Source organism: Globicephala melas, chromosome 18, assembly GCF_963455315.2.
Source record: "Globicephala melas chromosome 18, mGloMel1.2, whole genome shotgun sequence".
Lineage (NCBI taxonomy): Eukaryota > Metazoa > Chordata > Mammalia > Artiodactyla > Delphinidae > Globicephala > Globicephala melas.
Genome location: NC_083331.1, coordinates 60391824 through 60536002, shown reverse-complemented (window position 1 = coordinate 60536002; position 144179 = coordinate 60391824). Strand labels below are relative to the sequence as shown.

Below are 144179 nucleotides of genomic sequence, written 5' to 3'. Positions count from 1 at the left end.
CCTTATAATTTTTATATTAGAAGAGTAAACGCACCAAACATTTTCTTCATCCTATAAAGTTTTATTCCTTTGTTGTTGCATTTGTATGGATATCTGCAGGGTGTTTTTAATCAAAGCATTTCATTTGGTGGCTATATGGATGCCAATGCTTTGACACTATTAACATACCTTAACAATCAACTGTGATGACTATCCAGTCAGTGAAGGGCTATGCAAGGAAAAGTCTGTGCATGTGATTAAAATGTGTGCTTGTGGCATGCTTTATGTAACATATAATGATAACTTATCAAACTTCTAGGAAACTAGAGTATCAAAAATTGTGGAATAACATCCAGTACTTGAGGATGGACAACCAAAAGAGGAATCACAAGGCAGGGCAGGCAGAGAAACATATAAAAGTCTGCAGTAGAAAGGGTGGAAACCTGAAGTTTTGTCACAGTCAAGTATGCAATGATCGAGATAAAATGCAGCTCACCAGTAACTGCCACCAGAGCCTCATTATTTCCTTTTTTTTTTTTTTTTTTTTTTTGTGGAAAAGGACTGACAAGACCAACATTTCTAAGTGTCTGTCTCCTGAATGCTCTACCAGGGCTAAAAAGATGAACTAGGCATTGTCTAGGAGTTCACAGAGTTTAAGCGCGACAGTTAAATTAATGGGTAAGACTACCCTAGCACAGAGTTTTAGAAAAAAAGCAAAAGCTGAACTGAGTATTAACAGTTCCAGTTTAAATTATGTGGGGAGCAGTCATAACATCATAGTTTGTTGGAACCTTAGCATTCACCTAGTTCAATCTTTTAACCAATCAAGAATCTTTGTGCAAGATCAAACAGTCTTCACTTGAATATTTCTAAATGCTGACTTGAGACTAAATCATATCCCAGCTTTGTGGTATGCTCACCAGGCAATTTATTAACCTTAATAAATTTTCCTTTTCCATTTAGCAGTCTTCTTTCTGATACAAAGAAGGTTCTAGATACATTAATTACATTATTTGAAGTCATACTAAAAAGAAATGTTTCTTAATGTTTAATAAGCTGAATTCAATCAATGTTTACACTCCAAAAATACAAATAAGAGCTAAAGTCAAAATTGGATTAGATGTTTTTTCCCCCTGGTAATTAATTTGACAAAAGTCCAGGATTAAGAAGACCAATGTACTGGTCTAAAGGTTTTTCATAATAGTAATAGATTTGTATATACTCTATGCTAAGAGTATAAAGTTAGAGCATTAGTATTGTAAGCCTGTTTTAAACTTGTACTTGGAAGTCTAGGTATCTTAGATATCAACTATGAAACTCTTTAACATGATACACTGGAAAATAAAGTCTTGGTTGTCTGATTCATTTATTTGCAGATTTGGGGACTTTCAGTCAAATGCTGCTTCTAACATACATGAGCTGATCAAAGACAAAAACCATAACTCACTCTATATTACTCTTATCATTGAGCACAATTTGTTGATATCTTGGTATATAACATGTAATCTCTGGACCTTAGTGTTTCTGAAATAAGTAAATATCTCTTAGATTGACCACTGATTGTATTGGAAATGCATTTAAGTTATAGCCATGGAGACAATTTAAGGAAGAAATAAGATAGATTGCCAGGAGCTGTTAACTACTGGGGCATATCTGCTCATCAATATCTTGATAAGACAGACAACTCACACAAATTCAGATTAGCCAGTAGTACACGAGCAAGAAAGTACAGTCCTCCCTCAGCAACCACAGGGGATTGGTTCCAGGACCCCCGCGGATACCAAAAGCTGTGTATGCTCGAGTTCCTTATATAAAATGATGTAGTATTTGCATATAACTTATGCACATCTCTCACATACTTTAAATCATCTCTAGATTACTAATAATACCTAATACAATGTAAATGCTGTGTAAATCGTTTTAAATACAATGTAAATGACATGTAAAAATTTGCTGGAGCATAGCAAATTCAATTTCCGCTTGTTGGAATTTGGAATTATTTTTTCAAATATCTTTAATTTGCAGTTGGTTGAATCTGAGGATGCAGAACCCAAAGGTGAGGAGGGCCGACTGTTACGTCTAAAAATGTAAGGGCGTCTAAGAATTTTAATGAAACTTGAAAATGGGTTCAACATTTACAGTGAATCACTAATCTCAGTAAGACAGTTGATAGGTTTGTATAAAAGTCAGAAGCCACATTAATTTGTGTAGATTCAGTAATATTATTTAAAGATCAGGTTATTTAACATAGTAATATATAAGGTTTGATTGTATTTCTATAAATAATATAATAAACTTACCCAGTAAAATATCTTCCAAAAAGTTACTTTGGGAGAATATATAATTTTTTGAAGATGATTAAAATGTAGTTTTTTACTTTTAATTTTAAACTTCTCACATTGAAATTGCCTTCACAGTCAATTTATAATGCATTTGAGGGAAAATAAGTATCATTACTGGATAGTTACACTTGTTGATGTCTGAGCTCTTTCTAAAGAAACACATTTATTGTCAAAGGATAAAGCTTTGCTACCGTTGATGATATTAAAAAGAAAATGCTGTTAGTTCAGAGGGAAGATGAAAGAGAACCTAATAAAATGCTTTGAGCAATGACAGCATCACTGAAATAAATGGACATCTTTCCAAGGAAATTCTGTGTAGCTGACAATGTTCATTTGTTCAGGGAAGCAGGGTCTGGTGGGTACAAAAAAAAAGAGCTTCCGTACATTTCATTCTCTTTCACAGCAGCTTCTTTCCGCGCCAGGTTCTTAAATATGGGTGTCATCTGAGGTTTTGCCATTTGCTCTCTTTTTTCTCATATGATGTCCCTTGTATCATTTAAGCTCTGTCACTGGCTACAATTATCACTGTTATAACTACCTAATGTATGCCGCCACACCACATTTTTCTTCTCGATTTTACAATAAATACATCCAGCCTCTTGTTGGACTTCTCCAACAAATAACTCAAGTTCAACATGACTGAAATGAAACTCATCATTTATTTTCCTACAAGACCCTCAATCTGTTTTTGTCCCAGTTCAGAGAAGAGAACCACCAGCTGGCCATTCATCCAAGCTAAATGCATATGCTTACCCTAGATTCTTCTTTCTATCTTATTCCCTGCATCAGTGGGCCATCAAATTCTTTTCTAGAATATCTCCTCATTATTCCCTCCTCTCCATTCCCACTATCATTCTTTTTTCAGGTCCTTTTTTTTTCTGCTTAGAATATAACAGGCTTTGAACAGGTTTCACTGGCTCCTGCTTCTTTCTTACAACACATTTTCAAGTGTTGCCAAAGTAACTTTCCTAACATGAAAATAATATGTCACTTGCCCCACTACTCCAGAACAAAATGCCAATGCATTTCTTTGGACTTTTGCAGAAAACTTAGGTTTCATTTCCTCTGTCTGAAATGCCCTTCCTCCATGGCCACTGTCTGCTGGTATATACAGCAGCAGTGAAGAGCCATGCATGCTGGGCCAGCTTTTCTCTGATTTTTGGTTCCAAATTTCATGAGACTCAAGTTAGTGCCACCTCATACAAGGTGCTTGTTACTTGTGTAGAGTAACAAGGATGAGCTAGAGTTAGGTGACCTTCTGTGACTGGGACTTGCTTCTTTTCTTAAGACAAAGTTGTTGTCGTTGTTGCTGTTTTTCCTTTTCAAAATGTCTCTCTCCAGGACCTAGCAGAGAGCCTTCAGGTGTTCACTGACTGAATGAAAAAGGCTCTCCCATATTCTAGGGACTATAAAGCCGAAAAGATGAAAGACACGCCCTTTAAGAAAAGGTTATATACAGCCTTCTGTGAGTGGTCTAATTACACACTTATTTCAATGGAAGAAGATAGAGTAGAAATTAAAATTATGTTATGGTGGAATAGTCTTATTATTTTAAACACAGAGGGGATTAAACAGCTTAATTCATTTAAATAATCTACTAGCTAGAATAACGGTGGGAGCATTCAAAAATTATGGATGGATTTAGGGAGCCTATTAACATATAAAATACAGTGACAAAAACATGGAGAAAATCTACATTTTATTGTTTTTAAAGTGTAAAAGGGATAAACAAGGCTTATATGTGAGCAGTAGCATAGCTCAGTATTATCATCTGCCGCTGACTAGTACCTATAATAAAACATATTTTTAAAAGAATATTTTATCAGCACAGATCATGAAGACCTGCAAAAGTGAAAATATAGTGGAAACTGATAAATGTTAAAAGAGGAAAATTCCAGATTCACAGTCTGCTGTTTCTCCTCAAGTGTTTTCATAATAGCATCGAGATTAACTCAAATCTAAAAACATAAAGAAAAAGAATTAATTTGACTTTAAGTTATGTGGATTTCAGACATGCCTGTAGGTTACATTTGTAAATTATTTACATAGGTATTTAATAATTTTTCTCCTAAGTTTAGAGAATTTAAAAAATGATTTCAATCAAGTAATTCAGCATAAAACCCACACAAGCCAAAAACATCTTATTCAACAAAGTAGTCATAAAATTTTACCAAAAGAAAAAAAGAATCTTTGGGAGTATTCTGTATTTTGCAAATATCCATGTTTACACTGTAACTTTTATATTTTTACATTAAATTATGAAAACCATAGTGAATTATTAAACATTGGAAATCTTGAAACAAAGCTTCAGGATATCTGAAAGTAAATATTAAGATAATATCTCTCACATATAGATTTTCATAAGTGTGTCTTTATGAAGTATCGATGGTGAAACTGGGGAAGATTAAGCCTTTAATGGAAATTTTAAAATCGTTTTTATATTAAATAGTTTCTATTTACCTAAATACAGAATGGTATGAAATTTTAGATAAATGTTAAGGCTTCACAGAAATACTATGTTTCCTGGGTCTCTTGGGGCTCCATTTACCAAGTCCTAGAGATAAGTGCCCACTCTCCTCTGCCGATACAGGTACTTATACGTAGTAAGCAGCTTAAGCTGAATTGCACATTACAAATACATCCAAGGCTATTTCTCTATTATTCATGGGAATAAAGAGGCAGGTGTACAACTCCTCTATTCTATTCCTTGCCAACGTGATTTCAGCTGGAAGAAACTGATGGAAACTCTGCTTCCATTTTGACACAGAGATTCTTACTATGTTTATACAGCCTCAAGTACCTTGCCCAAGAGTAGGAACATAATAGCTTTCATAACAGCATTTATTCCCTGAGTGACAATCACCTGCTTAGAGATTAGTACTATATTATTATCATCATAGTAATGTGTAACTAATGTACTTTATAACTTCTTCTTCCTGATATTTCAAAATCTAAACTTTTATGTTTATTAAGTTTCTATTTTTCCTTATGGCATGCCATAATTACCTCTGCTGATGATATCAATTCTAGATCTGATTTTATAACATGACAATATCTTCAACTAAATCAGTATCATACGTTGTTCATTGTATATCCAAAAACAATTAATAAATTCAACCATTTAAAAGATATATATGCAATTTATGCACGTATTAGGAAGGATGAGTTGAACTGTAGAACTAAACACTCAAAAGGTTTCTATAATTCCTAAAATTTGCATTAATTATATATCTGCATATATGTGTATACACACACATATGTAATGTTATATATGTTGTATTTTATGTGTTTTTAAGAGATTCAAATTATATTTTAGTATATATTTTTTCATAGCTAAGAAAATAATATTAGCAATTCACTGTTCCATAGAAAATCTTAGGACCAGGTGAGTTGTTTGGTAATGTAAATATTCTCCTAAAAATACATATTAAGCATTAAATAATATATTTTAATCAATTTTACTTATTATATATTATTATATATTTCCAGTATATTAAAAAGTGATGACATTAGAAATAATATATTTCTCTCAGAGTTGGTTTCTATATAAAGGTAGAAGTTACTTTTATAAAACACATAGCAAATTCCTTGTGATGTGGGTCTTCTGGTCAGCTGTAGACCTATATGAACTACTATATCTACACTATGTATCTGAGTATATACTCTCACGTCTATTTGTAGAAGGAACCTAAAACCACACCTGTAATTTTAGAGATAAGACAAATGAAGATAACCAATAAAAAGATGTATGATGAAAGAAGCTGGGTTTGAATACAGACAATTTCGCATTCTAATTTCGCCCTGTGCCACCTATCCAGTAAGGTGTTCTGAGGGCGACCACATAAGCCCCCGAGCCTCATTCTGCTCATTTATAAAATAGGGCAATAAAAACCTTCCTTACAAGCTATTTTCTGGACTCAATGAGATCAATGGAATTAAAGCTTGAAATAGTCCTGAGATCACAGTTGCAGAAACTCAGCAAATTATTACAATTGTTAAGATAATCATGAAGTGCTTAACATTTTTAAATAACTTCTATTCATGATTTTTTTTTTTCACCAGTGGAAGATGCAACAATTTTTTCGGTCTAAGTGACTCAATTGTAGAAAATTTTAGAACCTGACATTTTAATCTTTTTATGATGATTCTAAAACTACTTCAACTTGAAACAAAGACACCAACAAAAATCAATAGACGAAATATATATGAAAATGGCTTCCAGGGGCTTCCCTGGTGGCGCAGTGGTTGACACTCTGCCTGCCAGTGCAGGGGACACGGGTTCGAGCCCTGGTCTGGGAAGATCCCACATGCCGCGGAGCAACTAGGCCCGTGAGCCACAACTACTGAGCCTGCGCGTCTGGAGCCTGTGCTCCGCAACAAGAGAGGCCGCGACAGTGAGAGGCCCGCGCACCGCGATGAAGAATGGCCCCCGCTCGTCGCAACTAGAGAAAGCCCACGCACAAAAACGAAGACCCAACACAGCCATAAATAAATAAATAAAATTTAAAAAAAAAAAAAAGAAAAGAAAATGGCTTCCATATTGTGCCTTAAATGATCTCAATGTTTCCTGAAAATTATGCCTTGTATAAAATATTCTGACCTTAAAGTGGAAGGTCAAAATTTAGTAATCTGTAAGAGAAGTTTCATTTTAAAGACTTCAAAGTGCCACTTAATAAGTATAACTGTAATCAAAAAAATTTTTTAACATCTTCATTGGAGTATAACTGCTTTACAATGTTGTGTTAGTTTCTGCTGTATAACAAAGTGAATCAGCTACACGTATACATATATCCCCATATCCCCTCCCTGTGCATCTCCCTCCCACCCTCCCTGTAATCAAATTTTGTGAGATAGCTTTTATATTCCCTTTGGTCTTGTTTTAAATTTGTTTTTGTGTTTTGATCTACAAATATTTACTATATTCACTGGGACACTCTCACAAGGACACAAGAACGTTTAGTTCAGGTTCACTTTGGGTGTGGGCAATGTTTGAAAATACTCTCGATCCGAACAACAACAACAATAAATTACTGAGACTTTGTTTTACCAAGGCTAAAGGAATTAATCATTGAGAAGCAGGCTCTAATGACTTTACAAGTGTATGGGGCGGGGCAGGAGACAAATCCAAGAACAAAAAGCAAAGGCACTGTGAAATCCTGTTCAGAGAAAAGCAGTAGAAAATGTGTTTTACATCACTGATGGTACACATATTTCTTTTTACATGCTTGTAGTTTAAATTGTCCTTGTGAAAATTGATGCTGCTGCTTTCAGATATAAAAGCTGGTAGAAAAGAGTGCACTTTAAATTTTACTCACTGATGTTACAAGTTACTGGATGCTATTAGGAGCTCTTTTAGAAAGATTTATGATAATAAGTATTCATCACAATGCACATCATTCTGGAGAACAAAAAGTGACGCTGCATCCATTTTGTATGATTAATGATTCACACATAATGAGGAAAAAACGCTCAGGACTAATCTAAGATTGTAAATGAAAATGAACTTTATACAGAGATTTTTCTTGTTAATGTCAACAAAAGAAAGAAATCCTGCAGATGCACGATATTTGCAAGTGTTTACATCAGCTAACAACAAATATTATATCAAGTAATAAGACAATCTGTTAATTTGTATCAAAAGTAAAAATTCACATTCTGTAATATCTCACGACTCTAGGCATGTTTAATAAAACTTAGGTGGTGTATTTATTTTGCTACCTCAGATATGATATTAATGAACTGGTGGATTCAAGCCTAATTTGCATAGTAAGTGAATATAATTAAAATCCATCTTTCATGAAAAGCTCACGAGAACTATTTATTCTGTAGCGTATTTGCAGGAAGGCAAGTAGCAGAGATTATTTTCAATTCCAGAACATTCCACAAGATCAGCTGTACAAGGAAACAAATTAGGCATATTGTTTGGTTATTTCCTTGCCACTGTGCTTTGGCATCATAATCATGTATTTGGGGAGAGGGTGATTTAAACTTCAATATGGTTTAAAAACCCTGTAGGGCTTCCCTGGTGGTGCAGTGGTTGAGATTCTTTTTATTCTTTTTCCCCCTTTTCCTACCTTTTGTGGCTCTATTCTCCAAGGTTTTGCTTCCTTTCCCTTGAAACCCCTTTTTTTTCTTGTTTCATATTGACTTCCAGTAGACTTGCAACTCTGTATACATTAAATACCTTAAAGTACTCAATAAAGTTTCATTGATTGTCTGACTCCAAACTCTTCTCCTGTTACATTCTGATCCTTGATCTCTCTTGATCCACCCTCTGAAACATGTCTTCAATTTCTATTTCTCTGCAACCTGAAGATTCAAGTTCAGGAGCACAGATATTTCCCCTGGTGTGGTAAGAAGTACCGTAGCGTTGTTATATCCAAATTAGAACAAAAGCAAAAAATAAATGCAGCTGATTACATCCCAGTTATCTCTTACACTCTTTTTTTTTTTTTTTTTTGCGGCACGCGGGCCTCTCACTGTTGTGGCCTCTCCCACTGCGGAGCACAGGCTCCGGACGCGCAGGCTCAGCGGCCATGGCTCACGGGCCCAGCCGCTCTGCGGCATGTGGGAGCTTCCCGGACCGGGACATGAACCCGTGTTCCCTGCATCGGCAGGCGGACTCTCAACCACTGCGCCACCAGGGAAGCCCTCTCTTACACTCTTTACATTATCAAGCAAGGGGGTAAGGTTTCTTCCCTGTTTACTTTATCACGTGGGTATTCATTCCAATTTCCCGACACAAACTCACAGATGCTGTGTAGTCTAATGCTTAGGATGGTAAGCTATAAAGCCACACTCCGAGTTCAAATTCCAGTTCTTCCATCTATGATATATATGTGTGTCGTCTTGAAATACTTCAGGCATCTTGCTCTGCAGGGACCTACCCTATAAAGATTATGGCATAGAGAAAGAATGCTTGCTGCCTGGGATAGGCAGGATCCCCTGTAGAAGGAAGTGGAGGGAAGTGGACCCGCAAGTTTAGTTTTCCAAATTCAACAGTCAGATAAATCACACCTACCCCAGGAAGGTGCAAGTGTGGGGATGGGGCAATGCCTCCAGCATTACTCTAGAAGAGGTCCTTGCAGAAGGAAACACAGAACGAGGTGAAAGAGGATTCCCGCACAAGTTAAACAGCATGGATACACAAACTGCTTTTCTTTAACTAATGCTACCAAATTATTAATGATATTTCAGCCAGCTCCCAAAACCTTTTATCAGTCTTCTTAGCATCTTAAACATTTTTATTGCTGAAGTCTTATTATGATAAAAATATGTGTCATAACCCAAAATGTAGAAATAGCCATTACACATAGACTCTAAAAATGTGAACTGATAAAAAATTTTACAATCTTCCACATTTGGAAGTCACCAAACATTGTCACATTAGGAAAATAGGAAGACATGTTTGAGGAAATGTTGCTAAATTAAATTTTTTTTAACATCTTTATTGGAGTATAATTGCTTTACAATGGTGTGTTAGTTTCTGTTGTATAACAAAGTGAATCAGCTATACATACACATATATCCCCATATCCCCTCCCTCTTGTGTCTCCCTCCTACCCTCCCTCCCTATCTCACCCCATCCCGCTTTGTGTGGACACAAAGCACCGAGCTGATCTCCCTGTGCTATGCGGCTGCTTCCCACTAGCTATCTATTTTACATTTGGTAGTGTACATATGTCCATGCCACTCTCTCACTTCATCCCAGCTTACGCTTCCACATCCCTGTGTCCTCAAATGGTTGTTGGTCTTGGGGCATATTTCCTTTTCTCATTTCGCTGTTCTGTTTCACGATCATTCTGTTTCTTCAACTTCCTCCCTCTTCCTCCCTCTCCTTTCCACTTCCCCTTTCTTAATTTTCTTTTGGTAACAACTTTTTGAGATATAATTCACATACCATACAACTAATCAATCAAAGTGTAAACTTCAATAGCTTTAAGTATACTCACTTCCTTCCACAATGGTTTTCATTCCATGGTCAGTAACAGTGACCCCTTTCTTGCATACCCCACAATTGCCCTATTCCTCTCTCACTATGTCATACTCTTTTGGCTAAATTACAACCTAGGTTAAATCCAACTCTTCACCTATTCAGTGTCTATCCTTGTGTAACCAAATGTAGCTGCAGAAAAACCCACAACCAGTTTGTCAGCCTCACTTTAAATTCATAATCACTAGCCTCTAATGGGTCCTTAATGCTGACTGGCATGGATAATTTATACTCCTGCAGAATACTCTTATTAGCTCCAAGATCATTATTTTATATTTATTCCTCTCTCCTCAAGTCTCCAATACCTCTTTCCCATCTCCACTCTCCATTGATGATTTTCCTCCTATTTCATTGAGCAAAATGGAACTATCAGAGAAGTTCAGTGTATTCTCACCAGGGTGTATCCAGCCACCTGCCTTGGTGACAATGTACCCTCACTTCCCTCCTGTTCCAATGACTGAACTCTTTGTTTCTAACACCAACTCGTGTGTAACACATCCTATACTGTCTTACTTACTTAAAATCATTCCTCGAGCCATTTTCTTCTGTGCCTTACAAATTGTCATATTTCCCCCCTCTACTTCATTATTACTGTCCACATACAAACAAGCTATTTTCCTCAGTTATTTAAAAAAGCAAAAGTAGAAACAAAGCACTCAATGTCTTAATGATTTTTTTCAATTATATAGGTAATGACTGGATTTCCTATCGCAACTTACTGGAACAAAGTAAAAAATACTGCTTATAATAAATTACCTCAATTCTATTATCACTTCTCCCCACCCACCAAAGTTTCTTAACATCAATTTTCTTCTGGATATCAGCCCTTTGCTTTGATTCTATTTGTAAAACTCCTTGAGAAAGTTTTCTGTACCAAGAGTCTTCAATTCTCCTTCCACTTTTTGAGCTCACTACCGTGGCGCTTTTATCTCCACCCTCCCCCAAAATAGATCTTCTCAGGGTTACTAATGACAAAAGTAATGCTAATGCCTAATTCCTACGTGAATTCCCAGTTCTCACTGTATTTAACCTATTTGTAGTTTTGACAAACCTGATCACTTCCCTCTTTTTTTTTTTTTTTTCTGTTCAAACGTACTTTGATCACTTCCCTCTTGATGTGATTCCTTCACATGGCTGCCAGAGTATCACACTCACCTCTCACTACAATTTATGGGTTTCTCAAGTCATCCTTGAGTTTCTATCAGTTTTTGCTTCAAGTATTTTGAAATTTTGTTTGCGTAATTCAGACATTATTTATGCAGTGTTTATCAGTAGTTAGATATGGATTAATGATTCATTTTTTTGTATTGGTTGGGTGATGTTTTAAAATGGTTGTACTGCCCACCATTCTCATTCATTTATATACTTCCTGCCCCATTTACGTTATTACCTACTTAGGGAAAAACAAAACCAAAAACCTGTATTTGAGTTGGCAAATCTTGAAATAACCACTTATGAGTCTTTTATTCATTGGAACATTTCTAACTTGATTTAAAAATAACTTCATTTTATTCTGATTTATTGCTTTTTCATTGTATTTTATTTAGGACCTTTTGAATATTTTCAAATATGATTGATTCTGTTTGAATTTGCTGGGTATTTCTTGTTTTTACCCTCATTTCTCTATTTTCCAACTCTAGGTGTATTGTTGTTTAACTTTAATTCCTTTTTCAACAAGATATTTACCACTTACTTCCTTTTATCTGAAATGTCTCATGTTTCTTGTTATTTATTTACTTGTTTGACACTATCAACTATTTTATTTTTATTTGCAAGTTCTTATCACATAGATTTGGTGATTAGAGGAGAGGAGTGACATACGCTTTCAGGAGGTGAGTCAGCAGTTTGTCTTTTAAGAGGGATCCTCCTGGGAGAAGGTTCTTCACCCATTGATGGCCTGTGGCATGGCCGTGCCTTTCAGGGTCCGACACCAGTACTGGCTGCTTTAGCTGTCAGCCAACTTGGTGGTTGTACTCAATTTAGCAGAGTGGGAAGAGAAGAGAGATGTTCATTTTCCCAGCCTCCCTAAAGCCACTTTCTCAATTAATTCTAAAAGACAAGTATCCTGAAGGACTCCTCTGATTATGATATTGAAGCACCTCTCCTTGGTAGTCCTCCAGGCACTATGCCCGGATGAGATTTCTCGAGTCTTACCTAGTTCTCAATCCAGTCCTGTCTGCTTTCTCTCTTTAAAAATTGTTCAATATTTTTCTTACTGTTTTGGCACTGTTCCTTGCTGACCAGCATTATTATGGATTTATACGTTTTAAAACATATTTTTCTGTCATTTCAAAGGATTTTAGGCAGAAGACAAAAATGATGTATGTGCGCACTTTGCTGTCATGATCAATCCTTTGTACTGACTTTTCATTTTAAGTGTGGTTCCCTTTTAATATTTTTTGCTTTTCTTTGAAGCTTTTTAAACATCATTTTATTGGATTTAGGTTGTTCTGCCTTTTGTGGTATAATATTGCTCTTTTGCTATTAATATTTTCCTGGTTTTCTTTTTTTCTGTTGCATACTAAATTCCGATCTTGATTTTGTCCTTCCTTTTTCTCTTCCCTTATGTTTTTACTGTTTTATTATTTCCTGCCTTTCAGTTTTATTATGTTAATTCATATCTCCTGCTAATGTGCTGCTTGTTAGCAAATTATTGGGTTGGCCAAAAAGTTCCTTTGGTTTTTAAATAAAAATAAAACACACATTTTTCATTTTTACCAAGAACTTTATTGAACAACGTATTCACCCTTTTGTTCCACTATCTTCTGCCACTTTTCAGGCAACCTCATAATTCCATTGCCCCAAACGTTTTATCTTTTTGAGCAAAGAACTGTTCCAGGTGCCTTTTACAGTATTCCAGGGAATTGAAATTTTTTCCATTAAGAGAATTTTGTAAAGACCGAAATAAATGGAAATCGGAAGGTGCAATGTCTGATGAATACAGCGGATGAATCAGAACTTCCCAGCCAAGCTGTAACAGTTTTTGCCTGGTCATTAAAGAAACATGTGGTCTTGCAGTATACTGATGGAAGGTTATGCGTTTTCTGTCGACTAATTCTAGATGCTTTTCGTCGAGTGCCGCTTTCAGTTGGTCTAATTGGGAGAAGTACTTGTTGGAAATAATCGTTTGGTTTTCTGAAGGAGCTCATAATAGAGGACTCCCTTCCAATCCCACCATATACACAACATCACCTTCTTTGGATGAAGACCGGCCTTTGGTGTGGCTGTTGTTGGTTCATTTCGCTTGCTCCCTGATCTCTTCTGTTCCACGTTACTGTACAGTATCCACTTTTCATTGCCCATCACAATTTGTTTTAAAAACGGAACATTTTCATTATGTTTAAGTAGAGAATCGCATGCAGAAGTATGGTCAAGAACGTTTTTTTCGCTTAAACCCAAACATCAAAGTGATTAACATAACCAGGCTGGTGATTTTCAGCACTTGATTTGGATATTTGGAGTATGTCAGCTATCTCCCGGTTGGTATAACGTTGATCATTCTCAGTTAATGTCTCGATTTGATCTCTATCAACTTCAACTGGTCTACCTGACTGTGGAGCATTGTCCAACAAGAAATCTCCAGCACAAAACTTCACAAACCACCTTGGACATGTTTGATCAGTCACAGCACCTTCTCCATATCTGCACAAATCTTTTTGTGTGTGTTTCAGTTGTGTTTTTACCTTTCTTGAAATAATAAAGCATAATATGCCAAAAATGTTGTTTTTCCTTCCATCTTCAATATTAAAATGGCTACACAAAAATTCACCAAGTTTGGTAGTTTTTTTTTAAATGCACGCTGATATGACAGCTGTCACAATACAATCTAACAAAATTGTTTCTAATGTAGTGTAAAGACAGCTAAGCGCTACTAGAGCCATCTTACGGAAAAAACTGAACAAAACTTTTGGCCAACCCAATATTTTCAAAGTGTTAATTTACTGCTTTCATTTTATGTTTATTGCATTACTGTTCAACGTGAATAAGTAGATCTAATTTCTTTAAAATTTTTGATACCTTGGATATATTTTTACTTATGATTTTCTTATTTAATATTTATAATTCAACATTTTAGATGGCAAAGTAAGTTTGACTTCAGCTTGTCTTGTTGGAATTCTCTTCGCCCCACCCTCTGCTTTTTTAGAAGAACTCCTAGTTTGGTGCTTATTTTCATGACTTTATAGCACATATTACGAAGTTCCACTACTGTTTGCAACAAGTTTCAAATAAATTTTGATTCATGCATCACACCAGTGATGTGACTTCTGACAAGTGCAGTTAATAAACCTTTGGGTCTATTCCAATCTCTGAATCTGCTGATGGGCATGTGTTGTAATCCGTCATTTCCATTCTAAACTAACTAAACTAGGACATCTATTGATACATAAGCCAATCCAAAATTTCCCACAAAGTTCTCAATTTGAGATCAGAAAGAGAGACGATGGAATTTTGCTAATAGAGATGTAGGAGAAATTGTTACCCATTTTCAGGAAAAATGTGTTTTTAGAGCTCTATTTCTACTGGTATGAGACTATGAAACTACAGTGTTTTGGAAAACAATGCGAATGTCTACCATGTACATAAACTGTGATAGAAAAACACTGACACACTCTACCATCCATACTTATCGGTGATTCCCTCAGTTGATCACTACACTGGATTCTCAGAGAATGTGAAGTATCATACACTCATGAAGTCAATTTTAAATTTCTGAGGGGAAATAGGTAGTGGAAAGCTAGATAAAAGAGTTTTTTGTACTTGCATGAGGTGAATCAAATATCTGCCATGAAATGTCAGACAGAATAATGTTTCCTTTCATCTCGGTTGGTTATAATTTCAGAAGAAGGGAAAAGGAAGGCCAAATTCCATATTATATAAGAAGTAGGAATTTCACAAGAGATCATTGACCTGCTTTCTTATTTGGCGAAATAGTATATTAAGCAAAAACTGTAGATCTGGTGTTTAAGGCTTGCTTGTTATTTCACCTGAAATTTCCGAATACATACACCTTTCTCTTTTGGAAAGAAAAAGAGCTCTACCAAAGTTAACTGCAATCTTTTAGGACAATGGACCGCTCTCTGTTCCCTTCTCATGCCCTAAAACTTCTAAAATCTGCACTTTTATTTGTACTGTTATCGTCTCCAGAATTTCCATTACTCCATTACATGCTTTATGTGCAAAATAAATGTTACAACCTCTCTCAAGTGCCCTATCATTTTTGCAGTCTTCTCTGAATTCCTATATATAAGTCAGAGAGAGAGAGAGAGAAAGACATATAGACAGACACTAACTCAGTACCTTGAATGTAGACTAGCAGAAGTTGAGCTATAAAATATAGCTTTATCTGTGAAGCTTTAAAACCAAAACCAACTTTATGGATTACTGTTTATATTAAATTAAATTAGTCTGACTTTACCATTTCACTTACTTTGTCATCATGATTTTATTATTCTAGGAAACTGTGTCTTGGGAAGATAAAGGTTCCAAGTAACTTTATCGTTATGGAGAAAATCATTTAGATGAATATCAAACTATTGAACTCTTAAAAAGATAACTTTGACAGTTGTTTACTTCCCCAGTTCTTTGAAACCTCTTGACTTCAAAAACCAAATCTTGCCATGTTCACCAATCCTAAACCAGTATTATTATGATCCTTCCCCAGTTCTAACCAATCCCCATCTCACCCCCTATCTACCACACATACTGAAAGACCTGCCTTAAGCCAGATTCCAAAACCTTGTGAATATCCTGACTTCACCTTTCTCTTTGAGAGGCTAAGACTCTGGCATAGTAGTTCCTATCCTTGCTGAGACAATGCACACCTAGCTTTGAGTGATTAACAGCTTGTTTGAATGATATATTGGGGGAGCCAGCATTCAACAGATATGTGTCACTTACCTGGTTTTCCCACTTTGGGCACTAGAATATTGAATTTATAAAGAGAACACAAAAATATTCGAGAAAGAATGAACCACACTATAATTAAAATAAATATGTAAAATTACTATATAGGAGCTTAAACACATTTCACACTATGGATGTGCTGTTATCTCCCAATTCTTCCTCACTAAGAAAAATGAAACTCTTAGCCACGTGTGTCCAAGGAAAATTTTCTGTTGATCAGTGTCTGTCTAAATCTTATTTAGCAGAGCTGATTTTACATCATTCGTTTATGGATTTCCTTTCCTTCTCTGTTCACATTCAACACCATGCATGTAAATGACTGCTTCCTTGTTTTAGCTTTTATTTCTGATACCAGTATATTCCTCAATAAAGTTGCTCCAAGTTTTCCTCAGAATTCAAGGTCTTTATCAACAATATTTCCGAGGAGATTTGCTTTTGTCCAGTCTACAATGTCTCCTTGCATTTCTCTGCTCTATCTGCCTTTCTATATTTTCTTTTTACTTCATCTCTTATCTCTAGATTATGATGGTGGAGTTGGTAAAGTGTAGGAGAGAGGAATTTATCATTAAAAGTCACTTTGTTTTTAAAAGGAGAAGACAGCTTTCAGATGAAATCTATCCCTAGAATGCAATATCCTTTGGGGAAATTATATAGTTTATTAAGACACCTGTGTGTAGTATTTATGCACATTCCTCTTGGATACAAAAGCTAAAGCTCTTTAGGCTCCATTGGTGAAGTTTTATTTTGCAGTTAGTCTCTTTCTGTAGCAGGGCATCCAAGATGAGGAGAGAGGAGGTTCTTTCAACCTTCCTCACTCAAATAAACCGTTGTTTTGCCCAGTGGGTATTACTAAGGTGCTTAAGAAACTGAGTTGCCAGTTAATCGTTAGAGAGAATCAGATGCTAACGATAATGCATTAGCTCCACATTCTAGAAATACACTTTGTACAGTTTTCCATCTGACGTTATTAGAAGTGGAACAAAATGATTACACAGAATTAGTTAAATAAAGGGAGGAAACTACGTGGCAAGATGCAGAATTGACAAAGCACCTAAACTTTATTAGGAGCGTGCTAACGAATTAACTAGTCTCAAAGAGACCTCCTAATAGAAGCCTAAATTAGCTAAAAGTGATAAAAATTGTAATTGGTTACTTGGACCTTTAGAATGCAGGCTGCCCTGAAAAGGGGAAGTATAAATGACAATATAAGTGAAAGTGTAATTCTTTACACAATAATGGTTAATAATTTCTGAAGCATATTTCTATTTTTGGTACATTTAAAAAACAATCCAACAAACATTTGGATTAAAAAAGTATGCAAAATTATAAACCATATATAAACAGTCATGTGATTAAGTTTTAAGAATTATTTTTGCCAATTTCTCTCTGTGGTAATCACTATAAAGTCAATGAATAAAATTGAGTGATGACATCAATTTATGTATCTATACATTATTCTTAACACATTTTGTGAATGTCAATTCTGTTCCCATCTCATGGTTTAGGGGAGACTGAAGAATGACTGCTGTCTTGGGAGACTGAGTGGATATGTATGTCACTGACAGGTAGGAAACATAAAGAACATAGCTGAGGAAAAATAATGAATTCAATTTTAGACATTAGGTCTAGACTTCTAGGTCAAGATTGCACATTAGTATAGGTAAAACCCTAGGATTTAAGAGTGAATTTTGTGATGGAGACATTTTGAGGAAGCATGACCAGCCTATGGCTTACAGAGAACTTTGGGATGGAGCTGGTCTTCTTGTGATAATGTGTAGAATGAGAATAGATGAGGGCTAGAATAGAGCAAGGGAAGAGTGACAGGATGGATCCTAAAGAAGAGAAAGAGAAGACCTTACACTTCTGAGAGGAAGGAAATGTGTTGTGAATCTGTAATGGATACTATACACATTAACGTGTTGGTATTTATAAGCCATTCTGGTGAAAATTAATGATGTAGAGAGTCTGGTTCTCCTATTTACTTATTTCAAAAGTTTTAATTTGCTTTCACTTTCAGGAAGTGTATACTCCCTGGTGTGAAGGAGAAAAGGTGCCCTTTGCCCTCTTCCCTGACCCTAACAGTTCTGAACTTGACGAGACCAGATTCATAACAGAGGGGCCTTGAAACTTTGGAGAGTTGGATATCGAAGCTGTATCTGTGAATCCAACTTGATTGCCAGCACAGTTCTGAAAGTATAGGAGGGATTCAATACGTATTTGCTCTAGATTAAATGAATCGACTTGGGGTTGCGTTTCAGCCTCTGTCTCCCGTCTGCGCCTTTATCACTTGCTCTTTTCCTGCGCGGATGAGAGGAAGGAGGCGGAGGCATAGATGACGTAACAGCTAGGGTTTTGTTAATGAAAGATGTGTTGCTGTAATAATATTTCTTCAACTCATAGCTTTCTTAGGAATGCTCAGAGATTTGGGTGATCTTACGATTTTCCAAAGTCCTCATAATTAGTGCTCTTACAGCACAATGAGAGCATGAGAATTCCTGGTTCAACCGATACTCAAGTCCTAATATTTACTTTTTAATGTGAAAATGTGAAAAAGATAAAATCATTGATATTTAATTCTCTGCCTTTGTATTTCATATTTTGTTAAGCATCTCGCCTTTTAACCAAGAATCTCCTTTATGATTTGTCACAACCTGCTGTGCTGTGAAAACCCTTTAAAAGATTTTTGCAGTTTGTGATGTGAAATTTTTTCAGTTTTGCATTTGTTTCCTGTATAAGTTTTGTGACTTTTACATGTTACCCATAGTTTCTAAATTGGAAATAATAAATTTACAGCCAAATTTTCCATGCATTAATGAGATCCCATGAAGCCTTAGAAACTTTAGACTATCTAACTTGGTTTTGAATTAATAAATATTTTATAGTTCCTCTGGGTTTATTTTTCAAGCATTACATTACCAGACCTCAGCTTAGATTGTTTCTTATTTCCTAATATATATTTTCATGTGTTTCTAATATCACCCAAAAATGGGTATTCAATAAATATTTAATAATATTTTTAAATGAAAAACTAACTATAAAGTGTTTTCAAACACTGTATTTTGACTGTATATAATTGATACCCACATTATGCTAACAGCAAAGTGTAATGTTTCATTCCACTTTGCCCCTAGCTTTTTCCCTCTTATAGGTATTTCAAACTAAAAGTGATGACCATTTGAAAAGTCTTAGCAAAGAGACTGGAAAAAAAAAAAAAAAGATGCAGTGACTTCTTTGGGAACCAGTTTTTGAATAACTCTTGTCTAGATTCTATGAGAACAGATGAAAAGCCACAAATAACAATGTCAATATATATTTAATACAAAACTACTCAAGCCTGCATATAAATTTAGGCTTTGAAAGAGATATAAAAGGGGACTTTACATAAAGAGCTCTCTTATTAATATAAAGACAGGTCTAGGGTGAGGCAAATGAGATGCTGGTGATTCTGTAACTTCTGATGCAGGAGTCTGTGGACTACACTGTAAAATCATTAAAAAGAAATATGGATTCCTAGGTTTCACCCAAAAGATTCTGGAACAGTACTTAGTCAACAGATATTGTAAGGTGCCTCCCTCAGATACCAAATATAAGGGGCACCAAGAAAACCTTTAAAAATCAAGATAAACAATATTTTAATGCAATATTTAAAAAAATTACTGCAAAATGCAAAAAGTGATGAACACATTATAAAAATTTTAAATAAAGATGTGATCAGTATTATTGATCTTTCCTTTTGCCTCAGGCTACGACATGGCTCAGCAGGGCACTGGGTCTTAAAATCAAAGGAAAACAAAAATGTGAAATATTACCAGGAATAAGCCAAGCCTTAAGGCAAATGTTTCCCTCAGTGGCCTGTTACATGATTCAGTTCCCTTCTTACAGGGAGTTCCTGCCAGTTATGAGCTGCTTATTTGCTATAGCTGCTGGGATCTGTGCTCTCAGACCAGCACCCAAGATCACCCAAGAGATAGGAAGTGTTGGAAGACTATCATTGTTGGAATTATGTCTCTGGACCTCATCTCACGAGGGCTTACCCATTTCAATTATTGACATACGCTTAATTTTAAATTCATTATTGCTTTAGAAGAACTGCAAACCTAAGGAATGATTCAGATCTAGATGTAACAGAAACAAACAAAGGCATAGTAAACATGCTTATTTCCTCGAAGATTTTTGGTACTTTCAAATACGGAATTCAATTTAAACTGTAATCAGGCAGAACATGCCTCCTGTTCTTAGTACCATTTATGCTCATTAAAGTGAATGGTGATAAGCTAATTGAGGGTTTGCGGGTTTTTTTGACATATATTGAGCAATAACACATCGTTTAAATGTGCTTGTCAAACATTTTGGTAAAATAGTCTGTATGCTTTTGATAATCACCATAAATATTTTTAGAAGGATAAAAAACTTAAAATCTGTGCTGTTTCTCACATTGATTTTATTAACTTTTTAAAACCATAAGTATTTATTATTGCTTACCATGTACCGGTCATGTATATATAAAATGGGAAGAGAAAAAAGGCAAATTGCCATAACTTAAATACTCAGTTGTCTAAAATAAAATGTACTCTATCATAATATAAACAATATACTGCAGGAATCACCTTGCAGGCCAATAGAGAGACCCTTAATATTACCAACTCCCACTTTGAGAAAATACTAATAGAAAGTAAGCTGAAATTGAAAGACTTCCTAGGTTTTCCTGTCAGCAACATTTCTACAATTTGATCAAAATGAGTTGGGTCATATGTATATTTCAGCAATTTCTGTGACAGTCAAAAGAATGCATGGGTTCTGTGCAGAGGAAGATGGAGAAAAATCAACTCATTTAGTGTGGAAAAGATAATCTGTCTATGTTGTCCACTGTAATCCTTAATACTGGTTATATTTCCCATTGCATGATATAATGGTAATGCTTCAAAGATGCAATTAGCCCTGAATAGGAGTTGTATAAAAGTACGTCTCGTGACAGCTTGTGAACTCTACCTTCAATTCTCCAGGAAGAAAAGATCTAAATACATGAAATTAAGTTAACTGATTTAACAAGTTTGTTTATCTGGATTTCCCTTAGTTAACTGTTAATAGGCTATTAGCTATCCATTGGGAGGATGAGGCAGGCAAACAGAGGAGATGGAGAATGAGAGGATGAAGCAAAACATTAAGATGCAACACCTGGTGTTGAGAGAGACAAGAGAAGAGACAAAATCAACAACTGTAATTCAGTCTGTGGACATTTGCTCTGGGGAGCAAAGAGCTCCTCTGGAACAGTTTCATTGTACATCATTGAACTGCAACCTAGCACACTGAATAATCATCAGAACCATGCTCCTTGTTCATCATAAGAAGGACAGAGTGTGCTCAATAATTCTGTGGAAGTATGTAAGTTTATATGTTTTTAAATCCTCTATCAAAACTGTGTAAGTATGTATGTATGTGTGTGTGTGTATATGTATACATATATTATTTGATGTTTAAATAAGTAAAACAATTACTTGGAAAATTAATTACCTGTGATACCATTTTCCTGCATTATGATACTGTACAATGTTGTTTCTCTATTTTGTGTAGTCCTCTTAACAAAATATTAGGAATATGAGTATCTCCTAGAGGCAATATTAAAAATAGTTTCTTTGCCTCTGTCCGTCCAAAGAAGATAGAGTGGTTATGAAAATTAAAGCTAGATTTGATATTAAAATTCCTTGATACGAGACAGTTCCATAATTTACTTACTCTGTGATTATGAATAGAAGTCACTTAAACTTTCAGACTTATGCCTATTGAGAAAAAGAGTCTGTCCTGAGAACATTGATGCAGCGTGGATCAGACTGGATAACAAGCTTGTCAGAATTTATAAATGTATAGAATTATATATGCCACTTAATGGAAAAAAATAGTACTTCACAGTGAAAACCATCAGAATCTTATTGGGTCATTAGTATGAATTTTCAACAATGAGCTTTAGAACTTTCTTGAAGACATGGTTTTTACAACCATGTTCTCAGCATGAGTGAGTTTAAACAATGAATCTGCCCAAATCCATGTAGACATTGATTGGGAAATTATAATGTCATTTTTCAGAGCTATTTTAAAAAGAAGTTTTTGGAAAGATACATTTTAATATTGTCAAATAAAAGATAACATAAACCCAAATTTGAAGGGATATTTGTGCTTATCTAAAATAATGCTGGCTATTCTTAGCAAGTATATCTCTTTTATTACCGATTTTAGTGGGAATACACTTTTTTAAAAAGCACATTTGAGAACATTTTGAAATATTTGAACTATCATCCTAAGAAAAACATTGCATGTGAATACTTATAATTATTTCTCATATAATCTTAGAGGATTTATTGACAACCTGAAGTCAATCCATGAATTCTGAGTTAGGACACTGCTATACTTCTGTCCAGGCAGGATGTCTGACAGAGTTAAACTAAGGAGTTTTTTCATTCAAAACCTGAATTTTTCCCTGAATTTGACCCATAGCAAACAGTGAAATGTGCCAAAGAATTTAGAGGTAAGAATAATACTCTGAGATATCCTGCTTCTTCACTTTAGATGGTTTTAAGATTTTCCCTAAATTAAGAAAACAAGATGTTGTCTAAAGATAAAATGTGGAGCAAATAATTATAAAAAACAAAATATAATTGAATGTGGGAAAAATCTTTTTTTATTTATATTACTCATTTGTTTCCTTATAATCTTTGAAAAGTTTTTCTTTGGGGGTAAACTTTACAATGGTTGATTCTGTTCTGAGAATAGTTGCCATCATTAATTCGAATTTGAACAGAAAATGATGTAAAAGGAAACCATTTTCAAGCGTTAAGAACAATGTTTAATTTTTGTCAAAAACTCAATTATCCTGAAATAAAAAGCTACTGTTAGACAAATGAGTCACTAACAGAAAAAAAATAAAGAGCAGAAATGTGTAGAAGCTGGAGTGGATGAGAATAATGTAGGTAAGGTGAAAGAGGAAAACAAAACTAATAGAGCTAACACAGAAGCGGCCATATTTAATTGGTTATCACGTTTCATTTTATGCCAAGAACGAAGACCCAAGTAGAGTGTCACAATTCATTTCAAAATAATCTGTATTTTGGAAAAAAAAAATGTCTAGTTTAGATTGAAGATTTTTAGTTGATTTGGTACTTCCAAGGAGTCTGTGAGCATCCCATATTCAGTCATTCCCCAGGTGTGGCTGCCCATCAGAGGAGTGAAACTGTGTGGGATTCAGGGCTACACGAGTGGAAATCTTCTGTGAGTGTGAACTGAGAGCCTACGTCAGTAGTGAGGCTGTTTGTAGAGACTGGGTGGCCCAGATTTCCTAGACTCAGGAAATCCTTCACCCTCACCCCTACCTTAAGGTTGGATGACTTATTTAAATGTACATATACTTTGGGACAACCAGGTATTCATTCTTTCCTGTCATCGTTCCCCACTCTACTCCTATTGTAAGGCTGATACTCAGGCCTGTTTGGGTCATAAGCTTAACTCTTAAAGTACCTTGCTGTGGTGGAGTGTGGAGAAGGGGGTGGATGGGAGATGAGCTCCATCTCACCATGGTGGGGAGTATCTTGACATAAAGCTGAGTGACAAACCTCAGCTGCTCATAATGAGTGAAATCTGCAATTAATTTTGTCCCTTTCCCAAAGATGAAGAAACAGCAAGAAGCCCAACTGGGTTTTCAAAACTCAACCCCCTTGCTTATGAGCATACATAGCCTCGGCAAGACTGGGCTACAGCATCCCAGGAAGTAGTAAGGCAGCATCTTACTTCTGTGTGGTGGAATTACAAGCCTTCCTGGGATTCTACATTATTCACATTGCTGGACCATAGCCATTTTGGGGGGTGGCATTTTTTTTCTCACAATGAGAAACCATTTGTCTAGGCAAATTTAAATGGTGTTTGTGAGTTGACATCTTGCATTGCATCACCTCTATCAGCCTGGCTTTGGAACTGAGTCACTCTTTGGAATGTGAGTCAGAGTGGAAGTAAGAAGATTTATTATGCTTTTTCCTAAGTGTCTTCAAAAACTTTTAAGCAGGAAGATTGTATGATCAGATTTTCTTTGCAGAAAGCTCACTCTGACAGCACTGTAGAATTGGCAAGACTAGAAGCAGTCAGGTGGCCTAAGAATTCAGGCAGGAAACTTACATGGCCTCAGTCAAGACTTAGCAGTGGGGCTTGAGAGGATTTAGTAGATTTGTGAGAGACTTAGGAGAGGTGAATGAACTCGACTTTGACAACAGATTATATACAGTGGATAATGGAAAGAGAGAAGCCCAAGAAAGATTTTCAAGGTTCTGAGCAGAGTGACTAAATTATGGTTTTGTTAATGAAGATAATATTTGAAGGAAAAGGAGCAGGTTTTAAAAAACGTTTTGGAAATTTGGGGTTTGAAGAGCATGGGAGTCCAACTGGAGACAGCATGATTTGAGTTCAGCTAAGAGAACTGTTAGAAATAAATGTGGGGTTCCACGTCTCATTAACTTTTGGTGAGATATCTAGAACAGTGACTGTCATCTGGGGTAGGTTATAAGGGCAGCCTATTAGAGTCATCTGGAGGGAGCAAGTTTTAAACTGTATATGCTTTCTCCTCTAAGATTATGATATAGCCGTAAGTATTGATAGAACGCACCCTACCTATTTCTAACCAAGATTCTTGCTACAGTGAATTGCTATTTATCATAGAGGTATGAAGCACATACCAAGTAGCTTGAGGCATAAAATAAAAGATTAACAAGCACTGGAACCAGGGACTCTGAAAAATTCAACTCAGTAAGTATGTATTGAATGATTTCTAAAAATCCTCCATAGTTACTCATAACAATAAAAAGTTGAATGACATTGGACTACACTATTTAGTAGTTATGGTCTCTTAGGAAAGTCACACAAGTGGTTAACAGTTCTAACATAATGATGTGAAAGCAAGGATAAACGTAGTCCTGTGGTGTTATGGGTGAACAGAATACAAACAGAATGTGTGTGTGTGTGTGTGTGTGTGTGTGTGTGTGTGTGTGTGTGTGTGTGTGTGTGTGTGTGTGTGTGTGTGTGTGTGTGTGTGTGTGTGTGTGTGTGTGTGTGTGTGTGTGTGTGTGTGTGTGTGTAGGGCAGGGTAATAGTGGTGATAGTGTAGACTTCCCAGGAACAGAGAATTCTAGAGCTGAGTTTTGAAGGAAGCGGGTAGTTGGTTGGGTGAAGTAGATGCAATTTCCCAGTGTTGTCATCATGTATCATTTAGGATTTCTTTTGACTGCAAGTAACAAAAAACTCAAGCAACAATGGTGCTAGCAATAGAGCCATTTAATTTTATGACATGGAGGGTAGATGTGAGGTGTAAATAATATGGAATAATAATACATGACAAAAATTGAAAATCCCAGACCTATCTGTATAAGCATATTTTATGGAAATATGGAGGCAAAAATAAGAGTAGCTAAGAATTAGAAAATGATTGACAGTAGGGAATAGAATTGGGAGATGTTGAGTGGTGATGTAAGAGGTTCCCATTTTTCTGTATAAACCTTTCAATACTATTTTTTAAAACTAGATATAGATATTAATATTATAAAAATAAAAGTATAATTTAAATAATATTTTGAGTATGACTGTTGCTATATTCATTACGGCCTTCACTTACTGATTTACTTATACAATTTTCAGTTGTATATCTTAATGGTAATACACAATTTTGAAACTCAGACCTTGAGATGTGGTGTTTGAAAATGAGAAGTGCTTCAAGAACAAGAGGAGAAATGACCAGAGAAAGTGAAATTAGTAGAAACAGAAAATTTTAAAATATATCAATCACCTTCTCTCTTTCTCTCTCTTTTTCTTTCATTTTTTGCATTGCACTTTTCTTTTCTCCAAGGATTTCAAGACAAGTTTTACTACCTTGAAGAGGTTTGGGATTAATAAAAAAGAATGTGAAGAGAAATAACAAGGTAGTTTTTTGCTGTTTTTTCAATCCTTATAAAGATGACAACCTAACCATCTTCTCCTAAATGAAGTGTGTATGTATCAAAAGAAAGCTTAGAAATTTAAATTTTAGTTTGCAATTAAGCCATAGAATTGAGAGGATTGAGGATATGACACAGGGGAATTCTCCTATCCACTACATCTTATTTCTCAGCAAATCAAAGCAAGGTCCCTTTACCTAGTTTTGAGAAGAGTCATGAAGGAATGGAGACCCCAAAAAGACAGCGTATGAGAAACGTACGTGTTAAGTCTCATCACCAAGTTGTGGTCAAAACCCACACTTCTAACTGTGCAAGGTAGATTATGGTACTGATGGAGGCTGGTGATCCAGTGGAAAATCCAGAAATACCAATAACAACCCTACTTCCCTGTGGCCATTCACTGATGTGTAAGAGACCTAGTTCTTAGTGACATCCACAAGGGAGCAAAAAGTAGCTGAGATGACAGATTTCATGTCTCTCATGAAGCTGCCATCATGAGGGGTGAGGGGACTCTGAACATGAAGTTGAAAAATAGACATTTTAATTGAGGCAACATATGGAGCTTGTGCCCAAGAATCAGAGATGTGTAGTGTCTGCAAATTTAAGGACGGAATCAATGGACCAGAAAAATAACTATGATCCCGGGAGCTATAATCACAGACCATCAGTGCTAACACTCCATGTCTTTCTCCAGCCTCTGAATTCATCAGCAGGAGAAAAGGCCAGGTATACAAGACAAGCAAAGACCAGAGACTAGCAGTCAGACTATGAACTGTGCCATGCTTTACTCTTGAATCTAGATGCCTCGTTAAGAAGTAGGGAAAGACTGGGAGAAATAGCTTTGATAGGGGCTTGAACTTCGAATGGTCTGGATATTAATGCAGAATTCATGCAAAAGAGATTAATTTGAAAAGTCATTTTAAACAATGACACTGTAGTTATCTGTCTCTTATCTTCCTAATAGGTTGGTGGCCTGTGATGAAGTTAGTTTAAATATAGACAATTTTTTAAAGCTATTTTTTTCTATTACTAGTTTTAGTTGTAGTTCATGTACTTTGATTCTGCTACAAGTAGGAGCTCTGGAAATGTAGGTAAAACAGAAGGTGTGACTTCTGTTCTCATTATATATTATCCCCCAGGCTCTTTTGTGCACTTCTTTCAGGATTCAATTTACTTTTTACATTTTATGGTGTTCTCTAGGTCCAAGCCTCCTAGTTGATCAGCTGTGGGATAAAACTGAAATGATAGTATTAGCTACACAGGCCTATGAAAAGTCCAAGAAATGGAATAAGTGAGTTCTAAGTATCAACTTGTTAATAAGGTCAAGTGGCTATTAAGGAATGAGGAATTTTCCAGGTGATTCTTTCATCATTTTAAGATCTACCAGTATCTCAGCTCCCGATTTCCTGGCCCTCTATTGAAGAGATGCTTTACCTCATCAATACACTGCCTCCCCATGTTCTAGGTGATAAGATCAAGCCTGACTTTAGTCAAGAGGAATTTAAAAGGCTCAAACAATCCAGTGACTCAAGAGCAAGTCATTTTTTTCTACAAGAATAATTCCTACTCCGTCCAAATCTGTCCCCTGTTTAACATAGCTTGCTTCTTTGTTCATATCAAGTCTTCCTCCCTCCCCACACTCCTTCCCTCTCTCTCTCTCTCTCTCTGTGTTATTACCAGGGTCCAAGTCCTGTTTTTGTCATCTAGCTAGTAGCAGAATCTGTCTAAGGCTGGATTTTTGCTTTGCTCTTATCTGTCTCCCCTTCTAAGAAAGGAAGAATTCTTCCTCAACACTGCCTCTGGGGCTGGGACAGAACATCGTGACAGATTTATCACTTGCTCTGCTGAGTTTCAGAGTGCTGCCTGTAGAGGCCCCTTCATGACATTGTGTTGAACGTTCAGGAAGCCAAATGTTTACTTGCGTTACCATCTGTTGACTGTATTCTTCCTACTGAGTTGGACTTCCACTCATCAGGTATAGTTGACTCTTTCTACCTTGAGCCAGTTTACAGTTCCAAGGGCTTACCTCTTTCCTTCTAGCCAGAACCACATGCTTTTGGACATGATTATTTTGGGGGGAAAAAATCTGTGGATCAATTTGGATGTGTTTGGCTTTAGATAATGGAAAATCTGGCTCAACTGACACAATGTAGAAGTTTATTAGTTTCGGAAACCTGAAGTACAGAGATAGGATGACTTCAGGGTTAGGATCAACTAACAGCTTCATATCCATACGTATAATTATAGAGACATGGGTATGGTGCAGTGAGAAAATATCAAGACAATTTTAAGACATCTTTCATTCTGAAGATAGGTCTTAAGGTGAAAATTACCCTAATGAAATGTATTATGAGGTCTGATTTAACTCAAAAACCAGATTTAAATGAGAGTAAGTAAATTTATCTCAAAGTTTCAACTCTTCTCATTTGGATAATTAGAAAAATAAAATTCATATTGGTTTTTGTAAAGATAAACATATAATTTGGTTGCATTTTGGAAGTGAAATAGATGAAGTTTAGGCTGGGAGTGCTCATGTTTATGACATTATATCTTTGATCTTATGTCATATTTTTATTTCAATATGCTGTCTCTTCCCAAAAGCGGTGGAGGGGGACTGAAATGTACTATCTAGCTGATACTCTGAGGAGATTAATGTAATTTGAGAGGAAATATGCATCCACTTATGGTATCAGAGGTTTGCCTAGGGAGCAACACCAAGTCTTTGACTATGATTTGTGACTCAGAATCAGAGGTCTGTGCTCCCTCTTTTTTCTTCATAAATTTTCCTGGGTATGCGAATATGTCTGAGTAAGTGGGTAGGTATGTATCCTTTTTTCATAAATTATTGAATTTTAAGTTATATACTTGTGTTTTGGAATGTTTAAGTTGAATGGTGGTTAAGATAAACTTAGACTGTGGCCATATAATGCTAAACAGTCAGCTGGATAAAAAGATACAATTATTTATGCTTCTAACATTAGCACTTTAAGGGCTTTCTCCTCTCCCCGCCTTTCCCATGTTTAACATAAAGCCTCACCCAGTTTGCTTACGTGCTGATAGAGTAGAAGTTTAAGACTATAAAGAAGCCAGCACTGATAGCAACATAAGCACACTTTGTATTCATTATCTTAATTTGACTTGTGAAGGGGTATTTTAAAAGATAACCAATGGATAATCAAAGATTCAAGTAAGTTTTCTTGGAAAATATTTATTCAGGGAGCTCTTTGAAAGAAGAGACTATTTTTGCCTCAGACCTTAATCTACAGAATTCTGTATCCAGGTTACTGCTTTTGATTCAGCACTATTAGATTAATCTGTATCAACTGACTCTTTTGAAACAGGGCTTTCCAGGGTGAGCTTATTTTTTGTGTAATTTTATCCTTGCCTTATTCAATTTTCCCTCTAAAAGCACTGGTCTTAAGCCAATATTAATACTTATGGTATCATCATTATCTGATTTCCTGTTTTTTCTTCAATGGTATGTATTCCTCTCAATACGTCCATCCCCCATGTCCCACTCCATAATTTTTTAGATTAAATTTAATGTCATTGTCATATTTTAGCCTACATATTTCTAAAGCAATACAATTGAAACAATGGAAAGTTGTTTCTATTGTTTAGTTTCATCACAAAGCTACTTATCAGCGGCTAGAGGTGAAGGCAGGAGGAGGTTCTATAAAGCTTGAATAGTTTTATGTGGAAAAACCATTTTCACATGTATCACTACTTTTGATCTTTACCACAATGCTGTCAATTCAGTTTAGAGGTTATGTTCTCTAACTCTATACAGACTGGGATATAATACAAAATGTGCTCGACTTGAATCCCTAAGCCTTCCCTTTCATCCCAGATCTGCCTTTTACCTATATTAAGACTTCACATAATTTTTTAAATCAATCCATGATAGAGTTTCCCTAATGTAAAATCAAAATAGAAATACATATATTGTTCAATTCGTAGGAGTTGTTGAGTTGAAATAACCAGAGACCTTAGAATCAAAGTATTTACATCTACTAATGTAAATTAGAGATTTAGACTGAAGGAGACAGACACAAATGACCTAGGTCAACCAAATATGTTTGCTCATAAAAAGATGCAGACAGTAGTGGGCCAGTGAGGGTACGCAGCAGGGAAATCCACACTATTTTTAATGACAGACAGAAGTTTAAATTTCCAAATGCTCTACAAAGCCTTCAGAAGTGGGCATACAATTGCAAATTGGTAAGTCTGAGTAAGGAGGGTTACATAAAATCTTCTGAAAGCTCAGACACCTCCTTTCCTGTTCAGGTTTATATACACATGGCTGAAGATGTTCCCGCATCTCCTGGGGGTGACCTCATTTTGGGTAGGTGTACCTCATCATTCACAGTGTAATACAATATACACTATGAATAGAGAATGCAGCTGAGCACGGTGCCCTGCACTCAGGAACAAGTGGTCCTCATTTATCACCTCCACATCACCAGCACTGGTTTAAATTCAGAAATGAACAATTGCGAAAAGAGTTACCAAGGGGTCCCTACTCCACAGTCTCTTAGATTAGCTGCAGATTGTATTTTGCAGGTCATTATGTTTACTTTCTACTTTCTGTGTAAGTGTTCATAATCCATCTAAAGAATCTGACACACAAATTTTGTTCCAAACATCATATTTTCTATGTCAGGGAGTCAAATATCCAAATCAGGCAAAAGTAGTCTCAAGAAGTAAAAAAAAAAAAAAAAAAAAAGTGAGGGATAACTGTGTTTAATATCCTGTTACCTAACAGGTGAGAAGACAGTTTCTACTGACTTTTAGTCGAATAGGAGAATTAAATAACAGATCTTTTAGAACTTCCGTAATTAGACAGCCACAGTATACAGTTTAGTTTATACTCATTTTCTGTCAACCTAGGTCAAAAGTAATTAGAAGATCAATGAAAATGCAAAGGGTTGTACAGTACAGATATGGCTGAAAGATGAAAGATGTTGTAGTGATTAACAGTAACTGAGTAGGTCCACCTGAAATGCCTGTTTCACATGTCAAATAATGTTCTTGAAAGCCTAGGCAGGAACTTGGGCTACAGTTCAAGTGAATGATTCTGATAACTAATACTGGTTTATTTGGGAGAGAGGGAGAATTGTGCTTTTGAAAATTGTGATGGGCAATATTTATCCCATCCAGATGAAGTTATTTCTCCTCCCTCATTCCCCAACATAACAAGGTTTAACAACATCTGTCAACAAAATGTTTCCACTGACTGATTTAAGTAGCAATTTTTAGGTCTAATCAAATAAAATGAGGAAGTATTATTTTAGCTTTAGACTTAAGAGGGACTCAGGACCTAAAAAATTTCTTTATTGTTGATAGGATTAGCCTGCTATATATCAGTTGAGATCTAAACTTTTCCTCCAAGTTCTTTCCTTGAATAAACATGCTCTCTAATCATTTTCTTACACATCTGTATTTTTTCCACATTTAATCATTTTTGGTCCTACTAATCATGGTTAAGCCCTTGGACAAACTTATTTTTTCTTGAGTTATGTTTTTTGAGACAAAAGACATTTACATATCAAATTTTCATATATTCCTACATTGCTTCTCGTTTCATTTCACCTCAGTAATCTAGGCAAGGGTATAAAATTTTTCTTTTTTTTCCCACATAGTCTTAGTCAAAGCAGAACCCTGCTAAGTGAAACACATGTGTACACTGATCTGGGATGGTCAGTTCACTAATAAGCAAGGGAGTTCACTAATAAGCAAGGGAGTTCACTAATAAGCAAGGGTTAGAAGATAAGAAGGGAAGCCAGGATACAGGGCATAAGAATTTTTAGTCTCGTATTTCATTTCAAACACTTTTACCAATACATTTATAATAGTAGCAGTGATATTTATTATTTATTGAATTCCTACTGTGGGCCAGGTACTGTAAATGATTCTTTATATTTTCTTTTAATTCCCATAAAACACTGAGCTATGTGTTAATTTTATTCCTTCCTCCCTTCCTTCCTTCCTTCCTTTGCTTTCTTTCTTTTTTTTCTTTCTTTCTCTTTCCCTTTCTCTTTCTTTTTTTTTTATGGTGGGTATTGACTTTTATTATTTTATTTATTTATTTTTTAACATCTTTATTGGAGTATAATTGCTTTACAATGGTGTGTTAGTTTCTGCTTTATAACAAAGTGAATCAGCTATACATATACATATATCCCCATGTCTCTTCCCTCTTGCATCTCCTTCCCCCTACCCTCCTTATCCCACCCCTCTAGGTGGTCACAAAGCACCGAGCTGATCTCCCTGTGCTATGCAGCTGCTTCCCACTAGCTAGCTATTTTACATTTGGTAGTGTGTGAGTGTCCATGCCACTCTCTCACTTTGTCACAGCTTACCCTTCCCCCTCCCCGTGTCCTCAAGTCCATTCTCTAGTAGGTCTGCATCTTTATTCTCATCCTGCCCCTAGGTTCTTCATGACCTTTTTTTTTTTTCTTAGATTCCATATATATGTGTTAGCATACGGTATTTGTCTTTCTCTTTCTGACTTACTTCACTCTGTATGACAGACTCTAGGTCCATCCACCTCACTACAAATAACTCAGTTTTGTTTCTTTTTATGGCTGAGTAATATTCCATTGTACATATGTGCCACATCTTCTTTATCCATCTTTCTTTCTCTCTTTCCTTCCTTCCTTTCTTTCTTTCTTTCTCTTTCTTTCTTTCCTTCCTTTCCATCTTTCTCTTCCTTCCTTCCTCCCTCCCTCCCTTCCACTCATCCATCTTCCTTCCCTTCTTCCTTTATTTCATTCTTTCTCTTATTCCTTTCCTCCCTGTCTCTCTTGCTTCTTTCATTTTGGATAAAAAAACTTTGCCAGTCCAGACAGAGCTTGTAAGTAGATCTGAGCTCTCTATACAACTATGCTTGATGGAAACTAAGAGGCTCAGAAATGACTATATGAGGGGTTATAGTGAAAGGAAAGTGAATGCTATTGCAAGGTTTTAAGATCTCCTTCCTGCGGGTGGCTTTAGGGGCTGAAATAATGGTCGATACATGAATTACTGAGGTTGATATACAGTTATGAAGGAATAATTCAGAAAAAATATATTGATATGGCTTTTTAGCTTTTTTATTTTCAAGGAAATAAATTTTAATTAAACTAAAATGTAACAACCATTATTGTCATTTCTCCTTATAGCAATTATATCATGTAGGTTATTGTATTAATTGTAACAAAGTGATCTGTTTTGGTTCATTACCAAGTTTAAGGGTCCACTAATTGTTAACAAAGCCAGAAATCACATTTGTCCTTTTCTGTTTGAATAATCAAATAAAGGGCGTTAACTAAGTTGTAATCATGAAAATGTGTATTGCAGTAATAATAATAAAATTGTATTTTTCAAGAGATATCTTACTGAAATATTATAGGGAAATGAATTTAGTAAACAGAATACAATTGCCTCCTGATAACTAGACCCTTTGTCTTGTTGAATGCTCAAACCGTTGCCACAGAATTTTAATGTCCACAGTTTTTACTATTTCAAAATTCTAAAATATTACTGATCAAAACACTGCAGTCAGCCATCTGTAGCTTGAGCCCTTAAAAACCTCTTCAACTGGCAAGAGACCCACATTAATCAATTTGTGATTTAACTGGACTTATAATTGATTTTCATTTGAAATCATAAATATAAAATAGTTTCCATTAAAATAAACTCACACTGCTAGCAGTGAAATAATGCACTATTCTTCTGACAATATAGAGTTGAAGTTCAAGTTCATAAGTTGAAGAACTGGGTTCGAGTAGCTGACAACGTGCAGAATTATATCTGTAACCGGCTCTCGAAAGTAAGACCAAAGATGAATAGAGACAAATGAAAGTACTTTTGCATCCTGAATAAATCATTTTAAGTACAGGTCTGAAGGAGAGTTTCTCAAAGGATAATTTGTATTATTTAAGCACTATGTGTAATGTAATCCTCCTCTGTTAAACTTGTCACTCCTCTTGAACCAGATGTCTGGGGCTCGCATGGGGATAACAAATTTGAAATAACATTTTTACTGTTCTAAATAATAGCATTTCCCCCCCTGCTTTCTCTGTCTTAAATATCAGTTGTAAGCATCCTCAATGCACATGTAATAGCTGAGCAAGTGGTGACATTAAATAATCAAATAGAATTTGATGGCATTACAGCAAAAAGAGTTTGATATCAGATGCAAATAACAGTCAATTTCAAATATTATCAAAATGATATGATTGAACCATATAAAAAAGAAAGCAGGAAAGGCTCATTAGTAGATAATACAAGCAAGGATATTTTGTCACAGGGAAATGGTCAATCTAGAAAAGGAGCATGTATGGTTTCATTTCATATTTCATTTCTAATCACCTTTGACTGAATAAAAGAAAAAGATGTTTTGAATACAGATATGATGATGGGGTCTCTTAGTATTTCAGCAGAATCTTATTTCTTCAGAAAGTTTAGCAATGGAAATACTTGATCCACTATTTCCATGTGAGACCCAGCAGATGCTTCCAGTCAGTTCTGAGGTTTTGAGAGCCCAGTCTCCCTCTCCCACTGTGAACATCTCCTATTCTGAAGGTCATGGCAGTAGAAGGCCCTCTCTGTTATATCTCCTGGAAATATTACCCCTTCCCCCTGAAGCCCACAGAAAACACTTATGAGTAGGCACTAGTCTCCCTACTCTTCAGACTGAACCCCTGATCCTCTCCTATATTAATAGACCCTTCGTGTCCTATGCCAGTCCATGCCTCACTGTCCCCCATGTCCTGGGAGCTCGGTCTGAATCCAACGTAAGAGGACATCTATTACGCCTCCTAATACTGAATGCTCTTGGAGAGTTCATCCAACGTTAAAGAGAATGAGCGGACGTTTATTCCACAAATGTGTGTTTGCTTCTCTGTGTGTCTGTACGTGTGTGTATCTGCATGAGAGAGATTTCCTTAGAATATCTGTTCCTGAATATCTGAGTAAATATGTGGCTTAATAGCTTTTCCAGTGCTCTGAAATCAGTTACTAACTACTAATTACTACTGAAGCATTTCTATGGGGATATGTATCAATACATTGAATCCCAAGAAAGTAAAAAGAATAAAAGTCAAATTCTGATATTTTATTGTTTGTTTTTGTTTCTTGTTTTGCTGTACGCGGGCCTCTCACTGTCGTGGCCTCTCCCGCTGCGGAGCACAGGCTCCAGACGCGCAGGCTCAGCGGCCGTGGCTCACAGGCCCAGCCTCTCCGCGGCATGTGGGATCTTCCCAGACCGGGGCATGAACCCGTGTCCCCTGCATTGGCAAGTGGACTCTCAACCACTGCGCCACCAGGGAAGCCCTGATATTTTATTATACCTATACATTGGTTTATATATACCACAAATAGATTACCAAATACAAAAGAATTAGAACATATTAAATATATTTAGCATGTACATGGATATTATATAAATTTAGTTTTCATTAATGATCTTCAAGGTAATCATTAAAAATATATTCTTCAGCATTATAAATGCAGAGAGAATAGAGATTTCTTCACAAATTCTAATAATTTTCTGATAGCTGCTGAAAATTACATGCGTGTTTAAATTAATTTTATTCTTTACCTTGTTTTATTCTTCTCTGTTTCAACTCTGAGCTGAGTTGTTCATATATTTCAATTTTGGGTAAACATGCTTTGAGGTAGCTCATTAAACAAAACAAAAAGTCATGCACCCAAAACATGTGGTTTCAATTAAACCTAAAACCTATCTCTAAGCTCTGTGTCAGGCTGGGAAGTTCTGTTTCTGAAGGAAATGTTCTGTTAAAATGCAATGAAACTTTCATCAGAATAAAAATAGCAATATTATGGGAGATAATATTTTTCCTGGTATTCAAGCTGCAGAGAAAATTCTCATGTGGACACTGCAGTAGTCAGGCCCAGACTGGCTGTGATCACTTCCATCAAAGTCTCCACATAATGGATCATGTGACCACACAGGTCCACAGGCTTGTTCTCCCTGTGCAGCTGCAGAGTGACTGGACATGTCTGATTCCTAGTCATTGTTACATAATTTGTGGTCCAGGAAGCAAGAAGAAACCAGAGGCAAAGTTAGAAGTTTTACCTGATATCTAAATCTTGGATCCAGGTGACACGGCTTGCTAAAGGTTGAAGTTCCAGGTGACATGGCTCGAAGTACGAAAGCTTGATAAGTTCCTTCTTGAGAAAGAGATGTGGCCATCCTTCTCCCTGGACAGGTAGAACCCCAGTGCCACTAGCCACACTTGTCTGCTGTGGGGGATAGGGAGTCCTGCAGAGCCCACACCCCTAAGCCTGTGAGGCTTTGGTGAGAATTCATCCTTTTATCTCACCCTGATAAACTGCAACATTTATGAGACTTATAAGTGAGAATGCTCATTTCCTCCAGGCCTCCAACTGGGTTCTCTGTGAAACTAGTTCAAACGTTATGCATAACATTTGAGTAAATGACATAACACATAATATTCGAGGCAACGATTTTATGTTAATTGAAGCAAGAATACACATGTAACTTTTTCCTGTAAGGATGTTAATAGGTGTTAGATGATAAAAATACATTTATGGATAGGTCCTTTTAGGACTCGTTGAGCTTACAAGTTGAAACAGATTTCTTTACTGAAACACACAGGACTTTTGATATGTTATTATGCATTATGACGGTAAACTTAAACTTTTTTAGAAACTTCCCTCACCTCGCCCTCTGTCCCCACAATTCTCTACCAGGGAATTTACTGGGTTTAATATTCTATAGTTGATCACTTTGGAAAATGTTATTTTCAAACAAACATATTTTACATTTCTTACAGAGTGTCACAGCTGGTTGAAATTAGCCCCATATAAAATAAGGTGCACCATACGGAGAGCTGAAGAGAAAGTGGATAACACTCTAGGCAGGCTTATCTGGGCACTCATTGAGGGATTTAGATTACCAGGGCAGAAAGCACTCCTGAGTCTTTGATTGACTCAAGAACAGCAGAGAAGGAGCAGATGAGGAGAGACCTTTTCTGGAGTCAGAGAAGACATTAAAGACAGACGTCTTGGGGCTTCCCTGGTGGCGCAGTGGTTGAGAATCTGCCTGCTAATGCAGGGGACATGGGTTCGAGCCCTGTTCTGGGAGGATCCCACATGCCGTGGAGCAACTAGGCCCGTGAGCCACAACTACTGAGCCTGCGCGTCTGGAGCCTGTGCTCCGCAACAAGAGAGGCCACTATAGTGAGAGGCCCGCGCACCGCGATGAAGAGTGGACCCCGCTTGCCACAACTAGAGAAAGCCCAAGCACAGAAACAAACACCCAACACAGCCAAAAATAAATAAATTAATTAATAAACTCCTACTCTCAACATCTTCTTAAAAAAAAAAAAAAAGACAGACGTCTCAGTTCTACCAGTGTTAACCCTGAGTGCCACTATTCAACTTTAAGAAATAAGACAAGAAAGGCTGAGATACTGTTGAGTGATGGATTGACCTTCGTCAGTGACACTGTAGGAGGGAAGAAGCATGAACTCGAAATGGTCAGTGTGCAGTGACAACAACTGGAGAAGAGAACCAGCAGGATACATTTTCTGGGGAGAGGTAAGGTAATGAATACACACTTTTCAAAAGCAATCTTTGATAAATGTTATTTCCAAGGTAAATATGAATTCCTAAGCTAATGCTCTCCATTTAAAAACACTGTGGCCCAGGTCCCTACAGGTCCTTGGAACAGTCAGCAAGGGACTTATACACCCCTAAGGTAGGCTAGGGTCTGTGGCCCCTGTCCAGCAGGAAGCAGTTACAGAAGAAGAGACCTTGGGCCCCTTACCACTTAAGAATAAGGGTGTAGAGTCTCTCAGTGGAGAATGAGATGGGCTGGGACCTGGGACCCTTTGCTGCAGTGCTTGCACCTGGACACACCTCTCCTCGGGCAACAAAATGTAAAGAAGCTATAAGGGACTAAAAATAACTGCATTCATGTGCAGTTGGGTCAAATTCTGGACAAAAGATACAAAGAGACCAAAAACCCAACTGCTACTTTTGAAGACCCTGGAGCAAAAGCAGGGTACTGCACATGCCCCCTGAACACAGCACCACCTAAGAGGTGGCAAACCACCTAAGCTACCCCTCTGGCCCGACCCCCGGACCCGCCTTTAACCTCACCCCACATAAGGAACAAGCTCGCCACCCCCCGCCTATAGGGACCGAGCAGGCAAGGGAACCTGTTGCTTGTTCTCATTCCCTCCTGCTATAGCAGGGGCCCCAATAAAGCCTGGCCTAAAAAAACAAAAAGAAAATGAAACAAAAAATCAAAACAAAACAAAAGATAAAAACATTGTTAGAGCCTGGTTGCATGCAATATGCAAGAGCTGTATGTTAGCACTAATCCCCCTCCAACAGACTCACATACTTATGTTTATATTTACACATATATATGTATTATTTTTATCTAGAACAACATAACTATTTCCATTAAGGTGCAAACTTAAATCACAGTAAACCTACAAATTGATTTCATTGAGTAGATTATATGTATGACACATATATATATATGTGTATGTGTGTGTGTGTGTGTGTCTGTGTTATATATACAGATGACTTAATGAAATACAAATTCATTAAAATACTTAGTTATCCAGAAAAATAAAGTATGAATTATACAGTTTGTCTTGTTTAATAATATATTCTCAATATGGTTTACATATTTAACTGAAATGTAAGTAAAATAGTGGATTTAAACTTAAAAAATAAATAATCTGAATAAATACAATCAATTTTAAGAAAAAGGCTGACTTACCCCCAAAAATGATTACAAATAGATTGTTGATTTACTACTGGAATCAACACATAGGCATATTCAAGTTTCCACTTCTGGGTAAATTTGATTGTATGTCTTTCTAGTTATAGTATCCTTATTTATTTGATCATTTGGCAAACAAGTGTTTTTGGAAGATGTAAATTTAAAGATATTAATATGCATTCATATGTCTTTAATTAAGAAATAAAAAATATCCTGTCTTGACAGATAAATCTACAGATAGGTATTTTAGATTGATATATTCCCTTATTCAAATATTTTTACATTTTTTAAGGGGTTAGCTTTAAAATCTGTTGGTGTAAATAATATGTAAATTTGACATAGTGTAAAGATTGATCTTTTAATTTTGTCTGAAATCCCATTGACATTTGACTTATAGATATACTTACTTAAAGAATGTGGACTATATCTATGTTAAGTACTACGACATCCTATTTACCAAGCTTGCAAAATATTTTTCTCTGATGGCTTACACCTTAACAAATGGGCTGTGAAAATAACCACTGACTGTACTACTTTTCCTCCTATAGGTTCTGAACCAACCGATGGATTAAGAATGGGATCCCTGCAAAAGTGTAAATAGGCTTGATATCACTTATTGATTTGTGGCCAAATGTTTCCTCACACTTATCTGCAAGTCTAGGCCTTGGGATGACCCAGCCAAGCATTATCAGGATCTGCAGATAGATAACTGCTGGTTTAGATCATTCTGCACATGTTACAGAGAGGGGACTCGTGTGTGCTGGAGAAAGACAAGGAAACTTATAGAACCTTCCTCCCAGATACACCCAGGAAATGGTTCCCAATCATTAAATCAACTAATTAAATCAGGATATCTGAGAGTGGGTATTTTTTAAGCACCTCTTTGGTCATAGCATTTATGTGCAGGCAAAGGTGAGAAGCTCCACAAATACAAACTCTCTCCTACCAGCACCCTATAATTTTGAAGTGGGGAGTTCCTACTTTAGGGACAAAGATGGAAATCCTGGAAGAAAAGAAGTTTTTCCTGTTGCATAGACTATATTATCCACTCTGTTACTATGTTTAGGCTTCACTCTATATTGTATTAGAGAGAAACCCTGGGCATATTTTCAGCAATAATTCCATGCTTTATAACCAGTATTGGTCTAAAACAAGCCCAAAGGAGTGTGTGTATGTGTTTGGACATTCCAAGGAAGAATATTTTATGTACTAGAAAGGTTGCTACATGTAGTTGAAAGCACCTTTGAACTCAGAGGGAGAAGCCTTGAAGATTGAGGTTCAATGCTGATTCTGAGTAATTGTATTGAGCAGATGATCTCTAAGATTCCTTCTAGCTCTATAACTTCACACCTCTCACTGGGTTCAGGGCCCTTTTAATTCTGTTTCAGTTTCACTTTCGCTTCTGGCCTCACATTTTCTCTCCTTTCAAGATACTCTCTGTAAATTTTGGAGATTAATCCTTTGTCAGTTGCTTCATTTGCAAATAATTTCTCCCATTCTGAAGGTTGTCTTTTGGTCTTGTTTATGGTTTCCTTTGCTGTGCAAAAGCTTTGAAGTTTCATTAGGTCCCATTTGTTTATCTTTGTTTTTATTTCCATTTCTCTAGGAAGTGGGTCAAAAAGATCTTGCTGTGATTTATGCAACAGAGTGTTATGCCTATGTTTTCCTCTAAGAGTTTGATAGTTTCTGGCCTTACATTTAGGTCTTTAATCCATTTTGAGCTTATTTTTGTGTATGGTGTTAGGGAGTGATCTAATCTCATACTTTTACATGTACCTGTCCAGTATTCCCAGCACCACTTATTGAAGAGGCTGTCCTTTCTCCACTGTACATTCCTGCCTCCTTTATCAAAGATAAGGTGACCATATGTGTGTGGGTTTATCTCTGGGCTTGCTATCCTGTTCCATTGATCTATCTTTCTGTTTTTGTACCAGTACCATACTGTCTTGATTACTGTAGCTTTGTAGTGTAGTCTGAGGTCAGGGAGCCTGATTCCTCCAGCTCCGTTTTTCGTTCTCAAGATTGCTTTGGCTATTCGGGGTCTTTTGTGTTTGCATACAAATTGTGAATTTTTTTGTTCTAGTTCTGTGAAAAATGCCAGTAGTAGTTTGATAGAGCTTGCATTGAATCTGTAGATTGCTTTGGGTAGTAGAGTCATTTTCACAGTGTTGATTCTTCCAATCCAAGAACATGGTATATCTCTCCATCTATTTGTATCATCATTAATTACTTTCATCAGTGTCTTATAATTTTCTGCATGCAGGTCTTTTGTCTCCTTAGGTAGGTTTATTCCTAGATATTTTATTCTTTTTGTTGCAATGGTAAATGGGAGTGTTTTCTTGATTTCACTTTCAGATTTTTCATCATTAGTGTATAGGAATGCCAGAGATTTCTGTGCATTCCTTAAAAAACTACAAACAGAACTACCATATGACCCAGCAATCCCAGTACTGGGCATATACCCTGAGAAAACCATAATTCAAAAAGAGTCATGTACCAAAATGTTCATTGCAGCTCTATTTACAATAGCCCGGAGATGGAAACAACCTAAGTGTCCATCATCGGATGAATAGATAAAGAAGATGTGGCACATATATACAATGGAATATTACTCAGCCATAAAAAGAAAGGAAATTGAGCTATTTGTAATGAGGTGGATAGACCTAGAGTCTGTCATACAGAGTGAAGTAAGTCAGAAAGAGAAAGACAAATGCCGTATGCTAACACATATATATGGAATTTAAGAAAAAAAGATGTCATGAAGAACCTAGGGGTAAGACAGGAATAAAGACACAGACCTACTAGAGAATGGACTTGAGGATATGGGGAGCAGGAAGGGTAAGATGTGACAAAGCGAGAGAGAGGCATGGACATATACACACTACCCAACGTAAGGTAGAAAGCTAGTGGGAAGCAGCCGCATAGCACAGGGAGATCAGCTTGGTGCTTTGTGACCGCCCGGAGGGGTGGGATAGGGAGGGTGGGAGGGAGGGAGATGCAAGAAGGAAGAGATATGGGAATATATGTATATGTATAACTGATTCACTTTGTTATAAAGCAGAAACTAACACACCATTGTAAAGCAATTATACTCCAATAAAGATGTAAAAAATATATATTCTCCGTGATTCCTGCAATCTAGGATTAACTATTATTGTTTATTTTTATAGTCTGCATTTCCATTCCTAACCTTTCCCTTGGTGCCTTTAAACTCACATTTTGAAATGTGTCACCCAGAAAGTGATCTACTCTTATTTAGTTACAATTTTATAAATAATCAGATAACATTGGGTCTTAGTAGCTGATACAGTCCCTTTCTTGACCTTTGATTCAATTAAAATTGGAACAGTTCCTTTATCCAAATGAATGAACTGTCAGGTCTCAGTGCAAGATTAGGAGAGAAAAAAATGTTAGAAAAGATGTTCTTTTCCAAACATTAATAAATATGTGCTTAACTTATGTGTAAAATCACCTAGGGCTTTAAATAGTGGTTACCCTCCCATAATTAATCCAGTATTAGGACATTCTCTCCATAAATATTCCAATCCCTTTCAGTACTATAATCCTGTAACGTTTATAGATATCTTAACATTGCCTCTAATCAGCATCCTTATTGCTACCTGTGATTTTTAATTTATTTCCCATGGTTAGTTAATGAACAAAGAGTTTCAAAAGAGATGAAAAAATAATTTTATATATTATACAGAAATCTAATTATATAATATTTAACCTATGTGTAACATCTAATATTCAACAGGAAACGAAGATCTAAATCTAGGGACTAAAATTCAGACTGCGTTGGGATCTTAGAAGCCACGTAATTCAGAACACAAATAAACTGTCTTTTGTGATGTGTGAGCAGTTCAATTTATCCAGTCAATAAAGAATAATACAGAGATGGAGTCAAAAGTATATTTCCTCTCGATTAACTGTTTTCTGGTTATTGGTTTTAGATTGTTTTCTAACAATTTTATGTTTCTAATAAATTGTATGCTACTGTATTCAATTGTGCCCCTTCTACTCCATATTGCTGACAGAGCTTTCTATAACACAAATCACATCATGTTACTCAGCTAATTAAAATCTTTATGCTGCTTCTGTTCATCTAAAACATTGATTTTCAACACTGGCTACACATCGGACCTGGAAAAATTTTGAAAGATATTGATACCGAGGCCCCTCCCTCCCTAAACCTATTAAATATGAATCTTTAAGGTTAGGGACACCCATAGTCATTTTAAAAACTAGGATCCCAGGATGATTCCAAATACGTTGGCCCTACATATCTATGGGTTTCACATCTGTGGTTGGTTAAATCCCAGCATGTGGAGCCCACCACAATGGAGAGCTGACTATACTATGCCATTTTATATAAGGGACTTGGGCATCCAAGGATTCTGGTATCTGCAGGGATGGGGGGGAGTGTCAGGGGTCTTGGAACCAATCCCCCTCATACTGAGCGACTGACTAGTCATTCTTGAGAACAGTAGGCTAAATGCTCAAGCCCAGTTCCTCTAGCCTGCGTATATGTAGAATGCCCTCATCAGAGACTACCTCTGTAACCTCGCAATTCTCTTCCCAACTGCACCTTGTTCCACCAAACACACGGACATATATATACACATGCACATGCAGGCATACACACACTCTGCTCAGATGCTTTTTACAATTTTTTCTACAACTCTAGAAGGTTTCTCAAGATTTTAAGGTTACAGTAAGAGTAGTAGAGTCTTCTAAGTAATTGCAGTTATTGTTATATTTTTCACATGTGAAATACAGTTAAATCAAGTTTTTGAAACCCTTGAATACTTTAGGAATCAAAGTCTTTTCTCTGTGAATTATTATGTGATCCTATTTGATTTAATTAAAAAAAATTTTTACTAAGATTTTTGTTTTAAGCGTAGTTTAAGATTCACAGCAGCCTTCAGTTTTAGTCAGAAACTGGGTGAGGTAGGATCCAGGGCCTAAGCATTTTAAAGCCTAGTTATTCAGAAGAGGGGGGCTTCCGGGAAGATGGCGGAAGAGTAAGACGCAGAGATCACCTTCCTCCCCACAGATACACCAGAAATACATCTACACGTGGAACAACTCCTACAGAACACCTACTGAACGCTGGCAGAAGACCTCAGACCTCCCAAAAGGCAAGAAACTCCCCACGTACCTGGGTAGGGCAAAAGAAAAAAAGAATAAACAGAGACAAAAGAATAGGGGTAGGACCTGCACACCCCGGAGGGAGCTGTGAAGGAGGAAAGGTTTCCACACACTAGGAAGCCCCTTTGCCAGCGGAGACTGCGGGTGGCGGAGGGGGAAAGCTTCGGAGCCGCGGAGGAGAGCACAGCAACAGGGGTGCGGAGGGCAAAGTGGGGAGATTCCCGCACAGAGGATCGGTGCCGACCAGAACTCACCAGCCCGAGAGGCTTGTCTGCTCACCCGCTGGGGTGGGCGGGGCTGGGAGTTGAGGCTCCGGCTTAGGTTGGAGTGCAGGGAGAGGACTGGGGTTGGCGGCGTGAACACAGCCTGCAGGGGTTAGTGTACCACGGCTAGCCTAGCCGGGAGGGAGTCCGGGGAAAAGTCTGGACCTGCGGAAGAGACAAGAGACTTTTTCTTCCCTTTGTTTCCTGGTGCGCGAGGAGAGGGGATTAAGAGCGCTGCTTAAAGGAGCTCCAGAGACGGGCGTGAGCCGCGGCTAAAAGCCCGGACCGCAGAGACGGGCATGAAATGCTAAGGCTGCTGCTGCCGCCACCAAGAAGCCTGTGTGTGAGCACAGGTCACTATCCACAACCCCATTCCTGGGAGCCTTGCAGCCCGCCACTGCCAGGGTCCCGTGATCCAGGGACAACTCCCCCAGGAGAACGCACAGCGCACCTCAGGCTGGTGCAACGTCATGCCGGCCTCTGCCGCCGCAGGCTCGCCCCGCACTCCGTGCCCCTCCCTCGTCCTGGCCTAAGTGAGCCAGAGCCCCCGAATCAGCGGCTCCTTTAACCGCGTCCTGTCAGAGCAAAGAACAGAGGCCCTCCAGTGACCTACACGCAGAGGCGGGGCCAAATCCAAAGCTGAGCCCCTGGGAGCTGTGCGAACAAAAAAGAGAAAGGGAAATCTCTCCCAGCAGCCTCAGAAGGAGCGGATTAAAGCTCCACAATCAACTTGATGTACCCTGCATCTGTGGAATACATGAATAGACAACGAATCATCCCAAATTGAGGAGGTGGACTTTAAGAGCAAGATTTATGATTTTTTCCCCTTATCTTCTTTTTGTGAGTGTGTATGTGTATGCTTCTGGGTGAGATTATGTATGTATAGCTTTGCTTCCACCATTTGTCCTAGGGTTCTATCCATCTGTTTTTTGTTTTTTTTTCTTAATAATTATTTTTTTTATTTTAATAACTTTATTATATTTTATCTTATTTTATTTTACTTTATCGTCTTTCTTTCTTTCTATTATTCCTTCCTTCCCTCCTTCCTTCCTTCCTCCCTCCCTCCTCCCTCCCTCCTTTCTTTCTTTCTTTTTCTTTCTTTCTATTTCTACTAATTCTTTCTTTCTACTTTTTCTCCCTTTTATTCTGAGCCATGTGGATGAAAGGCTCTTGGTGCTGCAGCCAGGAGTCAGTGCTGTGCCTCTGAGGTGGGAGAACCAACTTCAGGACACTGGTCCACAAGAGACCTCCCAGCTCCACATAATATCAAACGGCGAAAATCTCCCAGAGATCTCCATCTCAACACCGGCACCCAGCTTCACTCAATGACCAGCAAGCTACAGTGCTGGACATCCTATGCCAAACAACTAGCAAGACAGGAACACAACCCCACCCATTAGCCGAGAGGCTGCCTAAAATCATAAGTCCACAGACACCCCAAAACCCACCACCAGACATGGACCTGCCCAGCAGAAAGACAAGATCCACCCTCATCCACTAGAACACAGGCACTAGTACCCTACACAACCCACTGAACCAAACTTAGCCACTGGGGACGGACACCAAAACCAACGGGAACTACAAAACTGCAGCCTGCAAAAAGGAGATCCCAAACACAATAAGACAAGCAAAATGAGAAGACAGAAAAACACACAGCAGATGAAGGAGCAAAGATAAAAACCCACCAGACCTAACAAATGAAGAGGACATAGGCAGTCTACCTGAAAAAGAATTCAGAATGATGATAGTAAAGATGATCCAAAATCTTGGAAATAGAATGGACGAAATGCAAGAATATTTAACAAGGACCTAGAAGAACTACAGATGAAACAAACAACGATGAACAACACAATAAATGAAATTAAAAATACTCTAGATGGGATCAATAGCAGAATAACTGAGGCAGAAGAACACATAAGTGACCTGGAAGATAAAATAGTGGAAATAACTACTGCAGAGCAGAATAAAGAAAAAGGAATGAAAAGACTGAGGAAAGTCTCAGAGACCTCTGGGACAACACTAAACGAACCAACATTCGAATTATAGGTGTTTGAGAAGAAGAAGAGAAAAAGAAAGGGACTGAGAAAATATTTGAAGAGATTATAGTTGAAAACTTCCCTAATATGGGAAAGGAAATAGTTAATCAAGTCCAGGAGCACAGAGAGTCCCATATAGGATAAATCCAAGGGGAAATAGACCAAGACACATATTAATCAAATTGTGAAAAATTAAATACAAAGAAAACATATTAAAAGCAGCAAGGGAAAAACAACAAACAACACACAAGGGATCCCCATAAGGTTAACAGCTGATCTTTCAGCAGAAACTCAGCAAGCCAGAAGGGACTGGCAGGACATATTTAAAGTGATGAAGGAGAAAAACCTACAACCAAGATTACTCTACCCAGCAAGGATCTCATTCAGATTTGATGGAGAAATTAAAACCTTAACAGACAAGGAAAAGCTGAGAGAGTTCAGCACCACCAAACCATCTCTACAACAACTGCTAAAGGAACTTCTCTAGGCAAGAAACACAAGAGAAGGAAAAGACCTATAATAACGAACCCCAAAGAATTAAGAAAATGGGAATAGGAACATACATATCCATAATTACCTGAAATGTAAATGGACTAAATGCTCCCACCAAAAGACACAGATTGGCTGAATGGATACAAAAATAAGACGCATATATTTGCTGTCTACAAGAGACCCACTTCAGACCTAGAGACACATACAGACTGAAAGTAAGGGGATGGAAGAAGATATTTCATGCAGATGGAAACGAAAAGAATGCTGGAGTAGCAATTCTCATATCAGACAAAACAGACTTTAAAATAAAGACTACTGAAGAGACAAAGGACAGTACATAATGATCAAGGGATCAATCCAAGAAGAAGATATAACAATTGTAAATATTTATGCATCCAACATAGGAGCACCTCAATACATAAGGCAAATAATAACAGCCATAAAAGGGGAAATCGACAGTAACACGTTCATAGTAGGGGACTTTAACACCCCACTTTCACCAATGGACAGGCCATCCAAAATGAAAATAAATAAGGAAACACAAGCTTTAAATGATACATTAAACAAGATGGACTTAATTGATATTTATAGGACATTCCATCCAAAAACAACAGAATACACATTTTTCTCAAGTGCTCATGGAACATTCTCCAGGATAGATCATAGCTTGGGTCACAAATCAAGCCTTGGTAAATTTAAGAAAATTGAAATTGTACCAAGTATCTTTTCCACCACAATGTTATGAGACTAGATATCAATTACAGGAAAAGATCTGTAAAAAATACAAACACATGGAGGCTAAACAATACACTACTTAATAATGAAGTGATCACTGAAGAAATCAAAGAGGAAATAAAAAAACACCTAGAAACAAATGACAATGGAGACACGACAATCCAAAACCTATGGGATGCAGCAAAAGCAGTTCTAAGAGGGAAGTTTATAGCAATACAATCCTACCTTAAGGAACAGGAAACATCTCGAATAAACAACCTAACCTTGCACCTAAAGCAATTAGAGAAAGAAGAACAAAAAAACCCAAAAGGTAGCAGAAGGAAAGAAATCATAAAAATCAGATCAGAAATAAATGAAAAAGAAATGAAGGAAACAATAGCAAAGATCAATAAAACTAAAAGCTGGTTCTTTGAGAAGATAAACAAAATTGATAAACCATTAGCCAGACTCATCAAGAAAAAAAGGGAGAAGACTCAAATCAATAGAATTAGAAATGAAAACGGAGAAGTAACAACTGACACTGCAGAAATACAAAAGATCATGAGAGATTACTACAAGCAACTCTATGCCAATAAAATGGACAACCTGGAAGAAATGGACAAATTCTTAGAAACGCAGCACCTGCCAAGACTGAATCAGGAAGAAATAGAAAATATGAACAGACCAATCACAAGCACTGAGATTGAAACTGTGATTAAAAATCTTGCAACAAACAAAAGCCCAGGACCAGATGGCTTCACAGGCGAATTCTATCAAACATTTAGAGAAGAGCTAACACCTATCCTTCTCAAACTCTTCCAAAATATAGCAGAGGGAGGAACACTCCCAAACTCCTTCTACGAGGCCACCATCACCTTGATACCAAAACCAGACAAGGATGTCACAAAGAAAGAAAACTACAGGCCAATATCACTGATGAACATAGATGCAAAAATCCTCAACAAAATACTAGCAAACAGAATCCAACAGCACATTAAACGGATCATTCATCATGATCAAGTGGGGTTTATTCCAGGAATGCAAGGATTCTTCAATGTAGACAAAACAATCAATGTGATACACCATATTAACAAATTGAAGGAGAAAAACCATATGATCATCTCAATAGATGCAGAGAAAGCTTTTGACAAAATTCAGCACCCATTTATGATAAAAACCCTGCAGAAAGTAGGCATAGAGGGAACTTTCCTCAACATAATAAAGGCCATATATGACAAACCCACAGCCAACATCATCCTCAATGGTGAAAAACTGAAAGAATTTTCACTAAGATCAGGAACAAGACAAGGTTGCCCACTCTCACCATTATTATTCAACATAGTTTTGGAAGTTTTAGCCATAACAATCAGAGAAGAAAAGGAAATAAAAGGACTCCAAATGGGAAAAGAAGAAGCAAAGCTGTCACTGTTTGCAGATGACATGATACTATACATAGAGAAGCCTAACGATGCTACCAGAAAACTACTAGAGCTAATCAATGAATTTGGTAAAGTAGCAGGATACAAAGTTAATGCACAGAAATCTCTGGCATTCCTATACACTAATGATGAAAAACCTGAAAGTGAAATGAAGAAAACACTCCCATTTACCACTGCAACAAAAAGAATAAAATATCTAGGAATAAACCTACCTAAGGAGACAAAAGACCTGTATGCCGAAAATTATAAGACACTGATGAAAGAAATTAAAGATGATACAAATAGATGGAGAGATATACCCTGTTCTTGGATTGGAAGAATCAACATTGTGAAAATGACTCTACTACCCAAAGCAATCTACAGATTCAATGCAATCCCTATCAAACTACCACTGGTATTTTTCACAGAACTAGAACAAAACATTTCACAATTTGTATGGAAACACAAAAGACTCCGAATAGCCAAAGCAATCTTGAGAACGAAAAACGCGCTGGTAGAATCAGGCTCCCTGACTTCAGACTATACTACAAAGCTATAGTAATCAAGACAGTATGGTACTGGCACAAAAACAAAAAGATAGATCAATGGAACAGGATAGAAAGCCCAGAGACAAAGCCACACACATATGGTCACCTTATCTTTGATAAAGGAGGCAGGAATGTACAGTGGAGAAAGGAAAGCCTCTTCAATAAGTGGTGCTGGGAAAACTGGACAGGTACATGCAAAAGTATGAGATTAGATCACTCTCTAACACCGTACACAAAAATAAGTCAAAATGGATTAAATATCTAAATGTAAGGCCAGAAACTATCAATCTCTTAGAGGAAAACATAGGCAGAACACTCTATGACATAAATCACAGCAAGGTCCTTTCTGACCTACCTCCTAGAGAAATGGAAATAAAAATAAACAAATGAGACCTAATTAAACTTCAAAGCTTTTGCACAACAAGAGAAGCCATAAATAAGATGAAAAGACAACTCTCCAAATGGGAGAAAATATTTGCAAATGAAGCAACTGACAAAGGATTAATCTCCAAAATACACAAGCAACTCATGCAGCTCAATGTCAAAAATACAAACAACCCAATCCAAAAATGGGCAGAAGACCTAAATAGACATTTCTCCAAAGAAGATATACAGTTTGCCAACAAACACATGAAAGAATGCTCAACTTCATTAATCATTAGAGAAATGTAAATCAGAACTACAATGAGATATCATCTCACATCAGTCAGAATGGCCATCATCAAAAAATCTACGAACAGTAAATGCTGGAGAGGGTGTGGAGAAAAGGGAACCCTCTTGCACTGTTGGTGGGAATGTAAATTGATATGGCCACTATGGAGAACAGTATGGAGGTTCCTTAAAAAAGTAAAAATAGAACTACGATATGACCCAGCAATCCCAGTACTGGGCATATACCCTGAGAAAACCATAATTCAAAAAGAGTCATGTACCAAAATGTTCATTGCAGCTCTATTTACAATAGCCTGTAGATGGAAACAACCTAAGTGTCCATCATGGAATGAATGGATAAAGAAGATGTGGCACATGTATACAATGGAATATTACTCAGCCATAAAAAGAAACGAAATTGAGCTATTTGTAATGAGGTGGATAGACCTAGAGTCTGTCATACAGAGTGAAGTAAGTCAGAAAGAGAAAGACAAATGTATGCTAACACATATATATGGAATTTAAGAAAAAATAATTTCATGAAGAACCTAGGGGTAAGACAGGAATAAAGACACAGACCTACTAGAGAATGGACTTGAGGATATGGGGAGGGGGAAGGGTAAGCTGTGACAAAGCGAGAGAGAGGCATGGACATATATACACTACCAAATGTAAGGTAGATAGCTAGTGGGAAGCAGCCGCATAGCACAGGGAGATCAGCTTGGTGCTTTGTGACCGCCTGGAGGGGTGGGATAGGGAGGGTGGGAGGGAGGGAGACGTAAGAGGGAAGAGATATGGGAACATATGTATATGTATAACTGATTCACTTTGTTATAAAGCAGAAACTAACACACCATTGTAAAGTAATTATACTCCAATAAAGATGTAAAAAAATAAATAAATAAAAACTCACAGCAAAATTGAGGGACAGGTACAGAGATTTCCAATATATCACCTACCCCCACTCATGCATAGATTCCCCCATAATCGAAATCCCCCACCAGAGTAGTACATTTGTTACAGCTGAGCAACCTACATTGACACATCATTATTATCCAAAGTTTGTAGTTTACATTACATTTCACTCTTGGTGTTGTACATTCTATGTATTGGGATAAATGTATAACGACATGTATCCATCATTATGGTATCACACAGAGTATTTTCAGTGCCCTCCCCAAAACCTCTGTGTTCTGCCTGTTCAGCCGTCTGCTTCCCGTCAACCCCTGATCTTTTAACTCTAGCTGTAGTTTTTCCTTTTCCGTAATGTCATATAGTTGGAACTGTACAGTAAGTTGCCTTTTCAGATTAGCTTCTTTCACTCTCAGCTGCTTTAAAACTCCTTAATGTTTCACAAATGAGCCTCAGATGAGAGTTAAAATCTAGCTGAAAGTGGTCAACATAAGTTCTGGATCATCCAGTCATTCAGAGGAATCCTCAAATGACTCTGATTTGTGCCTCGATCTTATGGAGAAAAGCTGTGCCTCACCCACCCCGCCTCCCACTGCATAGTGACCCACCTTCATCTCACAGGAACAGGTGTGCACCAATCAGACGCCCACTCAAGACGGACAGCCAACCGGACTCCTGGTGGAAACGCCTCCTCCACAGCCCAGAAAAGGACCACATTGTGTTCCCCTGCTCTGCGTGCAAATACCTGAGAGACAGAAAGGAAGGAAAGACCAGTTTCATTTCTTGCATCTAACAGGCCACTAGAGTTCTGCTAGCCCTGGTTATCTGCTGTGCTCCACAGATCAGTTGGGACAAAATCCTTCAAGACTCATATCCCACTTTGTTCTGGAACTAGCAAAGTGCTTTGTTAATAACAGACATACACTAAAGGTTGTTGAAAAATGGATGATAGTAATAATAGCTACCATATATCAAGTGCACTTCCAAAAGACCAGAAACTGAACTACATGTTTTTTATATGCTACCTTTATATTTTAATCCTTACTAAAAACGATAGTTGAGTAGTATTATCTCCATCATACCGACGAGAAAGCTGGAAAGTTAAGGAAGCTAGGCAACTTGACCATGCAGATTATCATTATCATTGTAACCGATATTTATTGACTTATCCTTTTGTTACTCACTATACTGCCTTACATATACAAACTCATTTACTTCGTATTACTACCACATGGGTTATGTGCTAATATCATCCCAATTTTGCAAATGAGGAAATTGGGGCAGAGAGAAGTAAACTTGCCCAAGGTCATTCAGCCACTAAGTGTCAGGGTCTGGATTTCAATGAAGGCACTTTGACTTCAGAGCAACGGTCTTAATTATGATGTAGTACACTGTTATTTACACACAGGCCTGTGGCTTGAACTCTCTTATTATTAACCAATATTTAATGATACATAATAATTATATGACTTCAAAAATTATTCTTCGAGAAATTGGAAGCACTATTTGTTAGCTTTTCTTGTGATATACAAAATCTTGATTGAAGATATATCTAGGATAGCGCACGTTAGAAAAAAAAAGAACAATTAAACATGAATGTTACTATGACATGAGAAATAAAAATAAATTTCATTAACTAAAATCACTTACAAAGACTACATCATATTAGTCCCCTGGAGAATGTTATTAATTTGCACATTGGTGCAAGGCCATTGGCCTATATTTGGGGGATATTTTAAGAAACTATCTCTATGAATCTTTGCGCTTTACTTGCACATGGTTGCCAATGAGGTAGTTGTTCATAATATTTCCCAATGTTTTCTTAATTGGAACCACTGGGGAAACATCCCTCTCATCTCATTTTCATGAAACGTTGTGCTTCCCCTGAGAAAAAGACTTGCTTTAATTTTATGAACCTTGTAACATATTATGATTACCCCTTTATACTGGCTGCTAAAAATCAGAAAGACAAACTTGTAACAAACATTAAGCAAATATATAGGAAATCATAACCCACATTGGGTATATTAACTCCATTTTGTAACTTCATTCATTAACTATATTTTGTATTCCTACATTTATTTCATCATGAATGCTAAGCTATTTGTACAAGCTAAGACTATGTTAATATAATTATTTGTGTCCATACCAGCAGAGAAATTTGCCCCACTCTTGTTTGCCTTGATTCGATAACTATTTTTGGAGATTGAGAGCACAGAGGGCCTAACATGGAAATAACCAAAATGTGAGGGTTCTTGATTCTGCAGAATATAGGAAAAGGAAATGTTCTTTTGCTTAGAGGGACTAGGTGTGGAAGTACAACACAACTCTATTCCAAAAGCAAAATCTGTGATCCTCACCTAGATGTTAGTTGGTAAGTTCACAGACTCTGGTGACAGATCTTATGGGTTCAAATCCTATCTCCTTATTAGAGGAACCAAGTGAGTAACTTGACATCTTGTGTCTCAGTTTCTTCATCCGCATAATGGAGAGAATAATAGTTCCTACTGTATAGAGTTATTGCGATGATTATCTTTGTTAACAGAGACTTTTATTTTTTGAAATTCCCTTTATTAAAATATATTTGACATATAACATTGTATAAATTTAAGGTATACAACATGTTGATTTGACACGTTTATATATTGTAGTATGATTGCCATTGTAGCCAATGTTAGCACCTGTATCACGTCACATAATTGTTATTTGTGTGTGCTGGGTGGGGGGAACACCTAAGATCGAATCTCTTAGCAAGTTTAATAATTATAAAACAATATTTCTGTCCACATTCACTCTACTGTGCATTAGAGCTCCAGGACTTATTTCTCTAGTAGTTGCAGGTTTGTACCATTAAACAGCATCTCTCCTATTCCCCTTCCCATTAACAGGGACTTCTTAACTGTGCTTGTCATATGGCGAGCACTATAAAAGTGTCAGATATTATTGTTTGCTGGATTTACCACAATTGTTGATTTGATCAAGAATGATATCAAGCGTAGGGATAGAGAGAAGAGATGAGCAAGTGCTGAAGTCTTCAGCAAATGAAAAGGAATTACTGGGAGGTCAGTTTATGATCACCCAGGGAAGAGTAGCCAAGGAATGTCCTTCAAGACAGTGTGGGCCTTGAAAGACACAGGAGTTAAACACAGATTGGAAGTCACAATAGGACCGAGCAGCACAATACTCCCACCTCTGCCGCACGTAGATGTAATGAAAGCCAAGTTCCACCTGAGTGGGCTACAGGGCAGTATTCTTTCAGAGGCCAGTTTTCAGTTAAGGGAAGAAGGTGAGGAACGTTAAATAAATTTGAGGATTATAGGTATTTGTTGTTGCCTATCTACCAAAGGTTAGAGTTTCAAACTTTCTTACAGTCCTTCCATTCTCTGTGCTAATAGTTGCGATAGATGTTTCTTAATTATTTCAATTCTTCCTAAGTAACCTCTTTTCCATTTTCACATACATTTCAAGCCTCTTCTGAATAACGGCTGGATGCTTAAGTTCTCCAGGTGCTTAAATCTTATGCCCTGTTGTTACTATTGTGTTAGATGCTCAATATAGTTTCCTTTTTATACCTGAAGTGGAAACCAGTCAGTATCAATGTGTAGGAAACAATTCCCTCCACAGCCTATACTGGAGTGCCAAAGAAGGAATTATTGGCATCAGCTGTTGAATTCCATCTATCTGAGGAGAAAAAATATTACTCTGAAAATGCATCATCTAGAATGCCAGACATTACCAGTAATGCCACTTAATTTAGAAATCATTGTGGAGTAGAAGAGGAACTAAGGTAGTTTTATTATTGATTGGTAGGCATTTAACATCTATATTCTTCTTTCCCCTTCATATAAAAGGAAGCTGAGGAAGAAAACGTATGGGTTCAAAAGGATTTTATTTGGTGTTTGGGGTAAAAAAATCAGCGATGTTGGAAATATCTCAGACCTGGAGGCAATCACTTCTCAGTATCCTCCATTTCATTGTAATGATTATTAAATAGATCCTTAAAGTCTTGTAATAAGGAGAATTCCATAACTCCATTTTGAGTATGAGTAAAAACAAAGCTCCAACTCAGAGGGTTTCAGGGAAACAGTATTCTCGAGAAAGCTAGGTTTTAGATGACATAAGAAGGTGATATAAAAGCTAAACAAATTTGAAGATTATAGAGGTTTTGGGGTTATTCCATAGGACTTTCAGAGAGTACAGTGGAAAAGTTTTGTAGATCTCTGAGTAGAGAATGCACAGAAGAGTGAAATATGGGTATTCTGGGAGTTTGTATGAAACGAATGACCATAAGTCATAACAGGGTTGGTCTTGAAAACCGAAGTAAGGTAGTCTATCAATTCAAGCTAGATGTATGATTACTTAGCTTCATGAAACCAGGCTTCTGAACAACTAGTCTCTCCAAGGACTCAGGTTGGTTGTGGACAAGGGAGAAGGACAATCTAACAGGGAACACATGGTAGGATAAGGACATGTGTGATACGGTCTCACAGGCAGCCACAGAAAACATGGCAGAAAGATGAGAAAGATGCTAAGTGATAATCCTCCAGAAGACTGTTTTCTCTTCCGTTAATGTTGTTAAAATGAGAGGTGTAAGTGAAGTGGGCTTATCCAGTGATGGGTTAGAGGATATGGCATAAGTGGATATGTTGCTGAAAAGTTGCCCAATGATGGAACACATGCCTTGCTTTAGTAAGCTTGTTGTCCGTTGGAAAGAAATCAAGGATGTCATGAAAAGGCTTCCATAAATCAAGTTAACGAAGGGTGCTAATATTCTAGGCATAGCATGGGCCATTGGTCTGAGATGGAATTCACATGTTAGAGAGGCTGAGAGGTCAAAGTGGCTGGAGTCCAAAGACAAAGTTGTGAAGATGAATGTGGAGGAGCTAGAGGTGTAGGCAGAGGCTTTATCTCAGGAGTGGTTTTAAGCCACGAAAGCATCTTCAACATTGGGTGAAAATGTTTGTTTCGTAGGTGGTCAGAGTTGTAGGTAGAACAGTTATAAGGCTGTGATGATAGTATAGATTAGAGGAGCTTGCAATAATTGTGGAATTAGGCTGTTACCTGGGATTATCTTGGCCAATGACCCATGTCCTGTAGGAAGTCTCAGGGTTTGTTTAAATTTGAAAGTTTATGTTCTGATGGTCATTTTTTGACTTGAGCCCTGCTGCTGTGGGATGCTTGGGCTGTCACACTGCACACTGCTGAACCCTCCTCTGCCCCAACCTTCCATATCCATGTGGTGCAGCTCATTTTCTATGCTTTCTTCAACACAACACGCACACAAGGCAGTTTTGATTTGGTAACTTCTGCAGAGGCTTTTTGGTGATGGGAAGAGTGGTCTACCACACAGTAAGAAAACCCCTGAAATACTGATAGAATTAGACATCATTGTGCCTGAAAGCATTTGACCACCTAGCCCAATAGCCAGAAATTGTATACTGAGTGGCATTTCCCTCCGTCTTCTTCAGACTACCCGTATTCTCAGCCCCTCAGTAGCCCTCACATCTCCCAGTCCTTTAGACTGCTTCCAAACCCCTGAATTTGATGAATTTCATATGCAGAGCACTTTAGCTGTCATCCTGTCACTATTTTATTATCTCTTTCCATTCATGGAAATATTTAACTTAAAAAAAGCAATCTACATCAGAGAAAAAATTATGACAATATATTGTGCAGAGGGAATTGCAGTCATTTGTGTGGTTTTAAACAGCATGTTTTTTATACCTTAGAAAAACACAGACAACTAACAGCACTCATGAAGAAAAGAAAACATCAGAGGAGTTTTCAAATAGAGATCAGGAGTTGTATTCAAATGGTATAAATCAAATTGAGTTTATCTCTACCCGCTAACGTCTGGGCAATTTTCCAATGCAATAAAAAGTCAATAAGTTTATAAACTATTACCAGAGCATGCAGTCCTCTTTTTAAAGTGTGCATAAAGATTTTTTATGGTATTAAACATGTGAAAAATTAATAACTATGATTACTTTTTGTAACTACTTACTTTGGTTTTTATTCTTTGGTCCAAATATAGTGCCATGGGAGAAATGAGGATAGATGGGAAAAAACAAAACCAGACTTTAAAAAAAAGTTTGCTTTAAGATCTGCTGCTGAGATGAGAGATCGAGGAGCTTAGCCAAAAGGAAGGGCACTTGTTTCTCTCTTGCTGCTCATAAATCCAGTTATACTTTACTTTTACTTCATTCTGAACTTTTAAGACTAGAAAAGTTTCACTAAGATAACAGGATATATTTTTATGTATCTTTTAAAGCAGTTTACTAGGTAGAAAGAGTAACAGGTATATTTTTAAATAACAGGTACCAATTTGTTAAATAAATTGAATTCACCAATAAATTCACCTACCTTTGTTTAAATTCACTCTCTTGTGGAGAAACATATCTGATTTCCAATGCCAATTACACTTTTGAGGGCTTGAATGAGCCATTGATTCTGGAATAAATCCTTTGGGTGGCTTTGTTGGAGAAACCACTTAGGGATAGAACAGTTTGGGCCAGATTCAGGATTTATCCAAGCAGTGCTGGTTTTAGGGATTACTTTGCATCCTATTGAGTAGGTATGTATCAAAATATAGGACAAAACAGTTTGTAATCCATTTCTGATGGGATCCACCTGAAAATAAATTGTTTCTATTCAGTCATTATTGAATTTATCTTATAAATACTGGTGAAATCACTGATTTAACTTGTCATTTCTTGTACATGGCATTGGAATCAGTCCACAAGGGGGCTCCCTTGCTTTAATGTTTCAGAATTTCCTTTAAAATGGATTATGATACTTTTGAAGATTTTCTTAAAAAAAATCTTTGCAGAGGAATTTAATAAACCCATTTCGAATGCACCAGAAACTCTGAAATGTATTAATGGGTCACATTAACCTGAAAGAAAGAAGTGTAGCCTCCACACTCTCTGGGGCAGCTCATTTTCTTTAGTAAAAACTTTCTTTACCAAATGTCACCTTGTTAGTCAATTATGACAAAACTGTGCTTCTCTAAGTTGTGCAGAGCCAACTGTATCAATGGTTACACAAACACTGTGAGACAAATGACATAATTTCAATGGTTAAGTTCTGTGAGACTCTCATGGTTTCCATATGGCAAACTGTTATGTCAAATAGCATGTATAGTTTTTGTAACATGAGTCTGCAAAAAAGTATCCCTATTTGTTTGTTCCATAAAATAGGACTTGGGGTTCTTTGAAAATACGTACTCAACTATGCATTTATTAGATTCTTTTTCACAAAACCCACTGTTGATTCACTTTAGTTCAAAAGAGATTTCTTGAGTGCTGACTTCATCATAAATAACTGTTTTTAAAACTAGATGGGTTTTATAGATGGAGAAGAAGTGATATCCCCAAGAAGCTTGGAGTTTCCTAGTAGAGAGTGAAATAGAACCATTGTAAGGCAAAATGATGGAGGTGCTGAATAATCCAAGGAGATTTTTATCTTGATAAGCTAGGAACAAAGATCATGAATTTATGTTAGGTTTAAATATATCTGAATATCACATAATTTGACATTTCTTAATCAAATATTTGTTGCCTATTTGCCTTATGTCACTCACAGTGATGAATGTCTTTTGTGCATTCTCTCATGTAATCTTCATACTAAACCATGCGGTAGGTGGGTATGATCATTAGCCTACATTTCAGGCAACAATGGGGGAACTAGACAATCCAGTGGTGCCCAGATGGGTTTCTAGGTGGTGAACAAGTCTCTTTTTGTTATGAAACAAAAGTCACTGTTTTGTTTCATTCGCCCCTTTTCTAAGAAAGAGTAAAATTCCTCAGAAAATACTACATGCTTTCAAGTCTCACAAAATTCTGTGAGTAGCAGCACAACTTAAACATTAATACAAGAGAGGAATAAAACACAAATGTGACTGGAAGTTTTATGTTACCAAGAGCAACCTTAAATAACTGAAATATTTTATAAAGAGGGAAAGGATTGGGGGGGGATTAAATGGAATTGTAATGATAGAATATTAGCTGACTCTGGAAGGTAAGTTCTAAAAGGTCAGGGATCTTTATTTTTTTGTTTCTCCACTTTTATATTCTTACCACTTAGCATATAGTAAATGTTGAAATATTATTTGGTCAATAACCTGCCTCCCAAACCTTTTCTGCTAAAACTCAGAGAGCAAATATTTTTTTGGTTTGTTGGCCATATGGGGTCTGTCACAACTATGTAACCCTGTTGTCGTAATGCAAAAGTAGCCATAGACAGTATCAAAGAAGAATGAGCATGGCTACTTCCAGTAAAAATGTATCTAAAAAAACAGGTGGCCAGCCCATGGGCTGTAGTTTGTCAGCTCTTAGTGTTGGTTTTTTGGCCCCTGTTATGTACCTTCTTTCTTGTTCCTTGGCTGTTCAAGAGTTTAGAAAGTGTCACTTTGTGGTTTGTAACAAACCAGATACTCTGGGAGTGTAGAATCATGCCTTGATATTTACATTAGGATCTTTTTGCTAAATAAGGTATTAACGGAGGTGATCAGTTCCTTACCAGTGCTTCAGTTTGTCTCTTTTGAAAGTGGTAGTTCTTTTGTGAGTACCACTAATTATATCAGAAGAGCCTCTCCAATCCCACTCCAAGTTGATAATAGATCTGAAAATTAGCAATAGTAGTCACCTCTCATGTAGAAGATTAAAGCAGAGGTCTTTACTAGCTGAGGTTTTCAGTTTAAATGTTTGCTTGTCCTATAATACTTTCATTACCAGAACCACTTGAAAAAAAACACAACAACAAAAAATCTGCCTGCAAACTATTCTCAGTTTACATAGTTCAGAGAGAAATAAAATCAGCCCAGCTATACACAGTTCTTGAGGAACTAAGGTTTAGTAGCCAGAATTGTGCGAACCCTGTTACTGTCATTCTCTTCCCCCCCATTCCTTCATCCCTACCACCAGGACTTTACTGTGCTAAGTGTCAATGCAGAAAAGAGAGAACAACAACGCTAAAGAACAGAGATATCCCTGAAGAGAAAACAAGGTTTTTCTAACCCCTAGATGCTCTATTTCTGGTTTATTAATGTTTGGCGTATTGTGATGGTTATTTTAATGTACCAGCTTGACTGGGCCATGAGGTGGCCAGATATTTGGTCAAATATAATTCTAGCTGCTTCTGTGAAGGTGTTTTGGGATGAGTGTAACATTTAAATCAGTAGACTGAGTAAAGCAGATTGCCTTCGTCAGTGTGAGTGGGCCTCATCCAAGCAGTTGAAGGCTTGAATAGAACATAAAGGCAGTCTCTCCACCAAGCAAGAGAGAATACTTCCTACCTGATGGCCTTTCAACTAGGACATTGGTTTTTTTCCTGCCTTTGGACTGGAACTATAACTTCCTGGATCTTGAGCCTGCCGGAACTTCAGACTGGACTCATACCATCCACTCTCTTGATTCTCAGGCCTTTGGACTTGGACTGGAACTAAACCACTGGCTCTCCTGGGTCTCCAGGTTGCCAACTCACCCTGTGGATGTTGGGACTGGCAAACCTCCGTAACTGCATGAGCCAATTCCTTATAATAAATCTCTTTATATATAAGTGCACACACACATACATACACACACAATTCTATTGGTTCTCTGGAGAATCCTAACTAATACACACAGACATCTGTATGGTATATATGTGTGATTTCACTGGGCACCCAGCTCCCCGAGTTAGCAGCCCAGAAACTCTCCTTTACTTTTTGTGCTTGGCCTGTGAACACTGACTATAGGTCCTCCTTCTGCTTTGATTGGGAATTCAATGAACTCTTCACTTCTTTGGCTGTCTGCTGCAGCTAAAGCCTTGAGATTCTTTTTTCTACTATAAATATTTTTAATAGTAAAGTTGAGTATAGGAAGAGAACATACTTCTCCCACAGCTGAATTTACAACAGGGGAGGAAGATGTGGCTGACTTTTCAAACTGGATCATCACTGAGTTTTCCAAATCCCCTCTGATAAAACTGAACTATGAAGATATTTTAGTTAATATTTTAGGTTTTCATAGAAAACAAACATTATGAAAAACATTTTTCAAAATACAGAGACATTCAATCTTCCACACAATTCACTAATAACTCTTGGAACATGATATCCATGCAATTTATAAATCAAGAGCTGCTGTGGTTCTTTTTGGTTTGTCACATGATTTCTTAGGGTTTGGATTGATTTTTTAAACTTTCTGGCTTGTACCCATATGCTAATTTGTTTAATTTCTTTAATGGATAAAAAAGAAGACATTAAAATGCACTGACATTAGTGATGAGGTTGAAGAAACCAAGGCATCTGGTTTATATAAGGTTCTATTGAAATGTCTGGGACCAAAGAAGCAGATTGTATTTCAAGGCTCTTTAGAAAACAAGACATAAATCTTTACTTGATGAAAGGAACAAATCAATAGAAAACAAAACACATTTATATGTTTCTGATAGCACTACAAATGGGGAATAGAACAATAGGTTAATCTATCGCTTAAGGAGAGTCATTCAACCTTGTTGTGCACAGTGAATATAATTCAGGAATTTTGATAATTTTGAAAGTTAAGTGCTTCTATTTTTTAAGTACCTCCAACCCCTGTTTTATGAGTTGAAAATATGATAGGGTTTCTTATTTTTAACACTGTTAGATTTCCCTGCGAAGTGTTGAAACAAACAAAAAAAGAACACAGTGTCTCTATTTAAAACTGAGGGAAATCTACGTTGACATTCATAGTTGCTAGACAAAGTCATCCTTTTTTTTTTTAAGAGTAAGAAAACACTAGGAAATATGGAACAGTAGCAATGATGAAAGAAAAAATCATTGTAACCCAATATATCGACTATTAAATCAACAGGTGAGGATAAAGAGTTATTATACAATGAAGCAGATTTCTATCCAATCTTGAACTTATTTCTTTGTAGTAATGAAAACTTTTCTTTGATTATATTCCCTTTCCCCTGTTTAATGAAGAGTTCCTTCATTCCTTCCCTTCTTTTTTTCTTTCTTTGTTTTTATGAATCTACTAAAAATCCCTAGTGATTTGCTACTTGAAACAGAATCTGGCATCGTGAAGGTATGAATTCCTTACTGCAACTATTTTAGTTCTATGCTATCAGTAGACATCGTAAGTCTCGGGTTTAGCAAGCAATCGCACATAAAAGCAGAGAAATGGATCCTGTATTCCTTCTCTATGACACAGTAGAGCTTAGCCTTGCAAAGCCAGGCTCTATCACCACATTTTAAAGTCAAATTTGGACATCCCATTTAGAGATGAATTTTGGGCACACCATGTGCCCTTTGCATATCATAATAAGACATAGAATTATTCCTGGTCACATAGCACATACTTGTTGCTTCTGTGACATTGTTGGATACCTCACTAAAGGGCATTTAGAAAAGTTTCATAAATGGTATGGCCACAGGTCTTCATGATGTTGAAAGAATTTTCCTTTGTGTAGTGTGGAGGAGCAAGTGTGCCTGGACTATAAAGTAAGATTTTTAGTGATTCCAATCCAGTGAGTTAAAAAAGAAAGAAAATCTCTTTTTTCAGATTTTGCTAAATTTGAAAACTTTTTGATTTCCACCTTTGTCCTAGACCTCTTCACCTCTCTCTATTTACACTGATATTCAAATCGGTTCCAATCAAATAATTCTTTTTGGTGTGCAAATCCTAATTTACTTGAGCAAGAATAAATAATTGTTCCTTTGATAATAAGGTGTAGGTGTATTGTACTGGTACATGGAGGTAGACTTTCATGAGAAAATCACTTTTCATAAGTGAGACAAAATTTTAAAAGATAATCGCAATCGTAAGTTCACAAGCCTGTGACCTTGATGCAGCTCAAGATGTTCTCTCCAGAAATCTGAAAGGTCACTGAGAGATGGTCTACATGAAGCAGACTGAACACAGTAGAGGGATATCTGAATTCTCTCTAATATACTAACTTTGCAATATTATTCTCAGAAAGAATATTACTTATGTAATGGCTTTTTGCCAAGAGAGTCAACTGTTTTTGTGCTCAACTTTTCCATCAATTTTTCAAATGTTGATTTAACACTGATAGTTAAATTCCCCATTTAATAGTTGAAATTTATAAGATTAGGAGAACACATAGGCCCAGGATCCACCATTAGGTGGTAACAGATATACATTCATGAGTCCTCTGCTATATACTTAACTGCTACATTATTATATCAGAGTGCATAATGTACCAGATACATGCCCAGGGTTATCAAAACTATACTACAATTCAGGTTTCTTTGGCCTCAGTCTAATGTTCTCTTTCCCACAGCATACTATAGATATCTACAAACAGTTATTCACATAGAATCCACAGTCATTTAATAATCTCAGGACAAAAACAAAGTTGGTGGATGGATACTGGGCCCAGAGAACTTTGTGCATCTTCCTAAGTCTTTATTGTTGAAAAATACCCATTTTGCAATGGTTTTTAAGCAGCATTTGACTATATGGCTTATATATATATATATATTTTTCCTGATTATGCCTTCCTTTCTTTTTGAAATGTGCTTCTTCCTCATTTTCTTATTCTTGTCAATCTTTCAGGATTAATTATCTGCCTTTCTGATCATTCTAGGTAGGACTCTATATGCTCTCACAATCTCACAATAGTCACATTTCTGTTACAGAATTTATCATGTAGTATTATAATTAACTTTATACTGAATTTATCTCCCTAAATTGCCCTTGTACTTCTTAAAGGAAATGATCTTGTCTTAGATATTTGCAAACTCTCTTTGAATCCCATAGTGCTTCAATGGAACAGCAAGCAACATGTGAATGAGGTCATGGTTATTAAAAAACCTAAACCTGTTACCTGCACCAATTCCACTTGCTTATTCAATTCCTCATTTTAGAGCAAGTACAAATGATAAGGAGTTGTTTATTTTTAGATTGAATTCATGAATTCTACTCTATAATGTTGGCACTGATGGATGCCAGAATATTCAAGAAAATAACCTTTTGCCCATTCAACATTTTAGTAATGATTTTAATAAAATTGAAATCAACAAACAGTAAATAATTGGTGGGTTGAGAAATTCCTAACTTCACATTTCTCCAAAGTTTAATTATTGATCTTATTTGCTATTGTGTTGGCAAATTGACCAAGTGTCCTGCCAAGTTAGTAATTAAAATATAAACTAGTTTTATGAATCAAAGTGTTTTCCTCTGCATAAATAAATCCTCAGGGACACTGGCAACTGATATCATACAGATTTGTAAAGTCAAACAAGAAAAGGTTATTTGCAATTGGAGACAGAAAAACCATTACGGGTGTTCTGATCTGTATTGACAGAATTACTCTGAACAGAGATTCCCAGTCTAAACACGATCATCCATTGTGATAAAATTTGCCAGATAATCTGCACCATGGAGCATTTAGTTCATACTAATCCCCTTGAAAATGCAGATAATCCAGTTGCGTAGTGCTTGTGTTTATTTGTAAATCTATAATCTCAAACTCTGAAAAATAAACATCTCTCATGATGGTTGTGTTTCTTTTCTATCTTTGTCAGGACTATTTCAAACACAGGCCATTCCTGGGGAATATATTACATTAAAAGCATTTAAAGTCCTAAGTGTCATGTATAGCATGATATCAAAACTTTCACTTTACACACACAATACACACGTTCCACTTGGAATTGGGCGTTTTCTTCCCTCCTACCTGTTAGAGAGTGGGATGGGGACCATCCTGAGGCAAGAGTGACTTTGAGGGAGAAACCAGGTGCTTGATGGGGGTGGGGTACTAGAGAAGCTACACTTTTCACAGGGCTTTGGAGAGGGTATTCAGAGTGAGACTCTGGAGATGGGAGGAAGGAACAAGAACTAACTGTAAGAACTGATATGGCCCAACACCACGTGTATATTACTGCTTCCTTTTTTCCTTACGTTTTTCTCTACTCTTACTGAGAACAGAATGGGAGGAAAGGAGAAGTGACAGTAGTAGGGGCTCTTTCCCTCCTTTTCAAGTGTATCTTTACTGAGGTTGATAGGATTGAATGTGACTCTTGTGAAATTAGTACCAGTTCTCCTTATCTGGCCACTTTCCTCCTCAGCATACCAATTAGATCTTACTTTTTCCTTGTGGATTTTCTGAAAATGAAAGGGTCATTCCAACTACCTCTCTACTTAAATAAAAAGAGTTTCAAACCCCTCCTTCTAACCATAATGTCCTCTTATTCCAGTCTGATAAGGAAGTGCGGAGGTGGGCGCTCTGATGGCACGGAGGTGGGCAGGCTGGGGTCCCTGCCCCAGGAGATCTCTTTCCCTCTCCAGTTATTTAATCTTCTATAGTTTAGGTAGGACTGGGAGTCTCTGATTAAAAGTTACTACCACACACAGCTCATTATTTGGTCCATGTATGTTTTAAAAACACTTCTCAAATTGTGCAATAAAGGAGAAAGTGATAATGTTGGGTATTGAGTTCAGAAAACAAGGAGGGAGGCCTCACAACTTGCCATCCCAGGTGAACACAGGTGGTGAGACATTAAGAGTAAAGTATTAACCCAATAATAAATGTGTCAATTAAAATTATATATTTCTATTATGTATCATATATTCACATCTTGGTGCAAGAGCCCTTTGGATGGAAAAGCACCCACCTTTTTCCTGGTTACACAGACTAAGACACTAGGATAAAGACTTGCACGGCTAGACCACCCCAAGCATTTAAAATGCATATGTCATTGTTTGTGTGTAGGGATGCACGTGCGTACAGCAGTACACACGACAACGTTTTAAGTAGGTTTTATGCTATTATAGAAGAGAGAGAGAAAAATGGGGGAGAGACTGCAATGCAGGGGGAACAGGAAGCCGAGGACCGCATTACAAGAAGATCACAGTACGGTGCGGAACGGATCCACATATTGCTGTGATGGAGACAAATGATAGGGTGAAGACTGCTTTTCTATCTTTTTTCCTCTACCAGTTTAAATTTATCCTTCTAGCTGCATGAATGCTATCATTCAATACTGGCTCTTGGTTAAGGAAAAAAAAAAAGAGACAGAGAGACTGGGCCTGGGGTGTAGCACTGAGAGCTAGTGATCTGAACCGCAGGGTTGGTGGAGAGCAGGTAAGAAATCATTCTTTTTCGAATCCAGAGAGCTAGAGCGGCTCATGCAGCCCCCATATTGGAGGTGCCATTCTTAGGTAACATATGTACAGAAGAACAGAGGAGACGACTTGCATTATCTGAATCAGAAACAGTTTTCAATACGGTGAACAATCTTACTTTTTCCCAATCCTGTAAACTGCATTACTTAAAGAAAAAACTTTATTATTAATAATAACAAATTGAAGTGAAGAAGTGTGTATTCTTCAGGAATCCTGTCAAGGGCACTATTATATTTGTTGAAAACAAATTTCTTAACAAACTCATGTAAGGTTAAGTTGAAACCTCCAGGGGTCTCAAACCAGTAGAACCACCACAAGTAAGAAGGGGAAAATTTTACTGGTTATTCCAGAAAGGAGGCTTGGGAAGACGTAGGGATGTAGGTAGTGCAACGGTAAAAGTTCTTGCACAATATGAGATGACCCCATCCTCAGTTCCTTCAAACTTTTAATAAAATTAATACTCACAAGTGTTACAGGCAAGTAATTGTGTTGGAGGAGGGTGGTGGTGAAAGAGTCAGGCTTCATGTTTAACTGGACGTAGGAGAAACTGTGTCTGCAAATTTGGAATAGGAGTCCACAGAAGGATAGGGTGAGAGAAGAAAGTGTACAGAAATTGAAAAATTCCAGAAGTTGTGTGGAGGGTTAATCTGGACTAGTGTATGACAAGACATTGTGAGTTAAATCCACTTTTAATCTATCTCAGTGAGCTCTCAGCTGACAGGTGGTCTAAAGTATATTTAGGGTCATTTTTTTGGTGTCCATATATATGTATATGGATGTATACATATACAGTTGAGATCGTCTTACTATGTATAAAACGTCTCCTCATTTTTATGAAGCTATAATTGGTTCCAAAAATCTAAAAATGTATAGGTAAACATGATTTTAATTTATAATATTTCATAAAATGAATATGCCATGTTTTACGTTTTGATTTCCCTATTTGGATTTTTTTCAGATTGGCTTGGAATTACATTTGACACTGTAATAAACAATCATGTATTTAAACAGTTTTAAATGTGATTATCTCCCTTGGAGAAATTCCTGGAAATATTACAATATGTAACATTTTTAAAGCTGTTAATACGTATAGACAAATTGCTGTTCAGAAATTTTCCACTCTCTAATCTCCCTGGAAATTGGAAAATCTCCTTTTCATCACCTCTCGTTGGAATGGAGAATATCAAATTCTGATATTTGCTAATTTGGTAGCTGAAAGTGTTTTTAAAATTTAAATCTGAATATTAATAAACTCAAACAGTATGAGTTTGTTAATTTTTTGGAGAGTTCTGGTGATTTTCTAACAGATTTGCATAATCTTTGTATAAGAATATTATTTGTATAAAATATTAATGAATATTAATGAAAAGTTTCAGATATATTACCCGGGGATATATTGATATAACTTTTTTTGAAACGTTTCCTATGATATCTAAGTGATTTCACTTTACAGCCCTCAGAAGAGTTCCTTTATGTTTAGAAAGTACTATATATATTAGCTTTTTATTACTATTAGCACTTCACTTGCAAATTCATCAAACAGAAAATAATTTACAAATTCTTACAGCCGAAGAGATCTTAGCAACTATGGAGAGAATTGATAATAGATATTTTTTACAAGTGGATCATTTATTCTAATTATAAAATATATCTTTTCTAACTTAAATGTGTAGGGGACCTGAGGTGCCCCCAACTCAGCTTTTCCTTTGTTTACAGAGTGACCCATCTTCAAGCCACCCGTGAGGAACTTTCAGCATCCTGGAACATTAAAGATTAAACATCAATACGAAAGACCAAATTTCTTACTTACAGAAAAAGACTCAACCATACCCGAGAGGCAAATTATCAGTTCTTGATCATACAAGTTAAAAGAAGAGGCACATCTCTTATGTCTTTTCTTTGCAATAGATACAGAGTAAAAGAAAACTGATCTAGTATATTCTCCAGGGGTATGAAGTAAAACAGTCCTTATTTCACAACACTTTGGAGGAAAGAAAACCAGAATTATTTGCAGGGTCATTGTTTTGTAGAACCAAGGGGGAAACGCATGTGAATTATCTAGAGACATCTTTATTTCATCTATTCTAAAATTTTCACTAGAATTACACATTGAACTCTACTTTGCATAAATATAATTTAAATACTATTCAACTACGATTCACATTTAAAACCCACATATCTTTCACAGAAGTGTAAATTCTAAGAATTTACCTGGCATGCATACAAAAAAGACATTTAGATAGAAGAAGAAATCTCAAAAAGTCACATGGATGGGAAGAGTTTTCTTTTCCTAAGGGACTAATAAGCAAGTGTTTTATACCTTGTTATTTTATAGCTTAACTTCATCTTTTATTTTCATTACCTACTTGAAGAATTAGTTGAGAAATTACAGTACGTTTACTTATTCTTTTCTTACCAAATCCAGTGTGTCCATAACATTTCCATATTTCTTACATAAAAAGGATATTTTAGGTGACAAGTGTTTGTTTCAGTGTTGCATGCAATACACCACAAGCAAACTAAATGCTAATATTCAACAAGTTTGATCTGCTTTCTTTTTCTTTCCTCTCTTAAAGTTGCTTTGTGAGGTTGCTGTATAGGTTATGCTTTCTGAACCCCGGGGAAATCCAAGCAGGACTTTACCCTTTCCTGTGAATTTGGGAGTTTAACTACATGCACATAACAATGCGCAGTCCATCTTTATGCAAATAGTTTAGAAAGGCAATGTGCCTGAAGAGCTGTTTTCTAGCATTATTTGGTTTTATATCTTTGCAATCAACACTATACAGCTAACAAGGCCATGGAAATTCATGAGAGATTTTTCTATCGAAACCCAAACAAGGTCACATGTGTTTGAAGATCAGAGTGAGATAAAAGTGACACTATTTCTACAATGCACTAAAAACAATGTGCACAGCCTCGTTTTTTAAACCTGATTCCATCTTTGAGAATAAATCATTGATGTTTTTTGCTTTGTTTTGGAAATTTGGGTTTCTAATGCTAAATCTATTGAAGGAATTTTGGACAAGCTCTGCTACCAGCTATTCATACTTATTTCCTTTTACAGAATGTTCTCTAAAGCAGCGGTCCCCAACCGTTTTGGCACCAGGGACTGGTTTCGTGGAAGACAGTTTTTCCACGGACTGTGGGGATGGGGGGAGGGGGGGATGGTGCAGGCGGTAATGTGAGCAATGGGGAGCATCTGTAAATACAGATGAAGCTTCGCTCACTCGCCTGTTCTCACCTCCTGCTGTGTGGCCGGTTTCCTAACAGGCCATGGACAGGTATCGTGCGTTGGGGACCCCTGCTCTAAAGCATTACCAAAGGTTTCAAAACTTGGTCTGCTTTCAATGGCTACAGTTAGTTTTCTCAGACACCACATTTATGCATGGAGGTGAATGGGCATCTTTATGTCTGTGTGTGTCCTTAGGATGTATTCTGTGATGCATACCACAGGACAGACTCGTAATGTTTTTAAAAATCACCTGGCCAATATATTTAATGAGTTTTCATTTTTTCTTTCTTTGGCGGGGGAAGTGACTGCCTTTATCTCCCTTCTTCTACTCTCTTTCCACAGTTTCATTTATTTATTAAAATTAAAATGTATACAAAATGGAGTTCATATTCACTTACACTTTTTTTTCTTTAGCAGTGCAATGGGTTTGTGCTAATCTATTTCCAGTGTGTCTCGTTCCGATCCCCTTTCTGAGACGCTTTATGTGGATAGCTATCTCACAGAGAACATAAACTAGCTTACTCAGAGATTAATCCTAGGACTTCCTCCTTACCAGCCTGGAGGCTGTACACACAGGAACTCTCTTCTATTACTCTGTGTCGTAATAGTTTTAATGGGACCCATCCTGATACTGTTATGAATTACAGGCATAGCACATTTCATTGTGCTTCCCAGACGTTGCATTTCTCACAAGTTGGTTTGTGGCAACCCTGCCTCCAGCAACTCTACCAGCACTATTTTTCCAACAGCATTTGCTAGATTCCTGTCTCTGTGTAACATTTTGGTCATTCTCACAATATTTCAAACTTTTTTCATTGTTACATTTGTTATGGTGACCTGTGATCAGTACTCTTGATGTTACTACTACAGGTTGCTCAGATGAAGGTTAGCATTTCTTAGCAAGAAAGTATTTTTTAATTAAAATAGGTATATTGTTTTTTTTGAAGACAATGCTGTTGCACACTTAATGGTCTACAGTTTAGTTTAACATAACTTTTATATGCACTGGGAAACCAAAAGATTCAGATGAGTCACTTTATTGCAATATTTACTTTATCACGGGTAGTCTGGAACTGAACCCACAGTATCTCCAATGTATACCTGTATCCATTTCATTGTCAACAACTTCATGCCTGGGTACTATGATTTTCCCCAAGTTACTGACAAGGAAACTGAGGCAGAGAGTAAATAAGTAGCTTCACAAAGCCCACAGAGCTAGAATACGGCAGAGCTGAAGTTCAAAGGCATACAGGGCCCTCATCTACCTCGCTATCACCTAAATTTGAGAGCGCCAATCCCTCAAGTTTTCTTAATAAGACAAAACAAAACGTAGAGTAGGGAGAGCACAAAGGTTACATTGAAATTTCTTAAAGTGTCTTTTGCCACTGATAAGTTCAGTGGAAGTTCTCATAATGCTGACAGAGAGACTGCAGGAAAGAGAAAGGGGGTACTGGCTTTGGCTTCAGAAATGCTGGGATTGAACTTGCCCTTCACCTTTGAAAAATTATAAGGAAAGGTCGGGATGAGGCACTTCGCCTCTTGGAGGCTTAGTTGATGAAATAAGAATAAAGATACTTTAACCCATCTCCACAATAAAGGAGGTTATGCAGCAGTAAACCTGGGAGTGCAGGGCAAAGTATGAAGAATGATAAAAATACAAGGGATTATGTGAAGAAAACTGTTCTTTTAAAAGATAATTTTGAAAAGTTTAAACAATTAGAGAAAAGTACAGAGATTGAAAAAAGTGTGTACTCACTACCAATAACTAACCATGTTTATATTTGGTTACTTTTTAAAGAGTTGAGAAACCAAATAGTGGCCTCTCCTTTTTCTTCCTCTGGTAAAGTTCATTCCCCACTTTCCCTCTCAGAGGCAGCCATCGTGATTAACTCGGTGTGTAGTTCATCAGGCCCTGTTAGTATACTTTTACTGAAAATCTACATATCCACTCTTTCATTGCTTTATGTTTTCACAAATTTACATAAATGCAATCAATCTGTATGAAGCAATTTATATTTTCACTCCAATTATGTTTTGGAGCTCTTTCTTGTGCATTTCTATATGTCTGATATCAGTGTATGAACATACCACACAGAGTTACCCATCCTCCTACTGATAGATACTTTGAGTCCAAATTTGGCCATGCTTTAATAAGCATCTTTGCACACAACTCCTGATCTGCCCATGGAGAAACTCCTCTCCGCGTGTATCCTAGATCAGAGGCATGCCGAGATTCAAGACACAATGCCCTAATGTGATAAGCACACCTCATTTAATAAATGGTTCCTGTTTATTCTTGTTTCCTGCGCTGATTCATTTGTCAGCTTCACATTTCTAAAGGGCACAATGAAACAAATGTTTTGGATTATAGTACCTTGCTTTAATGGTGTCTTGAAAGATATTTTCTGAGTATTAAAGAAGAAAGCACTTAAAATAGACAGTCATCTGGCTGCTGGAATTCATTTCCAAAAATGCAAATCTGATTATCAAATTCTTCAGCTTAAAGTCTTTCAATTAAATTGACATCCCATGACTACCAAATAGGAACAGAATTCTTAGCATGCTTTAAAGAACCCTCGATGATCTCAACCCCTACTTTCCTCTTTAATCTCTTGAGTTGCGCCCCTCACGTATGCTCTATCTACACTGAATCACTTGCGGTTCTCAATCTGTACTGTACGGTTGATAGAGTTGAATACCTCCGTGCTTTGTTAATGTTGCTTCCTCGGTCATCCCTGAGAAGACAATCCTTTTGTGCTTGGTGAACAAGTTCAATACCTGTCTGTTGAAACTCTTCGTGACCGCTTGCTCTTTCCTTTTTGCATTCTACCTGGCCTCTAATTTAATATCAATTGGTTTTATGATCAGAATTGAAAAAAAGACCCAAAAAGGCTTCCTATGTTCCCATCAGTGATTTTACTTGCGGTTGAAGGACTCAAAGCAGCATAAGCACACATAGGCAGACAGCAGCTGCGTGCAGAGGTCTTGCAACTGCTCAGGCCAGCTCCCAGGACACTCCATGCGTGGGCTGAGCTCTGCCTCAAGAGACAAAGCTGAAGTGGGCAGGGGCTGGAAGGGAAGCTACTAAGCTTTTCCTTAACCATCACTCACATTACGCTCACCAGGAAGCCTCACCGGGCACGTGTGCCAAGCCACACCCCTCCTTGGGTGGCTGCAAATCCAGGGATTCAAATACATAATTCTGAAACACAGGTGCTATCTGTGAATTTACTAGAGCATGGACTAGTTACTTTATGTGTCGTAATTCATTATGGCTCAGAGAACGGTATGGCAACAAGATAAAACCATGGTTTTAATCCCAAGCTGTCTCTCTCCATCTCTAAGAAAAAAGTTATGGGCTGAATTGTGTCTCCTCAAATTCATAAATTAAAGTCCTAACCCCCAGCACCTCTGAGAATGTGACTGTATTTGGAAACAGAACTTTTAAAGAGATGATGAAGTTAAAATGAGGCCTTTAAGGTGGGCCCTAATCCAATCTGACTGATGTCCTCATAAAAAGAGGAAATAAGGACACACAGAGAGACAGGAGGACTGTGTGTGCCAGAGGGAAGGCCATGTGAGGACAGAGCAAGAAGGCAGCCCTCTGCGAGACAAGGAGAGAGGCCTCAGAAGAAACTAACCCACTGACACCTTGATCTTGGGCTTCTGGCCTCCGAAACCGGTGAGAAAATAAATTTCATTCCAGGTCTGTAAATTTCTATTGCTTAAACCACCAAGTCTGAGATATTTTGTAATGGCAGCCCTGGCAAAGTAATACAAGAGAATCGATATGTCATCCTGTACCTTGGCCAATGTAGTACGTGTACTCATCTCAAGGTCTGTTTCTTTAATCAAACGGTGAACCTCAGTGGTGCTTCCCTGACTAGTCAATATAATGTTGCTCAAATCCCCAAGAGTTTCCTATCACTTACCACCCTCTCACAATCTATTAGCTTTTCATGTACTTGTTTATTATTGGGAAACCCTATTCTCCCTCCTCCAATCTGTATCCAATCACTTCACTGCAATTTTAGCTGCTGGAGGCACACATCTGTGTCTGCTTTGCATGCCTCAGAATGACCAATGCCTAGAAAAGTGCCTGGCACAGAGTGGCTGTTCAAAAACTATTTGTCGTACGAAGGGCGGATCAGTTTCAGGATTCAGCCATCTTCATATTTCTACACAGAGCACAAGCATGGTATAGCATAAACACGTTTTTGTAGATATTTAGTGTTTCTTCAGTGAATACAAGAAGATTTCAAATACCTTCTCCAGAAAACCTAATAATCGCAGAATTTCTATTCTCTATTCAAGTTCAGTGTTCCCTTTAAAAGGTAATTTTATGTGCTTTCTTTAAATTTCATATTAAAGAAATTTTTTAATTTGTTTAAAATTTAATTTTGCAATGCTTTAGAAATGGTTCTCAAAGTTTTATAAAATTGATATGTTTGGCTCTCATGACAATCCTTTGTTGGATTTTTAAAATCAAACTGTAGTCTCCTAAAAAGTGGTGTTACTGGGAGAATGTGGGGAAGAGAGGGGCCTGTTTCAGGCTTTGCCCTGCTCGGCAATAATTCCTGGATGGATTTGGAGATCAATGGAATCTTCAAAACCCAGATTAGTATCAGGTAATAGGAGAATTGGGAGTCCTCATTGCTGACTTGATTTAGTGCATGGAGAATGTATAACCCAGGGATGTATTTTTTTTTTAATTCCATCAGTGGCATTTTTAATAGTAATTTCCACTGGATTCTACATGCCCCCCCCCTTTTAAATATATCAGTTTATAGTATCATGGTGTCAAGTACAGTAAAGGGTATGAAAATTTACAGTTTGCAAACAAGTTAGCCTAAGCAGCCTTATGTATGCTGACAGAAAACACAAGACTCTTGTGTCAGAGACAGTGGACTTTGTTATTCATTAAAGTGAACATAAGCCTCATGTTTGCCTCTGTTCCTTTTTCCCTACAGGTCCATAGGGACAATGTAGAGGCCCTGGAGGATGCACCAGGCACCCCTGGAGGATGGGCCAGGTTTGTGCCCCAGCTGAGGAACTCTGAGGTTAGGCAACCTCCAATCTTATAAAGAGTTCTTCTAGCAAACCTTCCCAACTTTTGACTTGGAGGGAGACATTATCTTTATTTTCATGGACAGCAAGCAAATCTGCCCTTTGTTCCAAAGGGAGATACTTTCTCTATCTTCCAAGGCTGTTTCTGTAGAAATATCCTTGTAAAGATCATCCAGGAAAAAAAGCTGCCATAATAAGTGCAGAAATGCAAACAACCCATGATGCCTTGTCCTCCAGCATGTTGACATTTTTCATTATTATCTTTATGCATTTTCATGAGCTACCCTGCACCTGAAATCTTCATTCTCCTTTTTAAAAAATGTTCTCTATATTCTTTTAAAAATTCATATAAACATTTGTACAGCATCTCCTAAACCTCACTCTGAATTCCAGTTTGATTTGCTATGCTAAATGATTCATTAAGTCAACAAATATTTACTGAACACTTGCTATGTGACAGACACTGTAGAGCAACCAGGGATACAATAGTGAACAAGACAGACAAAATGCCCCCTCATCTGGGGCTGCGGATTCAGGTAATTAACAAATAATGAAATTAACATACAATAAAAATTTTAGAGACTGTTAAAAACTATTTTTTAAAAAAACATGTGATAGAGAAGAATTTGGCAACTGGCAACATTAGATGAGAGGTACTGGCAAAATGCCCTCTGAGAAGGTGATTTTGGAGCTGACACTTGACAGATGAAAAGAGGCTAGTGGAGATTAGAGGTGAAGAACATTCCAAGAAGAGGGAAAAGATAGTATAAAGATCCTGGAATGGAAGAGGTAGGCTGCTTGATGAACAGGAAGAAGGCATGTGTACCTAAATACAGTAGTGTTAGGAAATGAGACCAGCGGGAGATACAGCCCAAAACATGTAGGATTCTTATAAATCATGGTGAATAGTTTTGATTTTTATACTAAATGTTATGGGAACAATTTTTCTAAAAGTAAAATCTAAAGGTTTCCAAGTGGGTTGGCTTAGTCTGGGGTGGTAGCTATGAAAATGGAGAAAAGTAGACTATTTCGGGAGTTTCAAAACTAGAGATAGTGAAATAATTTATATGCTCAAATACAATTTTATACCCAAGCTTATTCTATATTCAGTTTTAACTCTGATGCCTGTTAATGCCAAAATCTTTCCAAATAATAAGTAAATAAATCCAATTTTTAGTTCTTTTATGCAATATAACTGGCAGTATCATCTCTAATAAATCATAATAAGGAAATAAACTAGGAATATTGAAATAGTCTTGCAAAGAAAAGAATTTTTTGATAGAATAAAATAATTATCAAATAATAATTAACAGTCTCTAATAGTAGTAAGGAACTGAAAGCATAAATAATTTAGCTCTTTCTGCTTAGTAGCACTTTTTTGGTTTCACAACAGACAAAATGACTAACTTCTAAGTACATTTAGGACAAAGCAAAGATTCTTCTTAATATATTTAAGTCATCAAGGCCATGAAACTTTTAAATATATCTTAAATCTTTTTCATGGGCAGTCAGGTCCCAACTGAGGAAATAAATCATATTTTGTAAAACTGTTGCAATATTCTCAGGGTAAAATGTGAGAACTAGATTAACAAAGATAAGGAAATAAAGAAACTATACAAAAGTATCTTCATTGCAAACATAGAATTGACAAGGAAATCTCAGGTTCTTATTAAATATGATCTTAAAGTATTTAATGTTGAATGTATTCTGTAACAATTTGCTATATTTTCTCTCCATTTTAGTTTAACAACACAAACATATGTTCAGAGAAACAGAAAGCTAAAACATATTAAGTTGAAACAACTTGTTTCATTATCTAAGTTTGTTCAGTCTCTAAAAGTGTGACTTTTCCAGAACCAAGGTGATTGCCTGAACTTTAAGGATTAATTATTCTAATGAATCAATATGATCCTAAGTAACAGAAATATGCAAGATAAATGTTTGAAGTCATCATTATGATATGCTATCCAACAGATTTTATCTTAACACACTGATGACTTGTTTAGGATTTATATATAATTTTTAAAATGTAGTTATAATTTAGACTTACACTATCCATTCTGTTTTCAGTTTAGCTTATTCTTTTTAATGCTTAGATGTAGAATTAGCAGATATTTATCAAAGCCACTATCTTGAAGAGTTTTCAGATGTTTAATATAGATTTTAAAAGGGAAGAGTTGATTTGGTCAATTGAGTTCACTAGTTATTGTCAATAAAAACATATTCTGTTAATTTAGCATTTAAGAAAAAAAGAAAGGAAGAAAGGAGGAAAGAAAGAAAGAAAGGAGCTATTTATTAGTAGCTTGAGACTTCCCTGAGTAGAATAGGGGAGAATATGATGGTACAATGAGAGGTGTTTCAATTGTGTCTAATACAATTAACCATATAGACATAGAAGAAATCTGTTTCCGTACTTCTATACTTTATTGATAATGTAGGGCCAAACCAGATACTGTAATCTTTGAGCATGAGAGAAAAGGCTTTCTGTACTTCATTTTGGTTTGTTCCTTTTGCTTTGTTTTGTTTTGCTTTTAAGACAGCAAATTATCCATGGTAAGAATTCCTCTACATACAATTTATTAATTGATTTCAAAAGAGCTACAGTGATGCCATTTTTACAGATAGTAAAATGACTGAGAAACCTGATAAGCCAACTGCCCATTCCACACTGTATAGGTGCAAAGGCTTTGATTCTTGGTACATTTGAATTTACTATCCATTTGGCTCTTTGCCTCATGGGCCTTTGCCTAACAGTATTTGTGTATTATCTGTGCATCTGTTGGATATCTATTCTCTTTGTGCTCTCTTTTTCTCTTTTACATTAAGATGTTTATTATCATATCCACAACGTTTTTCTTCAGCATTCAGCTTTCAGTCCATTATCCAAAGTGGTGTATGACATACAATTACTATCAGCTTTCTTGTACGCTCTGTCCCACAGACTTATGTTGGATTAATCATCATACTTTGCTTGCAAATTGGCTGAGTTTTAGTAGCTTGTTTTCAATGCTTCTGTTTCCCTATTTAGTGTGAAGCATGACTCATGAGTGACATTACTGAACCTACTTACAAAGACTTTTTGTAATGTGTTCTCAGGAACACACTAGGAAAACTACAGAAACTGCCTTATTTACCTCTTTAACCTTGTCCCCTTTATTGCCCTTTCCTGTTCTATTTGTTAGTATCATAATCATTTCACCACCCATGTAGTTTTTCTTGTCAAAGAACATCACCTATCTCTTTCAAATTTTTCCACCACTGAATCACTGTTGTTTGTTTTGCCCTCCAACAGCTTCTGACAAATTCCATTCGTTCTAGTCCCTCTTTTATCTAAAATGAACCTATTTTGCACCAAATTCAACTGAGTTGCATTTTTTTGGCTTAGTCCATAGAATTCCAACTTGCTAATTGTTTATATATCTTTCTAAAAAACAATTTTGGGGACCAGATGGCTGTAACTGCCCAGGATTGGCAGTCAAAACCACTAGTCAACTACCAACAATCTTTGGCTCTTATACTAGTTCCTTGTTATTAGATCCCTGGGAACAGGCTGATAGAATTAGGATACCCTAATTCCTTTCTTACAGTCTCTTGACTCTGGTGTTTTCTAAAATAAAACATAGCTACACTGTCCATAGTAACAGTTATAATTTTAACACCATCATGACCATTCCCACTGGGAGAGCTGTCAACATGAATCCTTGATAAGAACATGGGGATTTTTATTGTTATTTTCCTAATCAAAGATAATTACTGTAGCAAATAAATGTTCACAGGGAATTGCAACCTAGGTTACATCAGACTTCCTTTTTACTGCGATATGCTTCCAGCAGAATAATTTTCCACGGTAGTTGAGATGTAGTAGAGTTTCTACAGACGTGCTCCCATCTATATCATTGTTATCAGATGCTGTTTTTAGTTGCTTTGTCTATATTGACAGCCAAACTAAATAAATTCCTCTTATAAATAAATATTTATTGACTATTTGTCTTAAGAAGTGTACTGGCCCATTATCATTAAAAAAAAAAAGCCTTCTGTGATGTTAAAACATTTCTCTTGGGATTAGTTCCTTTATATTGATGCAATATATCACCATGTGGCATATTTTAGCCCTACTTGGGATATTCTTTAGATTCAATGTTCTCCAATTTGGGGCAATATTATTCATGTGAATTTTCACCTAGAGAGTGAAAACGTGATTGTGATCAAATTTATCAGAAATATGGAAACAGTATGGAGGTACATACTTGTACTTGCATTTCACCAGAATGAAGCCAACATGATTAACAAGTGATCAAATTCTGAAGTCTTTGATGAGTTTTCTTAAGCATTTCATTGCCCTGCCTTAACACAATCACTTCAGTGGCCTATTGTTGTCTCTTCCGACACCATATCCTCTCAGAAATTAGTGTATTTGAATTGTAAGCCAATATCTGTTGAGCAATGATCATTTTGTCTCTGCTTGGAGAAATTATGTGCCCTTCATGCCCTGCATGAAGGGTGGTGAGAACAAATAGGCTCTCAATACCTTTATCCTGAGGTTGGCATCATTCTTTCCATTCCAGGCTGTTCTCTGTTCTAGAAAGTAGATGCAATAGACATCTATTGTTTTTGCCTAAATAGGATCCCCCTTTTTTGGTTAAAAGCACCCATCCCTTGTATTACATGGTTCTGGAAGGACTGAAAATAACTTAGCACTTTGATCAGAACTCAACAATCAGATTATCTCATTCCTCAACAAAGAGTAAGTCAACTGGGTACCTGAGTTCTTCTCTGGTGTTGGCATATGGACACTGGGGGGAAAAAACTTAAGTTTTACTTCTCTGGTGCAGTAAAGTATGGCTGCCTAAGATATATTCCGTGATACTGGAAGAAAGTATATCCACAATAGCTGAAAATTAAGAGCAACATGTAAAAATGGCTAAAAAAAAAGCAGATGGGAGATAATGCATAAAGCAGATAAGGTGTACAACTTTCACCATAACCCTATGGTGCAGATACGATTTGCAAATGAGGAAACTCTAACTCTCAAAGATTATGTAATGTATTCAAGTCACAGTTAGTGAGAAAAGGAGATGGGATCTAAACAACCATTTGAATCCAAGGCTTATGTTCTTCATTCTGCTTGACCAAGCAAAGACATGTAAATGTTAAATTACTTTAGGCCATGACTTTGTCTCAATAAATAACCTACTTTAGGTGAGAAAAGTAAACTCTCTTTCTGCGTATAATGGTGCTCATAGCAAATCAGATGTAACTCTGAATTCCATTTGATCTTATGATAGAAATAAACACAAAGTGATATGTAAAGAAGTAGAGAAAGAAATGATTGGGACATGTTATAGAAAAAAAGATGACAACTGAGTTGGGAATTGAAGAATGAATATAATTGGCCAAAGGAACAGGAAAACAGATATTTATGACAGATTAGAACAGCTTGAGCAAAGTGAAGTGAGAAAGTTCAAGACAATTGAGTTGTTCACTGTCAATGGATTTTAGAAAGTGTGACGTGGAGTGACTGTGAAGTTTGAAAAGCTGTCTGGGGCCAGGGTGTTAAGGGCTTTCTTTGCTTAGATAAGTCAAATGTGGTTGGCAATGGAGAGTCATCACAGGCTTTTGTACAAAGCAGTGATGTGATGAGTTCACTTCCCAATGATTTACAGAATATGCATCATGTACAGATATTGCTCAAGCACTGTAGGAACCAAGGGAATAAAGGCATGACCTGATATTGTCATGAGGGTAGACAGCAGCCACGTAAGCACACAAGCCACAGTGAAATGGGTTCAATGATAGATGTACAAGCAAAGTTGTATAGCACTGTGTAGTGTGCTCTTGATATAAGCCCCAGAATAAATTGGAATATAGAGGGAATTGGGAGCGGGTATTGAGATGGATTTTAAAGGAAATAAAAAAGCATGAGACCAGAAACACATAAGGTATAATCAGCAGTAAGCTATCTCCTTTTGGCTTTTAACACTGTTTTCGTGATTATCTCCATTTTTTAGTATATATCCCATCAATTCATCCTAATGAATATCTGCTGATAACTTTGTAAAGTACATAGAGAAATAATAGGTAGAAATTTGAAAGAATCACTTACATGTTGGCAGTTTTCATGCTCTGAGTTAACGCGTCTTTTAAAAAATATGAGAAATTAAAATAAAGTGCATTTGACATATTTTATTGTCCATACTTTGTCCACATATTTTATTGTCTAATTTTCATTGGAACCATGTAACATGCTTGAATAGGCACATGGTTACTTCTCAATAAACATTTGTGGAGTGAATGGATTTTATACACCTTTTTTCTCTAAACAAAAATGTGTTCAGAATCATTAATGCACGTGCCATCATAAATGTTTACTATAAATATTTAAATTTATTTTTCTTTATCTCATTCTGTACCCAGAGTTGATTGCTTTCCAGCTCATAAGTGAAAGGTCACCATGTATAAGTAGAGGAAAATGAAATTGGTGACTCATAAATACATTTATTTAAATGGAATCAGGGCAGCAGAATCTAATTCCATATATAGTGTTGTGAATTATTCATGTTTTCTATAGAAGTGGGCCACAAGCATTTGATGACATTTTAGAAATTCTAACATTTTTATTATGCTGAGCTCAATTGTGCTGCAGATTTACATTAACTTTACAGGTGTCCTAAAATCCATAAATACTAAGTCATTACCCCCTCAGTACACATTGTTTTAGTTACAATTGCATTTTCAAATAGCCTAATTAGTTGACACATCTTTGAATTACTCAAAACCAAGTAGCTGAATTATTTTTGGTTATTGGCTTAGCAGGAACAAACAGGGATTATAAAGACTAAACTGCGAAGAGAAAATGAAACAGAGCTGATTTATGATGGCTGATTTGTATTCAGACTGAGTTAGCATTACTGAAAGCAGTATCAAGGTTCTATCATCCTCAGGGATTCTTAATTGTATAATTGACCTTATTCTCCTAATATATATAGAGGTGCTAGTTCCCTTATATACCTATTAAATTTAAATGTAGAGTAGAACACAATCAAAGGGAAAAAAGTTGTTGTAACTTAACTACTCAAAAGAAAGCCCCTGTTTACATCTATCTGATTTAAATATTCATCCCCATGATTCTGTGACAGTAACTGTTTTTTCTCCTGACAATCTTCACCTTTACGTCATTCTTTTCACCATCAATGGTAGTACTTGGAAGAGACATGATATAAGAATGGAGGGAGATGCTCACTAATGGTAAATAAAAATTGAGAAGAAATAAGTATTTGAACTTGAACTGTCTGTACGTCAAATATCCATGCATTACTAATCGCTAAAATACCATGTATTAGTTTTGTTGGTTTAAAAATTGGAGCAATTTAGTGTTAACTAGAAAACTTGAAATTCAATGTCTTCTCTTCTAGTAAGGCTAATCTTTTTTGTTCATTGGTTGGACAGTGATTCATAAATATATTTTCTGTTTCCTAATAATAAGTGCATGTGCGTATTCAATATGTGAGCATTCTTGTGTTCTTTTCTATCTAAAAATAGAGGCATTTTATAACTAGAGATTTTGATTCATCAAGTCAGGTTTATCTCTATCACAAACAACTTCTTTGAACCTCAAATTTTTAATCCATAAAAAGAGAGTATAATTGCCATGCTCACAGCGTGCCTGTGAATTAATAGATGTGAAACCATTTAAAAACATTTTTATAAGATATGAAAATCCAAGGTGTTAAGAGATTGTTATATAAAAATGAGAGATTGGCTTCCCTAGTGGTGCAGTGGTTGAGAGTCCGCCTGCCGATGCAGGGAACACGGGTTCGTGCCCCGGTCTGGGAAGACCCCACATGTCGCGGAGCGGCTAAGCCCGTGAGCCATGGTCACTGAGCCTATGCATCCGGAGCCTGTGCTCCGCAACGGGAGAGGCCACAACAGTGAGAGGCCCACATACCGCAAAAAAAAAAAAAAAAAAAAAAAGAAAAAAGAAAGATTGGCCTACCAAACTACAGAAATAATAAATTTTAATGTAAGTTTTATGTAAATGATCTTTAGATGCTTAGCAGGCAAAGGTATAATCTGTCTGACCCATTAATGCCTTTATTCATGCCAGCCTAAAATAAACTTAATAAGGCTTATTCAGTTTTAAAAAAATATAACCTTGACCTTGCCTTAACTTATTTTTCTTGAACTTTAACACTGCCATGCTACATGCCTTTTTAGGACAGAGCCAATTCATGTTATTTTTTAAATAACCAGGATATAGGACACATTTTCTAAAATGTGGCAGTATTGGCAGTTCTCATTTCAATAATTTAATCCACTTGTTAAAGAAGAAAATAGGGCTTCCCTTGTGGCGCAGTGGTTGAGAGTCCGCCTGCCGATGCAGGGGACATGGGTTCGTGCCCTGGTCCGGGAAGAGCCCACATGCCGCGGAGCGGCTGGGCCCGTGAGCCGTGGCCGCTGAGCCTGCGCGTCCAGAGCCTGTGCTCCGCAACGGGAGAGGCCACAACAGTGAGAGGCCTGCGTACCGCAAAAAAAAAAAAAAAAAAAAAGAAAGAAAGAAAGAAAGAAAATAGCCTTATGAATCTTGAGCTGATAGAAAAAGGAAGACATCTAAATTCAAAGACAAAGACCAGTGAATAAAGTTTTATCTTATTAAAAAAAACAAAGGGAAAATAAAAAAAATAGAGGATAGACAACAGTCTTAGTTAGGAACTGTTTAAAATAATTATAGCTACAAACAAAAGTAGTATTTTTATGATATTATGATACCTTTTCCAATGACTACCCAGACTGATGAAATGATCTAAAAGCAATTGAATATGCTGACAGAATTAGAGCTGGTAATAAGTTTTCTTGCAGGTTTAGTGAATAATCTCAAAATGTCAATATTTACAAATACTTATTTAAAGGTGTAAAATGGCTCTATAGAGTCCAAATTCTATTGGTATCTCACATGGCATTCTAACTAGAAGATTATATAACAGTTACCTTTTTTTTTTTAATTTTTAAAATTTTGGTTGCACCGAGTCTTAGTTGTGGCAGGAGCCTCCTTGTTTGCAGCTCATGGGCTCCTTCATTGTGGCTCACGGACTCCTTAGTTGTGACGTGCGAACTCTTAATTGCGGCATGCCAACTCTTAGTTGCGGCATGCCAACTCTTAGTTGCGGCATGCATGTGGGATCTAGTTCCCTGATCGAGGATCGAACCAGCATTCCTGTATTGGAAGGCAGATTCTTAACCACTGCGCCACCAGGAAGTCCCTGTAACCGTTACTTTTACGGCACTCATCTACATGATCCAAACATGTGTTTCATTCATATACCAGCTGTCTTTTTATGAACATATCAGCATGTTCTTACAAGTAAGTGAATCTCTTACCCAGTATTTCCTCAAGGTTTATAGAGAGTTTATGAAGCTTTTCAGTGGATCACATATACATTGAGCAGTTGATAAGAATTTGGCCCCACTCCACAGTAAGTCCCCATACATACATCATTCTGTCTGCCATTTCACAGGGTTCACAAACTCCTAAAGCATGTTTATGGATGCCTTAGGGCAGGAGTGGGTAAACCTTTATGGAAAGGGTCAGATAATACTCTTGGCTTCGCAGGCCATAGTGTCTTGGTTGCACTACTCAACTCTGCTGCTATGGCACAGAAGCAGCCATAGAAAAATAAGCAAACCAGTGGGCATGACTGTGTTCCAATAAAACTATATTTACAAAAGTAGGTGATGTGCCACATTTGGCCCTGGGCCATTGTTTGTTAAGTCCTGTGCTAGGGGTTAACAAACAAACAGATCAAACACTCTTGGAATAGGACATGGTTGTAACTGTTAGGACTTCAACCATCTGGTGTTTGGAAGCCAGTGCTTCCAGAATCAGTCTAGCTCATTTTTCAGCTCCTGAGACTGTAGGATGTCCCCACATATCTCATTCTCTATATATTTAATTATTTTTTGTGTAAAACTGTGGTCATTCAGATCAGGGACTGCATTCCTGCTATGGCTGAATTGTATCCCCCTGAAATTCATATGTTTAAGCTTTAACCCCCAATGTGATGATATTTAAAGGTGGGGTCTTTGGGAGGTAATTACATTTTGATAAGCTCATGAGGGTGGATTTTCATGAGAGGATTAGTGCCCTGATAAGAGGAGACACCAAGGAGCTTGCTCTCACTCTCATTCCACCATATGAGAACACAGTGGTCACCTGAAAGGAAGATAGCTCTCACCAGAACCCAACCACGCTGGCACTCTGATCTCAGACTTCCAGCCTCCAGAACTAGGAGAAAATTTTTTTTTGCTTAAGCAACTCAGTCTATGGCATTTTGTTATGGAGACCTGAGCAGACTAAGAGAATTCGCAGGTCTCTGTTGCTACTAGATATGGCCTTGGATCGTGAGGACAGGACTACCACCTTTGGGATGGAAGAACAGTGAGCTGGAAAGAGACACAGGTTTCCTAATGATTTGGTAAAGCAGAGACGGTGCCACTCAAGGACAAACAAACAAAATACTATGGATTTTATGTGAAAGAAATAAACCTCTATCGTATTAAATTTCCAGATGATTTGACTAGTGATTCGGGGGCTTCTTCTACGTGCCACTGAACCTACTTTTACCTAATAAAGGGGATGTGGGTGAGTACACCTCGCACTCTTCAGTTAATGGAGTTGTGGTTGTTTGGTATAATCTCTCCAGGCAATTTCTTGGGTACTTGCTGTCAATATTGACTTGTTGGGGCCCAATACCATAGGTGTGTTAAAGGTTGCCATTCATCTCAGGATGGTAATGAAAACCAGACTCAGAGCCAATGTGATCAGTGCGGCCCTTATACTGTGTGCTGATGATATGTCACCATACGAGAGATAGCCTCTGGATTTTGGTAGGACTACACACACCTTGAAATAAGCTTGACTAAGAATGGAACTGATGTTGTCCTGGCTCTCTCTGTTATCCATTTCCCCCCCATCTTTTGTAATCACTTCTGCCCACCTTTCTGGAACCATGCTTGGTCTCAGATCAGCACCACACAGAGCAATCTGCGGTGTCACAAGCTTTCATTTTTATACAGGAATTGGGGAGAATGACCAATTAATTGAGCTACCAGACCACCCCTATTTATACCACTGCTTTCTCTGGTTAATTTGTCCACGTCCTTCCCTGGTACCATGCTTTGCTTACTAAACACAGAAATCAAGAGCTTTGCATGAATTATCTTAGAGAAAAGATGACTTTGAGGTTAATGGGACTGTTGCCATTTCTCTTGAATCTACTCTTTCCTCAGATGGGGCACAGTGGTACAATCTCATGGAGTCCATAGTAGCAACTAGTGCAATAAAAAAACTAGAATTAGGGCTTCCCTGGTGGCGCAGTGGTTGAGAGTCCGCCTGCCGATGCAGGGGACACGGGTTCGTGCCCCGGTCTCGGAAGATCCCACATGCCGCGGAGCGGCTAGGCCCGTGAGCCATGGCCGCTGAGCCTGCGCGTCCGGAGCCTGTGCTCCGCAACGGGAGAGGCCACAACAGTGAGAGGCCCGCGTACTGCAAAAAAAAAAAAAAAAAAAAAAAAACTAGAATTAGTGGCAGGTAGGATAACGAGGTATGGTTCTTTGTCCAGGAAATTCAGTGGTAAACAAGACGCATCTCTGCTCTCGTGGGAGACAGGTAAGGGAGCAGGAGATATCAGAGACAGGAAATGTTCAGGGATAAACAAATAACTGAAAAAGGTAATTTTAGGCTACTAAGAAAATATAGCTTGGCAATGTGGGTAAAAAGATATTATGGGGAGAAGGTTTCCTTTAGGTTAGGTAATCAGGAAACTGCATCCTAGGTCAATATATCTATATATAAAATGGTACCTGGCATAGATTTAAAAGATATTTTCTCTGGCCTCAAGAAACATACAATCTAGTGACAGAGAAACGTGAAAATAAAATAGAATAATAAAGGTTGGTAAATGCTATGGCTGAAATGAGAGCTGTGGAAATATAGATGAGGAAATAATAAGTTTTGCCAGAGCATGAAGCCCGTTTGTCTGTTTGGCTATCTGTATGTATTAGCTTCTTGAAATGAGTCTTGAAAATAAACAGTAAGATAAAATGTGCAATATAATCTTTCAGAATACTGTTGTAAAATAATTAGACTTATTTGTCATCATTTCAACTTGCTTATAATTAATTCATCCCACAGATTAGCCTCTTATGAATGGACTTGTCTAAATTTAGTTGCAGATAGATTTCTGCCTTTCAGAAAGATTAAAGGTCATGAAGAAAATGATAATTATTCAGAAGCAGGAAGCCAGATTAGTCTAATGGCATCATATAATTAGGTATATTTTGGGTTTGGAGAACATGATATATGTTAGGAAACCCAAGAGATAGCAACTTGGCTTGGAATAGCTATTGATGGGTCATAACATGAGGAGGACATAGGTCATTTAAGTCATTCAAATTCAAGCCGTACATGTAGTTCAATTCTATTTAAAAATATTGTGTGCTTATGGGCACTCTCTGAAATTCTGAGTCTTTGCTTCCTATCTGTAAATTGAGGATAATACAATCTATGTTATACGGCTGCCCTGAAGAGCAAGATGGTAATGCAAGAAGGCTTTATAATTTATTATGTATTACATCAATACTAGCTTGAATTCTTTATTTATTAATGAGTGTAATGCAACTGGATTGGAAAGACAGAGTGGGGAGCTGTGGTTCGTTCCACTTGTGTTTTAGAAAGCATCTTTTTATTCTTTTCTTTCACTACCCACATCTAATCCATTATCAAGTCCTACTGGTTGTAGTGACAAGATACTTCTTAATTTCATTCTCATCTTCTTATCTTCACAGCCTGCCAATCCTCATGTCCCACCTCATTCCAAGCTAAAATCATCTCTTCATGGACTACTGCAAAAACCATTTAAATAATCTCTCCATCTTCACTCTTGGGTCCCTCTAATAACCTATTCTGTCTTCAGAAATCAAAGTTCTCTCTTTGAAATATAAATCCGAATAGTTCGGGACTTCCCTGGTGGTCCAGTGGGTAAAACTCCGTGTTCCCCATGCAGGGGGCCCGGGTTCGATTCCTGATCAGGGAACTAGATCCCTCATGCATGCCACAACTATGAGCCTGCATCCCGTGTGCCGCAACTAAGACCCAGTGCAGCCAAAATAAATCTTTTGGAAATAAATAAATAAATACACCAGTAGAGTTCATTCCCCACTGAAAACCATTCATGGCTTCTTTCTGTTCTTAGAATAAAATCTAAACTGTAATGGTACCTCCTACTTTCCCATCCAGTGTCAGTTCACTGTGCTCTTTCCCTCCTTCAATGTATCTCTTTCATTGTATACATTGTATGCATATGTTGGGTGGGTCATAACGGTAGTAGATGAAGATCAGTTATAATGTATTCCTAATCTGATAATCCAATGATTTAAGAACACGTAGAAGAATGAAGAGCCTGAATATCCTTCAGACAGTGTTCATCAAACTTTATGTCTCTCAAAAAACTTTACAATAGAAACTGATTAGTAGAGGGCTGTGGTTATTAGTACAAGTAATCTGAATTACTGGTTGTGGCTAGACCTATTTGTTTTAGCGAACAGATCAGCATAAATCTCCACTGGGTGGAGAGGCATTCTACCTTCCCAAGGAGGGGACCATGGTAGGCATGAAGGACACTGCATAAAAATTTGTATACTTATCAATAATATATTCTATGTACATTGAAGTTTTCTTTTCCATTTTAGTGGCCCTACTTTATTTTTATCTTTTAAGAATTTATTTAACTTATATAAGAGTAAAATTTATATTTTGTTGTACATTTCTATAAGTTTTGACAAATGCATACAGTTATTTGAGCACCACCAACATCAAGAGACAGAAGAGTTTCATTACCCCTAAATATTCTCTCATGCTGCCTTTCATAGTCAGTCCCTCTGGGAATCCCCAGCCCCTGGCAGACGTTGATCTTTTCTTTGTCCCTCTAATTTTGTCTTTGTCAGATATCATATAAATTGAATCATATAGCATGTAGCCTTTTAACTCTGGCTTCTTTCACTTCTTTCACTCCCCTGAGGTTCTACTTGATTCCACTTGAGCTTCGTCCATGTCGTTGAATGGTCATTCCTTTCTTTTTTTTTCTTAATTGGAGTATAATTGCTTTACAATTTTGTGTTAGTTTCTGCTGTACAACAAAGTGAATCAGCTATATGTATACATATATCCCCATATCTCCTCCCTCTTGAGCCTCCCTCTCACCGTCCCCCCATCCCACCCCTCTAGGTCACACAGAGCACCAAGCTGAGCTCCCTGTGCTATACAGCAGGTTCCCACTAGCTATCTGTTTTACACCTGATAGTGTATATATGTCAACACTACTCTCTCAGTTCATCCCACCCTCCCCTTCCCCTGCTGTGTCCACAAGGCTGTTCTCTATGTCTGCGTCTATTTTCCTGCCCTGCAAATACATTCATCAGTACCATTTTTCTAGGTTCCATATATGTGTTAATATACAATATTTGTTTTTCTCTTTCTGACTTATTTTACTCTGTATGCAGACTCTAGGTTCATCCACATCACTACAAATGACCCAGTTTCGTTCCTTTTATGGCTGAGTAATATTCCACTGTATATATGTACCACATCTTCTTTATCCATTCATCTCTTTATGGACACTTAGGTTGTTTCCATGCCCTGGCTATTGTAAATTGTGCTGCAATGAACATTGGGGTACATGTATCTTTTGGAATTATGGTTCTTTCTATCTTTTGTCCCAGAAAAGCAGAAACTACTTATGGGAAACTCAAACTGGTACATAACTGTAAGAAGGTCTTGACTTTTGGGAGAGATAATAGATATAGATCAAGATCTTTAAATCATAAACTGAGAGGTACAACCTGTAAAAAAATCTTCTTGAAGTAGAATATATGTAACAGTTATCTATGACTTGAGAAGGGAACAGATTTTTCAATTTACAATTAAAACGCATCTCTTTTAGACAGCATAGAATTAAGTTTTCCTTTTTCATACTGTATTTATTCCCAAGACCTACCAAAACAAAATACCATAGACTAAGTGACTTAAACAACAGAAATTTATTTTCTTATGGTTCTGGATGCTAGAATTCCAAGATCTGGTATCTAAGATCTTGGTAGATTTTGTTTTCTTCTGAGTGCTCTCTCTATGGCATGAGATGACTGCCTTCTCACTGTGTACTCACATAGTCCTTCCACTGTGTGCACATGTGTACAACCAAATTCCCTCTTCTTATAAGGACATGAGTTATAACAGATTAGACTCACTGAAAAGTCTTCATTTTAACTTAATTATCTTTAAAAAAATATTATCTCCAAGTACAGTCACATTCTGAGGTACTTGTTAGCTCTTCAATATATAAATTTGGGGGGGCACATAATTCAGTCCATAACACTACCTAATGATCTCTGCCTTTTAAGTGGAATGCTTCATCTATTTACATTTAATATAATTTTTAATATATTTAGATCTGCCAATTTAAAAAATTTTCTTTCATATATGTCCCAGCTGTGTGTTTTCCCCCATTTATTCTTTCTTTGCCTAGTTTTGGATTAACTGTGTATTATTTAATACCTTATTTTAATTCCTTTATTGGTATTTTAGCCATATCTCTTTGCATTTTTGCATGTGTACTTACTTTAGAGATTACTATATGCATCCTCCACTTATCACAGTCCACTTAGACTTACTAACACACCACTCCATATAAAGAACATTGCAGCAGTTAGTATCATCCCCCCCCCATTTTTCATATATATATGGCATCTACTTATAAGCCCCTTGTGTTTAGTCAAATATCTTTGAAATTTATTAATAAAGGAAAAATATATTTTCTGTCATTTCATTCCTTCCTTCTGGTGTCGTTTTCCTTCAGCCTGAAAGCTCTTCTTAGCAATTCTTATAGTGCAGGGATTTATCTTGTTATGGATTCATCATGAATTCCTTAGTTTGTAAATTGATGTTTTTCACCAAATTTGGGAAATTTTCAGCTAGTATTTTTCCAATATTTTTTCTACTCCATTCTGCTTCTACTCTGCTTTTAAGACTTAAAATATACATATGATAAAATGATTGATATTGTACCATACTTCACTGTTTTGTTTTTAATTTTTCTCCTGTTCTTTAGATTGACTTTTCTTTAACCATCCTTAGCTGGCTCACCATATTTAATAATTTATTTAATCTACCTTTAGTTTACTGACACATTTTTCTGATATCTTCCATCTGCTGTTAAGGTTGCACATTGAATTTTATTTTATTTAAATATTTTATTATTAATTTATGAACAGTTTAGATGTATTTAAAATTTTCTTGACACTTTCTATTATTGTATTATTATTTAATTAAAATTATGAGTTGGTTTAATAATTTGAGATTTGACATTGAACACAACATCATCAAATAAATACACTGCTTTATTTAATGGTGAAGCTGAAAACTAACACATAGAACTTTTAGACATTATTCAGCATAACTGAACCTTAAATCGTGTTTGTTATTTCTTTTTAACATACATTAAAGTATGAAATTTGATAAAAATATAAATGTTAATCAGTATTCAATTTTCAATATATGTTAGTTTCTCATGAATGGGCAGCTTCTGTTCTGCATATGAAATATTTTCTCTGATAAGTCAGTTAAATATTAAATATGTGCTTATGTTCAATAATATTTTCCTATTGCAAATAACTAAAATTACTGAATGCTAGTAATGACACTGTAGCTGTAGATAAGCAGTTTGTTAGTCTATTCTTCCACAAATTATTTACCATTTATTATAACAGTGATAAATATTATCACAAATATTTTAAAACAAACAAAAAATCATGGCTTCTCTTTGGATATACTACATATAAATTTGAAACGTAGATGGAAAATATAATATCTTTTTAATAAAAATGTGATTTAATTTAATATTCATATTACTATTATGATAAATATTAAACAGTTTAAAAATAAAATGGGTAAAGACAACTTAATAATAAAGTTGGATAATATACATGAAGAATTTTTTTAATGTTTCATATTTTCAGTAAACGAAAATGCAGTGAAAATGATTCTACTTAAGGTCAGTTGTGATGCTGCAAATACTTTTACTAGCTACTAGTATTTTAGTAGCTGTAATACTAAGAATATTAAGTTTAAAAAATTAAAATTCTAAGCATTCCTACATTAGAAAGAATATTATTTTCGTCATTGCCTTCTTTATTTTATTTTGGTGTGTTTCACTGTAAAATGACAGTATTTTGCAATGGGAAGAAAATTTAAACATTACTGGTCTAACTCACTCCTTTTTATAAATAAGGAAACTAACTGCTATACTCTGATTATTTGAGTCCCCTCCAAATTCATATGTTGAAAACCTATTTCCCAAGGTGATGGTATTAGGGTGTGGTGCCTTTGGAAGGTGATTATGTCATAAGGGCAGAACCCCCATGAATGGGATTAGTGCTCTTACAAAGAGGTCCCAGAGAGCTAGCTTGTCCTTTCTACCATGAGAAGACACAGTGAAATACTGGAAGTCTGCATCCGGAACGGGGCCTTCATCAGAACCCAACCATGCCGGCACCCTGATTTTGGACTTTCAGCCTCCAGAACTGTGAGAAATAAATTTCTGTTGTTTATAAGCCATTCAGTCTGTGGTTTCTGTTACAGCAGCCTGAATGGACTAAGACGCTACTCTAATGATGCTATGCAACTTTCCTGTGGTTGTAGATAGGAAGTGGCAGAGAGGAAACTGGAATTAGGTCTACTCAGAGCTATTTCCAGAATACCTCACCTTTCTCATTTAGATCTAACTTTTTAAAGAAGCTTATTGGATTTTCCTAGTTATGCCTGTTACTTTAAACTTTTCCATCTAAATGTCTACAACAGTGTTGTACACAGAGGAAGCAGTTGCCAAAACAGTGCTCAAACAGAATCTAGCCTAGAATCTAGCAAATGGGCAGTTAAACTAAAGCTAAATTTCCTTCTAAACCTAAGATAAAACCTGCATGGCGTATCTGTACGTGAACATGTATTATTATTTTCTTGGAACAGTCAATATTCATATATATTAAGAAGAAACATAACAGATATTTTCTACATAGGATTATGCTATATGCGCTTAAGTATGAGCATATCATATTCATAATGTGGTATTTTTAGGAAAAAGACTTTTGTTTCAATGCTGTCATTAGATAGTATAAGAATTTGCTTCCTAAACTAAAACTAGTAAATGTAAAAAAAAAAAAAAAACAAAAGAAAAGAAACAGCAGCACAGATGTTGCAAGCAGCCTCTAAGATGGCCCCCAGTGATCCTGGCCTTCTGATATTCTTTCTCTGGTATAACTGCCTCCTGTTGAGTATTGTCCACTGGGTGGGGGGGAAACACACACATACACGCACATCCTAAAAGTTGTGAGCTATGTTTTATTCAGGGAACTTATTGAGGACTGTAGCCCAGGAAAGCAGTCTCTCAGATAGCTCTGAGGAACCATTCCAAAGAGGTAAGGGTACATAAGAGTTTTTGCTGAAAAGAAAACATGTAGTTGCAACATCAAAAGACTACTGCTAATCACAAAACACAGACTTCTCAAGTTAATGATTTTAGTGATTTTCTATGTATGGGAAGATGCAAGAGTCATTGAAATTAATCCTTTGATATACATCAACTATCTAGGACCGGTATCCTGCTTTTTCTCCATCCTGAATTCCTCACAGGGTACAGAGTTGGGGGGCGTATCCAGTGGCATGGTAGGCAACATTCTCTGTTTACTGAAATGTCAGGCAACAATTTTTTGTCCACAAGGTGGAGTGGATTTACTGATTACTAACAAAGAAAATGCTGCACAAATGATGGGACGCCACTTCCAAGATTAGTTTCCAGAAAGACTTGGCTTCTATCGTGAGTGTTTCCTGACACACAGACACACACTCTCTCTCTCCCTCTCATCACCAGCTGCCATGTTGTGAGGTCACTCAGGGAGCCCATGGAGAAGCCTATGCGATAAGAAGCTGAGACCTTCCCTGAACCATATGCATGAGTTTGGAAGAGTGTTATGCCTGCCTCAGAATAGCCCTGACTCAGTTGCCTGAAGTCCTGCCCAACAGGTTGATGGAAACTGCATAAAAGACTCTGAGCCAGAGGCACCCATCTAAGCTGTACCTAGATTCCTAACATGCAAAAACTATGAGATGATAAAAATTTATTGTTTGAAACCTCGACGTTTTGGGGGTAACTTTTTACACAGCAGCGGATAACTATAACTAACTAAAAACTAAAACTCAAGAGTATCATCATTATTTTCTTTTCCGTAGCAAAAATATTGCTTTGGAGAACTCGTTTTTAGATAAAGGTCAAAATAAATCTTGGTTTTCCTTTTAAAGACTATCTTGTTTTTACTTCCCAGAAGAGTATTTATATTTCCATAAACCTTAAGGCCACACTAAGTTTCACATGTATTTTAAATAACAAAATCACTCTGAAAATTACATTGCTTTTTTTACATCTTCCAGTCACCTGGGATAATGGAAGAGAAACTGTTTGCCAGTTGAGTTCACCTGGAAGTAACACTCCACAGCTAAGCAGTGTTCTCACTCTGTAGTTAAAGAGAGACTGCTAGCAAAGGGTTCCGTTTTATGATGCTTCAGGGCAACCATTATTCACCCCTGGTTTAACACTGTGTAAAGGTGGCAATAAGAAATCTAATGAAGAAACCATCAAGCCTGGAGTAGTAACTTCAGGAGAAACCATGCATGGTTGTTTGAATAGGGTTGACTAATAATTGACATTTCATGTGACTGACTGTTGTATAGGTGCTTTACCTCTCATCATTTGTACATTTATGCCAGTGTGATTCCTTCTGTTTTAGCAAGCAATAGAGCATATTATAATTAGAGCCCTCTCTTTGTGCCAGACTTTCCTGCAACTATTCCAGCAATACTTTTTTAACAACTGCCGACTAAAAAAAATGCATAACTTAAAAGTTGAGAGTTATGTTTTATTTGATGGAGAAAACTGAGGACTAAAGCCTGGGACACAGCATCTCAGATAACTCTGAGAGACTACTCTGAAGAGGCAAAGGGAGGAGCCAGGATGTAGAGGAGTTTTGGCAACAAAGCTCAGGTATTCGGAACATCTGGACATCTCAAGGAATTTAGTGCTTTCCTATGTATGGGAAGATGCAAGAGTCTGAGCTCACTGAAATCATTCCTTTGATATGCACCTCAGCTCTCCCGGGCCAGTATCCTGTGTTTTCTCATCGTAAGTTTCCTCAGGGCGCACTGTTGCGGGGCGGCTGCAGTGTCTGATGATTTGGTGGTGGCATTATGTTTCCATCCTGAGTTCCCTCAGGGCTCACCGCTGTAGTGGCTGTAGTGGCTTATGGCTGCAACGTCCTGTGTTTACTGATATGGCAGGTGGCATTTCTAGTTTACACAACAATCTCTAATATAGGCTCCGGGAAGCTTTGTTACTCTTAGGCTGGTTTCTTTTCTTTTTTTTTTTAAATTGTTTTCCTACAAAATCAGATAGCCTAACGTAGGTAACATGGGGATATTGAAGGGTTTTTTTTTTCCATCTAAACTTTCATGTCTCTTTTTTCCCTTTAATTGAAATGAAGTAGAATCTTTTTACATATTTCATAAGAGTTGTGATACATACATACAGGCAAATTCTCCTCTTTTATGAAAGGTAAGCTCAGGCTTGTCAACAAGATTGGAGTAATGTTATTATAAGGACATAAAATCTGAACTGTGTAATTTGTGACATCTGTCCTATTAAAAAGTCTATATATTTAAACTTCAAAGGTAATCTAAATATAGATTATTTAAACATAAACTTTAAATATTGAATGTTTTGACATGGCTTTTAAAAGATTTTTGTGTTCACAGGAAGGAAAACTATCATGTTTATCAAAAGAAATAATTTATTATACCTTTGAAATCTAATAAAAATGGCAATATTCCTTATTACTTTCATGTATACTTTAAAAAAACATATTTATAGAAGACAGGAATGTATTCTGTTTTATCAAGCTAAAGGGGATATTCCTATTTCAGGTACTTAAAGGAGTGAGTCATTGGCATAATGCAACTGTCTGAAGATAAGTGCTTGATCACCAAGCGAAAATTAACTTTACAATCTTTAAAATGGTGATTCATCATCCTTGGTTGAAAATCTATACCTGAGGTAACTATTATTTATTATTTTCCTCCTTAACAGAGTATTCCAACGGAATGCTAACATAGAGTTTTTTTAAATAAGCAATCATTTTTTGCAGATAATTTAACCACAAATCACATATCAAATTAAGACAATCAAATCTAAGTTCTCAAACATCTAAAAGCAAAATTCTTCCAATTCTTTAGGATTTTATATACATGTGATGCATAAGTTCTGTAATCGAATTTAAACTTTAGGCTCTGTTGCCCCATGGCAAGCACACTCAGTTCGTTCAGCTGATAGGACTCTAAGAGACCAATTGAAGCTATTCAGCTCAAATGGTATAAAAGAATTCAATCCATGTGCCTCACTGAGTTATAGCTTAGCATAATCAAGACGGCCGCAAAATGAGCCTGGTGGCATTTCATCTGAGATATAATTGTCCAACAAATAAACTCATGAGTAGAGGTTAAAGATGCACTGATAGAACACTTTAATTTCTTTAGTCTCCCATTTAAACAAATAGTTCTCATTGCAGCCTATTTCTATCAAAAACTGTAAACTTGTAAATATTCCCAGATTGCTCGTAAGAGTGGTACTAAATTTAGCATATTGCATAAGGAATTTGTGCCCAGATTTCAGTAGCCTTCTGACTACAGAGATAAACACTTTCATTTCCAAGCAGTCTCAGAGTTTCCACCTTTCAAACAATATGAAGTCTGAACTCTGTTCTTCTACTAGGTTTCCCTTCCTAAAAAATTTCAACATGTTTGGCTTCCCCAGTGGCGCAGTGGTTAAGAATCTGCCTGCCAATGCAGGGGACACGGGTTCGAGCCCTGGTCCAGGAAGATCCCACTTGCTGCAGAGCAACTAAGCCCATGAGACACAACTACTGAGCCTGCGTGCCACAACTATTGAAGCCCGTGCGCCTAGAGCCCGTGCTCCACAACAAGAGAAGCCACAGCAAAGAGAAGCCTGTGCACTGCAACGAAGAGTAGCCCCTGCTCGCCACAACTAGAGAAAAAGGCTGCGTGCAGCAACAAACACCCAATGCTGCCAAAAAAATTAATTTTTTTAAAGAAGTTACATTATAAAAAAAATTTTTTTCAACAAGTTATTGAACAATGCTTGCAGGCTCCACAAAACTGTCCAGACAGTTGCTGACCTCCTTCAGAACTGCTGCTGCTAAATTCCCCAGACCCCTCCAGATCAACTGCCTGTTCTTCCTGTGGATGTGTGTTCCCCCCAGGCCATAGGCAGGTTCTTCCCTCAACTCACCAGACCACACTAAGTCCAGCCTGGCTGTACCTGTGACCACAAAAGACAAGGAATGTATGGTAGTAAGAGAAACAATTGTACACAGTACACATTAGTCTTATAAGTATACGGTTACTTCTTCCAAGCTTCCAAGCTTGATTTGAAAACTCACTAGTCCCAGGTAGGGCAAATAAGTTCCCCTCTACTTATTATAATACTTAGTAGTCCAGGAGAAAGATGGTGGTGGCTCAAACATAGGTGTATTTCTATAATGGAGAACTGCAATGATTTGGGATGTGCTGAGAGAAAGATAACTGGACTTATTGATGGATTGGGTGTGGAGGTGATGGAAGATCAAGTTAGCATAAGACTATAAGGGAATAGATGTGGGAAATAAAGAAGGAAGAAAAACTCTTTTCATGGTTTTGAAAATTGGGAAACCCTCTCTCACCCACATTCAATGCAATGCATTGCTATTCCAGTTTTTACCTAACACTGCAGAGACTCATTAAGGGCTGAAAGGAAGTGCAGCATTCATTACCCACCTCTTCATGGTAGTACTATTCCCTTAAAAGTCCAAATGGTTGCATCATGATAATTCTTGTTTACTCGGACAGGTTGTAATTCGCTTCCTTAGACTAATAAAAGTTGCCTAAGTAGAGAGATTCTAACATATATCAACAGCTGGATACATTTAAATAGCTGGACATTTAAAGCACAATATAGAAAACAGTGAATCGGCCATAAAACCCCATACCCATAATCTATTACTACATTTTGTAAGATGCCTCGACAGATTCTCATTGAATTTAGAGGGTAGATATGTAAAATCTCTTTGGGTGGCCTCAGGGATTCCCCCAAAGTTACAGGCAGACATTCTTCAGCAAAGCTAAGGCCAGGGTAAGGAGATACCCAGATAATGGATTGCTGATTAAGAAAGTTGTGTCTCTTCTTAATGATTACATCCTTAGAGACCTTCCTGACCATGATTTGTAAAACTGCACCCCTCACTCTAGCCTCTAAGCCTCCTTTCCTTTCTTCACAGGTCTCATCAGGATCTGACCAAGTCACATATTTACTTCTTTACTTTTTTATTGCCTGCCTCTCCTTTCCCAGATTCAGAACGGAGGACATGTTTTGCTATATGATTTGTTTACCACTGTATCTTTAGCATAGAAGCACCTTACACACAGGAAGCAAGCACTTAAGATCACTTATGAAAGGAATAAATGTTCCACGTTTGATTCTGGCCGTGGTCACCAGAGAATCTGCCATTTAATATCCATTCCAGCTTTAGCCTTTTCAAGACAAAATTGGGAAATGTCAACTTCATTGTCATTTCTGACATCCCTGAACTAGCATGTGATCAATGATTATGTTAGCACATAGGCTACCATCATGTGTCATCAGCAACACAACACCTGTCATAGGGACATGGCCTGAATAAGAAAATATTCACTTTTTTTAAAAGTAGGAATAATAGATGTAACTTGCAATGAAAAAAATCACCTTATTTGCTTTATGTTTTGAAATTCTATTAGTCAGTTAAAGAAAAAGCCATATTCTGAGTAAAATAGTACAATATTTAATTATGGTGATATTCATTAACTGTAATAATAAAGTAATTATTAGGAACTTTCAAATATTTTAATAAATACCAAATTAGCTTGACAGTTAATATAAATATTAAGAGAATATGTTAGCTAAATAATATATTATGAACATGATATCCCTTTTATGCAAAAGTATGTTTATAAAAATTTAATGGAGATAATTATTTAGTATACTGACTCATAAAATTAAAAAGAATAACTTTTTAATACTATATTTATCTTATTTATTTCCACATAGACCAAAATTGTTTCAAGAAAACTCCTATTAAAGCTTCTTTACATATTTGAGGATGAAATAAAGTTAACACAGTAAGTTTGCCACCTCTAAGTTTCCTGAGGGGAAAAATCTCCGAAGTGACTTAGGGCATCTACGGTAAATCATCTCCCATCCAGTCTAAAGTAGAACACAAGAAGTATAAAGAAAAGTGAAGTGTTAAAGTAAATGAGATACTAACAATATTTTGTTTTCACAAATCAAACTTTATAACAACAGGTTTTCAAAACTGCATTAAGTGTAGAATATGCTTTTTAACAAGAGTAAATTTGTTCTAAAGGCAGTTCCTCAGTGTTGAGTTTATTGAGGCTAAAGACAGAATCAAGTTTGCTGAAATGATTGTGCTGGAACACCAAATATTTTGCAGAATTGAAAACACGGTGCTTTTGCAAGCTACCCAATGTACAAATGAGAGAAGCCACTTTTCTTTAAAAAATGTTACTGAAAAACTTTTTTTTTTTAATAAATCATGTTCTTCTGTAAAATACGGTTAGTGGTATTTAGTGAGCCAATTGCAAATAAGCGTCTATTTGGATGCACAAATGTAAAAGGCACAGTAGACAGCAAGAGTAAAGTTTAAAATTTATTAAAAGTCCTGCCTTTAATGTCTATGTTAACGAATATATTGCTTGATTTTTTAAGATGCAAACATCTTTCAGCGAAATGTCTATTGCATAAACCACTGTTGTGTAAAGATGTTTTAGATACCGAACACAAAGTTGCTTCTTGTCTGAGTGCTCAGTTCTTGACGTGATGCAGATGCTCTGAATCGTATGCACTGGACATTTATGACATGGCCTGCCACCAGAGCAACTGTATTTAGTGTGGTGAGTAGTGGCACAAGGGATTTGTTTAACGGTGCTTTATGATTCTTTATTGCAGCAAAAGGAAGGCCAGTTCGAGTACAACACTGACTGTCCTTTTAGAAGCATTAGCTTGACCTGTGTTATTGCCACAATAAGAAAATTCTTGATACATGGACTGTTTTATATAATTGTGCTACGAAATGGCCCCTGAAAATGGCATGGATTCTCTGAGAAGAGCGCAGGTTTTGAAAAATGCAGTTCTTGTCTTGTTTTCATACATACCATGATGCATGCTGAGCATAAACATTTTAAGAGTAGAAAATTTGTGTGACATGGAAGCAACCTAAGTGTCCATCATCGGATGAATGGATAAAGAAGATGTGGCACATATGTACAATGGAATATTACTCAGCCATAAAAAGAAACGAAATTGAGATATTTGTAGTGAGGTGGATGGGCCTAGAGTCTGTCATACAGAGTGAAGTAAGTCAGAAAGAGAAAAACAAATACCGTATGCTAACACATATATATGGAATCTAAGGAAAAAAAAAAGGTCATGAAGAACCTAGGGGTAAGATGGGAATAAAGACACAGACCTACTAGAGAATGGACTTGAGGACATGGGGAGGGGGAAGGGTAAGCTGTGACAAAGTGAGAGAGTGGCATGGACATATATACACTACCGAACGTAAAATAGATAGCTAGTGCGAAGCAGCCACATAGCACAGGGAGATCAGCTTGGTGCTATCTGACCACCTGGAGGGGTGGGATAGGGAGGTGGGAGGGAGACGCAAGAGGGAAGACATATGGGAACATATGTGTATGTATAACTGATTCACTTTGTTATAAAGCAGAAACTCACACACCATTGTAAAGCAATTATATTCCAATAAAGATGTTAAAAAAAATTTGTGTGAGAAAACTTTGAAACTAGCAATTTATCAAGTAAATAAACTTTGCTTAGCTTTCTCTTGGTCATGCTTCTCTTCAGCTTGACCAACGAGAATGGTCTTAGTCACTGATTTAACAATTTCTTCATGTCCCATTGACTTCTAGCAACATGAAAAGATCTTGGTTAAAGTTAGAATTGTTGTTTGAAAGCATTTAGAGAAAAAAATAACAATTTTTTGGCTTTTGCTTAATAAGAAATAGAAGATATTGATACAATCAATATCTCATATTTATTATATAGAACATTAGAAAATACCTAGAAATTATGTAAATATAAGTATTTTACATTTCTGTATTTTCTATGGAAATATACTAGAAAACATCTAGAAATTATGTAAATAAATCAGAACATTTTTATGTAAAGTTTTTATAGAATAAAATTTTATATACTGAAATCTAAAAAAAATCTCAATAGTGTGAAATTTTTTTAAAAAGTACAGTATTGGCTATACCTTTTAACATATTTATGCCCCCTCAATTTTAAATGTTTATGAAAAAGAAAACCAAACATCTAAATAAGAGTTTTAAATTTTGCTCCTTGTTACAAGTCAAAATCATATGGAAAGCTAAACATACTTTTGAAAATTACTTATGCTTGTGGTAGAATATGTCTCAGTCATCATTATCACCTACAAATATGAAAGAAGTTTTCTCTACTGCAAAGAATGTTAAAATTTTTCTCTGAAAACAGTTATCAGGCTGGGAATAAGGAGTTTCACGTCAGAATTAGGGTTTCTGCCAACAGGAGAAAGAGCTGAAGTTCTGAGCAGCCAGATGAAGGTAGCAGCCAGAAATCAGATACCACACCTGCTTACTCACTACAGCAGCATGCAGTTCTGGATGGGGGAGGGCCGCACACTGCAAGGCAGGAAGTGCTCTGGTAGCATGTCCCCTTAGTGGCCCCAGTGACATGCTGAAAATCCTGGCTCCTGTTTCACTCTCACTTTGAATCTCTCATGGGTTCCTCTCCTCAGCATATGGTCAAGAGCAGTTCAGAAGAGGAATTCTGAGAAAGGTAGTTGGTGGCTTTTGAATCGACTACTGATGGTGCCAAGGTGACAACAACCAATAGAGGTTTGAAAGTACATTAACACTGCATTTGTCCAGTTTACTGACAATATATCAAAAATCAAAGTGAAAATATTAAATTTCCATCATTATGCAGTCTTTGTGCAGAACACGAGAGGCCTGGAAAGGGAGTGGCTGTAGCACAGGGTCCTGTGGAGAGAGGCAGAGACTATTGTGCCAGGGTGCCTGTGAGTGAAAGCTGTACCTGAAAGTGGATGCAGGTAGTGGGGTTGCAGAGACAGTCAAATAATGTCCAAGGTCCCTCCAAATGCTGGCCTGCTGGACAAATACCAGACCTTAATTCTTTCAATTTAAAAGTTTTTATACCTCCTTTAAAATAAAAATGTCCTATGATGATTAGTCTTGAAGTAGGACTTGGCTACATCATTATAATGAATTAAGAATCTGTGAGGAGGTTTCGATTTTAGGGAAAGAGAAATGAGGATGTAAGAGCCCTGGCTTATTGAGTGAAGAGCAGAGACGAGTGAAGACAGACATCCACATGTGCCTATTTGCTCTACTTCAGGGGGCCCCAACCTTTTGGGAACCAGGGACCAGTTTTGTGGAAGACAATTTTCCCACAGATGGGGTTGGGGGGGTTTTCAGGTGGTAATGGGAGCGACGGGGAGTGGCAGATGAAGCTTCTCTCACTCTCCCACTGCTCACCTCTTGCTGTGCAGCCCAGTTCCTAACAGCAGGTTTGGGGACCCCCTGCTCTACCTGACAATCATGTTTGAATTGAGTCCTGGGGTTTTTCCAAATGTTCTGACTTTCAGAAGCACCTTCTTATTCTTTTTGGGCAGGTATAAACTATATATTCCCCAAATAACCTTATGGTAGCATTATTGTTCCACCTTATTGTATGCATATATACGTATACAAAAAAGTATCTTGATTAAAAGGTGAGAGTACAATCAATATTATTTGCCAACAGTAAGAAACACACTTGATTTTTAAAGAGCAGTAATGGTTGTGGTCCTTCAGGGCGAGGAAATCAGCTTTTAAACTTCCTCCAGTGTAAACTTAAGCCTAATATCCTGCTTACGAGGTCATAATTGTGTAGTGTTTTCAAATTAGTTGGAAGGTCTGTGAAAACTTTTAGTAATGCATCTCACTGATACTAAAATTGTATTACCCATTACAAAATAACCACACCTGGAGGAGCTATAGAGGACACAATTAAACTGTATTTTTAAGTGTTGCATATTTATAGAACATTTACCTTCTCAGAACCCTGCAAAACATAAGTGTCAAAAAAACAATTCTCCTAGTCTTGAGGAAAAGTAGGAAAAAAACTCAAAACACATAAAATAGGATCTGTTCCATATATAATTAATACATTTACATAACTGAGTCATCCAGTCCCAAAATTTCATTTCTCCTTGAAACTCATTCCAGAAAAAAAAAACAGCCTCAGGGGAAATAGTTATAAATAGGTCTTCGACCCGGGTAGGTGTATTTCATTTTACTGACTAGAAAGTATTTGTTTCTGTAATTGCTTTACTGGTCCCAGAAAATGTTCTTTGTCTTGGTGAGTAACTTTAGTCCAGTTAAAATTTAGGGATTGAAACAAATCATTAAGTTTGGGCTTTTATAATCATTGTCCTTAGATTAAAAAATAAAATCTTTGAAGTGTCTATTTTACTGTGGCTCTCCTTAGTGTTCCACAAGAAGACTAATGATATTGTCTTTCAAAACAATTCAGGGACAGAAAACTCTAGCATAAAATTGAAAGCATGAGACTCATCTTACTTACTGTGGTATATGGTGGAAAGTACACAGAATGGAAGTTAGAAAGCAGATGTTCTCTCATGCTGTTTGTATTACTAACAAAATGTATGACTGTGAACATTTCATTGAACTACTTCAGGCCTTATGTTCCTTATTTGTAATCTATAAGACTGGACAAGAAAACAATAGGTCCCTTTCAGTGCAACATTTTCTGACTGTCACTTTAGGTTATTTATGTGAGAAAGATTTTCAGAAATACTGAGGTAGAGAGGAAGGTAAGTCTGATGCCACCTTTCCTGGGGTCTTGGAGAATAAAAGAGAAATTCTTCTAGAGGTGTTTAAGGGATTCCAAAGGATATACAAGGGGCATATAATATAGCTCTCCCTGGGAACAAAAGAAGCTGTATAGTGCTTGATGCCCAACAGAAAGACAGAAGTTTACCAATCAGTTAGTCTTTAGCAATGTTCCTCTCCACACATGGAGAAGTAGTACAAAGAAGGAAAACCCAGTAATGGTTAAGAAAGTGGACTCTGGAGACTGGCCTTCCAGCTCTGTAATTCCAAGTCTACCACTTACAAACTGAGCGTCATGGACAGATGACTCAGTTCCCTCATCTGTACGTTGGGGGACAATTCTCCTTGGTGCTTCCACGTGTCTCGTGACAAACTCTGTCCTGGCCTAACTTTCGAAAGGGGCTAGGGTAGCAAGCAGTCTTGAAAGATAAAGATTGGGTCTCTCTGTGGGTGAGAAGACAGTTTTGTTTCCTGATTAGGATAATATAAATAATGTCTCTCTCCGGATTAGAAATTGGGCAGGTTTGCTAGCAGCCCCCTTTATTGACTGAGGTTTTACTAAGCTTGATGTTTCTTACTTGTGACACAAACCTGCTGTGTCCTGCCTGGGCATCTTTTGCATGGGAGTTGGGGGGACATAGGGTTCTGATGTGACAATAAGTTCATGGTATTATTACACCATTTGAAATTAAGTCCTTTATCTCTAACCCAGCATCTACGAAACTGTGGCAGGGCAACCACTTAGTTAGAAAACAATCTCTGACCCTTCACATTTCCTGACACTGTAAAAGGGGATAAGACAATATTCAACTCATCAGATTATTATAAGGGGTATGTCATGAACATTTATAAAAACCTCCAAATGGTAACTTGTACAGAGTAATCTGTAAACTTGTACAGAGTATATCAAACAAAAAATAAGATATATTTTCTTCATTTCTCAAAAGTATCTTCTCTCACAAGACTCTTAATGCTTAAATGTATACCCTTATATTCAAAGGGACTTTAGAAATACATATAAATTTAAACTGTTACTGGCATATCTGTATTTTCATTATTCTCATATTAAAGGCTCTATTTTGAAACCCAGGACTTGCACTGGAAATCCTGCTCTACTATTTACCGGTTTTGTGGGCTTATAGAATTTTTTTAAACTCCATAATGAGTACTTATCTTCAGGCCAAACTATAAGTTTAATTTTCGACACCTGAACTTAATTTCTTTCACAAGATCCATTCCATGGGATATTAAAAAACAAAACAATCCTTCATTTATTCAGGTTCTTTGCTTTGTTTGTTCTTTAGCTGCTTCTGAGCACTAGAGACCTATGTGGTGTCTTGCTAGGGGTTGGAGGGAAGGGTCCTCAGCTATGAGCTGTGCATGGAGACAGACTGAGCTAGATGTTACCCAGGGATGGATTCAGGTTTTGTATGTACTGAAAACTGTACATTTAGTGGTGGATGAAGGAGGCTTTAATGAAAATTATGGACACAAAATTAGGTAGAAAAGCAAACATCTATTTAGAATGAGAAAATACATCATGGCAATTTACAACTATAAAAAAGCTTTGACACCCTAAATATTATAAACTCCAGAGAAATAATAACTTACACTTTTACAATCTTTTTTTGCCTACAATTCTGATTGCATTTTAATCCCCTTGTCAAATGACAAAAATTTAAAATTATAGGAAAAGAAATAGATAACTTATGTTTTCCTTTTGATGGAGTTTTTAAATTATTGGTAGGATTATAAAATATGATTTCACATGAAGACAGATTCGATTATAGTACTACTATAAGTTTGTGACCTAAAAAATAAAGGGGTTCTGAGAAATTCTACATGGTATAGTTGTTATATATCTATCTTAATGTATTGTATTAATAATTATATATACTGCACCACCAACTACATTAATAGAAGTTACAACCTCCTGACAGAGATGACTAGGAAACTTTTACAGAGTATGTTCTGGTTTTCAAAATACAAATGAGATATTTTAAAGGAACACAGGAGCCCACTGGAAGAGCTCCAATGGTCAAATTTAAAATAATTTGAACAAAAAAATGAATAAATTAGGATAGGATTAAACTAAAACTATAAAATAAACATCCATGACTCCATGCTGATATAAATAAATTAGTAAGTGGAGGAGCAGCTACAGATCTCCTAGGCAGAATTCAAAATAATTTATGCAGACTCTCTACCATCAAGGATGTGGAACACAGTACTTTACTCCTTGAATGGGCTATGCATAGTGAATTCCTTCCAAAAGTACAGTACTGAAAATGGGAAAGGACTCCCTCTTGCAAAAGCACCAGGATCACAACTAACTGCTAAACAATCATTGAAAGGAAGACACTGGAACTCACCAAAAGAGATACCCCACATCCAAAGACAAAGCAGAAGCCACAGTGAGATGGTAGGAGGGGCGCAATCTCAATAAAATCAAACCCCATAACCACTGGGTGGGTGACTCACAAACTGGAGAACAATTATACCACAGAAGTCCACCTATTGGAGTGAAGGTTCTGAGCCCCACATCAGGCTTCCCAATCTGGGGGTCCGGCAGTGGGAGAAGGAATTCCCAGAGATTCAGACTTTGAAGGCTAGCGGGATTTGACTGCAGGACTTCAACAGGACTGGGGGAAACAGAGTCTCCACTCTTGGAGGGCACACACAAAGTAGTGTGTGCATCAGGACTCATGGGGAAGGAGCAGTGACCCTATAAGAAACTGAACAAGACCTACCTGCTAGTGCTGGAGGGGTTCCTGCAGAGGTGAGAGGCAGCTGTGGCTCACCATGGGGACAAGGACACTGGCAGCAGAAGTTCTGGGAAGTACTCCGTGGCGTGAGCCCTCCCAGAGTCCACCATTAGCCCCACCAAGGAGCCTGTGGGCTCCAGTGCTGGGTTGCCTCAGGCCAAACAACCAACAGGGAGGGAACTCAGCCCCACCCATCAGCAGTCAAGCAGATTAAAGTCTTACTGAGCTCTGCCCACCCGAGCAACACCCAGCTGTACCCACCACCAGTCCCTCCCAACAGAAAGCTTGCAAAGCCTCACAGATAGCCTCATCCACCAGAGGGCAGACAGCAGAAGCAAGAAGAACTACAATCCTGCAGCCTTTGGAACCACATTCACAGAAAGATACACAAAATGAAAAAGCAGAGGACTACGTACCAGATGAAGGAACAAGATAAAACCCCAGAAGAACAACCAGATGAAGTGGATATAGGCAACCTTCCAGAAAAAGAATTCAGAATAATGATAGTGAAGATGATCCATGACCTCGGAAAAAGAATGAAGGCAAAGATCAAGAAGATGCAAGAAATGTTTAACAAAGACCTAAAAGAATGAAAGAACAAACACCTATAAGAACTAAAGAAAAAACAAACAGATGAAAAATACAATAACTGAAATGAAAAATACACCAGAAGGGATCAATAGCAGAATAACTGAGGCAGAAGAATGGATAAGTGATTGGAAGACAGAATGGTACAATTCACTGCCACAAAACAGAATAAAGAAAAAATAATGAAAAGAAATGTATCACTCTAAGAGACCTCTGGGAAAACATTAAACACAGCCATGTTTGCATTATAGGGGTCCCAGAAGAAGAGAGAGAGAAAGGACATGAGAAAATATTTGAAGAGATAACAGTTGAAAACTTCCCTAACATGGGAAAGGAAATAGCCACCCAAGTCCAGGAAGGGCAGAGAGTCCTAGGCAGGATAAACCCAAGGAGAAACACAGCAAGACACATAGTAGTCAAATTGACAAAAATTACAAAGAAAAATTATTAAAAGCAACAAGGGAAAAACGACAAATAACATGCAAGGGAACTCCCATAAGGTGAACAGCTGACTTCTCAGCAGAAACATTACAAGCCAGAAGGGAGTGGCAGATATATTTAAAGTTATGAAAGAGAAGAACCTACAATCAAAATTACCTGGCAAGTATCTCATTCATATTAAATGGAGAAATCAAAAGCTTTACAGACAAGCAAAAGCTAAGAGAACTGAGCACCACCACGCCAGCTCTACAACAAATGCCAAAGTAACTTCTCTAACTGAAAAACACAAGAGAAGAAAAGGAACTACAAAAACAAATGCAACACAGGTAAGAAAATGGTAACAGGAACATGCATATTGATAATTACCTTAAACGTGGATGGATTAAATGCTCCAACAAGAAGACACAGGCTGGCTGAATGGATACAAAAACAAGACACGTAAATATGCTGTCTATGAGAGACCCACTTCAGACCTAGGGAAACATACGGACTGAAAGTGAGGGGTTGGAAAAAGACATTCCAGGGAAATGGAAATCAAAAGAAAGCTGGAGTAGCAATTCTCATATCAGATAAAATAGACTTTAAAATAAAGAATGTTACAACAGACAACGAAGGAAACTACATAATGATCAAGGGATCAATCCAAGAAAAAGATATAACAATTATAAATATATAAGCACCCAACATAAGAGCACCTCCATACATAAGGCAAATGCTAACAACTATAGAACAGGAAATCGACAGTAACACAATAATAGTGGGGGACTTTAACACCTCACTTACATCAATGGACAGATCATCCAGACAGAAAATTAATAAGGAAACACAAGCTTTAAATGTCACAATAGACCAGATAGATTTAATTGATATTTATAGGACATTCCAACCAAAAATGGCAGAATACACTTTCTTCTCAAGTGCACATGGAATATTCTCCAGGACAGATCATAGCTTGGGTCAAAAATCAAGCCTGGGTAAATTTAAGAAAATTGAAATCATATCAAGCATCTTTCTGACCACATGGTATGAGATTAGAAATAAATTACAGGGAAAAAAACATAAAAAACAGAAACACGAGGAGGCTAAACAATACATTACTAAATAACCAAGAGATAGCTGAAGAAATCAGAGAGGATATCAAAAAATACCTAGAGACAAATGACAATGAAAACACTACAATCCAAAACCTATGGGAAGCAGCAAAATCAGTTCTAAGAGGGAAGTTTATAGCAATAAAATCCTCCCTCAAGAAACAAGAAAAATCTAAAATAAACAATCTAACCTTACATCTAAAGGAGCTAGAGAAAGAAGAATAAACAAAACCCAAAGTCAGTAGAAGGAAAGAAATCATAAAGATCAGAGCAGAAATAAATGAAATAGAACAGAAGAAAACAATAGCAAAGATCAATAAAGCTAAAACCTGGTTCTTTGAGAAGATAAACAAAATTGATAAACCTATAGCCAGACTCATCAAGAAAAAGAGGGAGAGGACTCAAATCAATAAAATTAGAAATGAAAAAGGAGAAGTTACAATGGACACTGCAGAAATACAAAGCATCCTAAGACACTACTACAAGCAACTCTATGCCAGTAAAATGGACAACGTGGAAGAAATGGACAAATTCTTAAAAAGATATAACCATCCAAGACTGAACCAGGAAGAAACAGAAAATATGAACAGACCAATCACAAGTGGGGAAACTGAAACTGTGATTAAAAATCTTCCCACAAACAAAACTCCAAGACCAGATGGCTTCACAGGTGAATTCTATCAAACATTTAGAGAAGAGCTAACACCCATGATTCTCAAACACTTACGAAAAACTGCAGAGGCAGAAACACTCCCAAACCCATTCAATGAGGCCACCATCACCCTGACCACAAAACCAGACAAAGATACTACAAAAAAAGAAAATTACAGACAAATATCACTGATGACTACAGATGCAAAAATCCTCAACAAAATACTAGCAAACAGAATCCAACAACATATTAAAAGGATCACACAATGATCAAGTGAGATTTATCCCAGGGATGCAAGGATTCTTCAATATACACAAAGCAATCAATGTGATACACCATATTAACAAATTGAAGAATACAAACCATATGTTCATCTCAATAGATGCAGAAAAAGCTTTTGACAAAATCCAACACCATTTATGATGAAAACTCTACAGAAAGTGGGCATAGAGGGAAACTACCTCAATATAATAAAGGCCATATATGACAAACCCACAGCCAACATCATTCTCAATGGTGAAAAACTGAAAGCATTTCCTCTAACATCAGGAACAAGGCAAGGATACCTACTCTTGCCACTATTCTTCAACATAGTTTTGGAAGTCCTAGCCATGGCAATCAGAGAAGAAAAAGAAATAAAGGGAATACAAATTGGAAAAGAAGAAGCAAAACTGTCACTGTTTGCAGATGACATAATACTATACATAGATAATCCTAGAGATGCCACCAGAAAACTACTAGAGCTAATCAATGAATTTGGTGAAGTTGCAAGATACAAAATTAATGCACAGAGAGCTCTTGCCTTCCTATACACTAAAAATGAAAGACCAGAAAGAGAAATTCAGGAAACAATCCCATTCACTATTGCAACAAAAAGAATAAAATACCTGGGAATAAACCTATGTAAGGAGGTAAAAGATCTGTACTCAGAAAACTATGAAACACTGATGAAAGAGATTAAAGATGATACCAATAGTTGGAGAGATATACCATGTTCTTGGATTGGAAGAATCAATACTGTGAAAATGACTATACTACCCAAAGCAATCTACAGATTCAATGCAATCCCTATCAAATTACCAGTGGCATTTTTTACAGAACTAGAACAAAAATATTAAAATTTGTATGGAGACACAAAAGACTCCCAAGAGCCAAAGCAATCTTGAAGGAGAAAAACAGAGCTGGAGGAATTGGACTCGCTGACTTCAGACTATACTACAAAGCTACAGTAATCATGGCAATATGGTACTGGCACAAAAACAGAAATATAGATCAATGAAACAGGATAGAAAACCCAGAGATAAACCCACACACCTATGGTCAACTAATCTATGACAAAGGAGGCAAGGATATACAATGGAGAAAAGACAGTCTCTTCAATAAGTGATGCTAGGAAAACTGGACAGCTACTTGTAAAAGAATGAAATTAGATCACTCCCTAACACCACACAGAAAAATAAATTCAAAATGGATTAAAGACCTAAATATAAGACCAGGCACTATAAAACTCTTAGAGGGAAAACTTAGGAAGAACACTCTTTGACATAAATCACAGCAAGATCTTTTTTGACCCACCTCCTAGAGTTATAGAAATAAAAACAAAAATAAACAAATGGGACTTAATGAAACTTAAAAGCTTTTGCATAGCAAAGGAAACTATAAACAAGACGAAAAGACAACCCTCAGAATGGGAGGAAATATTTGCAAACCAATCAATGGACAAAGGATTAATCTCCAAAATATATAAACAGCTCATGCAGCTCAATATTAAAAGAACAAGCCACGCAATTAAAACAGAGGCAGAAGACCTAAATAGACATTTCTCCAAAGAAGACATACAGATGGCCAAGAAGCACATGACAAGCTGCTCAACATCACTCATTATTAGAGAAATGCAAATCAAAACTACAGTGAGGTATCACCTCACACTGGTTAGAATGGGCATCATCAGAAAATCTACAAACAATAAATGCTGGAGAGGGTGTGAAGAAAAGGGTACCCTCTTGCACTGTTGGTGGGAATGTAAATTGATACAGCCACTGGAGAACAGTATGGAGGTTCCTTAAAGAACTAAAAATAGAACTACCATATGATGCAGCAATCCCACTAATGGGCATATACCCTGAGAAAACCATAATTCAAAAGGACACATGTACCCCAATGTTCATTGCAGCACTATTTACAATAGCCAGGTCATGGAAGCAACCTTAATGCCCATCGACAGATGAATGGATAAAGAAAACGTGGTACATATATACAATGGAATGTTACTCAGCCATAGAAAGGAATGAAATCGGGTCATTTTTAGAGACATGGATGGACCTAGAGACTGTCATACAGAGTGAAGTGAGAAAGAGAAAAACAAATATCGTATATTTACACATGTATGTGGAACCTAGAAAAATGGTACAGATGAACCAGTCTGCAATGCAGAAACAGAGACACAGATGTAGAGAACAAACGTATGGACATCAAAGGGGGAAAGGGGGTGGTGGTGGGGTTGGTGATGGTGGTGGGATGAATTGGGAGATTGGGATTGACATATACACACTACGATGTATAAAACAGATAACTAATAAGACCAGCTGTATAAAAAATAAGTAAAAAAAAAACAACTAAAAAAAGAAAATGGGAAAGGGAGGGAAGATTAACTTTACATTATAGAAACCTTAGGGGATTAAGGTCCACATTAACAGTCATAAGTAACCTTGATGTCAGCTAGCACCCTAATATGAAGTGATGAAAATGGTACTTTATCTCTGTGGTCTTCCCGTGTCCCCAAAACCCATAACCGCAACAAAATCATGAGAAAATCATCAGATAAATTCCAACTGAGGGACATTCTACAAAATGCCTGACCAGTATTCCTCAAAACTATCAAGATCATCAAAAACAGGAAAAATCTGAGAAAAGGTCACAGCCAAGAGGAGTCTAAGGGACAGAAAGACTAAATGTAATGTAGCATCCTGGATGGGATTCTATACAGAAAAATGACATAAGGTAAACACTAAGCAGTAAGAACATTCCTGGAAACCCTTCGTTCACAGGATGCTAGCAGTAATATACCTGAGAATCATCTAAATATATACCATTAAATTAAAACTATATGCATTGCCAACTTTACTTCTTCTTCACCAGGTCCCTAAAATGCCTGCAACTATGCTAAGGCCACCCCACACGAGTGGAAGTGTGGTACAGTAGAAATCAGTTAGAAAAGAAGCAGTGTACTTAACAGACTGCCATTAAAATATATTACTTCTGTAAAATTTTTTTAACATCTTTATTGGAGTATAATTGCTTTACAATGGTGTTTTAGTTTCTGCTTTATAACAAAGCGAATCAGCTATACATATACATATATCCCCATATCTCCTCCCTCTTGTATCTCCCTCCCACCCTCCATATCTCACCCTTCTAGGTGGTCACAAAGCACCGAGCTGATCTCCCTGTGCTATGCGGTTGCTTCCCACTAGCTATCTATTTTATATTTGGTAGTATATATAGTCCATGCCACTCCCTCACTTCATCCCAGCTTACCCTTCCCCCCTCCCCGTGTCCTCAAGTCCATTCTCTACATGTGTGTCTTTATTCCTGTCCTGCCCCTAGGTTCTTCAGAACAATTTTTTTTTTTTAGACTCCATATATATGTGTTAGTGTACAGTATTTCTTTCTTTCTTTCTGACTTACTTCACTCTGCATGACAGTCTCTAGGTCCATCCACTTCACTACAAATAACACAATTTCGTTTCTTTTTAGGGCTGAGTAATATTGCATTGTATATATATGCCACATCTTCTTTATCCATTCATGTGTCGTTGGACACTTAGGTTGCTTTCAGGTCTGCAGTGAACATTGTGGTACATCACTCTTTTTGAATTATGTTTTTTTCCAGGTATATGCCCAGTAGTGGGATTGCTGGGTCGTATGGTAGTTCTATTTTTAGGTTTTCAGGGAACATCCATACTGTTCTCCATAGTGGCTGTATCAGTGTACATTCCCACCAACAGTGCAAGAGGGTTGCCTTTTCTCCACACCCTCTCCAGCATTTATTGTTTGTAGATTTTTTGATGATAGCTATTCTGACTGGTGTGAGGTGATACCTCATTGTAGTTTTGATTTGCATTTCTCTAATGATTAGTGATGTTGAGCATCCTTTCATGTGTTTATTGGCAATCTGTATATCTTTTTTGGAGAAATGTCTATTTAGGTCTTCTGCCCATTTTTGGATGGGGTTGTTTTTTTGATATTGAGCTGCATGAGCTGCTTGTAAATTTTGGAGATTAATCCTTTGTCATTTGATTCGTTTGCAAATATCTTCTCCCATTCTGAGGGTTGTCTTTTCATCCTGTTTATGGTTTCCTTTGCTGTGCAAAAGCTTTGAAGTTTCATTAGGCCCCATTTGTTTATTTTTATTTCTATTTCTCTAGGAGGTGGGTCAAAAAAGATCTTGCTGTGATGTATGTCATAGAGTGTTCCTCCTATGTTTTCCTCTAAGAGTTTTATACTGTCTGGCCTGAAATTTAGGTCTTTAATCCATTCTGAGTTTATTTTTGAGTTTGGTGTTAGGGAGTGTTCTAATTTCATTCTCTTACATGTAGCTGTTCAGTTACCCCGGCACCACTTACTGAAGAGGCTGTCTTTTCTCCATTGTATATTCTTGCCTCCCTTATCAAAGATAAGGTGACCATATGTGTGAGGGTTTATCTCTGGGCTTTCTAACGTGTTCCATTGGTCTATATTTCTGTTTTTGTGCCAGTACTATACTGTCTGGATTACTGTAGCTTTCTAGTATAGTCTGAAGTCCAGGAGCCTCCAGATCCGTTTTTCTTTCTCAAGATTGCTTTGGCTATTCAGGGTCTTTTGTGTTTCCATACAAATTGTGCAGTTTTTTGTTCTATTTCTGTGAAAAATGCCATTGGTAGTTTGATAGGGATTGCATTGAATCTGTACATTGCTCTGGGTAGTATATTTTCACAACGTTGATTCTTCCAATCCAAGAACATGGTGTATGTCTCCATCTGTTTCAATCATCTTTAATTTCTTTCATCAGTATCTTATAGTTTTCTGCATACAGGTCTTTTGTCTCCTTAGGTAGGTTTATTCATAGGTATTTTATTCTTTTGGTTGCAATGGTATATGGGAGTGTTTCCTTAATTTCTCTTTCAGATTTTTCATCATTAGTGTACAGGAATGCAAGAGATTTCCATGCATTAATTTTGTATCCTGCTACTTTACCAAATTCATTGATTAGCTCTAGTAGTTTTCTGGTAGCATCTTTAGGATTCTCTATGTATAGTATCATGTCATCTGCAAACAGTGACAGCTTTACTTCTTCTTTTCCAATTTGGATTCCTTTTAATTCTTTTTCTTCTCTGATTGCTGTTGCTAAAACTTCCAAAACTATGTTGAATAACAGTGGTGAGTGGATAACCTTATCTTGTTCCTGATCTTAGTGGAAATGGTTTCAGTTTTTCACCATTGAGGACGATGTTGGCTGTGGGTTTGTCATATATGGCTTTTATTATGTTGAGGTAAGTTCCCTCTGTGCCTAATTTCTGGAGGATTTTCATCATAAATGGGTGTTGAATTTTGTCAAAAGCTTTTTCTGCATCTATTGAGATGATCATATGGTTTTTCTCCTTCAATTTGTTATTGATTTGTGTATATTGAAGGACTGATTTGTGTATATTGAAGAATTTGTGTATATTAAAGAATTGATTTGTGTATATTGAAGAATCCTTGCATTCCTGGGCTAAACCCCACTTGATCATGGTGTATGATCCTTTTAATGTGCTGTTGGATTCTGTTTGCTAGTATTTTGTTGAGAATTTTGGCTTCTATATGCATTAGTGATATTAGCCTGTAGTTTTCTTTCTTTGTGACATCTTTGCTTTTGGTATGAGGGTGATGGTGGCCTCATAGAATGAGTTTGGGAGTGTTCCTCCCTCTGCTATATTTTGGAAGAGTTTGAGAAGGATAGGTGTTAGCTCTTCTCTAAATGTTTGATAGAATTCACCTGTGAAGCCATCAAGTCCTGGGCTTTTGTTTGTTGGAAGATTTTTAAGCACAGTCTCAATTTCAGTGCTTGTGATTGGTCTGTTTATATTTTCTATTTCCTCCTTGTTCAGTCTCGGAAGTTGTGCTTTTCTAAGAATTTGTCCATTTCTTCCAGGTTGTCCATTTTATTGGCATATAGCTGCTTGTAGTAATCTCTCATTATCCTTTGTATTTCTGCATTATCAGCTGTTACTTCTCCTCTTTCATTTCTAATTCTATTGAATTGAGTATTCTCCCTTTTTTTCTTGTTCAGTCTGGCTAATGGTTTATCAATTCTGTTTATCTTCTCAAAGAACCAGGTTTAAGGTTTATTGATCTTTGCATCATTTTCTTCATTTCTTTTTCATTTATTTCTGATCTCACTTTTATGATTTCTTTCCTTCTACTAACTTTGGGGGATTTTTGTTCTTCTTTCTCTGATTGCTTTGGGTGTAAGGTTAGGTTGTTTACTTGAGATGTTTTTTGTTTCTTGAGGTAGGACTGTATTGCTATATGCTTCCCTCTTAGAACTGCTTTTGCTACATCCCATAGGTTTTGGGCTGTCATGTTTTCATTGTCATTTGTTTCTAGGTATTTTTTGATTTCCTCTTTGATTTCTTCAGTGATCTCTTGGTTATTTAGTAGTGTATTGTTTAGCCTCCATGTGTTTATATTTTTTACAGTTTTTTTCCTGTAATTGATATCTAGTCTCATAGCATTGTGGTTGTAAAAGATACTTGATACGATTTCAATTTTCTTAAATTTACCAAGGCTTGATTTGTGACCCAAGATATGATCTATGCTGGAGAATGTTCCATGAGCACTTGTGAAGAAAGTGTAATCTCCTGTTTTAGGATGGAATGTCCTATAAATATCAATTAAGTCCTTCTTGTTTAATGTATGATTTAAAGCTTGTGTTTCCTTGTTTATTTTCACTTTGGATGATCTGTGCATTGGTGAAAATGGGATGTTAAAGTCCCCTACTATTATTGTGTTACTGTTAATTTCCCCTTTTATGGCCGTTAGCATTTGGGTTATGTATTGAGGTGCTCTTATGTTGGGTGCATAAATATTTACAATTGTTATATCTTCTTCTTGGATTGATCCCTTGATCACTATGTAGTGTACTTCTCTGTCTGTTGTAGTAGTCTCTATTTTAAAGTCTATTTTGTCTGATATGAGAACTGCTACTCCAGGTTTCCTTTGATTTCCATTTTCATGGAATCTTTTTCTATCCTCTCACCTTCAGTCTGCATGTGTCCCTAGGTCTGAAGTGGGTCTCTTGTAGATAGCATATATATGGGTCTTGTTTTTGTATCCATTCAGCCAGTCTGTATCTTTTGGTGGGAGCATTTAATCCATTCACATTTAAGGTAATTATCGATATGTATGTTCCTATTACCATTTTCTGAATTGTTGTGGGTTTGTTATTGTAGGTCTTTTCCTTCTCTTGTGTTTCTTACCTAGAGTAGTTCCTTTAGGATTTGTTATAAAGCTGGTTTGGTGGTGCTGAATTCTATTAGCTTTTGCTTATCTCTAAAGTTTTTAATTTCTCTTTAGAATCTGAATGAGATCCTTGCTGGGTAATCTTGTTTGTAGGTTTTTCCTTTTCATCACTTTAAATATGTCCTGCCACTCCCTTCTGGCTTGTAGAGTTCCTGCTGAAAGATCAGCTGTTAACCTTATGGGGATTCCCTTGTATGTTATCTGTTGCTTGTCCCTTGCTGCTTTTAATATTTTTCCTATTTAATTTTTGATAGTTTGATTAATACGTGTCTTGGCGTGTTTCTCCTTGAATTTATCCTGCATGGGACTCTCTGCACTTCCTGGACTTGACTATTTCCTTTCCCATATTAGGGAAGTTTTCAACTATAATCTCTTCAAATATTTTCTAAGCCCCTTTCTTTTTCTTTTCTTCTTCTGGGATCCCTATAATTTGAATGTTGGTGCATTTAATGTCGTCCCAGAGGTCTCTGAGACTGTCCTCACTTCTTTTCATTCTTTTTTCTTTATTCTGCTCTGCAGTAGTTATTTCTACTATTTTATCTTCCAGGTCACTTATCCGTTCTTCTGCCTCAGTTATTCTATTGATTCCTTCTAGAGAATTTTAAATTTCATTTATTGTTTTGTTCATGATTGTTTGTTTGCTGTTTAGTTCTTCTAGGTCCTTGTTAAACGTTTCTTGTATTTTCTCCATTCTATTTCCAAGATTTTGGATCATCCTTACTATCATTACTCTGAATTCTTTTTCAGGTAAACTGCCTATTTCCTCTCATTTGTTTGGTCTGGTGGGTTTTTACCTTGCTCCTTCATCTGGTGTGTGCTTCTCTGTCTTTTCATTTTGCTTAACTTACTGTGTTTGGGGTCTCCTTTTCGCAGGATGCAAGTTCATAGTTCCCATTGTCTTTGGTGTCTGCCTCCAGTGGCTAAGGTTGGTTCAGTGGGTTGTGTAGTCTTCCTGGTGAAGGAGACTAGTGCCTATCTTCTGGTGCATGAAGCTTGTCTTTCTGGTGGGCAGGACCGCATCTGGTGGTGTGTTTTGGGGTATCTGTCACCTTATTATGATTTTAGGCAGCCTCTCTGCTAATGGGTGGGGTTGTGTTCCTTTCTTGGCATGGGGTGTCCAGCACTGTAGCTTGCTGGTTGTTGAGTGAAGCTGTTTCTTAGCATTGAGATGGAGATCTCTGGGAGAGTTTTTGCCGTTTGATATCACATGGGGCCAGGAGGTCTCTGGTGGACCAATGACCTGAACTCAGCTCTCCCACCTCAGAGGCACAGGCCTGACATCTGTCCAGAGCACCAAGACCCTGTCAGTCACACGGCCAGGTACGTGGGGAGTTTCTTGCCTTTTGGGAAATTTGAGGTCTTCTGCCAGTTTCCAGTAGGTATTTTGTAGGAGTTGTTCCACATGTAGATGTATTTCTGATGTATTTGTGGGGAGGAATGTGATCTCCACATCTTACTCCTCTGCCATCTTAAAGTTCCATCTATTCAAAATGTGATCTTAAGACCAGCACATGGGAATCATCTGGCACCTGGTTAAAACTGTAGAATCCCAGGCCAGACCTACTGAAGTGGACTGTGCATTTTCACACAATCTACAGGTGATTTTTATGCACATTAGAATTGGAGAAACACCATTTTAATTCAAACCTGAGCAGAGTTACTGTCATAAAACCTTGTTTTTTTTCTTTTCCTTTGTGCTTAGTCTAGTTTCACTTGTTTACAGGGTGCTTCATGCAGAGGCCTTGCAACCCGGCACTTCAGAGTGCCTAGTGAGAAATGGCTGCACTGACACTTTAGCTCGGGGCCGGGCCGTGTGCGGAAGTGCTGCCCCTGACACTGCAACTCAAGATCTCTGTAAACTTTTAAAAGTAGATGACAGTTTCTGGAAATGTCAGAGTATTGTATAGAAAACTAAAGCATCTCCCAAAGACAATTATACTCTCTAGCTAGACAAATTATTTTTTAAAGTAACTGTGAAGACACTATAGGGTGACCAAAACTAGGCAGAAACCAGAGGGTACATAATCCTTGAAAGAATGAAAAGAGTCTGGGTGAAACTCAGATCTATTTAGTTTTTCTACTAAACAATGCCCATTAAATATATCTCAGGCAAACAGTGAAGTAGTAATGGGCTGAGAAGTCAGAAGCCAGAATTTAAGATCAAAAGCAGCTGGAAAGTGAGAAAAAATACCACAAAAAAATGAATAATAAATGGAGGTGGCCCAAACTTGTATACAAACTCCCCCCAGGCCCTTGGCTGCTTCTTGAACTATGCACACATTGGGGGAAAGCCCCAGGGTGTTCAGGAAAACAACAGCTTGAAGGTTTAGAGAACTGAGTAGAGATCACAGCAGGCACTGAGTTCTAAGGAGACAGAATTCAGAGTTTAAAATTCCAAGTCTTTTTGAAGAAATTAATAAGGTGATTCTAAAATTTACATGGAAACACATAAAGTTAGTACAGCCAGGACAATGTAGAAAAAAACTGAATAGGAAGTGTGTTTGGTTCTGGGTGTGAGCTATAATAGATAGGGGCACAAGAAATCTTGCTGGGAGGATGGAAATATGCTATATCTCGATGTGATTTGTGGTTACACATGGATATAAGTTTGTCAAAATTCACTGAACTCTACACTTTCAAGCTGTGCATTATATTTTTGCAATGTATTCTTAAACTAAATAGAATATTGGAATAAGGTCATTTCAACATATTCCATGCCATTGAACGAACTCATGTGAGTTAGAATCCCTGAACTTCAGCCTTCAATAGCTTCATGAAAAAAACCTGTCTTTGTGTTCATCCCATTTTGTCCTCCCATTTGTGTCCATGTAGCCGCTGCTGTGGGCAACTCAGGTCTGGGCAGCTACTTGGTTAGTTCCACTATTTCCACTTCCCCACTTAGTGGCCTTGTGAAGAGTTGTCTGATCTTGTGCTCTTCTGTAGCTCTAAGAAATTTAGAATGGTTGTGACATGCTCCATCGCTGCGCTTTTCTATGGAGCAGGAAAAATCGCTGGGACATGATGTGGTATGAGGTTGACAAGATACAACCATCTGCTTGGACATATCATGCTAACACTTTTCTACTCGGATTTGATGGTGGGCTTTGGGGAACTCTGGGCCCTTGCAGTATCTCCAGTGCCTAGCAGCATTTCAAGAGCATAAGCGCACTATATCCCTGGATCGCCAAATGTGCTATTTTTAAAAAATGATTTCTTCTTTAAGTGGGCTTATCTAAAAGGCAGAAGAGTACAGGGAATGAGAATCTTTTCAGTCTCTCAGCTCTTTCCTTGGGGGTGAAGCTTAGAGAGTTTTGAAGCCTCATTCTACTTCTTAATATCTATGTGCCTGGGAAAGATAACCTATTTCAGGTCTGTGTAAGGTTTTATAAACTCAGAGGTAAGGCTCTGTAAAATGTGTATAATAATAGAACATCTCTCCTAGTGTTTTTAAGAGGAGTAAATAAAATAATGTAAGCTATTTACAAAAATTTATATTATAGGGTAAAAACCCAAAATTACTATTATTAGCTACTCACTGGACTATAGTTTAAGAAAGAAAGGGGGATTATTCTTATTGGAAATTAAAAAATTCTGTGGTGCCTTACTGTTCCTGAGGTAATGGGCATAAAATACCCTAGTTATAGCTGAATAAGGGACAAGAAATAGAGGGGGCAACAACACATTAGTTTAATATATAAAAATATTACTCTGATTCACTCTCCATGCCATAGTGTCCTATGTAAAGAAAATAATATACTCATAAAATTAATGTAAGGATTACATAGGAAAATAATGCATTCAAATTTCTTACCATGATGACTGATACATAGTAAGAACTCAGTAATGTTAAGTGAATTGACTTGTACAAGCACCGTTTCTCATGAATTCAGAGGAGAAGAACACATATAGGAAAACGTTTATCAAGAATAAAATGTAGGGCTTCCCTGGTGGCGCAGCGGTTGAGAGTCCACCTGCCGATGCAGGGGACACGGGTTCGTGCCCCGGCCCGGGAAGATCCCACATGCCGCGGAGCGGCTGGGCCCGTGAGCCATGGTCGCTGAGCCTGCGTGTCCGGAGCCTGTGCTCCGCAACGGGAGAGGCCACAACAGTGAGAAGCGTGCATACCACAAAAAAAATTAATAATAATAATAAAATGTAACAATAGCCAATTGCATAGTTATTTCCTAAAACTGACCTGAGTAAATTAGCCATCTAGTAAGAATATTGAGCCACCACCTTTCTAAATTAATGTTAACTTACACTAACATACTACAATCTATTACATAAAGGCCTATTACACTAATCTTCTGAGGTAATCCTCAAAACCTGTGAGATAGATATTATCTCTCTTTAATGAGAGGTTACAAGTCCTGCAGAGGTGACACACAGTTGTGTCAGAGCTGAGATGAAAATCCATGAATTTAGGTTCAAAGTCTCTGGACTTTTCCACCAATCCAGAAATTTTTCATATGCAGAAATAGAGCAAGCTATTTCTGCCACTTCCCAACTTTTCCCATTAGGACTCCCCTGAGACCTCTCACTCTTATCCAAGTTCTTTCTGGCTTAGTCTTCCATGAAAGTTTTTGTGCCTTATCTTTTTCTAATTAGTTTTGAAACAGAATGATCATGTGCATTCTTTTCACTGGATCTGAGCCACTGCAGAGCCTGAAAGAAAGGTGACAATATATTGTGAGGATGGGAGGTGTGAGCACTTAAGAAATAAATGGAATTCAAATGTGTATGTCGGTTCAGAATAGGCAGGAAAGAACCAAGAAAATGGTTTTCATTTACCTTCCTTTTAATCAAAGCCTGCATTTGAGGAGATGAGGTCCATCCCTCAAGGCAGAAGGCTAAGGGCTCTGTAATCACCAGATATTAATCTATGGTAGAACAGACTCTACCGTCTACCTCTTTCCTAAAATGGGGAAAATTCATCTTTTAAAGACACATCTCTAGTTTACCTTCCAGATAGATAAAACTTTATATCTGGTAACACTGATATTAATTAATTTTATCATATCTCATTGCCAGGATTCATTTGTTTCTTCATATACAAATACTGTAAAATCACTAAGACATTAACCAATAATGAAAATTTGCATAAAAATAGAGAACTTGTGCACCAGGGTGATAAGTACAGTACTTAGTAGCATAAGAAATATTTTGTGTATTAGTATTGGTATATGAGAAGCTAAAGTTGATTCATCCATCATTGCTTCATTGAATTTTAATGTTTTGATCAACTCATTATGATATTACAGTTTTGGGTGAATTTTAATGAGTTCAAGTATTCATTAGGATACAGTATAATTATTTCCATGGAGTATGTGCTTTGGTTCAGTGATATTTTATTGAATCATATAATTATGAAATCAAATGCAGCATCATAAACATCCATAATTGAAGAGACATGTAGCATTATTCATTGAAATCCTGGCATTTAAATTCAAAATTAAGTATTACTAACACCTTTGCTGGAGAGGACAATGTAAAGTATCTGAATCATGTCTTGCTGTCACAGGAAAAACTGCATCCAAGTAAGTTTTTAATAATTCATGCTTCAAAGTCACCAGTGACATAAAATAACATGGTGAAGATGTCTAAATTTTATTATAAAACAAAACTCTCTCATTGGTTAGCATTTTTTAAAAAAGGAGAAAAAGGAAACCTACCCACTATAGACATAAGTAAAAAGATGACCTTCGGTGAAGATGTAATTTATAAAATGTGTAAAGTATAATCAATTCAATTGTAATCAAGAATAAGACCAGGGCTTCCCTGGTGGCGCAGTGGTTAAGAATCTGCCTGCCAATGCAGGGGACATGGGTTAGAGCCCTGGTCCAGGAAGATCCCACATGCCGTGGAGCAACAAACCCTGAGAACCACAACTACTGAGCCCGAGCGCCTAGAGCCTATGCCCTGCAACAAGAGAAGCCACTGCAATGGGAGGCCCACGCAACACTACGAAGAGTAGCCCCCACTCGCCACAACTAAAGGAAGCTCATACGCAGCAACGAAGACCCAATACAGCCAAAAATAAATAAATAAATAAATTAATTAAAAAAAAAGAATAAGACCAAAACCACCAGTGGGAGTGGCCTAAAACTGTGATTAAAAATAATGTTAAATGTGGCTGCTCTGCAAAAAAAAAAAAAAAAAAAGATAATTAAATCTTACTTAACTCCTTAGTGTCAATTTCAAGAGGTTTCCACTGGCTAAGACTTTGTAATTGGGGCTGTTTCTTTACTGAAGTAGAAATAAATTTTTCAGATACATGTGTTATCCTTTGGGTCCTTCCTGGTTTCTGTAGTGGAATGGCTAAATTGATCCGGGTACAGATTCATGACAATTAAAGCATGACAGGATCTCACTGGCATTTTGGGGTGAAGAGCTGATACCTGTTGTCAGAACTCACGTCCCAGCCATTTGCCTCTTTGTCCTGCTTTCGGATTTGCGCTGCTGGCAACCCTGCGTCACCCCACAGGGCACAGGGAGAGATTCTGGGTCTACTGAGGGTCACACGGGGGCCACAAGATGTGAAAGACATTGTCGCTTTTGGACCATCTCAGGTGTCTCCTACTGCCTCATGGCCTATTCAGGGGCAGAGGAGAGGCCTTCTCTAGCGGGAAAATTTTCAGTTTGTTCTCTTGAGGTCTACATTTTGATATGTCCTAAGGAATTCAGAAAAACAGGTTCTTCTTCACAAAGCCTGGCATTCAAAGGCTTTTCTGATGCACACCCAAAAATCCTGTTTTGGATACCAGAGGTAAAATAATAAACTCTTTGCTCCAACAATCCTTATGCCTTATCCTTCAACCCTCTTCCTTGCTTTTCTCCTCCTCCCCACAGATGAATGGCTCAGGAAACCATGGAAAAGACTGGTATATGAAACTGTACAAGGAAAGCCCATACTAGTACATATATAAAATATTAATATATATTATTACCTTTGTTATACATGTATAAATAATTCCTTATTAAATACCTTTGCTGGAAATATTGCTTTGAATTTCTGACTACTTTTGTACTTAGTTATTTACAAGAAAAATTATTTGCTCATACTGTAATAAACTTTATAATATTTAAAAAAGTATTGTTAAATTCATTCCAGAAAGCTTGTATGAGGGAGCCCAATTGAGCCCATCCTGACCAACCTTATCTTGGCCAATTGAGGGTGGTAGGGAAAGAGAGGGAGAGACAATGAGAGGTTTTGAGAGAGTTGTGCTTCATTGTATGTATTTACATAAAAGGAAGTTGAACACTGGCCTCTTTTTTGAGGATCATTACTCACATTTTTGTCTATTCTTAACTGTGGCAACATTTAAGACTGGTGATATTGTGCTTTTGTTATCAACTTTTATGAGCTCTTTATATATTAAGGGTATCAAATCTTTGTCATATTTATTACAACTTATCATTTTCCTTTAGTTTTAGATTTTACCTTTCTGATGGTATTATTTATTATAATTGCAATTTCCATAATCCTTTTACACTTTAAGTCCTGCAAGTACATAAACCACAACTGTCTTATTCTTTAGTTTATCCTAAGTACTTTAAAACAGTAACTATACATACTTGTTACTCAATAAGTAGAGCAACCTAAGGTGAGCTAAAAGTAAGGAATCAAAACATGAAAAAATAAAGATTTACTTTTTGCTACGTAGAACGATTTGGCTGGCTTAATTTTGTTCTTTTCAATTGTAAGAACAATTTGTACTTTTAATACGAATTACTAGAACTTCAAAAGGGAAACTGAAAGAGGTTGAATAGTTTCACAATCAAATATAATTTTTTTGTATTATCTGTATTTCGCTATGAATGTATTTTGCATTTCATTTATATTTCTTTGTACCTGTGAGCATACTGAATGTGGAAACAATTATCCTTTTTATTTTTTTTTAATTAATTTATTTATTTACTTATTTTTGGCTGCATTGGGTCTTTGTTGCTGCACATGAGCGGCAAGCGAGGGCTACTCTTTGTTGCGCTGAGCGGGCTTCTCATTGCAGTGGCTTCTTGTTGTGGAGCACAGGCTCTAGGCATGTGGGTTTCAGTAGTTGTGGCACACAGGCTCAGTAGTTATGGCTCGAGGGCTCTAGAGCGCAGGCTCAGTAGTTGTGCACATGGGCTTATTTGCTCCGCAGCATGTGGGATCTTCCCGGACCAGGGCTCGAACCCGAGTCCCCTGCATTGGCAGGCAGATTCTTAACCACTGCGCCACCAGGGAAGTCCTGTCCTTTTTAAAACTAAGTATATATAACACTGATTTGGGATTGACGTAACCTTCCTAATATGAATGATCGTTTCATGTGACTACATTTTGTTTACAAATTTGTGTTACTACTCCTTCCCCAAGCTCTGTAACCTTTCAATTCTTAATATTGGGATTAATTTCAGAAAGTAGTGTTAAAAGATAAACTGAGGCATATTAAAAATTTTAAGAATTTATTTGTGCAAAAATTAATTCAAATCAGGGAGTGCTAAATGCGAAATGGTTAGAAGTGTTCCACTGAGAGGAACTCAGTAGAGATTGGGGTAGAGATTTTATAGAGAAAAAGGCAGAGGCAAAGTTAGGAAATCATTGACTGCAATAACTTAAAGAGTAGTTGGCTCTTTGTGACTGGTTGCCCTTAGGTTTCAACTTTGTAACCTTAAGGCATTTACAGGCTTAGAGTCTGCTTTGCTTATGTCGAACACCACGGCACTAGAACCAGGTCACTCTAATGACCCCCTTGTTTAATTAATATAACAGTGGTTACACTTTTCTGAAAAATATGTATTCAAATGATAGCAATTGTAATTTTAGTACTAACTGATTAAGAAAATTGATAATGCCAAATGAATTTGAGTATATATATCAGCAAATCAATATGTATATCAGCATACACTTGAAAAATGAGATATCCAGTCTATAGTCATGGCACATGGATTTATAGACCCCTTCCAATACCTGTCTTAACCTCAGTGTCATTCGCTCACTCAAACCCTCTTGTATGGCTCACACATTATGAACCACTGTTTGAAGAGGATAAATGCATGTCAGTCATCCCCCAAATTTATAATCCTATGAAAATGAACAAACATCACTTTAAAAATGGTTGATTTGTCTGCTGGTTTTCCTCAAAGCATAATTTTCTCATTCCCAAAGCAGAGAGTTATTTCCTACTTGTCAATCTTTCAAGATTAAAACTGGCTTTAGTCTACTGCAAAACCCAATAATAATTTGAAGAATTATGGGCTGGCTTCTTCACCCCAAATCTATGTAGGATACTCTGACATATGTTACTATGGAGAGGACAGTTGGTACTTTTAAAAAACAAAAGAAGAGCATTTTGTTTTTTCATGAAGGAGACATTTCAGTATCTTACGTGCTCATTTGCAATCACATAAAATGTTTTCTTTTTCTTTAAATGTCAAGGCGATGTTTCTGTGATAAATGTAAAATCATATTCATTCTTTATACCTTAAGCGACTTTAGCAGATGGGAGACAAACAATTATAAGTAGGCATTCCTGAGGCTAAAGCAAAAACACCTTTAGAACTTAAATTCTTATATAAGTGGTAATAATTTAAAAAATATTTTTGTGCTCTAAATATTTTTAAGGTGCAAAATATATACTAAAGTACCAAGAAGGCATTCACACACTCACAGCAAATTTAATTGCATATCCAGCTGTATTTAAGTATGACTATCATTACTCAAATAATCAAATTTATTTTAACTGCTAAAATTACTCTAGCAATAATAGGTCTTATACTTTATCATTCACCACATATCCAAATTACAGTATTGTCAGAGTTATTTTGCTCACAACAATTGTGGGAAGTGTGGAGATTAAGTATTATTGTCCTCATGAAAATTCCAAGGCAGAGAGAATGGGAGGGCCCAGCTCTAGATCAAAGAGATAATTAACGGTAAAGATAGGACCAGAATCAAAATAAATCCATTCTCTGCCAAGCTTTTATTCAACCAGAGTACCTGTCTCTATTGGCAATAATATAAAATGCTTTATTATATTTAATATTTATAAAGAAAGTCTTAATTCTATAGTTGATGTTCTACATAAAAATGGTTAAAAAGATTATGAACATTGTTGCCAGGAAAATAGTTATATCCTATCAACATTAATATAAATGATAATATTATGCTGGGTAGGGGTTGCCCTTCTCTCCGCCCACCTGTCCCCCACTCCCCCCCATGGCTCCAGGCAGATCTGCTTTCACAGTTTCAGCTTCAGGTCACCTGGCCTGAGGTGATGGACCTAATGATATCTGAATCACCTTCAGGGCCATTCTCCCCTTTTCGTGAAGAATAGCACACATTCACAGCTAAAAAGTTCTGTCATCCTGTTCTATAAAATCAAAAAGGTCCAAAAGCCTTCCTTCACTCTGTCCCGTTTTCTCCGTTCTCTGTAATCCCATCTGGCAGTATTTCTGCTGGTATAATCCCATCTCTGATCCTGGCCTCTACTTGATGGCTGATTAGGTCCATGGTTTGTATCCACTCTGATCTCATCAAAATGGTCAGTTACACTCTCAGTGTCCTCTTCAGAATATGCTTTCTCATTGTTTTGCAATATGGATAGGCTGAGAATTTTTCAAATCTTTAAGTTCTAGTTTCTTTTTGCTCATTGCTTAACAATTCCTTCTTCAACTTATTTCTCTCTTGTATTTTACTATCAGCAGTCAGGAGAAAACAAGCCGCTCCTTCAACACGTTGCTTAGAAATCTCAGCTAAATATCCAGTTTTATCACTCTCAAGTCCTATCTTCCACAAGACACTGGAACACAGACACACAACACAGCCAAGTTCTTTGCCACTTTATAACAGGAATCACCTTTTTCTCCATTGTCCAACAACATGTTCCTCATTTCCATCTGGACCTCGTCAGAATGGCCTTTACTGCTGTCAACTAAAAAATTATTCACAACCTAAAAGTTGAGAGTTAGAGTTATGTTTTATTCGGTGGAGATTTTTAGGACTTCAAGCCCAGGAGGAAGCATCTCAAGTAACCCTGAGAGAACTGCTCCAAGGAGGTGATGGGGGAGCTAGGATATATAGGAGTTTTGCAACAAAGGGCAGGTAGTCAGGAACATCAAAAGATTACTGTCAATTAAAGAAAACCATGTGCCTCTTGGCCATCTGTATGTCTTTGGAGAAATATCTATTTAGGTATTCTACCCAGTTTTTGATGACATTAAGTCTCATGAGCTGTTTGTAAATTTTGGAGACTAATCCCTTCTCAGTCACATCATTTGCAAATATTTTCTCCCAATCTGTGGGTTGTCTTTTCATTTTGTTTGTGTTTCCTTTTCTGTGCAAAAGCTTTTGAGTTTAATCAGGTCCCATTTTTATGTTTGTTTTTATTTCCATTATTCTGGGAGACAGACTGAAAAAGATATTGCTGCAATTTATGTCAGAGAGTGTTCTGCCTATGTTTTCCTCTAGGAATTTTATAGTGTCCCATCTCACATTTAGGTCTTTAATCTATTTTGAGCTTATTTTTGTGTATGGTGTTAAAGAATGATCTACAATGAGATATCACCTCACACCAGTCAAAATGGCTATCATCAAAAAATCCACAAACAATAAATACTGGAGAGGGTGTGGAGAAAAGGGAACCCTCCTACACTGATGGTGGGAAGGTAAATTGTACAGCCACTATGGAGAACAGTATGGACAGAGCTACCATATGACCCTCCTGGGCATAAATTGGGAGAAAAACATGGCCTGAAAGGATACATGCACTCCAATGTTCATTGCAGCACTGTTTACAACAGCCAAGACATGGAAGCAAACTAAACGTCCATCAACAGAGGAACGGATAAAGAAGATGTGTTACATTTATAATGGAATATTACTCAGCCATTAAAAAGAATGAAATAATGCCATTTGCAGCAACATGGATGGGCCTAGAGATTGTCATACTGAGTGAAGTAAGTCAGACAGAGAAAGAGAAATATCATATGATATCCCTTACATGAGGGATCTAAAGAGAAATGATACAAATGAACTCATTTAAAAAACAGAAACAGACTCACAGGTTTAGAGGACGAACTTATTGTTATGGGGGGGAAGGGTGGGGGGAAGGGATAGTTAGGGAGCTTGGGATTGACATGTACACACTGCTATATTTAAGATGGATAACCAACAAGGATGTACTGTGTAGCACAGGGAACTCTGCTCAATGTTATGTGGCAGCCTGGATGGGAGGGGAGTTTGTGGGAGAATGGACACGTGTATATGTATGGCTGAGTCACTTTGCTGTGTACCTGAAACTATCACAACATTGTTAATAGGCTCTACCCCAATATAAAATAAAAAGTTTAAAAAAAAATAAAGAAAACCAGGTATGTGAAGTTAAAGAATTTAGCACTCTTCTATGTGTGGGAAGATGCAAGAGTCTGGGCTCACTGAAATCATTCCTTTGATATGCACCTCAGCCATCTGGGGTGTGTGTTTTCACATCCTGAGTTTCCTCACTGTAGGGAGTGGCTGCAGTCTGATGGGTGCTAGATGGCAGGTATTCTTTCCTTCCTGAGTTTCCTCGGGGCTCAAGGGCTCACTCTGGAGGGCTGCAATCATTGATGACTGTAACATCCTTTGTTTACTGATGTGGCAGGCAATATTCCATTTATCACTGTCTATATTTCTACCAACATTCTATATACATGATTACTTTTGTATTCTCTAAGAAGATGGAAGATTTATTCTCCTTTCCTTTCTGAACTCTCATCAGGATCACTTTTAACAGTCCATAGGCTTTTCCTAACACGCACCTCAAAACTCTTCCAGCCTCTAAAACTTCCACATTTTTAGGTATTTGTTACAGTGGCACCCCACTTCTTACTACCAAAGTCTATCTTAGTTCAGGCTGCTATAACAAAATACCATAGACTGGGTGGCTTAACAAACATTTATTGTAACAATATTGATATAATTATCATGTCAATATTGATGTAAATGAGAGTACTGTTACATGTATCATATTATAAAATCAGTGTTTAGGGACTTCCCTGGCAGTCGAGTGGTTAGGACTCCACCCTTCCATTGTAGGGGCCCTGTGTTTGATCCCTGATCAGGGAACTAAGATCCTGCAAGCTGGACTACATGGCCAAAAAAAAAAAAAAAAAAAAAAAAAAAAAAAAAAAATGACGTATTGAATGTGGATTAAAATTAATTTAAAAAGTTGTTTAAAAATCATGTATGTTCTGGCAGCACATGCACTAAAATTGGAATGACTCAGAGAAGATTAGCTGGGCCCTTGCAAAAGAAGACACACAAATTCATGAAGCACTCTGTGTATTTTGTGAAGCATGTTCTCTTAGAGATTATTGTTTCATTGTAAATCTGAAAGCGATCCTGCAAGACATTCAATGGTGGATCACCACTTTTAGAGGAAGTAGGTTAATAATTTTTATACTTAGTAATTTTTAAAGTTTAAATTTTGCATTTTAAGTGCTAAAAGTGACCTATTTTATTTTCTGAATTAACACTACGTTCCCCTGTATTTTACCTTTTTCTCTTGAAGTGAATTTAGAATTAAATAATATTTTAATGTGGTGTTACTACAATGTAGTATACAGGTATTGCATATAATCCACCAACTCATTTGTCATCTACTGGAGATTTCCAAAGGGAATAAAAAATAATTTAGACATTAAAAAATAGGTATTGATAGGACCTGGAGATTACCATACTAAGTGAAGTAAGTCAGACAGAGAAAGAAAAATACCATATGATATCCCTTACATGAGGAATCTAAAAAAAAATGATACAAATGAACTTATTTACAAAACAGAAACGGACTCACAGACTTAGAGAACTAAATTTATGGTTACCGGGGGGAAGGGTAGGGATGAGGGATGGAATGGGAGTTTGGGATTGACGTGTACACACTGCTATATTTAAAATAGATAACCAACAAGGAACTACTGTATAGCACAGGGAACTCTGCTCAATACTCTGTAAGGACCTAAATGGGAAAAGAATTTGAAAAAGAATAGATATGTGTATAACTGAATCACTTTGCTGTACCCCTATAACACAGCATTGTTAATCTACTATACTCCAATAAAAAATAAAATTTTAAAAAAAATATTGCAGAAGCATCATACATTTTACAAGTATATTAATAGTGTGAAATAATAAAGAGCTACCTTGATCATAACAATTAATTTTGTTCTTTAATTATCTGTTACCTGCTGCATCTGACTTTTCTATGTATATGTTCACATCCAGAGAGGCAAAATTTTAAATACCAATTTATAATTAATTTGAAAATTTTATTACACCTTTATCGTTGTTTGAGCTCCAGAATTCCTTTTGAGAATTCATCACTGAAAAGGTGTTGAGGTGAAAGAAAAGGTGAGAAGGAAAGGTAATTTTAGGAATATCAGAAAAATGTACCGTACATTGCAATGTCACTTTGGAAAAATACGTGTAGCATAGTAATTAGAGTAATAAAAGACAGTATGTAAAACAATATGTCTAAAGTTCAGACCTTGAGTATTTAATGAATATGCAACTTGATTTAGGTAAAAGCAGTTGTGACCTGTCCTGATGAAATGGAAAAGAACTGGCTTATAAAATTAAAAAATAAATAAATGAGTAGCAATGCATGAGTTAAACAAATATATATTTATCTCAAAACTGAATATTCAAACAAGAAATAAAGGAGCAGCTTTATCAGAACAAAATGCAAATTGTGGTTAATATTGACATGATCTGTGATTAATGATATGAGGAAGGAAACACATGCTAAGAATTGGTACATGATTTTATTGACAATACATTCTGTTGTAGAAAAGTCACAATTACATCTGTTTATGGTTATATGTTTCTTAAAGTGTCATTTGTGACATCTGAAAATGTTTTAATTAAGGGTTTGTATCTAATTCGATCTGTACCCAAAATAATCTTGATATAAATGACATGAAGTGTTGAAAACACTTTAGTAAAATTATCATTTCATAATAATTGAAAGAAGTGGACTCATTCAAACAATTTATACCTCAAATATTTACATACAAAATATGAATTCTCAATGTTTTTAAACTGATGACAGTAGAAAATAATATAGAACTCTATTACAATAGAGACTGTTCACTCGAAAGCATTTCTGTGTTTTTTCCCACTACTGCTATTTATTTCATCCAAACAAAAATATTTGCAATTTATATACCTGACAGTATCTGATAAGTCCATTTCTTCTTCTGTTAGATAAGTTTATTCAGATGCCTACCCTTAAAATAGTGCTAAACTATCTTATGCACAGTTCTCTTGGTGGGCACGTTTTTTAACCATGCATTTTCCTACATCACCTTGGATACAGCTGACTAATCCAGAGCAAATAGTTTACCCGCGGCAATGAATATACAGCCTGGTCAGGTGTTTTTAGAATAAAAGATGCACAAATTACTCTCAATGAAATTTGAATTAATTAAATCTGAGAGAATAAGGTATATAAGATTACCAGATGAACGGTATGAGGAAGAGTTAGAATTAAAAACTACGCAATAGGGCTTCCCTGGTGGCGCAGTGGTTGAGAATCTGTCTGCCAGTGCAGGGGACACGGGTTCGAGCCCTGTTCTGGGAGGATCCCACATGCCGCGGAGCAACTAGGCCCGTGAGCCACAACTACTGAGCCTGCGCATCTGGAGCTTGTGCTCCGCAACGAGAGGCCGCGACAGTGAGATGCCCGCGCACGGTGATGAAGATTGGCCCCCGCTCGCCGCAACTAGAAAAAGCCCTCGCACAGAAACGAAGACCCAACACAGCCAAAAATAAATAAATTAATTAATAATAAAAAACACCCCTACACAACAGAAAATGTTCAAGTCAAAGTTACGCAGTAAAGCAATTATTCTGAAGCAGAAGAATGTTATTGGTAGAGAGAGGTGTACAGTAACAACCAGATACACAGTGAGAGAGAAAACTGATGTTGCAGTGCAGCACAGCCCCATTGGTTTGGGATGACTTCCACGTCTACTCTGCATGAATCTCCACAGTAACCTCCTTTCTCTGACTGGGCGTATCTTCCTTGACAAAATAGTGTTGTGCCAGATCTAAAGAACTCAGAGGGTAACTTGTAAAGCCATATAGGGGAGAAAATTCTCCCATTCCAACAAAAATTTCTCTGAAGAATTCCTCTAAGAACTTCTTTTACCTACAAGTCAGCAAATTGGGCTCCAAAAGTTATTTCATATGATAAGTATATACAAGACCCATTAATTGCCTACTTCTTAGATTAAGAATCCTGACAGTTGGTTGAATTATCCTTATAATTTGCAACAAGACAATCCAACTTTTCATGGCTGAAGCCTCCAAAGAATGTAATATGTTGGTTTTAATACACACTGAGGAAAAAACAGGTACTAATCTGCATTTGTGTATTAAAATCAAAACAACATCTTAAGGAGACTAATTATAAGGATGACTGATAGACACAAAAGGATAAACTTGGATACTGATTGCCCTAATCATCAAAAGATGACCCACTTTAAATTATTTTTAAGGGCCTTTCCTCTTCTGCCCCTCCCCCCGCAGTTTTGTCTTTTTAAATATAATTTTATTTTTGGCTGCGTTGGGTCTTCGGGCTTTTCTCTGGTCGCAGCAAGCAGGGGCTACTCTTCGTTGCAGTGCGCGGGCTTCTCATTGCGGTGGCTTCTCTTATTGTGGCTCACGGGCTCTAGGCGCGCGGGCTCAGTAGTTGTGGCGCACGCGCTTAGTCACTCCGCGGGCATGTGGGATCTTCCTGGACCAGGCTCAAACCCGTGTCCCCTGAATTGGCAGGCAGACTCTTAACCACTGCGCCACCAGGGAAGCCACCCCCCACCCCCCGCAGGTTTTGAATATTAGCAATTGGAACTGGAAATCTCATTGTCACATTTTTGCATTATTAAATGATAGAACTTCATTTCATTTTTACCAGCTTAATTGTTAGAAATATTCATTATGCAGAAATCTTAGCCCCATTGACTCCTTACTGAGTAAAGCTATTATGCTCATTCCAGTAATTTTAGTAATCTGTCGCATTTTAATTCTTCCCTTGAAATAGTGAATACTGAATAAAATTGAAATCCCTTCAAATATTATTTCAATCTACAATTCAGAAAAATTTTTAAAGGAGTAAAAGGGCATGTGTCCTATGACTGGATCCACTTAAAAGAGAGTGCCTATCTTGTCCAGATCCCCAGAGGGACAAAAATTCAAAATGAGTTAACATTTCAGTTTTAAATTACCCTCTTCTGTTTAGATTTTAAATTTCTGAGTGAGTTACACTAATCTATATTCAACACTTTTGTTGGAGTAGAAGGGCAATAGTTATGTGTTAAAATTCACTTGGGAAAAGAAAAAGGTCTACAAAGAAAAAAATAAAGGAGAGCAATATTTATTATAAGAACTACTTTTTAGACCTCTTTTCCTTGTCCTTGGAAGAATTTTAACTGAAAAGAAATATTACTTATACCGTTTTGCTATTCTCTTGAGGTCTGTGACAGGATTAGCTGGCAGGAATCTTGGGGCCAACTTGAATATGAGGCTCCGAAGGGAGAAAAGCAAATCAAACTCAGTCTCCAGAAGTTTCTCTGCTACACTGGCTGCCTGGGAGGCTGCCTCATTGTTCTGTGTCTTTTGGGGGTTAAGATGCTGGCACTCTTTCCTCTGAATATGACTGCTGTGTCTATGTCTGACCCTTAGGATGTCATAGTGCTTTTTAGACTATGGGAAGTCATTTGGGAATTATCAAATGCATTAGAATTATAAGTAATGATTTTATAATTCTCATTTTGCTCCAGCTGGGATTCAGAAAAATATGCTTTATATTTAGCATTTTCAAAGAAATTTAATGAAGCATTACTTAAGTACTTCTTGCTGATCCTTTTTCTTTTGCGGTACGCGGGCCTCTCACTGCTGTGGCCTCTCCCGTTGCGGAGCACAGGCTCTGGATGCGCAGGCCCAGCAGCCATGGCCCACGGGCCCAGCCGCTCCGCGGCATGTGGGATCCCCCTGGACCGGGTCACGAACCCGTGTCCCCTGCACTGGCAGGCGGACTCGCAACCACTGCGCCACCAGGGAAGCCTGCTGATCCCACTTTTTACAAGGTGGCAAGCGTGCCAGCTCGCAATTATTCAAGTCAGTGGCTAACTCTCAATGAGCAGAGAGTTTAACCCATTGTTACAAGTTCCTCTTCCAACTCATCTAAAATATCAGAAGCACTTTCTTGAAATATATTTGAACTATTTAGTTTTCTTTCATTTTTATGTCTCCTGGTACAACTCCCACGTTGAAATTGCTCTTGTGTGACTCGCCAATGAATTTCATGTTATGAAAGCAAAAGGAAGTTTTTTGGTGGTGTTATCTTGCTTAACCTCTTTTCATTCATTCACTTAAGGAGTTATTGAACATTTACTATCACCAAGCACTGGGAAACAGAGGTGCACAAGACAGAGAGAGACCATATCCTTATGGTATTTATAACAGGGGAGAAAGCAATTCTCACTTTCTAGTTTTCTTTCAGTTAAAACCTACTCAGCTACCAAAGTGCACTAAATCTAGATAAGAAATAATAAGGATTTAAAATCAGGGACAAAAAAGAATGAATGTATTCAGATATATTAGGAATGTGGGTTTAGTGATTACATGCATATGAAGATTGGGGAGGGGTAAAGTTAAGGAAGTCCTCGAGGTTAATTTGGGTCCCTAAATAGGTGATAGTGTCCTTTCCTAAGACTGGGAACACTGAACTGCAGCAGGTTTGGGAAGAGCTCATAAATCCAGTATTGCATGTGTTGAATTTGAGGGGGTTGAGAGAAACTACTGGGAATGTTAAATAGTCAATTAAATGTATATTGCCCCAGAAAAGAGGCTGAAGATGCATATCTTAAAACAAACAAACAAAAAAACTCATCACACACAGCAAAATATGATGCCAATTCCCTGATATCTTTGTGATCATGGGTCTAGCATCCATGTTGTCATCAAAAACAGAAGACTGAGACACATTTATTCCTCATATTTTCTTATTTCCCATGTCTTTTCCATCATTGTGTCCCCCCAATTCCACTTTTTAAATTTCCTCGTCCTCACTGTACCACTTCTCACTTTTCTGGGGAATTGCAATAGCCTGCTAATTCAAGCTCTTTCCTCAGCAGCAGCATTACAATGAATATTTATATTGCTGCCAGAGTGAGCCATTTAAGATAGAAAACATTCCTATGTTTTCTTTTTTCTCTTCTTCCCAATGTTAACTTCTAAAAGGTCTTCTTATGCTTTTTTTTTTTTTTTTTTTGCGGTACGCGGGCCTCTCACTGTTGTGGCCTCTCCCACTGCGGAGCACAGGCTCCGGACGCGCAGGCTCAGTGGCCATGGCTCACGGGCCCAGCCGCTCTGCGGCATGTGGGATCTTCCTGGACCGGGGCACGAACCCGTGTCCCCTGCATCAGCAGGCGGACTCTCAACCACTGCGCCACCAGAGAAGCCCCTTATGCTTCTTGATAATGCCAGTGGAGTGTTTTCTCTCAGTTTTCCATACTTCTATCTTTCCAAAGTATATATGGACATAAAGTCCCTTTGATTATTTTCTCCTTTGCCAATTGCTTTGCTTAAAGTCTAGCATATAGATTGTAAAGCATTACTTTCATTATGGAAGTAACAGAGAGGAATAAGACAATGGTTAACAGCATAGCCTGTGAAGAACAGCTATTAGCATTCAGAATCCAGCCCCAATATCTACCAGCTTGGTGACCTTGGACAATTAAACTACCTGTGCTTTATTGTCTTCACATCTAAAACAGGTATAATAATAATGATATTATTAATATATAATAGTGGTATATATACCACTATTATATAATAGTGATAATATTTCACAGTATTGTTCTGAGGATTGAATTAGTTAATGCATTAAAGTGCTTAGAATGGTACCTGACACAAAGAAAACACAGCATGTCACTATTATTATTAACTATATAAAAGATGACTTCTGAATACTAATAAAAGAGGGACTTTATATATTAACTGAATTAACTTAGTTATTAATGTAGTTAAGATTTATTGTGTACCTGATGTACGACAGGCACTGCCCCAACACTGGTTATATAGGAGCAAACATAAAAAAGTATCGTTTCTTCCATCAAGAAAAATAGCACCTGGAGGAAGAAATGTATGTTACACATCTATGAGGAGTGATGTGCTTATCAACAGCTGAACATCACATGGACATAGCATATTTAGTATTTTTGAAATAAGATTTATCTTTTTATTCTAAACCTACTTTGCTTTTGCTTCTTGGTTTCAATAATGGAAATATGTACTCATTTGCTCTATTCAGAACTGGGAATTGTCCTCCATTCCCTGCCCTTTGATTCATGTATTTAACAAGTATTCATTGGGTACATTCTTTGGTGATATAACATTAAACATAATGGATACAATCCCCACGCCCTCAGAACCAATGCTATTGTGCATGTCTGTATGGTCAGGCCACACAAGGTGGCTGTTCTCTTGCTCTTTGTACGTGCCCTGCTCAACTAATGCCTGCTTCACCTACATCCTACTCACATGACCGACCTTCCTACATACTTACCGCTGCCCCAGCTAGTGACTGTTCTAACCTTTAGCTCAGAACATCACCACCATGATAGCTTATCAGAGGGATGGTGAGGGGTGTGCCCTTCTGCTAGTTTCTCTGGTAACCAATGAGCCAAACTGTTGGCCTGTGTGGTGCAGCCCAACAATATTTCACATTCGTGGTAAATTTTCCTTAAAGAGGTAGTGGTCTTGTTGGTGAGAAGAAGTCAAACATCTAAAGTACTAAACTGCATTAAATAGTTAACTCATTCAAGGAAACAATGTAAGAGCTGCTATAAGGCAGCGAGTGACTCTCAAGAGAAGGAAAGAGGATTGCAGAGTTAGAGGGGGCCATCTTTTTCAGGAATGGTCACTGAAGTTTTTTCTATTAGACATGGAATTTATGAGATGGAGGTCTTGAGGCAGGAGATAGATGGGCCCTCAGGGAAAAAGGTTTGAGTTTGTTCCCTGTGGACCCATACTCTGAGATGGGAATAACAGGACAATTGAGAGAAGAGGCTGGGCCCTGCCCAGACAGAAGATAAGAGACCACATGTTCCTCATTCTTGAAGTCAGGAGACCTCCCGACTACACATGCACAGAAAGGCTCCTCGGAGGTCAAAAGGGGAGTGATGCCAAGTGGCCAAATCTACCCACAGGCCTCTTTGGTAGAATCCATCTTGGCTAAGAGATGCACTCACACACATGGGAAAATCCTGAGATATACCAAATACGGACTTTGAACTGGCAAATCAAAATGATTGGCCAAAGGAAACCCAGAAGAAATGCCCCATGTAAGTGATTCAAACTGCCACGAGGGCGCGACTCTCTCTCTGAGCCCACCCGTGTGTCTATCCACATGTACCGTACTCTTTTCTCCTAATTAATACTTTACTTGTTTCACTACTTTCCGTCTTTTGGGGAATTCTTTTTCTGCAAAGTCGTAGGGCCAGGGTCTTGTCACCGACCACTAGTCTAGTGGCTACGATTCGGTGTTCTCACTGCCACCACCCGACTTTAATCACTGGCCAGGAACTGAAACCCTGCTTCAAGTTGCTGCAGGCCGAAGCCACCCGAGATCAGTCTTACATAAGGGAGGAAATATGACATTCCAGAGAGATTGAGTCAAATTCACTGTTTTCCTTTAATTTCTGGTCAAATGCCTGACTGTTGGTACTCCATCTCAGCCCCAGATTGGAGGTCTAGATCTTAGAAGTAGAAAATGACATGGAAGAAGACTCAAAAGTCACTAAATTACATTAGCAAGTACCTAGCCAGTCCACAGGGGATCCTAACACCCACCTTACCCCCACAGCTAGCTTTTTTGCTGTGCTCATAATTTGTCCATTTTCGCCAGAATTGTTTCTGTACATGGTTACTAAGGATTTCTGAAATGGCAGAATGGATCCAAAATTGCTTTCATAGTGCTAGAATAAAGTTTAAGAGAGCTTGTCTTGGACACAAAACCCATGGGGAAAACCTGAGAGGCCCAATAGAAAAAACAGCATTAGACTCATGCCCCCAGAGCTTGTTTTGTCTGCATTTTCATGAAACCTCAGTTAGCCTTTTCTATTTTCTCCATGTTTATCTCCACTGATTCCTGTTCCCACCAGGCCTGTTTATAGATTTGTTTATTCCCCCTGCCAGTTGACAGTGACCTTAGCACATGCTGTGCCAGTAAACTTATTTTGTGAGTTCATGGTCTTTTGTTTAAATTCTGCCTGCTCTATGACCCTGGCTTTCCAGACAAATTTGGGGTTCCCCATTAACATAATTTCCTGATCTGATACGCAGTCGCTTAATGAAAGGAAGGTATCTTAATTAAAACTATGATTAGCTGTGTCAATTCAAATGAAAATGACTCTAATTTAAACATAGGCATAGAATTTTAAAGTTAGAAGAGGCCTCAGGGATCACCTAGTAAATGAATGGTTTTGGTAATTGTTCTTCCCTGCTGGGTACATTAGCATCTGCATTGTATTCACTGCTATCAAATACATACTTTTAAAAGAGATAGATAATAAGACCCTCAGAATATGGAAAGTTCCTAATAGTTGTACTTCTTAACAATCTTGCTAAAGTCCTCTGACCTTACAGTTCATGGCATAATTATTTATTAGTCTAGGGATAGAATCATTTATGGCTTAGAGTAGATAATAAAAGGGATTACTACCCAGGCAGTTTCTTCCTTAAACTCAGTTTTCCTAATCTCTTTCCCTATGGCAACAGAGCAATTACTTTTCAGCATGTTGATTCCTTTGTACTTTAAATATAGATAAATGTAATCATGCTGAAAACCTGGGGGGTTAGCTAATGCTCCTGAATTGAAATCCCTAACTGCAGGAAAGCATTGATTCACAGCTTAGTTTTCTACAAAACCTGGTTACAACTGTATGTAAAGAACTAGATTGGCTCTCAAGTAAATCTGTAACTGTCATCACTGTGAAGAATAAAGTCTAATATGCCTGAATCTTGATTAAAACATTATTTCCAGAAAATGGAATAAGTTTGTTGGTTTTTGTTTTGTTTTCTAAGGAATTACAAGTAAAACTTGGTTGATACACAAAGAAAGATTATAAAAATAAAAGGATGCTTGGCTTAAGATGGGGAGAAGGAAAATGATACAGCAGAGCATAACCTCTGGAATACGTAAAAGAATCAAACAAATCATACATGGAAACCAAATTATGCCAAAGAGAGAGTGTTTTAAAGTTAATATTGTACAAGAAACCAAGTAAGTTTAAGGAATGTAAATCTGTGTATCTCACAAGAATTGAGTCTTTCAAAGACCAGAACACCTGAATCAAGAAAAGTTTCTAAGCACTGAGCCTGGAGGGGTGGGATAGGGAGGGTGGAGGGAGGGAGACGCAAGAGGGAAGAGATATGAGAACATATGTATATGTATAACTGATTCACTTTGTTATAAAGCAGAAACTAACACACCATTGTAAAGCAATTGTACCCCAATAAAGATGTTAAAAAAAAAAAAAAAAGTTTCTACAAGCCTGGGTGTGAACTTGCCCTAAATGACAGTCAATTACACCAAAAACGAAAGTCCATTGAAAACACTGTGAGAATTCATGGGTCTTATGTCACCTACTCTATTCTTATCAGTTCTTGAATGGCTCACAAAACATTGTAAATATATCATAACTGGGACAGTTAAATAAAAATCTATGGCAGGAACTTGTATTCTATATCATTATCAAAATGAACTTTGAATTTATTATTCCTTGGGTTAAGAAGACTGAAGACAAAATAGCTAAAGTATCTGAAGATTTTCTTCCCCTTTTTAAGAATAATATTAAAACATATCATTGTGTCAAGGAGGAAGAAAATTTTTTTTTAAATTTAGTAACAAGTGTAAATGGGAGAGAGCCAGGAAAAGTGCGTAATTCTCCAAAATGGCCTTAAATACCATCTTCAACTAAAGACCAAAGAGGATTTGGGGAATGGTGGTTTGGGACTTCAAAGGGGAGGAAGGCAATTCACACAGAGATGGAAAAGTAAATGTTTGGTAAATAAACGCTTGCTGGGCCACGTGGAGACAATGGGACTCAGAGTGGACCCTGATCTCTAAGCTCTGTGGCGTTTCCCCCACCAAACCAGCCCATATTCTTTGTAGATTATCTCTGGTGATAGCTCTGTTCCAGGGACAGGCCCTTTATCTAAATTTTTAAGCAGTTTAGGGAGAGGTAAGTCTTCTGTTTCTAAAAATAATCAGCCTAAATTAATCCTCATGCCAAAGAGACATATTTTGGAGTGGTAAAGTTTGCTTCCCTACAATGGAAAATTGTTGTAATCTTTGATTTTCTCATCTGAATGGTAGAATGCAGGCCAAAATTATATAATGGCATGTCTCTAGAGAATTAAAAGGGATAAAGAAAATGCCTCTCCCAAAATGCACGTTTAGCAACACTCATGTTCAGTGATGGTAGATGTGACGTTCTGAGAGAAGCCAATGTCTACTGCTCAGCTGTACTATGAACTACCAGTAACTGATGATGAAGTAGGTGGTTGACTCGATTACATTAGTATTGTCTAAATTTATAAACATTGTTTCTTGATTCAAGAAATGCTCTTGTAGGTGGAAACATTTTCCCTTCTCTTCTAAATTCTTTGGCTGGTCTAATTAAATTGACACAAGACAGATGAACAGGAGAAAAACAAGTTTAACTTTGTATGTATAGGAGCTCCGTGAAAATATGAGACTCAGAGAAGTGACCAAGGCAGGAAGCTTTTATACCTTTTAGATAAAAGTAAATAAATTAGTGAATAATTGACAAGACAAAGGGATTTGGGTTTGAGGTAATAAATTAGTGAAGAAGTAAAAAGGGTGGTTTATGCAGCCTTCTTGGCCCTACGCTGTCTCTGGTAAAAAGGATACCTTCTCATCTCCTGGTCCAGTGAGGATACCTTTCCCATGGAAGATTTGTTTCCTGATTTCAGGACAAAGGAGGGTCAGAGTGTCCTTGCACCAGGTTACTTATTGCGTAAGTAACTTTAACTCATGTGTGCCAAAGGGACATCTTTAGGAGTGGCATATTCCTGCTCTTCTTTACAATCTTTCAATGCAATAGTTGAAGTAGTATTTTGAATTAAATTCTTAGTTATTAACTGAATAATCAGCTCTATCTTTAACTGAATAATCATCTCTAATCACCTGTATCTTGAGACCTTGTACATAATTGATGCAGGTGTTACTTTGGGTCCTATTATGTAGAGCAGGTGAAAACAAGATTTAAAAAAAAGCAGGTTTTAGATCATGAAAAGTTCTGAGTGTGTTGATAAGGTCATATTTTATTCATTTAGTCAATACTGATGCAGAGGTAATATTTTTAAGCAAAAGGGTTAATATAATTAGATTCATCATGGAAAGGTGATTCAAATAGCTTGAAAAGGGACTAACTGGGGCAAGATGGGAAAGTCACCCAGCTCTAATGATCCACATAGAAAATTTATGGGGTCAGAATAAAAAGCATTAGGATGGAAAGGATGGTAAGGATTAAAAAATGATCAGGAATAGAATTGTATGTGCCTTACTCCTGATTTGATATAGGGCAGAGAGAGGGAAAAAAAAAACAATCCAGGATAACAATCACATTTGTGGCTTGGGTTTCTAATGAACAGTTGGTTCATTTTCTCAGGTAGTGGGTATAAAAATAGAACACATTTGAGAAAGGAAGATTTTAGTTGACTTTTGAATACATAGAGCTTGAGATGACGGTGTGAAAATGGCAAGCAGGTTGAGTTCAGAATTTCTGTTACTTAGATGATAAAATAATGAGCATGGTTGTGGTAGCCCAGGGAATGAATATAGAAGACAACTGAAGATGAAATTCTCAGAAATATTGGCTTTAGGTTGAGAACCAATGCTCAAAAGGATGAGTGGGAAAAACAAAACAAAACAAAACTGTAGAGCAAAAGGAGGAAAATCAATAAAGACTGTTGTCCAATTAGCCAAGTATTAACAGTGTTTTTTGAAAAGACTGAAACAATGAATATTGTCAAATCTAACTCCAGAGGAAAAAGAATGAAAAGATGCCCTGTGATTTATGAATGAAGATACCATTATTATCCTTAATCCATCAATATTATTAGAGAAGAGATAAATGGGCCCAGAAATATTCTAGAAATTCTAGAACTGGAGGAGTTTTATAGAGCAGATAGCTTCAAATTTTCATGAGAAACACTTGTTAACAAAAATTGAGCCCACTGCTCATATAAAAGTATAAATTATATACATTCACTACTCTATTATAAAACATAGCAGGATTAAAATCTGCATATAGTTTAATAAAGTGGAAATAACTAAAATATTTAAAATAAATATATTTTAGCCAATATAAACATGCTTGGTCTCAAAAAATGTGTAAGAGGCAGTAAAAAGCACGCTCTTTAAAAGTCCTCTCTGACGGTATGAAAATGTTAAATTAATTGGTCAGAACCACCTTGCCCAAGTCATATAGGAAGTTTTGTTTCCTTCAAAGATTATCTCAAAGTTGATGAGCATCCTCTCTAACATGAAGTTTTTAGTCTGAATAATAAAAGCAGTAGTTTATTTTTAAAGAGGATGCTGTTTATTATTATTCATATTATTTTGATCAAAATATCTGTTTATCACTGAAGAGGAAGGCAATTTCTTTTTTTTTTTTTTGCGGTACGTGGGCCTCTCACTGTTGTGGTCTCTCCCATTGCGGAGCACAGGCTCCGGACGCGCAGGCCCAGCAGCCATGGCTCACGGGCCAAGCCGCTCTGCGGCATGTGAGATACTCCCGGACAGGGGCACGAACCCGTGTCCGCTGCATCGGCAGGCGGACTCTCAACCACTGCGCCACCAGGGAAGCCCGAGGAAGGCAATTTCTAAAGTGACTTCATATCCTGGGAGGGAAAAAATCCCACTATAATGATCTCACTACTCCCCAGCATCTCCACATGTTCCAAGGACAAAGAAATGAAAATCATTTCAAAAGCTTTCAGAGGTCAGCTGATCTTGGTGATACAGTAAGACAGGAGTACTGTAAATTCTCTGAGCATCAACTCCTTCCGGAAAGCAGTACACTCATTTCATTTAAGCAATTTGCCCTTAGGATGAGTTCATTTTTACGCAGATTATTTAAAAATCTTTTCAAGAAACATGTATTCTTCTTAAAAGAGAGATTGATTTTCATTTGCAATGTGCACACAGACATTCCACCTGGTAAGTAGACTATGTCACTAAAAATTAGTTTTAACCTGAAAAAGTTATTAGCTTTATTCTTTACTATTAGCTAATGGTAGGGCTATTACATCCCATTTTT

The 144179-nt window shown here is 37.1% G+C and overlaps 1 non-coding gene across 1 annotated transcript; it reads left to right on the top strand.

The window, feature by feature from the left end:
- The first annotated feature begins 130012 nt into the window (after nt 1–130012).
- Nucleotides 130013–130116, top strand: LOC115853479 (U6 spliceosomal RNA). The gene has a single exon (XR_004039602.1). It is a non-coding gene; the product is annotated as a U6 spliceosomal RNA (small nuclear RNA).
- Nucleotides 130117–144179: the final 14063 nt, after the last annotated feature.